General features: G+C 44.6%; 2 protein-coding genes and 1 long non-coding RNA gene across 14 annotated transcripts; 1 reads left to right on the forward strand and 2 right to left on the reverse strand.

Annotated features, from left to right (window-relative positions):
- Positions 1-4,843: 4,843 nt before the first annotated feature.
- On the reverse strand, positions 4,844-42,232 carry LOC115469487 (carbonyl reductase [NADPH] 1-like). Of its 5 annotated transcripts, none has more exons than XM_030202192.1 (4): positions 42,143-42,232; positions 24,974-25,278; positions 16,053-16,160; positions 4,844-5,985 (listed from the first exon to the last, which is right to left on the reverse strand). In XM_030202192.1, exons 2-4 carry the CDS (start codon positions 25,257-25,259, stop codon positions 5,549-5,551), a joined length of 831 nt encoding a protein of 276 aa, XP_030058052.1. In that variant the 5' UTR covers positions 25,260-25,278; positions 42,143-42,232; the 3' UTR covers positions 4,844-5,548. The 5 variants fall into 5 exon arrangements, with proteins under 5 accessions (XP_030058052.1, XP_030058055.1, XP_030058051.1 ...); XM_030202195.1 differs by having other exon boundaries at positions 42,213-42,220; XM_030202191.1 differs by lacking the exon at positions 42,143-42,232 and adding an exon at positions 40,210-40,434.
- An 855-nt stretch (positions 42,233-43,087) lies between these two features.
- Positions 43,088-112,381, forward strand: SETD4 (SET domain containing 4). Of its 8 annotated transcripts, none has more exons than XM_030202199.1 (11): positions 43,088-43,154; positions 48,327-48,430; positions 51,539-51,634; positions 59,212-59,249; positions 88,317-88,405; positions 94,962-95,391; positions 102,748-102,922; positions 106,651-106,732; positions 108,005-108,085; positions 110,513-110,636; positions 112,095-112,381. In XM_030202199.1, exons 2-11 carry the CDS (start codon positions 48,358-48,360, stop codon positions 112,257-112,259), a joined length of 1,353 nt encoding a protein of 450 aa, XP_030058059.1. In that variant the 5' UTR covers positions 43,088-43,154; positions 48,327-48,357; the 3' UTR covers positions 112,260-112,381. The 8 variants fall into 8 exon arrangements, with proteins under 8 accessions (XP_030058059.1, XP_030058063.1, XP_030058056.1 ...); XM_030202203.1 differs by lacking the exon at positions 43,088-43,154 and adding an exon at positions 43,171-43,188; XM_030202196.1 differs by lacking the exon at positions 43,088-43,154 and adding an exon at positions 43,241-43,628.
- On the reverse strand, positions 77,587-86,917 carry LOC115469490. Its single transcript, XR_003942020.1, has 3 exons — positions 86,823-86,917; positions 79,903-79,917; positions 77,587-77,599 (listed from the first exon to the last, which is right to left on the reverse strand). It is a non-coding gene; the product is annotated as an uncharacterized LOC115469490 (long non-coding RNA).
- Positions 112,382-115,231: the final 2,850 nt, after the last annotated feature.

A 115,231-nucleotide genomic window follows, 5' to 3' on the forward strand; every position in this document is an offset into this window, starting at 1 on the left:
CTATTCCACTAGCAACATTCCATGTAGAAGGCTGCGCAGGCTTCTGTTTCTGTGAGTCTGACGTCCTGCACGTACGTGCAGGACGTCAGACTCACAGAAGCAGAAGCCTGCGCGGCCACATTGGTGGAATAGCAACATTCCATGTAGAATCTCAAATAGTAGCAACAGTGGAGGAGTGGCCTAGTGGTTAGGGTGGTGGACTTTGGTCCTGGGGAACTGAGGAACTGAGTTCGATTCCCACTTCAGGCACAGGCAGCTCCTTGTGACTCTGGGCAAGTCACTTAACCCTCCATTGCCCCATGTAAGCTGCATTGAGCCTGCCATGAGTGGGAAAGCGCGGGGTACAAATGTAACAAAAAAAAAATGATGGTATAATGTATGGTTGTTCTTAACATTGCTTGCTAGATATATGTGGGGATTTCATATGTATTGGTCTTTGTGATATGTCTTATCGAAAAGATGGGTCTTCAGCAATTTGCGGAAGTTGGTCAGTTCATAGGTTGCCTTTAGGTTACGTGGCAATGCGTTCCAGAATTGCGTGCTCATATAGGAAAAAGGTTGATGTGTGCATTAGTTTATATTTTAGGCCTTTGCAGTTGGGGAAATGAAGATTAAGGAATGTGTGAGATGATCTTTTGGCATTCCTGGGTGGTAGGTCAATCAGGTCTGACATGTAGGCTGGGGCCTCGCCGTGGATGATCTTATGTACTAGGGTACATGTAAATCGCTTTGAATGTAGTTGCAAAAACCTCAGAAAGGCAGTATATCAAGTCCCATTTCCCTTTCCCATCTATACAGGGGCTGAAGGGTATAACAATCTATTATTTATTACCATCCTGTCTACTGGAGCCAGCTGCCAACATCTGGAGGTTCGGGAAACTGTAAATGAATAACAAGTAAGCACTGATACAGTGGTGTGCTGGTAAATGTTTAACAACTGGCTCTCTTCCCAGTCTACCTCTGTGCCCCCCCCCTGTCCACCTCTGCGCCCCCCCCCAAATTGCAGAGCTAGCTATAGCCAGGGAGAGAGCCTGTGGGGGGGGGGGGCAATGCATTACTCCAGGAAAAAAAAATTAAATGATCCCAGGTTCCTATCTAATTCAAGGTTAATGTGGGATAAAATGCCATAAATAAGTAAATAAATAAATATAAACTTTTAATGTTGAGCACCTGATTCTCAAAGTGGACATATTCCAAACACTATAATGAAAACAAAACTATTTTTTTTCTACCTTTGGTGACTTTGTTTTTCTGATCATACTGGCCCAGTATCTGATTCTGCTGCTATCTGTCCTCTTAACTCCATTTCCAGGGCTTCCTTTCCATTTATTTCTTTACGTTCTGCTTTTCTTCTTCATTTCTTGCACTACATTCGTAAGTAAAAGCTGGGTCCTCTGCAGACTTGACTGTCCAGTGGATCCAGCTTCTTCCTATTTTCTTCATCCATGTTGTTTTTCTCCTCTCTTCCTTTTCCCTCATCTTCCCCCCCCCCCCCTCCATCCATGTCCAGCATTTCTTCTCTCTCCCTTCCCTCTCCTCCATCCATGTCCAGCAACCCTCCTCTCCCCTCCCCTCCATCCACCCATGTCCAGCAACTCTCCTCTCCCCTGCCCTCCCCTTCATACACCCATGTCCAGCAACTCTCCTCTCCTCTCCCTTGCCCTCCCTCCATCCATCCATATCAGCAATTTTCTCCCCTGCCCCCTCTATCATCCATACCCAGCGATTCTCTTCTCTCCCCTGCCCCCCCTCCAGCCACCCATACCCATCGATTCTCTTCCCTCCCCTGCCCCTCTCCATCCACCCATACCCACCGATTCTCCTTGCTCCCCTTACCCCCTCCAGCCACCCATACCCAGCGATTCTCTTCTCTCCCCTGCCCCCCCACCCACCCATACCCAGTGATTCTCCTCGCTCCCCTGATTACCTCCGTCAAAGCGGCTGCGTTAATGAAAGCCCTACCTGTCTCTAGCCTTCCCTTTGAGTTTGTTCCCTCAGAGTCCCGCCCTCGCGGAAAGAGGAAATGATGTCAGAAGGCGGGACTCTGAGGGAACAAACTCACGAAGGGAAGGCTAGAGACGGGCAGGGCTTTCAATGACACGGCTGGATGGAGGTAATAAAAAAAGATTTAAAACCCCCTCGGGGCGGCACAGGCAAATGAGGGCAGTGGTGGGAGGTGAGGTAAACGGGGTAAGCATGTCTTGTGGTGCTCTCCTGCCATGCTTACCTTGTTTACAGGAGCCGGCTCGCCCTGCAGAACAACCGGATTGCACTATCTTAAAAAATTTAACAACCGGCTCTTGCGAGCCGGCTCCAGCACACCACTGCACTGATATCCCTCACCAACCCAGTAAGTAGGTTCAACTATCTAAGTAAGGGAATTAAAGTAACAATTCCACACTTTATCCTATAATTAGAGATAATAGCGTGCTTAAATTTGCATGCTATTATCTCTGATCAAAGGGGTGGTAAAGCCCTGTGCTGTTCCATACAGGGGCGTAGCTGCTATGGGGCCACGGGGGCCTGGGCCCCTGTAAATTTGGCCCTGGACCCCCCTGCTGACGCCCCTCTCAACCCCCCCACCAACCCGCCGTCGCCGTCTGTACCTTTGCTGGCGGGGGACCCCAACCCCCGCCAGCCGAAGTCTTCTTCCTGCGTTTGGTTTCTTCTGACGTCCTGCTGTACGTACAATGTGCAGGACATCAGACTCACAGAAACAGAACGAAGCCCTGCAGATCGCAAGGATTCGTTCTGTTTCTGCAGGGCTTCATTCTGTTTCTGTGAGTCTGACGTCCTGCACGTTGTACATGCAGCAGTTCAGACTCAGAAGAAACCAAATGCAGGAAGAAAACTTCGGCTGGCGGGGGTTGGGTCCCCCGCCAGCAAAGGTACAGATGGCGACGGATAGCGGGCAGGTCCGGGGGGGGGGGGGGGGTCAAACTTGTTGGAGGTGGTGCTGGCGGCGGCAGGAGGTGTCGGCAATGGCGGGGGGAGCTAAAATGTGCCCCCTCACCTCGGCTCTGGCCCCCCCCTACCGCTGAACTCTGGATACGCTCCTGGTTCCAGAGCTATTTTTATAGCGCTGTTTGGAATAGCGCGGGGCTTTCAATCATTTGCCCATGAGGCAGTTGCCTATGCCTAAATCCAGACCAGCAGGAAGAAAATGTGAATAATATTACTACTATTAATCATTTCTAAAACACTACTAGACATATGCAGCGCTGTACACATTATATGCAGGTACTTTCTGTCGCTAGAGGACACACAATCTGTTTTTATACCTGGGGTAATGGAGAGTTAAGTGACTTGCCCAAGGTCACAAGGAGCTGCAGTGGGAACTGAACCCAGGTTGCCAGGATCAAAGGCTGCAGCTCTAACCATTAGGCTATATGAATATGTATCATAGCTCATTGAGACTAGAAAGGATTTTAGCAGATTGAATCCTCTGTACTGAGCAGTGGCGTAGCTACGTGGGGCCTGGGGGGCCTAGGCCCCTTCAGATTTGGCCCTGGCCCCCACCGACCCCTTCAAACCCCCCCCCCGGCATCGCCAACCCTCCCCCATTGCCATCGCCATCGAGTACCTGTGCTGGCGGGGGTCCCCAATCCCCACCAGCCGTAGTTCTGTGTCTTCAGCCCATCTCTGGGCCAGTGCGTTGCTGCAGCAGCTGATCTGATTCTGGAAGCGGGAAGCCGATTCTCTTTGAGTGGTATGACTTGTCCTGAAGTCCTGCACGTAGGAACGCAACCCCCCCTCCCCCCCCGGTGAAAGGACACCCCCCTGCGAAAAAACCCCCTCAGGTGCACGCTGCTGGGGGGGTGCCGCGCGCACCTGTCCTTTGTTCGTTCCATGCTCCCTCTGCCCCAGAACAGGAAGTAACCTGTTCCGGGGCAGAGGGAACATGGAACGAACGAAGGACAGGCGCGCGCGGCACCCCCCCAAGCGGCGTGGACCCGGGGCGGACCGCACCTACTGCCCCCCCCCCCAGGAACGCCACTGGGAGACAGTCCTGGCATTCTGACAAGTCTATCATGATGCATTATGGGACCTGCAGCACAGATTTCAATGAGCAGAATCAAGTATTAGTCAAAATGTTTTCCTTCTGGAACTGGGTAACTTGGCCGTACAGAGGCTCCTTATGAAGTGTTTCCAATGGGTCTTGGCACATCCACAGGAGTTTCCCCCCCCCCCCCCCCCCCCCCCAGAAGACGCCTTCATTTGCCTGTTCCTAAGATGCCTTAATTTGCCTGCTCCTCAGAGGAAAAACCTTGGGTTTTTCTCTATTGGATAAGAACTGCCCTCTTTTCTGCAGTCTTAACTGCCATAAGCCTCAAGATTCCCAAATATGTGAATTTAAGCTGTATTTCAAAGGCACTGGCTTCCAGGACTCCAACTCCTGGTATTCCAGTCCAGGCTACATCTACCTTTGCTTTATTCTTTCCTGTTTGTAAGAAGACTCCAGCTCCTGGTATTTCTGTCCCGAGGTTATAGCTACCTTTGCGCTTCAGTAGAACAAGGCTGAGAACGAATGGAGACCGCTTCTGCCCCAATGCTATACCACCAATACACCAATATATGCCACAGGGGATCAGCTACTGTTTCAGCCAAGAGGAGAAAGGATGTGGAAACAGGTGTAGTTTGGGGTGGGTATGGGGGCAGTGCCCTCCCAAGTGTGTGTTATAGGTGCTAATGCTGAATTTGTACTCTCACCTCACTGCCAATATCTTCCTTATCCTGTGCCCCCTGAAGTAAGCTCACTACATTTATGGTGCATAGTTCCAGGAGTGAAAATTCCTACCACTCAGAGAAGCAGGTTGAGACTGAAGGAGGAAAGCCAAGAGGATTTTTATTCATTTATTTCCTAGTGATTGATTACTCTGGGTAATGTCTCTTCATAGGTAACATTTGCACATCCAAAACAAAATCTACTGCAAAACATGTTTGCTTTTCGCTGTCACTGAAGAAGAGTCTTAATCACAGAACTTCATTGATGACAGGAGGGGAAAAGGACCTCAGAACTTAACTCATAGGGTTAAGCACTTTTTTTTAAACACACTGATCAAGTGAATAGGTTATCTACCTGGGTACCTGGCACTTAAATTTCAACATTCCCCCCCCCCCCCCCACCCTTAGGGGCCAATTCAAGAAAGGTCACCTAAAGTTAGGCACCTAATTTTAAGCACTAATCCCCGCATTCTAAATAAAATTGTGCACGTAAATAATTTGCACACGCAAAACAAGCCAAGCAGTGCCGATAATTGGCCACTAACAATTATCAGCACTAATTAAATTTACACACACAACTTTAAGGCTAACATAGTGTACATAAATTGTAATGTGCAGATTGCAAAAGGGGGCATGGGCATTCCTAAAAATTACATGCAGTGTTATAGAATATGCCCGATCCTTGCTTAACTTAGGTATTTACACCAGATTTTAGCTGGTGTAAATGGTCATGCCTAAATTTTAGTTGCGGCAAAGGGAAGGCTGTCGGTATGGTGCAGTCAGCATTATGTGACTTGCACGAGAGGAAATCACCAAGGCTGGTCTACCATTTGTCAACTTTTTTGTCACTAACAAATTGGCCATGAGGCCCATCGGCATCAGGTGGTAACAGGGCCAAATACACCGGGGTCTCAGCTCCCTCATCTGGAGATTTAGGAGCATGAGGGCCTGTCATGTCTGTCCTCACCCATCCGGGACAGCAGGCGTTGAGGAGAATTCCCTCTCCTTTTCTTTTCTCATTCAACATTCTTGCTTGAATCCTGGACAAGACGGTCACCCCGATTTTGGACACGCCATAAGCAGTGTTGGGCCAGCCCTCTTTGCTGTGCACCCCGTCTTTAGTGTCTTTAATAAACTTCTCCATGAGCGTCACCAGCTCCTCCTCTGTGATGGTGTCGCTGCGGAACTTCTGCTGCAGGTCCTGGCTGCAGCCCGAGAGAGCTCTTACACTATCTATGCTGGAGACATTCACCACTCTCCCTGGAGAATTAGAATAAGAGATGTTAAGACCTCCATCCTATAAATGAATACAACAATATAACAGTAAAACCTATAACTTCCTTTTCTCAGCACTTTGCTTTAACGCCTCTGAAGTTTAATGTCGATGACTGAGAATCTCATAGCTGCAGGTTTACATTAAAGGGGAAATTTAATGTGGGCTACTGTTAAGGCAGCTTATTTTACCCCACGTCATGCGATTTTAGCACAGGGTCTCATTGCATAAAATGGGTCCCTGTGCTAAGGGCTACCATTAAGATAGGGGAGAAGTTATCAATATGTGATAAAACAGCCCAAGTCTTCCATCAGCAATGAAGAGCACGAGATAAGTTTAGGGCAGCAGTTCTCAACACAGTCCTTGCGACACATCCAGACAGCAAGACTTCCAACATATTCACAATTAATATGCAGAACAGAGATTTGCATATAACAAAGGCAATGGATGTAAATCTCTCTCTCATGCATATTCATTATGGATACCCTTAAAACCTGATTGGCTGGGTGTACCCTGATGACTGGGTTGAGAACCCCTGGTCTAGGATGATGAGGGGTATGTTTTGGGGGTGGGGAGGGTGCTTGTGTGCTATTTTCAGTCTAGTCGCACTGACAGAGTTTCTCAGGACCTTACAAAAGCATGCAACCATACAGTAGAAAACGAGAAAAACACATTCGGCAATTCAAGAATTTTCATGTTCTTTAACCTTTTTAATTTTTGTGGCTACAATATTCTTTTCTGGTAAATTTATTTTATCATTCTCTCCCTCCAAAACAGAAAGGAGACAGATACCATTAGGGCAAGTTAAGTCACATGAGTGGTAAGCACAGAATGCAAAGGAAAATTCAAGGAAAAGGATTCCTGGAACAAACTGAGAGGACATGAAATGAAGTTGCAAGGCGGTAAAGATTAAAACCAACATCAGGAGTTACTTTTTCACTGAAAGGGTGGTGGAAGCCCGAATGCCCTCCTGAAGGTGGTTGGCATAAAAGTGAAACAGAATTCAAAAAGGCATGTGATAAACACAGAGGATCCCTATAATAGCAAGTTGAAGGGATCAAATTAAAACAAACGATAGAGAGGGTTAACCTGCATGGAGAAGAAGGTACAACCCTAAACAAAGACACCGAAGAGGTAGGTATGATTCCAACCACCTTGCTGGGCAGACTAGATGAACCATGGAAAAATTATAAAAGGTCCTGTGCATAGCAAACAACTCAGTATTTGATAACAAAGTAGTGAAGAGTGACTTACAGAGAAAAAACACTCCAGCCTCTAGATAGAAAAATAACCATGACATATACAGCAAAACTCGTGCCCTAGAAATAACGGAACCAGAATACAAAACACACAAAATCTCATAGAACACTGAAAAACTGAAACGATCACAGAAAGGCAGGCTCTGGACTGATCCTGTGGGACTAAAGGAAAAAATTTTTTAATCAGGTAATTAACTAATTTTTCCTTCCACTACATCCCAAGGATCAGTCCAGACAAATGGGATGTACGAAAGCAAAATCTTAAGAGAGGAGGGACTGTGATATCCCTGCAGCAAGAATCGTGCCCCTGAAAGAAGCATCTGATTGAGCTGACACATCCAGACGGAAATGCTTAACAAATGAACAAAACGATGACCACATCGCTGACCTATAGACCCCTGGCAAGGAAATTGCCCTGGACTTCGCCAAAGACCTGGAAGAACGTGCCTAAACACGTATAGCAGCAGATTTACCCATCAGAATGTAAGCAGAAGAAATAGCCTCCTTAAGCCATCAGGCCACTGTTGCTTTGGAGGTCAGCAGACCCTTCCAGGGTCCAGCAAAGAGGACAAAAAGATGATCAGAACACCCAAAATTATTGGTAGCAGAAGGATAAGCGCATCCTTATGCACTTAACATCCAATAGCCTCAAGAAAGCATATTAGATCACCCTGGAAAAAGAAGGAAGAAACACAGTCCGGCTGACTTGAAATGGAGATACAATCTTTGGCAAAAAGGATAGAACTGTCCGAACTGAAACCCCGGAGTCGGTAAAACAGAAGGGGATCATGCAAGAAAGAGCTGGCAGCTCTAAAACTCTCCGTGTTGACAACATGGCAACTAAAAAAAAAACCTGCCTTTAAAAGTGAGATGTTTGATAGTTGCTGAACAAAGAGGATCGAAGGGGGCTGACTGAAGAGCCTTAAGAACTACTAAAGACTTCCCCAAGGACAATATTGTGGAGGGGGGGACGCAGGTGTGCGTCTCCTTAAAAGGAACTGCACTATATCAGAGTGAGCAGCCAATGAGACATTCTGTAGCTTGCCTCTATAGCACGCCAACGCTGCCACCTGAACCTTGAGGACATTGAGAGACAAATCTTTTTTGAATCCCTCCAGAAGGAGGGATAAAATTAGAGACAAGAAGCATGAAACGAGGAAACTCCACTCTGTGTAGTCCAGCTCTCAAAAGTGTTCCACACTATAACGTAAGAAGTGGATCGCTTCTGTGCTTGCCTCAACGTAGAACATCATCCGCATAACCCTTCTTCCTCAATTGTGCCCTCTCCATCGCCAGTCCGCAAGACCAAAGCGGGAGGAATCCTCCATTAGTACTGGACCTTGATGCAACAAGCCCGTCTGTGGTGGGAGAGTCAACCGAGGAGCTATTTGAAGATGGATGAGGGCCGCATACTAAGGACATCTGCACCAGTCCAGAACTAAGAGAATGACCTTCCCGGCATGATGAGCAATCCCATGCAATGTCCCTCCCATGAGAGGCCATGGAGGAAACATGTAAAGGAGGCTGTTTGATAGCCAAGTCTCTACCAGGGCACCCATTCCCAGAGAGTCCTTTTCCCTGAAGCAGCTGTAGAAACTGTGGACCTGCACACTGAGTCTGGATGCCATGAGGCCCAGAATCGGAAGGCCCCACTGTATGTAAATGAGGTGAAATGCAGCCTTTGACAGTTGCCATTCTCCTGGGTCCAGAGACACCTTGCTGAGGAAATCCACTTGCGAGTTCAGGGAACCCACAATGCAGGATGCTGAAATTATCGGACTGTTAACTTTTCCCACAGAAAAAGAAGACGAGCCTCTTGTGCTAGAGACAAACTTTTTGTTCCCCCATGTCTGTTTATGTAAGACACCATCGACACATTGTCCGAGAACACTCGCACCTGCCTCCTGCGAAGAGGCGCAAAGGCAAGTAGAGCTTTCTGGACTCGAAGTTCCAATTTGCTGATGGACCAGGAAGCCTTCACTCTCGACCAGCGGCCCTGAGCAGAGGAGTGGAGAAAAAGGGATCCCCATCTGAAGAAGCTGACATCAAGTTTCAAGTTTATTAAATGATTTTCTATCCCACCAATCTACAGTGTGTCTAAGTGGTGTACAGGCTAATAAAAAAAAAGGGGGGGGGGAAGAGAATACATATAGCAAACTAAGACATGACAGTACCGACACAGAAGGGAATGAGGAGAACTACAATTTTAGATAGAAAAGAAGAGAGAAGGTAAACAGAAGAGGAAAGGCTGACAAGTAGCGGTTCCAGGGCAAACCGTTCAGTGGCCAAAGGCTTCTTGAAAACGGTGTGTGTCTTCCAGTCTATTTTAAATTGAGTTAACGTTGGCAGGGTTTTCAAGTGTAGTGGTAACTGGTTCCAAAACTGTGAAGCCTGAAAAGAAAAGATTGAATGATGTACAGTAGCAGCAGAGATACTGGAAAAGGGAGGAACTACCAGAAGTTCCTGATGTGAGGAGCGGAGGGAATGAGGCAGACAATACGGGATAAGATACGTCGAGAGAAAAAGAGGGTTCTTGATATGCTTTGATCTTATAAACGAGTACAAAAATTTGTAAACGTAACCAATGGGCATCTCTCAGCAGAGGAGTGACATGGTTGCAGGGGTGTAGCCAGACTTTGGCGGGGGGGGGGGGGGGGGGGTCCAGAGCCCGAGGTGAGGGGGCACATTTTAGCCCCCCCCACCAACTTTGACAACTCCCCCCTCCTGCTGCCAACCCTCCCCCACTGTCGTTGCCTACCTTTGCTGGCAGGGGACCCCAATCCCCGCCAGCCGAGGTCCTCTTCTTCCTGTGCAAGGCTTCGTTCTGTTTGTGACGTCCTGCACGTTGTGCGTGCAGGACGTCAGACTTGCAGAACAGAACGAAGCCTTGCAGATCAGCTGATCTGCAAGGCTTCACCCTGTTTCTGTGAGTCTGACGGATGTCAAAAACAGAACAAAGCCTTTGCGGGAAGAAGAGGACCTCGGCTGGCGGGGATTGGGGTCCCCCGCCAGCAAAGGTAGCCCATGGCGACGGAGGGTCAAGAGGGTCGTCGGCAGGGGGTCCAGGGCCAAATCCATGGGGGCCCAGGCCCCCCTTTGCTCCACATTGCTACGCCTCTGCATGGTTGTATTTTGTATGCCCTGTAATGAGTTTGATTGCAGTATTTTATATCAGTTGTAGTCGTTTTAGTTTGTGTTGTGTGAGGCCCAAGTAGAGAAAATATTGCAGTGGTCAATATGAGATATTTCGAAAAGAATGAACAAGGGCGTTTAGAACCTAAGGAAGAAGAAATGGTTGGATTGTCCGGATGCACCGGAGTTGAAAAAAAGCAAGCTGCACCACTGTGGAGACTTGACGAATAAAAGTTAAAGGTGTTAAGTCTTACACCTAAGATCTTAACCTTGTCTACAATCTTTAGAGGGATTGTGTTTAACAGAATTGGGGCAGCTGGTGGACAAATAAATTGTGGGTTTTTTTTTTAAATAAAACTGAACGATACACAATTTGTCAGAGTTTGGGAACAAGCGGTTACATTGAAACCAAGCGCAGACCATATCTAATCAGCGATTGAGCGATGTTATCTATGAGGCATCAGAAGGGTCAATGGTGGTTAAGTACTTGTATGTCATCAGCATAAAAAAAAGATGTAAGGTCTAAGGACTGAAGGAGATATAGTAACAGGGCCAAAAATATTCTCATTGGAAGCGAGAACACATCAAGTGGGAGTCTGAAAGGGGAACCCTGCCTGAGTGTGCGCAGGTAGAAGCCATAAGGTCAGACTCAGTCTGGCTTGAGGTGTCCATGGCACCAACTGGTCGTAATCCTCAGAGACCGGAGACCACAGCAACAGGGAAGACTGTAGGGGCCACATATGGAATTTCACTCAAGGCAGAACATCCACAGCCATAGAACAGAGAATGCATAATCCCATGTCCGCGGGCAGGGAAAGGAGAGACACCTCAGAATTTGCTCTATGAGCTTGAGCTGATGATGCTGGGGAGAAAAATCTTCCCCACCGCAGAATCAAAGCATACACCCAGAAATTCTAGGGTCTTGAGTAGGGGCGAGATGGCTTGCTGTAATTTACCACCCAACCCAGTGCAGAAAGAAGAGACAATACTCTCTGTGCACTCTGAAGGCTCTAGCGATAAGAAGGCACTCAAATCAGCCAATCGTCCAGGTAAGGATGGACCTGGATCCCTCGCTTGTGAAGGAAGGCTACTACAACCACCATAACTTTGGAAAAAGCATGAGGTGCAGTGGCAAGGCCAAAAGGCATGGCTGTGAATCAAAAACGGTCTCCCAGGATTGCAAACCGGAGGAAACTGAGATATGAAGAAAAGCCTCCCTGAGGTCCAATGAGGTGAGAAAAACGCCTGGCTGGACCGAGGCTATCACAGGTTAAAGAGTCTCCATGCAAAAGTGTAGCAACCTGAGAAACTTGTTTACCTCTCTCAGATCCAGAACCAGGCAGAGAGAGTCTTCTTTCTCTGGGATGACAAAATGCTAAATAGTAGATGGAATATCGACCTGTGCCCGTCTCTGCTAGAGGAACAGCCCGAATGCCCCCCCCCCCAGGTGTATGAAAAATGCCTAGTAGTTAGCAATGCCCGACTCTTGGCAGAGCTGCCGCAAAAGGGACAGCAAGAAAAGATCTATGAGCTTGGAAAATTCTAGCTTGGAGTCATGTAGAATGAAGTCTAGCACCCATTGGTCTGTAGTGATGATACCTATACCTACGTACAAAGAGTGAACCTGGACCCCATCATTGTAAGAGCTGCAAAGAGGAAGAGGTGCCAGAGGTAGCGGAGAAGGACTTTTGGCCTCCATAAAAGGAAGACTGAGTAAGTTTTTTTTTTTTTTAAAGGAAGCACTAGCCTCCCCCAATCTATAACTCTGCGCTTCTCAAAAGCAAGACCTAGATGCCTGGAGAAGAGGCTTAGGCTTGTCCTCAGGTAACCACTGGACCTTGGAATCTCCCAGGTCCTTAACAAACTCCAAATCCACACCAAACAGCAGTTCCCCCCCCCCCCAAAAGGTAACTTCTCCAGATGAAACTTGGATGTCACATCAGCAGCCCATGTCTCAAACCAGAGCCAGCGCCATGCTGAAACAGCCAAGGCCATGCTCGAAGAACATAAAGGGAGTCTGACAAATAGGACAACCCCGCCTCAAGGAAGAAACTCTGGAGGAGAGAGTCCAATGGGGACAATTGCTGAATCCACAATAAAGATGCCCTGGCCACAAAAGAAGAAGTTGCTGCCTGAGAATCTAAAGCAGCCATTTGAAAGGCAAACCTCAAAGAAGCCTCAAGCTTGCAGTCACGCATATCCAGAAATGAAGTGCTGCCTTCAACAGGGATAGTGGTACATTTAGTAACTGCTCATGCCACCCGGAACTGTGATAAGCTCCTGCATAGCCTCATGAACATGTAAAGACTAGTAAATCAGGCCCGTTTCTGACACAAATGAAACGGGCGCTAGCAAGGTTTTTGTCGGAGTGTGTATGTTTGAGAGAGTGTGTGTGAGAGTGACTATGTGTGAGAGAGAGAGAGAGAATGAATCTGCGAGTGTGTGTGTGTGACAGAGAGAGAGAGTGAGACTGCTGGGTGCGAGTGTGTGTGCTCTGTCCCCTTCCCGCCCCCCCCCCCCCCTGTATCCACCCAGCGATGCTCTTCTCTCCCCTGCCCCCCTCCCGACACACAGCGAGTCTCCTCTGTCCCCTCTCTCCCCTGCCCCCACTCCAGCCACCCAGTGATTGTTCTCTCTCCCCTGCCCCCCCCTCCAGCCACCCAGCGATTCTCCTCTCTGCTCTGCCCCCTCTCTAGCCACCCAGCAATGCTCCTCTCTCCCCTGCCCCCCCTCCAGCCACTCAGCGATTCTCCTTTCTCCCCTGCCCCTAACCATGGCTTGAGACTATGGGTATCACATTATTTTATACCCTACCGAAGGTCCACAAGAGACTGCATGATCCACCTGGGAGGTCCATAGTCTCAAGCCGTGGTTCTTTGTTAGAACCGATTTCAGTGTATGTGGACACTTTTTTATGCCCTTCTGTCCAGAAGACGAGATCGTATATTAAGACACAACAGATTTCCTAAATCGTATGCAGGGGATGGACGACATACAAGAACATTGGAGACTGGTCACTATGGATGTAGTGAGACTCTACACCGTCATCCCACAAGAGGAAGTTATAGATATATTGACCAATGTCTTAGAATCATGAGAAGACAACCGAGTCCCGTCTGGCTTTATTATAGAATTAGCCGGGCTAGCCCTGAGGAACAATTTCTTCCAATTTGAAGGACGTCTGTTTAAACAGAAGACAGGAGTGGCAATGTGGGTCACCATCGCCCCTTCAGTAACCAACCTATTCATGGCCAAATTTGAAGAAACCTTCGTGTACGTTTCTGCATGGTTTACCAAGATGAAAATATGGATCAGATATATAGATGACATATTTTGCATCTGGACAGGTTCAGAAGACGAGTTGAAAGAAGTTTTAAATTATCTAAACAGTTGCCATCCTACGTTACTGTTCATGATGCAACAGGATCTTACCACAATGTTGTTTTTGGATGTACTAGTCATTAAAAGAGGAAGGAGATTAGACACGACAGTATTCCGTAAAGAAACAGACAAGAACACCTTCTTAGAATACAGCAGTTGCCATCCTCAAAGGCTTAAGGATAGCCTACCGTTCTCCCAATTCCTCCGCTACAGGCGTATTTGTTCAGACGAGATAGAATTTAAAGAAAAATCTAAAGAACTAAAGAAAAGACTGATGGACAGGGGTTATCCCAGAAATATAGTACACACAGCGTATAGAAGAGCTAAATTCAATCATCGCAACTACTTATTATCACCCAGACAAAAAGAAAAGGAGGAAGAAGATAACATCTTAACCTGTGTACTGCACCATATGAATGTGGCATCACGGATTTCTAAAATATTGAAACAAAATTGGCATATAATTCAAACTCTACCAATATTTGCAGACACTAATTTAAGAATGGTTTACAGCCGAGGATTGAATCTAAAAGAGATTTTAACCCCAGCAGCATCTAAGAAAACTTCCGAAAACGGATTCCCAGATCTATGGACATAGAAGCTGTGGGGAATGTAGCATGTGCGAGATAATGATTAACACGAAAGAATTCATTGATCCCAGCACGAGCAAACATTATTATCTTCGCCAAAAGACCTCCTGTGTGTCAGACTGGGTGGTATATGGCATAGTTTGCCCATGTAAGAAAATCTATGTAGGTCAAACATCACGGAAATTTACCATTAGACTGACGGAGCACAAGAGCAACATTCACATCAAAAAAACTACTGCTCCTTTAGCAGCACATTGTGTAGAGCTGAACCACACTTTCACCTCTTTGAAATGTGTCATTCTACATCAACTGGAATGGGAAATGCAGGGCGGGGACAGAAAGCATGTTCTCCTACAACAAGAACAGAGATGGATCTACCACCTCAATACATTACAACCAAACGGGTTGAATACAAGAATAGAATGGAACCAGTTCTTCTAAATTCACTATTCTGATATTTCAGGTTTGACAGCACGAACGATTTTTACGTCACGCCCAGCTGAGTATTTGGCATCCGGTAGATAGTGAGGAGCCTACAGCAGCGCATCTGACGTCTTTATAGTATAAATACCATCGCCATTTTGTCTGACAAGTAAGGATAGAGAACAGAACATCCGAAGTAAGAAACGTTTTGACCACGAGGAAGAGGTATCCTAATAAAACGAGTGGTGTCATTCTGATATTTTTTTTACAGACATCACGTCGAGAATCAGTCGAGTAAATCCCACGGACCCTGATGCAGGAGGCGAAACTTGGGCCGAAGTCGGGCCTTGGACGGGGTTAAGAAGACTGAATGACTGTATGACTGCATAAAGTAGAGTAGAGGTCAACTCCAAAGAGGACAGGAGGACACACAGAAGTCACCACACTGCACAAGAGCTGCTATACGTACAGGACCTTATAAGGCACTACTCATTAGTGTTCTCTGTCTCCACCTGCTGGCGAATGATCACAAACCATTTGACTGCACTTAAGAGTTAAACGAGTTCTGTGTGCACCTATATTCTGACTACATAATTTATATTCATACCCACCCATATATTTGTGCAATCATACACCTGCACATACAACCTATATCAGTTAAGCTTACATTTTAGAACAAAGACAACCTTGACAGAGAAAGCACAATGGATCATTTTACTGGGAAGTTGTTTTGGGTTGGGGATTAAACATTTTTTTTAACTTTGGGGTCCTTTTACTAAGGTACGCTGAAAAATGGGTTGAGCTAGTGTAGGCGCGTGTTTTGGGCGCACACAGATCCATTTTTTAGCGCGCCTGTAGAAAAAGGCCTTTTTAAAATTTTTTGCTGAACACGGATGTGTGGCAAAATAAAAATTGGCGCACGTCCATTTCGGGTCCGAGACCTTACCGCCACCCACTGACTTAGCGGTAAGGTCTCACGTGGTAACCATGCAGTAATTGTCTACGCGCGCAGAACGATTCCCGCCTGGTTTCTGCAGCGTGCCAAATAAAAATTAATTTCCGGTGCGTGTAGCAGACACGAGTAAAAAACGAATTACCACCCGAACCATGCGGTAGCTGGGCGGTAACTCAACTGACACACGTTGGGCATGCATAGGCGCCTATGTGGCATAATAAAAGGGTCCCTTTATTTGGGTACTACAATTGTACTTAACTTGTTTTGCATGTTAGTAATTAACACCAGCCCAAGAGCCATTGTAATGAACTTACCTTGTGGTTTCATCAATGGCAGAAGCTCTCTACAAACATCCCTGGTTGCAAAAAAGTTTGTTTTCATGGTCAACTCTGCTTGGACATGGAACGGAGAGGTGTCAGCAACTTTTAGTACAATGGAGGGGAGGGGAAGGAGAAGAGAAAAAAAAAGGAATGAGTCAAAAGCCAGCCGAGTTAACTCGCCCTATTCTCTCTGCTACCATCCTTAGTGTCTCCGATCAGGGAGCAGCAGATCTTGAATCCACCTCTAAGTACATAAGTACATAAGTAATGCCATACTGGGAAAAGACCAAGGGTCCATCGAGCCCAGCATCTTGTCCACGACAGCAGCCAATACCTTCATTCAGGAAATGTTTCTGAAAGCAGTCCCAAGATCCAAAAAGAATCCCCCTTCCCATAAAAATATCAGACTGAGTGGTGAACAAGACTGAAGTACAGCTTCTGACCACAGAACTCTTCTCCCCCGTATCTTGCACCCCTGACATAGACTGCAGAAGTTTACTATCTATATTGCCACAAAGGCTGAACAAAAATGAGTCACCCTGACAACTTTTAGTTGCATCTAGCGAACACGGACTGACTCAGTGGAGAGATCTCCGTGTATGCTGCATCTGTGAACTGAATATTAAAACTATTTCTAAATGGAGGGGCAATAGAACAGAGACGACTCAGATCTACGCAGTATGAAAATACCTTCTTCTCCCAAAAGCACTAATCCCCTAACGTATACAAATGAACTAGTGTCTAAGCTTGACTGTGTCCCACTTTCACTGTCAAAAACAACAGGTACTGAGCTACTCTATACAAAAGGAGTCGTGATCAACGAGGGCTACTGTGAGGACGTGTTATTTCACTGTTAAGCCCAGTTATTAGTAACGAGATCTCATTGCGTAAAATGGGACCTGTACTAAAACAGCACAAGTTAGAGGGAAAACAAACTGTCTTAACGGCAGCCCAAGTTGATAACTGCACCCTCAAAGTTGAAGCTCTCCCTCACTTAGGACCCTGTTCACTAAGGCACGTTAGCATTTTTAACACGCCTACAATGAGCACACACGCTAACCGTGTAGGTGCCTATAGGGATATTGTAGGCGTGTACACTGTTAACCCGCGTTAAAGACGCCAACGTGACTATAACACGGCTTAGTAAACGGGACCCTTATTTTTACAAGGATATATTTGATTAATTTAATACAAATGGATTTATAGCCTGGTATACCCCACATAGTTCAACATGGAAAACAATTCTAGAAATCAGTAAAAAAAAAATGTAATTCAAATGTACAATTTATAATTTTTATGCTTTAAGTTGAAAATAAAAGCTAAGAGTGACATCTGTTTCTATATTAAACACAGAGCAAAACAAGATCAACTTGACACATACATCTAAATATCTATAGCAAGACCATAACAAAAGTTTTTGGAAGAATTACATTTTAATGTTTCACCTAAATGTAAAGGTCTGGCCGGCTTCCTAAAGGAAAAGTCCATAGACCATTATTAAATTGACTTGGGGAAAAAAATCTACTACTTATTTCTGGGATAAGCAGCATAAAATGTATTGAACTTTTTCGGGATCTTGCCAGGTATTTGTGACCTGGATTGGCCACTGTTGGAAACAGGATGGTGGCCTTGATAGACCTTTGGTGTGTCCCAGTGTGGCAATACTTACGTACTTATATGTACATTTTGGGGTTCTTTGGAAAAAAAGCTGGGTGGGTCCATTTTTTTCTGGACACTGTGTAGTTTATGCAGCAACAGAGAAGCTTTTTTATGCTTGAGACCCTTACGCACAAAGTCAGCAGAGGTATTTTGCAATATTGATCTTTAATGACATGCCCAGGCAGACAGCGCGGCAGTAAATACATGCTTGCACAAAAATTATAAAATGCTCCCAGTGGCGTTCCTAGAGGGGCTGACACCCGGGGTGGATCGCCGATGTGCCCCGCCCCCCCGGGTGCAGCGCGATCCCCCCCCCCCCCGGAGAAAGGCCCCCCCACCCCAACGAAAGAACCCGCCCCCCCGGGTGCACACCGCTGGGGGGGGGGGGGGTGCCGCGAGCCGGTCAGCGTCGTTCGTTTCCATACTCCCTCTGCCCCGGAACAGGTTACTTTCTGTTCCGGGGCAGAGGGAGCATGGAAACGAACGACACTGACCGGCGCGTGGTACGCCCCCCAGCAGCGTACACCCGAGGCGGACAGCCCCCCCTTGGTACGCCACTGAATGCTCCTCATCAAAATAAAGACCTAAAAGTTGTCATAGCTTCTAAAAATATTTTTTCTGAACTGAATCGACATGGTTCGGAGCAGAATCCAAATATACACCTAAGATTTTTACAACAAAAGTCAAACAGGATGCAACTAACAGAGGGGTCCTTTTACTAAGGTGAGCTAACAGATTTAGCGCAAGCTAAACGAAAGGACTATAATGGGCGTCTTATTTAGCGCACACGTGACTTAGTAAAAGAACCCCAGAGCTAGTTTTGACAATGGCTTGGAATTGATATTTTGACTTAACCACAGTAGTTTGGTTTTACCCCATGTGCTATTCCAGAAGTGGGAACATAAGTACATAAGTAATGCCACACTGGGAAAAGACCAAGGGTCCATTGAGCCCAGCATCCTGTCCACAACAGCGGCCAATCCAGGCCAAGGGCACCTGGCAAGCTACCCAAACATACAAAACACTCTACACATGTTATTCCTGGAATTGTGGATTTTTCCCAAGTCCATTTAGTAGTGGTTTATGGACTTGTCCTTTAGGAAACCGTGTAACCTCTTTTTAAACTCTGCCAAGCTAACCGCCTTCACCACGTTCTCCGGCAATGAATTCCAGAGTTTAATTATGAGTTGGGTGAAGAAACATTTTCTCCGATTTGTTTTAAATTTACTACACTGTAGTTTCATCACATGCCCCCTAGTCCTAGCATGGGCGTAGACTGGGGGCGGGGGGTGAGGGGGGCATTGCCCCCCCAAATGACGACTGGAATGGTGACTTTTACCCGAAGTCGCAGCAACGAATGGGCGGGCAGCGCTGCAGTAGAAAAAGCAACAAGGAGGCAGGTTCGACTCCGTCCGTCACTTCCCTGCCCTCTCAGCGTCCCGCCCGCCCGAAAGGAAATGACATCAGAGGAAGGCGGGACGCTGAGAGGGCAGGGAAGTGACGGACGGAGTCGAACCTGCCTCATTGTTGCTTTTACTACCGTAGCGCTGCCCACCCGTTCGTCGCTGCGACTTCGGGGGTGGAATGGAAGTGAGCCAGCCTATCTCGTCCACTGTAAGTAAGGAAGACATTTGAAATCAGTTTCCACTCCCCCACGCAGCCATCGCCGTTCACTTATTTTCCTATGCTTGATTTCAGCCCATTTCTTTTTTAGCAGTTGCACATTCTGCATCGCTATATTAGATGTAAACTAAATATTAGCATGCACTTTTGTGACTCAGCCCCTAGGTATTGCTGACAATTTGCAGTACTGTTTGGATCTGAAGCTTTTCAAGGATCATCTTCTTGTCTGGGGGGTCACAAAACCTGCAGAGAGTGTACTTTCTTTGTAAACCCAGCAGGGTAAAGGAAGTGCCAGATTTATACAAGGTGCATTCCAGACTTGAAACTATGACCTTGCAGTTGAGTTCTGAATGTAAGCACATTGTAATGTCTGACTAATAGGATCCGACAACCTCTCAGGCATGCCTAGGGAGTGGGTTGGCTGTGTTGTAACGGGACAGCCTAATCAGAATGAATGGATCCTGATTACATCTCTGGGAGCTTCAGTTACTTGGACCTCTACTGAGTTTCTAATTTTTCTTAGGCATCAGGAACTGCTGAACGTATGGTATGGGAAAGGGGGTGGGGAAATACTACTGGAGAGGAAGAGGGAGTGCTGGGTAAGGCGGAAAGAAGGAAGGGAGAAAGAGCTGGCTTGATATCTCATACATATTCATTATGGCTATTCCCCAAAAAAGCCAGCTCTTTTTCCCTTCCTTCCTTCTTCCATATTAGCGTATTCATTTGAATATATATATATATATATATATATATATATATATATATATATATATATATGCAAATGAATATGCTAATATGCTCCGCCCCATCCTTTGCCCCCCCCCCCAAATGAAACAGTCAAACTACGCCCATGAGCCCTAGTATTTTTGGAAAGCGTGAACAGACGCTTCACATCCACCTGTTCCACTCCACTCAATATTTTACACACTTTTAAGGTAATCTGGGAATGCGTAAAGCAAGAGGCCACGATTGGGCCCAATTCTTTTTAAGAGGGTGAGGCTGGACACGGGAGCGATGCTTTTTACTTATTAACCCAGAAAGGGATGTGAGCCCCTCCAACATAGACTACACAGTCCCTTTAAGGTTAAGCCACCACCATGCAAACACGGGCTCTGGGGACCAGGACAAAAATAACTACACCTCACAGAGGTGCATTTTTTTTCCCAGGTTGTGAAGCCTTTTTGCCTGTTCTGTAAATGTAGGCGGCTGCCAATATGTGCTTTCCTATGCAGCTGCAGAAGAACATTCTGGGTCCCTAATCCAGAAAGGTGCCAATCAGATCTGAGTAGAGGGAGGTCTGTTCTGAGCAAGTGGCCCATTGCACAGTGATTTCCAAACCTGGTCATGAAGGCACCCTAGCTAGTCAGGTTTTCAGGATATCCACAATGAATATTCACGAGAGAGATTTGCATGCACTATCTCTCATGAATATGCACTAAGGATATCCTGAAAACTTGATTGCCTGGGGTGCATCCAGGACCATGCTTGGGAATCACTGCCACAGCATTTCAGCTTAAGCTTTTGGAGGGAAGTATAAAACTCTGAGCTCAAGGAGGACCCTTGTCGTTGTCCCCCCCCCCCCACCCCCACCCCCTAGTAGGTCAGGTAAGGAGGAGATGTAAAGCTGTATTGAGTGGGTACCAGGAGCTACTGAGAAGGAAAAACAACACAGGGATTGCCTGGTGCACACCAAGAAGAGGCTTGTTCCCAAAAAGACTGAACTTATCAAGGATTTACACTCTGATCCACAGCTGTCCCTGAGATAAAAAGAGTGCCCTAAATGAGGACGGATAGGGTAATAAGGGAGACCTGATCCTCTGAAAGAAAGAGTAAGAGTGAAGCTGCTGCTGAGAGACAGCTCTTATCAGGGAAGGGACCTGAAAGCTGGAAGCAGTGAAGCTGGCAAGTACATATACTACTACTACTACTACTTAACATTTCTAGAGCGCTACTAGGGTTACGCAGCGCTGTACAATTTAACAAAGAGAGACAGTCCCTGCTCAAAGAGCTTACAATCTAATAGATAAGAGTGAAACAAATATAGGACAATCAAGCCATTGTGACATCACTGATGAGGTTGGCTCTTAGGCATTGGTGGAATGAGGCATTATGACATCACAATCTCAGCTCTGGTTAAATCACTGCTATATGTAATACTACTACTACTACTTAACATTTCTAGAGCGCTACTAGGGTTACGCAGCGCTGTACAATTTAACAAAGAGAGACAGTCCCTGCTCAAAGAGCTTACAATCTAATAGACAAGTGAACGGTCGGTCCGATAGGGGCAGTCAAATTGGGGCAGTCTGGATTCACCTTAATAAGACAGGAAACAGAATTCCCATGATTAGATTCTATTACAATTAAGTCTCCCAGTAACTTTCTTGCTTTGAAGTTATTGTACCTATCTATTAAAAGCCTGCCATTAGGGGACCCTTATTAATCTGTCTGCATCGAGAGACATTTTGAGAACCCCAGAGTGCATTTTGGCCAGAGACCTTAAATACATTCTTTGTACACTGGCTGCAGAGGTATCCCTGGGCCCCAATATTTGACAGGACTACTATATAATATTAATGAGCTCCTCTGCATGAATTTGCATCACAATAACTCACTATTGTTTGATTTAATGAAACCGTTATGCATAGTTGAAAAATATATATATATTTTTTGTGTGTGACATTTATATCCCAAATGGTCCCAAACAACTTTGAGTTCAATGTGGCTTACAAGAAACAGTACAGGAAACAAAGAATAATGTATAAGAAAGTAATTTGTTGTAAGAATCCAATTTTACAATACAGTATCATAAACATACTGGGATAGCTATGGATTAGAATATCTATTATGAATGAGAAATTGTACATGAAGCAAAGAGAAAGTTAATGGTAAATAGAGTAATAACCAATTCAGGTAATAATTAATTGTTTCAGATATGGTTGTTCTTTGTGAGGGTTTGTTTTGTAGCATGATATAAGTTTAATTGTCAGTTATTAATTGTGCTGAATCAGATAAAAATATATATCAATATAAAAATACAGTTTTTAAAAGACTAATTGAAACTGCAACAGGGAAACTGATCTGAACTTCAAGCCCCTCTTTCCCCTCCCTTTTCCTGGGAACTTCTGATAGCAGGGCTAGTCAATTACAAATACTTAACAGAGACAAAAGGTACTGACTTCACAGAGATAAAACTTCCTTCTCCTCCACCTAACAAGGACTGATAACAAAAGCATGACTAGGTGGATACTTGAAGGCTCATCAAGACTTCTTCAGAACTGCAGACAGAGGGTCTGGAGAAGCCATTGCAGACAAAGGCTTCTGAGGAAATCATAAACAAAACATTTGCCTGTCATCAGATGTATACCTGCCCTCTCCCATCAGCTATCAGACAAGAAGACGCCAGGACATCTGCAGAAAGGAAAGACTTATAATGTGATCATGTGAACAGACTACATTAACCATAATGCCTTGCAAATTACCAGGAAGCAAGTGCTGAGGTTCATGTGGTCATATCCTCCTGCAACTTGCAATGTATAAAAGACAGAAGCTGTTCCAGACACAGAGCTCTTCTTCTTGGGATCTGCTGCTCTGGGGACCTACAGCTCTACCCTTCTCTCCTGTGACCATGTGCTCATCACTCAGCTTTGTAACAAAGACTTTTCTGTAAGTTAATAATTCATATTTAAACCTGCTACCTTACTTTAAGCACAGGTTCTCTGTAAGACTCCTACCTCTCGCTTGCAATATTATTTACATGATTAAACAAACCTTTTCTGAAGCTAAATAGATTGTCTTTTGTGTCCTGGGTACATGCCTTTAAATCTTGCAGCGCAGGATACTGCATTTCAATAGAGACAATATTTAATTCATTGCAATTGTGGATCGTGTTGCCTTAAAGGGCAACTGGTGGAGAATTATTCAATATATATCTCAAAACTTATAAATATTAGCTAGTGCTCAGGGAGCAATTCCCCCAAGATAAATTAATTCTTATTACAGTTTGAATAGGAACGATTTGAGGAAGTTTACTACAATACTGCGCCCCCACCCCCCATGAATTTTTTTGTGTGTGAAAATAAGAGGCTTAGCACTTCAGGCACAGCTCCTTGTGACCCTGGGCAAGACACTTAACCCTCCACTGCCCCAGGTACAAATAAGTACCTGTATATGTAAGCCGCATTGAGCCTGCCATGAGTGGGAAAGCGCAGGGTACAAATGTAACTTAAAAAAAAAAAAAATCAAAACACTAGAAGTTGTGCTGTTTTCACATAGAAAACCTTGTTTGTGAAAAATATTTTGTACTTTAGAACCTTGGACTTACAGTCAGGTTAATCCCAAGAATAGAAATGGGGTGGGGGGGGGCAAGTGAAGAGTTTACACCAGGGGTTCTCAACCCAATCCTCAGGGCACACCCAGCCAGTAAGGTTTTCAGGATATCCACAATGAATTTGCACGAGAGAGATTTGCACACGGAGGAAGTGGTGCATGCTAATATGGGTGGGCAACAACTTTTAATCAAAATTAATTGTGATATTAAAAAATGTTAATCACACGATTAATTGTATCTGTGGGCTAGATAGCCTGGTACTAGTAATTCTCACTGTATGGAAATTTTTTTTTAACCATGCTAAATATAATGAAAACTTGCATACACACTTTTTTCTCACAGAACATTGCTCCCCTCCCCTCCGTACAGGTACCCATCTTTATCCTCTCAAGCTGCATCCTTCCCCTGTATATACACCCAAAAGTGTCTCCCCTTCTGCTGCTAAAGCTGTTACCCCTGACACACAGACACCCATTTCTCTCCTTTCCTCTTGCTGACCAACCCCCCAACATACAGGTGAAGCATCTCTTCTCCTCCCCCCCCCCCCCTTCCCCACCAGATTTATTTTAACATTTATCTGGCTCTTCATAGGGTCTCCTGCAGCAATTCCCACACGCTACTTGCAAATGACGCCGATGCCTTCCCTCTTCTATATTATGCCAAGATGAAATAGGATAGGCAGGGCAGAGAAAGCAATGCTGGACAACGTAGGGGAATTAAAAATTTTGATCAGGATTAAAAAAAAAAAAAAGTAACACTAGTTAAAATTTAGTTGAATTAGTAATGCACTAAGTGCCCCCTTTACTAAGCTGCATAAGCATCTGCACGCGCCCAAATGGACTTACCGCCCGACTACTGCATGGCTCTTGCAGTAAGTTCATTTTTGGCACATGTCCAATACGTACATCTGAAAAAAATATATATATTTTTTTCCGGACACGCGTAGGTCATTACCACCAAACTTCTTTATCGCTAGGTCTATGGCTGGCAGTAGGGTCTCAGACCCAAAATGGATGCGTGGCAATTTTGATTTTGCCACACACCCATTTTCATGGGGGGGGGGGGGGGGGGGAATTTTTTTTTGTAGGTGCGCTGAAAAATAATTCTGTGCGCACCCAAAACCCGCGCCTACACTACTGTGGGCCACTTTTTACCACGGCTTAGTAAAAGGACCCCCAATGCCTATTCATTGCGCACATCCTGAAAACATGACTGGCTAGGTATGCCCCGAGGACTAGCCTAGAACCCCCATCCTTCACTGAATCGCATAGCAAATAATTACAGTGTAACAAGTTTCTGTTACCTTTGAAAGCAATTCCTGCATTGTTGATCAGCACATCGATCCCACCATACTTCTGCTGAAGGAAATCCCGGAGAACCCGGATGCTCTGCAGGTCATCGATATCCAGTTGGTGGAAGAGTGGTTTCAAGCCCTCTCCTTGCAGCTGTTTGACTGCCGCTTCTCCTCGTGCCTGGTCCCGGGCTGTCAGATAGACGTCCCCGGTAAACTGCTTACATAGAGCCCGCACAACTGCAAACCCGATGCCTTTATTAGCCCCCGTTACCACTGCTACTCGGCGGCTGGCCATCTTCAGGCTGAATTGAGAGCTAACAAAGCAAGCAGAGACAAAGAACATAACGGCACATATGGACCAGAAAGTCCATCTCACTGGCCCAATATACATTTCTACAGCAATGCTATAGACCTAGTTATCTATGGCTCTCTTCTCACTTCTCAGAGGATCCCAAATTCTTGAATTCTATTATTATGCACATCTCAACCACCTTATGAGGGAGACCATTCCATGTATTCACCAACCCTACCATGAAGGAATACTTCATCACACTGCTCCTGTGTACACCCTTTATTAGTCTCACAGTATAAACTCTTCAGGGCCAGATTTATTTCCTAAATGCTCACGAGCAATGGGTGGGGGCACTTGGAGAGAGAAGCTCCGTGCTCCTTCCCCTCCTCCCCACCAACACGCTCATTTTTGCTGGGTCCCAGAGCAGAAGCAAATAAATTGTAAAGATCCAGCAGGAGGCTTGCAAGGCAGGGGCGTAGCTATGGGTGGGCCCAGACCCACCCAGGCAGTCGAAAGCTCTCCAATCCTCCTCCTCCAGAGTCCTACCTGACTACTGTATTGTGCACAATTTTTTTTTTTTTTTTTAGTGCGGGCCGGGTCCCCTGATCTGGAAGTTGTTGTAGGCAGGCCATTGTAGCGGTTGCACTGCAGCTGCAAGCAGGCACCGCTACTCGGAGTCCAGTCCATTGTTCAATGTCTTACTCGCTCCCCATCCGGTTCTGTGCTGTTTTGCCTTGCTCTATCTCCCTCACCCCAGTGCGCACCACAGCGCTGCAGTTGAGCAGCATAGGGAAACCTGATGTGCTGGCTGTCGTCAGTATTGCTGTCGGTACTCCCCCCGCGGCCCCACAAACAGCACACACGACATGGAGCGGAGCACACAGCACAATGAGTGCTGAGATCTCTGCACCACTGAAGACCAGCTGCACAGGTTAAAAAATTTTTTTTTTTTAATTTTAACGTGTACAGTGAAGTTAGTGTAATGCTGGCTGGTGGTGCCAGTAGGCTTCTGAGTGGGGGGTGGGCTCATCACTGCCCAGAGCAAAAAAAAAGGTATATTTAATCATTCAATACACTTTTTTTCCCCCCTAGGTAGTGAAGAGCCGACCACCACCCAGAAACCCACCACCAATATTTTATTATACCCAGGTTAAAATTTAAAAGAGGCTGTACTGTATTTTTCATGGTGCCTTGTTGGGTTTCTGGGGGGGAGGTGGGCTCTGCAGTACCCAGAACATTAAAAAGTCTTATATTTAAATGCTGGTGTCCTTCAGGGTGGGGTTAGGACCGGGCTAACACTAGGCTACAAGGAAGGGTGGGGGTAGGGTAGGGCTGATGCCTAGCTATGGGATGGATTGGTGGAAAAGGAAGGGCAAATACCTGGCTATGGGGGTGGATGGGGGGGATAAGGTAGAAAAGGGAAGAGCTGATGCTGGGCTACAGAGATAGATGGGGGTGTAGGGAAGGAAATGAAGGGCTGATGCTGGACTACAGGGATGGATGGCGGGGCGGGTAGGGAAGGGCTGGTGTCAATGTCTCAATTTTTGGTTCTTTATTCTGTAATTCATGAAGGTTGGTCTGTGTTCTGCATGTGACTGAGTATGCTGGTATGTGGTTTGTGTGTGGATCTATGAGTCTGACTTGTCTGACTTTTCCAAAGGGATGTGTACTGCTGTTGTGTATATTCACTGCTGCCTTTGTAAAGGTATTGTTATTGGAACTGGTGTTAACGTTTGCAAACTTTGAAGTATATATGTCATTGTTGTAATTATATTGCAGAATCTTGTCATGTGCGTTGAGATGTTTGCCATTATAGTAGACTTAAGTCCGGTCAAGTTTGATATGGCATAATGTAACTATATTTTAAAATATTATTTTTTTCCCCATTAAGTATGTATGTGGTTTATGTTGATGCAGAAGGTAGACAATGGACACTCCAGCACAGGAACTGGTGCTTAAAAGTTGCTTTATTAAGTGCTAGTACAGCTGGACCCCACACGGTCCGTGTTTTGACACAATGATATTCTAAAACCCTAACATCGATCATTACACATAAAACAACAAATCTTTAATTGTTACATATATCAAATACAAAGCATATTTAAACAAAGTTTTTTTTATATATATGTACTTCACAAAAAGAACCACATGTGAACAAAAATAAAGGTAAAATAAGATATTTATATGGAGAGGACTGTACTATAAAAGGCCCATCATTAAGCATATGTGAATAATCATTGAAGTCCCAGAAAGCCATACCACAAATTTAGACATAAGAAAGACGAATCAGCCACAAATGTAGCCATAGGAAAAAAGTAACGGAGTGGCCTAGTGGTTAGGGTGGTGGACTTTGGTCCTGACGAACTGAGTTCGATTCCTGACACAGGCAGCTCCTTGTGACTCTGGGCAGGTCACTTAACCCTCCATTGCCCCATGTAAGCCGCATTGAGCCTGCCATGAGTGGGAAAGCGCAGGGTACAAATGTAACAAAAATAATATAGATACTATTGGAGATTCTACATGGAATGTTGCTACTGTTGGAGATTCTACATGGAATGTTGCTACTATTGGAGATTCTACATGGAATGTTGCTATTCCACTAGCAACATTCCATGTAGAAGGCTGCGCAGGCTTCAGTTTCTGTGAGTCTGACGTCCTGCACGTATGTGCAGGACGTCAGACTCACAGAAGCAGAAGCCTGCGCGGCCACATTGGTGATCTGCAAGGGCCGACTTCTACATGGAATGTTGTAACATTCCATGTAGAATCTCAAATAGTAGCAACAGTGGAGGAGTGGCCTAGTGGTTAGGGTGGTGGACTTTGGTCCTGACGAACTGAGTTCGATTCCTGACACAGGCAGCTCCTTGTGACTCTGGGCAGGTCACTTAACCCTCCATTGCCCCATGTAAGCCGCATTGAGCCTGCCATGAGTGGGAAAGCGCGGGGGTACAAATGTAATAAAAATAAATAAAATAAATTGTCAGTATGTATACCAATATTGCTAAGTAAACTACTACTACTATTTAACATTTCTAAAGCGCTACCAGGGTTGCGCAGCGCTGAACAATTAACAAAGAAGGACAGTCCCTCCTCAAAGGAGCTTACAATCTAAACGACAAAAAGTGCAGTGAATCAAGATTGAGGCAGTCTAGATTTCCTGAATAGAGGTACAATGATTAGGTGCCGAAAGCGACATTTTAACAAGGTGACTGACCTTTCTATAGTTATTTCTTTATGAATAGTGTTCTATATTTTTAGTATATATTTTTTTTACATTTTATTTTTAGAACGGAGCTTCTTGGACAGTTTTATCTATATCCGTTCAGTAAGGTTTGCTAGTTTGTTTCACTCTCTGCGGTGGAATCCATCTAATTAGTCTTGGAATTTTACATATTGATTCTACCGTTTTATGTATTTCTGATGCCGCTTACCCAGTATGTCAGTTTGCTTCTTCCTATCATCTTCTCTTTTTCGCAACTGATTACTTTTTTCAAGCTTTCATGCATTTTCTTTTATTCAGAACAGATGTATCCTCACATGGTCTTTCCTTATTGGTATACGTACTGACTTAAGACATAAGCATCGCCACACTGGGACGGACCAGAGGTCCATCTAGCCCAGCACCCTGTCTCCGACAGTGGCCAATCCAGGTCACAATCACCTGACAAGATCCACGGAGCAAAGCATTTTGTACTGCTTGTCCCAGGAATAGTGGATTTTTCCCTTCGTCCATTTAATAACATTCTATGGCCTTTTCCTTCAGGAAGCCGTCCAAACCTTTCTTAAACTCTGCTAAGCTAACTGCCTTAACCACATTCTCCGGCCACCGATTCCAGAGTCGAAATACGCACTGAGTAGAGAAAAATTTTCTCTTGTTTGTTTTAAACTTACTGCACTCCAGCTTCATCGCATGCCCCTTTGTCCTAGTATTTTTGGAAAGCGTAAACAGACGCTCCACATCTATCTTTTCCACTCCACTCATTATTAATGTCTGTTACTGTTTCTTTTTTCCTATGGCTAATTCATCTTCTTTCTTATGTCCACATTTGTGATATGACTTCCTTTTACCTTTATTATTATTATTCTATATTTTACATGTGGCTCTTTTTGTGAAGTACATATATATAAAAAAAACTTTTGTTTAAATATGCTTTGTATTTGATATATGTAACAATGAAAGGTTTGTTGTTTTATAAGTAATGATCAATATTGTGTTTTTATATGTTCTTAGAATATCATTGTGACCCCTGAGGCAGACGTTTTATTACGCCGAAACACGGACCATGTCGGGTCCAGCTGTACTATCATTACAGTTCAGTCCCTAGTTATAAGTCGTCTCGATTACTGCAACAGTATCTACGGGGGATGCACATCCATGTTACTAAAAAAAACTGCAAACTGCTCAGAACACGGCAGCTCGACTCATCTTCGGTAAATCGAGATTTGAAAGTTCAAGCCCGCTACGTGAGAGGTTGCACTGGCTTCCTGTGAAGGACCGTATCGCTTTCAAGATCTGCGCATTGGTGCACAAAATCATCTATGGAGATGCTCCTGCCTACATGGACGCTCTCATTAACTTGCCACCCAGGAACTCCTGCAAGTCAGCTCGCTCGTATCTCAATTTCCACTATCCAGTTTTCAGTGGCCTAAAGTATAAGACTGTGTCTGCTTCATCTTTTTCTTATCTTAGCACTCAATTCTGGAATGGGCTGCCCCAAGTGGTCAAATTCACCACTGATCACCCGACCTTTAAGAAGCGGTTCAAGACCTTCCTTTTCGGTAGAGCATATGCCGTGAGCCCTCCTGGTGCCTCATCCTTCTGAACCTCGGCTGCCACAGCGACTTGTCACCTTCCCCTCTCTCCCGCTCCCTCCTGCTGTTCCTCTTTCCCTATTACGCCTCTAATTACTGTTTTTTGTAATATTGTTATTTAATAGTCTATTGTACGCCACATTGAGCCTGCCCGTGGGTGGGAATAATGTGGGATATAAATGCCATAAATAAATTTAATAAAGCAACTTTTGAGCACCAGTTCTCGTGTTGGAGTGTCCATTGTCCACCCTCTACTCTTACTTGATTGGACTCTCTACACGGAGGTTCTTCCTGTTCGTCTGCTGATGCAGGGCAGCCTACTTAGAAAAACATCATAAAGTGCATTGTATTTTGTAGTATCCTAAGTAGAGGAGTGTGGTAGCCGTGTTAGTCCACTCTTAAGGTTATCAATAGAAATCAAACAAAATAAAACATGGAAAAGCAAATAAGATGATACCTTTTTTATTGGACATAACTTAATACATTTCTTGATTAGCTTTCGAAGGTTGCCCTTCTTCGTCAGATCGGAAATAAGCAAATGTGCTAGCTGACAGTGTATATAAGTGAAAACATTCAAGCATTACTATGACAGTAAAATAGATACCATTGGAGATTCTACATGGAATGTTGCTACTATTGGAGATTCTACATGGAATGTTGCTATTCCACTAGCAACATTCCATGTAGAAGGCTGCGCAGGCTTCTGTTTCTGTGAGTCTGACGTCCTGCACGTACGTGCAGGACGTCAGACTCACAGAAGCAGAAGCCTGCGCGGCCACATTGGTGATCCGCAAGGGCCGACTTCTACATGGAATGTTGCTAGTGGAATAGCAACATTCCATGTAGAATCTCCAATAGTAGCAACATTCCATGTAGAATCTCCAATGGTATCTATTTTACTGTCATAGTAATGCTTGAATGTTTTCACTTATATACACTGTCAGCTAGCACATTTGCTTATTTCCGATCTGACGAAGAAGGGCAACCTTCGAAAGCTAATCAAGAAATGTATTAAGTTATGTCCAATAAAAAAAGGTATCATCTTATTTTCTTTTCCATGTAGTATCCTAAGAAACACTACTCATACCTATATACACAGTGCCACCCCAAAATGTCAGGTCTGGCTACGCCACTGTTGCAAGCCCCTGTGCTCTGGACAGGCCCTGCAGTGCGCTTCCCCCCTTCCATAAGAGTAGGGAAATGCAGGGCCCGTCCAGAGAATGAGGGCTTGCAGGCCCCAGTTTGCATCATTATAATGTATTTGCTGCTGCTTTAGGATTGGGCCATTTAAGGAGTCTGCCCAGGAACCCAGGCTTCAAAAACTAGCCCCAAATTTATCACGTTAGGATATTGCTTACAACTTAATCAGAAAATATCCTGACACATTCTACATTTCGGGTTTGAATTCTGAGGCGTTTAACTGTTTCTTTGACAAGATGTTGTGTGGTTTGTAGTTCCCATCCGTCTTATACAATATTAAGATCAGTCGAGCATTAAAAACGCAAATCTTACAGCCTTTAGAGGTGTTGGCATTTTATATTCTTAACGGCAATGTTTAGCCAGCACTGGTCAGCTTTTTTATGTCCACTGCCGGCTGTATTCCCAGATATTCAATGTCGGGCCGTGTCCGGGTACTGGCAGTAAATAACCACATAAGTTTTAGCAACCAACCAACTAGGTAAGTGCAATTTTCATCCCTTAACTACATAAGATGAATCGCGTAAGACAGGACCGCTTTTTATGTCGTTCATTTTATGTGGTTAAGGGCTGAATATCGGCACTTAACTGTATAAGTGCCAACTCTGCCCCTGGAATGCCCACAAGTTAGCCGGTTTAGGCTCGGGTGCTAACTGGTTAACTGCCGCTGAATATTCGTGGTTAGCCAAGGACCAGCGATTTAAACAGCCAGGAGCCTCTCCTGTTCTGGGGGAGGGAGAAAGACAAATGGACAAAGCAGAAATTTGTAGCTTCCACCAGACACATGCTGAAAGGCCTCATTTGCTGCTGCTGCAATATCAGTTATGGTAAATTATCGGGGGTAAACAACAAAGGGGAAATGTCACACACCAGACTATATTACTCCTACAAAGTCTACTAAAATTACTTTCTATATGTAAAAAAATTTTTGTGCTCAAACTTGGAAATGTTTGCACCCCAAGGCGTCTAAAAACAAAACATTGCCAAAAAAATTCACTAATGAGTGGAAATTATCAACGTGGACTACTGTTAAGAACATAAGCATTGTCATACTGGATCTGACCGAAGGTCCATCAAGCCCTGTATCCTGTTCCCCAACAGTGGCCAATCCAGGTCACAAGTACCTGGCAAGATCCCAGAACAGCAAATTTATCCTGCTTATCCTAGAATATGCAGTGGATTTTCCCAAGTCCACCTTAATAATGGACTATGGACTTTTAAAGGAAATTAGCCAAACCTTTTTTAAACCCTGCTAAGCTAACTGCTTTTACCACATTCTCTGGCAAAAAATTCCAGTTTAATTACTCATCGAGTAAAGAAACATTTTCTCCAATTCGTTTTAAATTTACTAAATAGATTCTCTGGGTGTCCCCTAGTTCTAGTGTTTTTGGAAAGCGAAAACAAGCAATTCACATCTACCTGTTCCACAGCATTCAGTATGTTATAAACTTCTATCATATCTCCCCTCAGCCCTCTTCTCCATGCTGAAGAGCCCTAGCTGCTTTAGCCTTTCTTCATAGGGAAGTGATCCCATACTATTTATCATTTTTGTCGCCCTTCTCTGTACCTTTTCTAATTCCACTGTATCGTTTTTGAGATGTGCTGACCATAACTGCACACAGTATTTGAGGTGTGGTCACACCATGGAGCTATACAAAGGCCTTATAATATTCTCAATTTTGTTTTCTATTCTTTTCCTAATAATGCCTAACATTCTATTTGCTTTCTTAGCTGCCGCTGAACACTGAGCAGAGGGGTTTTAAGGTATAATCAATGATGACACCTAAATCCTTTTTCTAGTTGGTGACGCCTAAAGTGGAACCTTGCATCACATAACTATGTTTTGGGTTCTTCTTTCCCACCATGCATCACTTTGCACTTGCTCACATTAAATGTCATCTGCCATATGGATGCCCAGTATTGAAAGGTCCTCTTGAAATTTTTCACAATCCTCTTGCGAGTTAACAACTTTGAATAACTTTGCGTCATCAGTAAATTTAATTAGCTCACTAGTTATTCCCATCCCTAGATCATTTATAAATACATTAAAAAGCAGCGGTCCCTGCACCGATCCCTGGGGAACCCCACTATCTACCCTTCTCCATTAAGAATACTAAAAATTTAACCCTACTCTCTGTTTTCTATCTTTTAACCAGTTTTTAATCGAGAATAGGACATTGCCTTCTATCCCATGACCTTCTAATTTCCTCAGGAGTCTTTCATGAGGTACTTTGTAACTGTGTATTACTGTAATTTTAGCAACATTAGTAGTAAACACAACGTATGTAGCCATCAGTAGTCACTAGTGAACATGTGGTTTAGGAAGGGGGGGGTGTGAGGATTTCATCGATTAGCAGTGGCGTAGCAGGGGGGGGGCTGCCACCCAGGGCGGGGCGGTTCGCCATTGCACCCCCCCCCGGGTGCAGCACAATGACCCCCCCCCGAAGACCAGCTCCCACACCCTACCTTTAAAAAGAATACCGGGAGTTGCGCCTGCCCTGCACGTACAAGAAATGTGGACCGTCGGCTCTTCCCTCACTCTGTCCCTCCCTTGCGGAAATAGGAAGTTGCGTCAGCGGAGGGCGGGACAGAGCGAGGGAAGGGGGGGGGTGTCGATTCGCCGAGAGGGGGGAGCTGGCAGGGAGCACCCCCTCCCGAGCTGACACCCGGAGCGGACCGCCCCTCCCTTGCTACACCACTGTCGATTAGTTAAAATGGTGCAGGAACAAAAAAAAAAAAGGCTTAATAACCCATGATATACGTGAACCATAAAAAGTAGTACTATGCACTGACAAAACAATGTTCTTGGAAAATTTGGCTTTTTTTTCTCTCGAGTTGTGTTAATTGTTTGGTTCATTTCACACATTCATGAAAACAAAAACATGTTTAATCTGCAGAAATGTGTTTAGTGGAATGGGTAAACACAAACTGATAGCTCTTTCAAGAAAGGTAAAAAGTGGAGTCGTGGCCTAGTGGTTAGGGTGGTGAACTCTGGTCCTGGGGAACTGAGGAACTGAGTTCGGTTCCCACTTCAGGCACAGGCAGCTCCTTGTGACTCTGGCCAAGTCACTTAACCCTCCATTGCCCCATGTAAGCCGCATGGAGCCTGCCATGAGTGGGAAAGCGCAGGGTACAAATGTAACAAAAATAAAATAGATACTATTGGAGATTCTACATGGAATGTTGCTATTCCACTAGCAACATTCCATGTAGAAGGCTGCGCAGGCTTCTGTTTCTGTGAGTCTGACGTCCTGCACGTACGTGCAGGACGTCAGACTCACAGAAGCAGAAGCCTGCGCGGCCACATTGGTGATCTGCAAAGGCTGACTTCTACATGGAATGTTGCTAGTGGAATAGCAATGTTCCAGAATCTCCAATAGTAGCAACAGTGGAGGAGTGGCCTAGTGGTTAGGGTGGTGAACTCTGGTCCTGGGGAACTGAGGAACTGAGTTCGGTTCCCACTTCAGGCACAGGCAGCTCCTTGTGACTCTGGCCAAGTCACTTAACCCTCCATTGCCCCATGTAAGCCGCATTGAGCCTGCCATGAGTGGGAAAGCGCGGGGTACAAATGTAACAAAAATAAAAATTAGGGAACATGCTGTGAAGTTATATAGAAATATATTTAAAACAAGTATTTTTTTTTTCCACTCAAGTTCTGCAACTTATTGCTGGAGGATGTGGTAAAAGCAGTTAATTTAGCTGTGTTTAAAAAAAGGTTTGAAGAAATTCCTTTATTAAGGTAGACCTGGAGAGTGTCATTACTTATCCTTGGGGTATGAAGCTTAGGCAGGTTTTGATATCAGGAGAGAAGACCTTTTGTAAAATAAGCACCAGTGAGAAGCTTAAGGGCTGATCTGCCTAGGCGCTATTTTATTCCAAATCCATTTGGGGGAGCAGCCACTCCATTTGCACCCCACCTAGCTACATCTTTGCAGTGGGGAGGGGAGGGGAGTAAGTAGCATGGACTCTTGATGCTTTTTGGGATTCTGTAGGATACTTGTGATCCAGTTTGACCACTGTTAGAGGCAGGATACTGGATTGGACGGATTTTTGGTCTGACTGAGAATAGCAATTCTTACATAACTCAGGGTAAATGCACATAAATCAATTTTATACAGGTTAATGAGTAGAGAGGTGTGGTAGCCATGTTAGTCCACTTTTAAAGGTAATCAATAGAAATAAAACAAAATAAAATAAAGCATGGAAAAGAAAATGATACCTTTTTTATTGGACAATTTTATTTATTTATAAGATTTGTATCCCACATTTTCCCACCTATTTGCAGGCTCAATGTGGCTTACATAATTCCGTAAGTGGTGATTACCAGATCCGGATAGGAGAAATACATAGTTGGGGTAAAGGGCAGATTAGGTTGGGTTACAAGAGGAAAGTTCATCCTATGATAAGAGCTAAAGGTAATAGGTTAAACTTCATTCATGACAAAAAAGTAAAACTTGAACAATTAGGATCATTAAACTGGAAATCAAGATAATTAGCAAGACAGTTGAGATATAGAGCATACATGCTGTGTAGTTGTGCTATGTTAATTTGAATTTATGATGAGTTGTTATTGTATACTTTCTTAAATAAGTTTTCAATAGTTTACGGAAGGTCACTATGTCGTGTGTTATTTTTATGGATTTTGGTAGTTCATTCCAAATTTGCGTGCATATGTAGGAGAAGCTGGATGCATATGTTAATTTATATTTCAGTCCCTTACAGTTTGGGTAGTGGAGGTTCAGGAATGCTCGTGATGAGCTGATAGAATTCCTGGTTGGTAGGTCAATAAGGTCTGACATATACCCTGGAGCCTCACCGTGTATGATCTTATGAACCAGGGTGCAAACCTTAAAAGCAATGCGTTCTTTTAAATGGAGCCAGTGTAGTTTTTCTCATAAGGGACTGGCACTTTCATATTTCATTTTGCCAAATATGAGTCTGGCTGCCGTGTTCTGTGCAGTTTGAAGTTTTTTTTAATAATTTGTTCTTTGCACCCAGCATAGATGGTATTGCAGTAGTCTAGCTGGCCTAACACCAATGATTGCACCAGTCTGCAGAATGCTTCTCTTGGGAAGAAAGGCTTAATTCTTTTAAGTTTCCACATGGAATGGAGCATTTTCTTTGTTGTGATTTTTGCATGGTTATCTAATGTGAGGTTGCGATCAACTGTAACTCCTAAAATTTTTCAAAGTTTCTGAGACGGGGACAGTAAAGCTAGGGATGTTTAATTTGGTGGGTTTGTACTTATTGTGCTGTGATGAAAGAATGAGACATTGTGTTTTCTCAGCATTGAGTTTTAATTTAAAAGCATCCGCCCATGTGTTCATTATATGGAAACTGGCGTTTATTGCTTTAGTAATTTCTGTTAGGTCATATTTAAATGGGATATAAAATCATAACTTCATCTGCATAAATGAAAGGATTAAGGCCTTGGTTAGCTAATGTTTTGGACTAATGGCGTCATCATTAAATTGAAAAGGGACAGTGAAAGTGGAGATCCTTGAGGGACTCCACATTCTGATTTCCACGGTGATGATATTGTCGAATTAGATATCACTTGGTATGTTCTAGTTGTTAAGAAAACTTTGATCCAGTTAAGTACGTTTCCTGTTATTCCAAAGTATTCTAAGATATTTAGCAGAATATCACGACTAACCAAGTCAAAGGCACTGGACACGTCGAATTGCAGGAGAAGTATGCTATCTCCCTTTGCTATTGCTTATTTAAATTTGGTTAGTAAAGTGATTAGAACAGTTTTGTACTGTGGTTGGATTGAAAACCTGACTGTGATTCATGTAAAATCATGAACTTACTTAAATAATCGGTAAGCTGCTTAGTCACCATTCCTTCCATTAGTTTGACTGCTAAAGGAAAGGAGACAGAAATTCCTTTGGCAAGACAGTACAGTACTGGCTGATAGAAAAAGTAATATTCAGAATCAGGAAACAGATATTCCTCTGGTAATATTGCAGGAACCAAAGTACAGGAGAAATAAATACTGGAGCAAAGATTTCTCTGGCAGGACAAATACAGAGCTAGATGTTAGGAGAAGGTAATATTCAGAATCAGGAAATAAAAATTCCTCTAGTAGGTGGTGCAGGACCCAGAGTGCAGGAGAAACAGGTATCAGAACATCCGACGGGGTTCCGTTTCGCCTGGTGGGCTTTCTCAAGGAGGACCAGGCGTATATGCTTTATAACCCTCGAACTCCATCGATCTCTTGCAGCTCAATGGAAAATCAATCAATATCTCACTGTCGTTTAACACCTCTCAGCGTGTTATTCAATTGTCCCTCTTCTCTAAGCTCGGGTGATAGGCTGCTCGGGAATGTTCGCTCCTGTACTTTGTCTGGTTTATTCTGTCTCAGGATGCAGGCAGCTACCAGACAGGAAGCTAATGCAAGAGTTTAAATCCACAACAGGAGCTCCTAGGTGTGAGCTTCTGTTGCTGATCTACCCCGGTCAATCTGATGTTTGTTTTAGGGAGGTCTACGCTGTGGTGTTCCTGCTCCCCTTGCTATACAACCACGATGTTCAAGCGGCATGGAATCGCGTGGATCGGCCACAATTTAAACCAGGTCCCACGTGTTGCTGCTTGATGGCATCGTTAGCGGTTGTTCTAATCACCCTCTCTCTTAACTATGAAGCCGCATGTGAGACGCTCACCACTTGCTTCATCTCCTCTCAACTCCTACTGAGGACTCCACCGGTTGACACCTCGCCCAGTGTGCAGCGAGGCTGGTCCGGTTCTCGGCGGTGATCCGCTCTGTCTGGCAGTGCTGCAGCTCTCCCTCAATGACAGGGGCCTCTTTACAATTCCTTCAATACATACCATCCTACAATCAGATTCAAAAATTGACTACTCCCCAGAAAGTGTCAATTTTTCGGACACCACAGTCTCAATCAGCGATGGATATATACAAACGTCCATATACAAGAAACCCACAGACAAATGCAGCTACCTCCACAACTCCTGCTTCCACCCTTCACATACAAAAAGATCCATTATTTTACAGCCAAGCCACTACCGTATCTGCTCTGACCCAGGGGACAGAGACAGACACCTTGAAATCCTGACTGCATCCTTCGAACAGAAAGGCTACAACCCCAAAATAATCTCCAAGAATATTGCCCCCTCCCTCAAAACACCCAGGGTAAATCTGTTACAGTACAAAGAACAAAAAAAAGCCACAGACAGAATCCCCTTTATAGTGACATACAACAGAGCTGAAAACATTAAGAAAAATCATAAAAGATCTGCAGCCTCTACTCCAGGAGGATGAATTACTGAAAGAGATATTCCCATCCCCACCAGTGCTGGCCTTCCGACAGCCACCCAACTTAAAACACAAGCTAATTAGAAATAAGCTCCCAACACAGACTCAAAAAGAAAAGAATGGCACACATCCTTGCAATATATCCAGCTGCAAACTATGCCAAAACATTTCACAGGACCCCACGGTCATTCACAAAGGAAAAATATTCAACATTAACGAATCTTTCACATGCTCATCTTCCAATGTGGTATATATCATTCAGCGTAAAAAATGCAATGAAGGCTGCTACATTGGAAAAACAAGTCAGATGCTAAAGAAGAGATTTAATTTACATAGACACCATATGAAAAATGCTAGTACCAATAAGATGTCACGCCTGTGGGGCAGCACTTTACAAAACCAGAACACTGTACCAGTGATTTCATGGTAAGAATCCTAAAAGGGAACTTTAAAACAATACAGGAACGTAAGACCTTTGAAGTCAGAATGATTCAATATTTTCACACCCACCAGACAGGACTTAACAAAGATCTGGGTTTTCTAGCCCATTATAAACCATAAAATTGTACTGCTTTATCACCCTCCTGTCTTTCTTCCTGTCTCTCACCTATCCACCCCCATCCTGTTAGACTGTCACTGGAATGCTTTGATGTTTCACTTATATATACTGTCATCTACCAACATTTGCTTATTTCCGATCTGACGAAGAAGGGCAACCTTCGAAAGCTAATCAAGAAATGTATTAAGTTATGTCCAATAAAAAAAGGTATCATCTTTTTTTCTTTTCCATGTTTTATCTTGTTTTATTTCTATTGAATACAGGTTAATGAATGCACATCCCTAATAAAAAGCCTAGTTCTTTTGTAAGCAGTTCTGTTCTCTATAATTCCACTTAGGGGAATATATGGGCTACCTTTAATGTATACTACTATACAACTAACTTGTGCTATTTTAGCACAGGTCCCATCTAGTTGATGGGTCATGGATTTGATATGCCACCTTTCTGTGGTACAACCAAAACAGTTTACATACTATATACACAGTACTTTACTAATAACACAGTAACCCACATTGATAACTCCCCCCCCCCTAATGTTTGTACTTTGTTTTAGCATTTTTGGATATCAGTCTATTATTTCTCATATGTTATTATTTCCCTATTTCACCGAGTATCCCTTAAACAGCTTTATGCATGCTCCTCCTCATTCTTCCCTTCTCTTTCTAGCCTCCACCCCCAGCAGTGTAGCTTCCCTTCCCTCATCCTGAACTTTGCAGCAAGAACGAAGAAGCAAATTTCATTCCAACTGACTGCATGCTCGCCTTTCACCTACACATACTAGCAGCTAGAGCAACAGCGCAGTCACCTGACTTCCCCTCGGACACTGCCTGTGTCCCCATAGAGAAGGTGTGATCTTGTGGAACTGTTTCGTACCCACACCCCTTATCAGCTTGTCTCCCCTGACAGCACCACACGCCACAAACTATAGCATACACAGAAGTGCACAAAGCATGCAATACTTTCTTTGTAAAGAACAGATCTTACACTAGGTTTGATCTTAGAGTAGCAAAGCCCGCCACGCGTCCTTAGGTAGCTCCCCTCCGGAAAAGAAACAGCAACCCCTACCAAGAGACAAAGAGATCAAACTGAACAACAAACAACTCCCCCACCTTGTTTTACTGGAAACAAATGGCAGACTTTTCCCAAAGCTCCTACTAAGGAGGTTATATTGAGAACCCTCCTTGGCTCCTGTTATTAGTGTAGTGGAGAAGGAAAGGAATAGCAAACCAAACCGCCCTCTCTCCTTCCAGGGATTGACAAAGCAGAGCAGCAGCAGCACAGACTAGAGCCAGATAAGTAACGCAACGCACAAAACACCACCCACGCTTCTTCTCCCCGTCTCAGGGATCTCACTTGATTGGCTGCTGCAGGTCCAGGGTAGAGGCGGACTCGTATAGGAACAATTGATTGGCTACAGGCAGTGGGGCGGGAACTCAATTAGGAGCAGACTTGATTCGCTGTGATGATAATCAATCATAAAGCGCCTGACGACACTGGGGCTAAGTTCTTCCACTTTACTATCAAAAATGTATCGATGAGGATAAAAAAAAAAACCCAAAACAAATTGTACAGCTTTTGATATTGAATTGGGGGGGGGGGGGCTGGTTGGGAGGCAGGGATAATGCTGGGCAGACTTATACGGTCTGTGCCAGAGCCAGTGGCGGGAGGTGGGGCTGGTGGTTGGGAGGCGGAGATAGTGCTGGGCAGACTTAACGGTCTGTGCCTTGAAAATGACAGATACAAATCAAGGTAAGGTATACACAAAAAGTAGCACATATGAGTTTATCTTGTTGGGCACACTGGATGGACTGTGCACAGTAGTGTGCTGGTAAATTTTTAACAATGGGCTCTCTCTCCAGCCCTGCAATTTGGGGGTGGCAGCACGTCTCTCCCCCCACCCATGTGGACACATTAGGCATACCTTTGCTGGCAGGAATGCAGAGCCCCACCAGCCAAAATACACTGCCACTGCTCCCCACTGCTTGTTTCTGGCTCTGAAACCGGATATATGCATACACCAGAAGTCCCAGCCTGCTGCTCAGAGCCGGAAGCAGTGGCAGTCTATTTATTTAGCCAGTGGGGCTCAGCGTCCCTGCCAGCAAAGTAAAAGGTAGTTCAGGAGTGGGCTTGAGCCCACATTTTGGGAGCAGGTTGTTAAAGTCTTTCGCAGCCTAGTGCAATCCCTTGTGCTCAGCCATTTGGATTACTGCAACTCACTATACGCAGGTTGCAAAGAACAAATACTGAGGAAACTTCAAACAGCCCAGAATACGGCAGCCAGACTCATCTTTGGAAAGCCAAAATATGAAAGTGCAAAACCATTACGAGAGAAACCGCACTGGCTTCCACTCAAGGAACGCGTCACTTTTAAAATATGCACATTAGTCCACAAAATCATTCATGGCGAAGCCCCAGCCTACATGTATGAGTTGATAGACTTACCACCCAGAAACGCCAAAAGATCATCCCGAACCTTCCTTAATCTCCACTTCCCCAATTGCAAGGGCGTGACATACAAAGCGCTACACGCGTCAACCTTTTCTCACATGAGCACGCAGTTTTGGAATACACTGCCGCGCAACTTAAGAACAATCAACGAGCAAGCCTCCTTCCGCAGATTATTGAAGACCCATCTTTTTGAAAAAATTTACAGCAAGAAACAAAACACATGAAGTCCACACTTAATATTCACTAATGCATCATACATTCACCTCTGAACTCTCATTCCCGTATTATCACATCATTCATACCTTTACTCACAGAAAGATATATACCATATGTCCTCATGCCTTATTATCGCCCTCTAAGCTCCCACTGTTTCCTTCCAAAGTTTCAATGTTTATGTTCCATTGTTACATTCCCTAACGACACCTCAATTGTTTCGCATAACTCTGCATAATGTAATCCATAACCAATCTGTAACAAATTGTATTTCCAACATTTAACTCATATTGTAAGCCACACTGAACCCGCAAAAAGGTGGAAAAATGTGGGATACAAATGCAATAGTGTAGTGGAGAAGAAAAGGAATAGCAAACCAACCCTCTTCCAGGGATTGACAAAGCAGAGCAGCAGCACAGACTACTAGAGCCAGATCAGTAACGCAACGCACAAAACACCACGCACCCCTTCTCAGGGATCTCACTTGATTGGCTGCTGCAGGTCCAGGGTGGAGGCGGACTCGTATAGGAACAATTGATTGGCTACAGACAGCTGGGCGGGAACTCAATTAAGAGCAGTCTTGATTGGCTCTCTCCTCAGGGATCTCACTTAATTGGCTTTTGCAGGTCCAGGATGGAGGCGGACTCGTATAGGAACAATTGATTGGCTACAGGCAGCTGGGCGGGAACGCAATTAAAAGTAGACTTGATTGGCTCTCTCCTTCTCAGGGCTCTCACTTGATTGGCTGCTGGCGGTCCAGGATGGCGGCGGACTCGTATAGGAACAATTGATTGGCTACAGGCAGCTGGGCGGGAACTCAATTAAGAGCAGCCTTGATTGGCTCGCTCCTTCTCAGGGCTCTCACTTGATTGGCTGCTGCAGGTTCAGGGTGGAGGCGGACTCGTATAGGAACAATTGATTGGCTACAGACAGCTGGGCGGGAACTCAATTAAGAGCAGTCTTGATTGGCTCTCTCCTCAGGGATCTCACTTAATTGGCTTTTGCAGGTCCAGGATGGAGGCGGACTCGTATAGGAACAATTGATTGGCTACAGGCAGCTGGGCGGGAACGCAATTAAAAGTAGACTTGATTGGCTCTCTCCTTCTCAGGGCTCTCACTTGATTGGCTGCTGGCGGTCCAGGATGGCGGCGGACTCGTATAGGAACAATTGATTGGCTACAGGCAGCTAGGCGGGAACTCAATTAAGAGCAGCCTTGATTGGCTCGCTCCTTCTCAGGGCTCTCACTTGATTGGCTTCAGCAAGTCCAGGATGGGAGGCGGACTCGTATAGGAACAATTGATTGGCTACAGGCAGCGGGGCGGGAACTCAATTAGGAGCAGACTTGATTGGCTGTGATAATAACCAATCGTAAAGCGCCTGACGACACTGGGGGTAAGTTCTTCCGCTTTACTATCAAAATTTATCGGTGAGGATAAAAAAAACCCCCAAACAAATTGTACAGCTTTTTATTTGAATTTGTTGATCCATAGTGCGAGTGTTTCAGTAGTCGTTTAGCAGTTACAGCATTTGTGTGTTCCAGTAATTCACCGTAGGACCTACGTAAAAGCTGGATCCAGTCTATATCTTGTTTCCTAAAACTTGGCATCTAAATGTCCCCAAGCAGTTTGGTTCTTAGTAAAGAACGACACCGGGACAACACTTGTCCCCAACAACCCTGCGAACGCTGTCTGAACCTATCTGCACAAGCCTCGAACAGTTGGGATTTTATATTTCAATCATTTTATTAAAGTATGTAAAGAAACTGTACTTTTATAAATCACAGACAAATGGTGACGGAACACACGAGGGAAGGGGTCGATGCTGGATCTAGTGCTCACGAATGGAGGAAGTGTTTTCAATAACCGGGTGAGTGCCCACCTATGTAATAGTGATCATCACACCATATGGTTGGAGGAGTGGCCTAGTGCTTAGGGTTGTGGACTCTGGTCCTGGGGACCTGAGGAATTGAGTTTGATTCCCACTTCAGGCAGCTCCTTGTGACTCTGGGCAAGTCACTTAACCCTCCATTGCCCCAGTTACAAATAAGTACCTAAGCAGCATTGAGCCTGCCATGAGTGGGAAAGCACGGGGTACAAATAAAAAAAAAAATAAGGGCAAAAGCGGAGTTAGGACGCAGAAAACTTGGACTGTATTTCAGACATACTGATTTTGATGAAATGGGGGAATACCTGAAGAAGGAGCTGTTGGTGTAGGAGATGTGGAAAAACAGTGGTCCAAGCTAAAGGTGGCTATAAATATGGCAACTGATCTTTATGCATGGAATGTAAACCAAAACAAGAGAAGCAGGAAGCCTAATTGGTTCTCTAAACAAGTAGCTGAAAAAATAAGAGCAAAAGAGGCTTTGTTCAACAAATACAAAAGAACACAATGAGAGGATCATGGAAAAAAGATTGTCAGATTAAACTCAAAGAAGTGAAGAGGGAAATACAGCTAGCGGAAGAAAAAATGGCTAAAGATGTAAAGAGAGGTGATAAGACCTTTTTCAGATATATCGGAGAAAGGAGAAAAGATAGGAATGGAATTGCGAGACTGAAAGATAATGAGAATGGCTACGTGGAGAGTGATGAAGATAAAGCGAACGTGCTAAACAATTATTTCTCTTTGGTGTTTAGGGAAGAAAATCCTGGAGAAGGACTGTGGTCGGCTGCCGAGGTAACATCTGGGAATGGAGTGGATACTGTGCTGTTTATGGAAGAAAGAGTTTATAAACAGCTTGAGAATCTGAAGGTGGACAGAACTATGGGACTGGACGGGATACATCCCAGGATACTGAAGGAGCTCAGAGAGGTCCTGGTGGGACCTCTTAAAGATTTATTTAATAGATCTTTAGAGACAGGAGAGGTTCCGTGGGATTAGAGACAAGCAGATGTGGCCCCTCTTCACAAAAGTGGAGATAGGGAAGAAGTGGGAAGCTACAGACTGGTAAGTCTCACGTTGGTGGTAGGAAAAATAATGGAGTCACTGCTGAAAGAATGGATAGTTAACTTTCTAGAAGCCAACAGGTTACAGGACCCGAGGCAACTTGGCTTTACCAAAGGAAAATCCTGCCAAACAAATCTTATTGACTTCTTTGGCTGAGTAAGCAAAGAGCTAGATGAAGGATGTGTGCTAGATGTAATTTACTTGAATTTCAGCAAAGCCTTTGATATGGTCCCCCACAGAAGACTCATGAATAAGCTGAAAGGGTTGAACTTAGGACCTTGGAAGGGGCAACAGGCCCTGCCTGAAGGCAAATCTTGCCCATGTACCAGGGGCACCAAGGCCAGTCTGGAGCCACCAGAAGTACCAGAATAAGATGTTTCACCATCTTCCGGGAGGACATGGCCATTCAGAGGCTAGAGAGAAAACACAGAGGCTTCTGGTTCAGTCAGGGCTTCAAGAATGCCTCTATCCCTGCTGACCCAAGCTCCTTCCCAGGAACACTTCATATTACTCTGGGCCCCCAATGCTCTACTTGGAGATGGAAGGCCAAAAGGCTCAGCTCTCACTCTTCGAGACCCAGAAAATACAGTCTGAGAAGTCTGTCTGGACATTTTTCACACCTGTGATGTGATCCGCCAAGAGCAGTACAAGGTGGCATTCTGCCCAACATCAGATCCAGTTGACCTGTGCCACTGCAGCACTCCTGGTCACGCCCAGATTTTTGAGAAAGGCCCAAACTGCCTGCCTTTCCTTCCAACAACAGGAGGAACTACTGCAGAGCAAGGTGAATGGCTCTCCCTTCAAGTAGTTGATTACCCATGATGCCTCCTGCTCTGATCATCGCCCCTGCATTAACCACCTATAACAATGGAATCTGTGGTGACCACCTCCCAGTCTGGAGGAGGGAGGAGATTGCGAGAGATACTCTTGAGAAGATGATCCTAGCTGTCCCACAAGAAAGGTGCCTCCATAGGGACCGTTGAGATTGGAAGTCAGACTTTGTTTCATTGGTCTTCTCGGTCACAGGATTATAATGCCTACTGGAATGGCTTCATACCTCCAGAGTTGCTGCCATCTATCTGAGAAGCTGAAGGTATTCCCAATCCTCTGGAGCTTTTTACACACAAATGTCCCTCTTCTTCTGGGTCTGGAGCTTACAAAGTCTGTCTGCAGTAAGATAAACGGTCCCCCTCCAGGTGTCAAAAGCAGACTCCAAGGTAGTTCACCACCCATCTGAGAATTGCCTCTTTTTCCCCTGAGGTGATTTATTTAGTGTCCTGTATTTCTCCCTTCCCCCTTCCTTTCTCTATTGCAAGCCAGCCTGGACTGTCTGATCCACATCTCACTGTTTTATCTATTCAATAGGTACGGTAGAAACCATTCTTCATGGCATCTAAGCACAGCAGAGATATCTAGAAATACTGCAAAAAAATTTTCATTCAATTACTCTGTGTAGTAGTTTGCTTGAAATCTACACCAGTATTTATTTACTACCTGTGGCTCCCTCAGTTCCTACAGACAAAAAAGCAACACTGGGCCTTCAAGACTGGGACAACTCTTTATTTAGCAACAGACCCGACACAGGCCGTGTTTCGGCGTAAGGCAATGCCTGCCTCAGGGGTCAAAATATAGTACTGTAATGTATAGATTGTATAGGTGACTTTGCCTAAATGATGAAATGGAGATACAGTCTAGAAATGGAGATTCATTCCAATTGTAATACTGCTGCAGTGCTAACGAGAAGGCTCTACATAGAGCTAAATCTTTGAAAGCGCTTTGATTTATTACCTTCATTATACATTTTGGGGCACTGAACCTACACAATTTGCATATTGCAGTATTACAATTGGAATGAATCTCCATTTACTCCGTGTCGGGTCTGTTGCCCAGTGTTGCTTTTTTGTCTGTATGCTCTCTATGTATGCTGTAGCTCCCTCAGTTCCTCCACAGAGTGCTTGATACGTACCCTTCGTGTGCAGCATTTTTGCCCTCTCCCACTTCCCCCTCCCCCAGCCGCCAGTGAATATCACTTCCCTCCCTCTCCTCCTTCCATGTCCCCCTCAAGACTAACATTTCTCTCTTGCTTCCCCCTCCTTAGAGATGATCGGCATTTCCTACCGCTCCCTCTCCGCTGCTGATACAAAATGAAAGCAAGCTGGGTCGGTGTGGGGCCTTGAGCATCTGCGCATGCTCCATACCTCCCGGTTCCTGCCCTCTCAGAGAGCGGGAGCCAGGAGGCCTTGAGCATATGGAGATGCTCAAGGTCCTACACCGACCCAGCTTGCTTTCTCTTTCTTGTCAACGGCTGCAGCAGCATCCAGGAGGGAACAGTAAAAAATGCCAGTCAGCGAGGGGGGGGGGGGGGAGGGGAGGAAGCTTTTGAGAAGTGCCAGTCACTAGAGGGGAAGGGGGGAAGCCCAGAAATTTCTTCTGACTCAAGTATAAGCCAAGACCTCAATTTCTGGGATTTTTATTTTGGGTCCCAAAATCTCTGCTTATAGTCAAATATATACGGTACACCTCTGTGTTACTTCCATGTGTAGATGCTTTTATAATGAGTTCCTATATGTGGCTGTGTGATTCTTGTATGAGATTTTGATAGGGAAAAACTCTAAAAATAAAAAAGCCACCCAGCAACCCAAAGTACTTATGAGAAATGGAATCAGAAGAGGGAAAGCAAAATGGCCTTTTTTGTGTGTTTATCTGCCAGTACTGCTGCTTTAATTTTTGTGAAGTAGAGGGGAAAAGGTGGCTGTTGACAGTAGGCAAGGATAGTAAATGAATTGGCCTTAGGAGGAGGCTCTGTTGAAGCTTCAGCCAGCGAGAGCACCTCACCTGAAGTAAATGGTGAGAGAGCGGAAAGTGTGAAGGTAACATAGTAGATGACGGCAGAAAAAGACCTGCACGGTCCATCCAGTCTGCCCAACAAGACAAACTCATATGTGCTAGTTTTTGTGTATATCTTACCTTGATTTGTAACTGTATAAGTCTGCCCAGCACTATCCCCGCCTCCCACCACCGGCTCTGGCACAGACCGTATAAGTCTGCCCAGCACTATCCCCGCCTTCCAACCACCAGCCCCGCCTCTCACCACCAGCTCTGCCACCCAATCTCGGCTAAGCTCCTGAGGATCCATTTCTTCTGAACAGGATTCCTTTATGTTTATCCCACGCATGTTTGAATTCCGTTACCGTTTTCCTCTCCACCACCTCCCGCGGGAGGGCATTCCAAGCGTCCACCACTCTCTTGGTGAAAAAATACTTCCTGACATTTTTTTTGAATCTGCCCCCCTTCAATCTCATTTCATGCCCTCTAGTTCTGCTGCCTTCCCATCTCCGGAAAAGGTTCGTTTGCAGATTAATACCTTTCAAATATTTGAAAGTCTGTATCATATCACTCCTGTTTCTCCTTTCCTCCAGGGTATACATGTTCAGGTCAGCAAGTCTCTCCTCATACGTCTTGTAACGCAAATCCCATACCATCCTCATAGCTTTTCTTTGCACCTCTTCAATTCTTTTTACATCCTTAGCAAGGTAAAAGAAAAAGTGATTTGTGTGATTAAATCGCATAAGATCAAGATGCTTAAAAGGAACAGTAAAACAATATTTTCTACACCTTCAGATGCCACGTTTCCACTGGAGGCATTTTGAAAATGAAAAAACAAAGAGGCCGGACAGGTCGGCACAGGAGGAGGAAGCTTGGAAGAAGATCTGCTCTTGGTGCAGGTGTGTATATTTCCTGGTTTCTTTTTATTCTTTTTTTTTTTTTTAATTTGAGACAAGTGCCAATAGCAGTATAGAGAAGCATCACCATAACTCATAACAGCCATCTCTGTTGATCTTTTTATCAACTACTAGTAAAAAAGCCCCGTTTCTGATGCAAATGAAATGGGGGCTAGCAAGGTTTTCTTCTGTGTGCATGTGGGAGTGTGTGTGTCCCTGCCCTCTGCCCTCTCTCCCTTCCCCTGTGCTCTCTGTCCCCTCCCCCCTCGGAGTCGAGTCCTTCAGTGTTAAGTTTCCTGCTGTGCTGTGCTTGTGTTACAGAGATAGTGAGGGCTTCTGCCCTCTCTCCCCTCCCCCCTCTGAGTCCTTCACTGTTACAGAGAGAGCGATTTGATTTCCTGCTTTGCTGTGTTTTCCTTCACTGTTTGTGTTACAGAGAGAGCGAGGGCGGGGCAGACACTCGTGGGGAAACCGGATATCTCTCCCTCTTCACACTTCTGGCTGGAGGCTTCATTTAGAACGTTGGTGGTGCCTTTTATATATAGAGATTAAGACAAAGTTTTCTAATGGAGAATGATTTCCTCTGTGAATGAATGACTTGGTTTCTCTCAGCAGGTTTACTGACCCACCCTTAGACCAGATCACACTGGACTTAATTTTCTCCTTAAGTCTCCGAGGGATCCTTTAACCAAACCGAGCTAAAATGTGGACAGTGCTGATGTCGGCACGTGGGTTTTCCTTGCGCTGCAGCCACTTTTAGTCTGGCGATAAAATGGCCGCCTTGCCGTATTTTTTTTGTAATGGCCACATGCTAATTTCCCCATTAGCGCAAGGCCATTACCACAGCAGCCCTTTCCACCACCTATTTAGGAGGTGGTAAGGGACCCCGCGCTAATCGGGTGGTGCATGGTAATGTGCCCACACTACCAGATTAGCACAAGCATGCCTACTCTCTGCCCACTGTGGGATTAGCACACTTAGAGCGGGAAACTACAGCAGGATACCTCAGCTCATCCTGCGGTACGCTCGCCTACCGCACCTTAGTTAAAGAGTCATAGGAGCCAACTTTTCAAAATGTTTGAGGGTGCTATACATAACGCAAATGAATACTCCCTTATCGGAGTAGTGGGGTTTGCTCAACATTGAAGGTGCTTGTTAGCACCCACAGAGCTGGCACCCATGGCGCCAGTGCTACATACAACAGAATCCACATTATTCTCTTGGAATGATTGATAGTCCTCCTACTTATTGCTGCCAAAGCCCCCTGTCTGACAAGATAAGACTTCCAGATTTTCTAGGCCCCCTCACGGGGTAGAGCCTCTATATTTGGTTTACTGATCCATCTTGCCCTTTAGGACTTTGCCTGCCTGAACAAACTTCTCACTGGGACACTGTCGTAGGATCAGCTTTGGACAAAAGTTGCTCCTGTTTGGATAAATCCAGAGTACCTGAATGTAACTCACTTTGAGCTACTATTGAAAAAGGTGTGAGTAAATCTAAATAAAATAAATAAATAAATAGCTCCCATTGGGATTCGTCCTGGTTTCAACAAGGCCTTCATGTTCTCAGGCTTCGCTCAAAAGCACAGCGAAGATGACAATGATACAGGCAGCGATGTAAAATGGTGCCTGATCCATTACTTTAATGTAAACGAGGCACAACTTGACACGGGCCATGTTTCGGCCAACAGACCTGCATCAGGAGTCTAAAAACAGAAATGTAAAACATATACGTATAATCATTTCTATCAAAAAGTACAGAAATTAGAAACACCTAAAAGAATGCATATATGTCAATTCAATCAAATAAATACAACTACAACATTAAAAATGCAATACAATTAATCATTATTTAAAAACAAACAAACAAAGTTCTTGTACAAAACGGAGACTTACCAAGAGAAATCACTCAACCATAATCTGAGGGATTATAAATAAGAGGAATAAGAAATTATCTGCTCTGATTTACATGATTGGGGTGATTCCACAGGATACATAATCATCAGTAAAATTCTCAGAAAAAGAGGGCTCTGAGCCCGGTCCTTCCTAAAGTGTAACGAACCCTCCTCAGTAACATTGCCAGGGGCGTATCTGAAGTTCAGTGGTAGGGGGGGCCAGAGCCAGAGTGAGGGGGCACATAGCCCCTCCCCCCACTGCCAAACTTCAGATACTGGTTCGGAGCCTACCTTTTCTTTTTGTAGCTTGGCTTTTCACAGAAGTAGTCTAAACTTTGTGCAATGCGAAAGCAAAAAAAAAAAAAAATTTCAGCTTTCTTTCTTTCTCCGATCCACCCCCTCCCGTCCTTCTGCGTTGAAATGCAAACGTTGCAGTCGGATTTCCTAGTTCTTCTTCGTCCTCCGTGACCGACCATGCTGTTCAAAGGAGCTGCTGAATCCAGTTCGGAGTCTGACGTCGCTGCATGTTGTACGTGCAGGACGTCCTGCATGTACAACGTGCAGCGACGTCAGACTCTGAAACCGGATTCAGCAGCTCCTTTGAACAGCCCGGACACGGAGGGCGAAGAAGAACTCAAAAGACCTCGGCTCAGCTGGCGGGGGTTGGGTCCCCCGCCAGCTGAATGAATATTTTTAAAAGCAGCAGCAGGAGGAGGAAGCGGACCTCGGCTGGCGGGGGTTGGGGTCCCCCACCAGCAAAGGTAGCCCAGGCGATGGCGGGGGAGGGTTGTTGGCGGTAGGGGGATCCAGGGCTAAATCTGCGGGGGCCCAGGCCCCCATGGCCCCACGCAGATACGCCCCTGTTGTAGGCACAGTCTTGAGATCAGATCTGTTTATTTAAGCAAATGAGGCTGCAGTGTGTGTATGTGTGTAAAATCACAGCTTGGTAATTAGTTTGTATCCTAGCTTGTCTGCAGTGCATCAGTCTGCTGCAGAACATGATTTCTTTGAAGGTTTACTTTCCTGCTTGTCTGGGGAAAGTCTCAAGGCACACATAAAATAGGGTTGCATTTTGGAGAATTATGCTTTGCACTGCTGCATGTCCTTGCAAAAGTGATTGCATGTGAGGGTTGTGGGTACCCTTACATGTTAATGGCACTAGAGTAATGCAAATTGTTAGTATAAAAAAATGACATAATATATATTTTTTTATTTAGTAAACTACAGCCATGAACCAGAATATATTCAGATCAAGAAATGGCTTAAAGAAAGAGGCTTTGACGATAGTAATTTGAAGATTACACACTTTACAGGTAAAATACCTTTCCATTAATTTCAGATAAAAATAACTGGGCTTTTGTGGTCCTTTTGGCTCAAGCTCCCCAGTTCTGTCCCCGTGCTGTGCCTTTCTCTTTCTAGGCCACGTAGGATTGAGGATGCTGTGAAGGCAGTGTTCAGCCCTTATGGGGGAGGGAGTTATAGTGCTTAAAGGTGTCGCCTAGTGGGTGACTTAAAGGTCCTTGTTTGCAGAGCTCCAGAAACAGACAAAATGATGGCAGATAAAGACCACACAAACTACTAAGCACTATAATCCCTTACTCTCCCTCAGAGATCCTCTGCTTGTCTCATGCTATTTGTTTATTGCCTACTCCTCAGGAAGTGTAGGCTGATGTACAGATCACCAAATGATCACAACACAAACTGGTTAATACACAGAGAAGCACATCTTCAAAACACACACACCAACCAATAAAGTAAATTATTATATCAAACACAAAAATTATTTATTTTATTTATTTATTGCATTTGTACCCCACATTTTCCCACCTTTTTGCAGGCTCAATGTGGCTTACAATATATCATGAATAATGGAGATATGTAAGAAATAAACATTTAGTATTATAGAAGGATCTTGGGTAACATGATAATGTTAAAGCATGATATTACTATAACAAGCAGATAGTAAAGACAATTCTGAGTGTGCGTGAAGGAGTTCATATTTGTTGGTCTTTGTGGTACATTAATTGATTTGATTTGCTTACTTTATTTATTTTTTGTCTATTAGATTGTAAGCTCTTTGAGCAGGGACTGTCTTTCTTCTATGTTTGTGCAGCGCTGCGTATGCCTTGTAGCGCTATAGAAATGCTAAATAGTAGTAGTAGTAGTAGTAGTGGTATGTCTTGTTAAAGAGATGGGTCTTCAATAGTTTGCGGAAGTTGGTTAGTTCATGGATCGATTTTAAGTTTTAAGATTGTAATTGGCTATGCAGGTTTAGCTTGTATTTTATTAATATTTAGCAGTGGCTAGCCTTCGTATTCTTTTTTTCTTTTTACCTTTTTATTGTTGGTGCACTTGCACCCCCCCCCCTCAAAAAAAAAATGCCTCTTCCATTGAAAGGTAAAGCAAAGCAGTGACTCAAGCCAGAGCCTTCTAAATAGCTTGTAATGCTGCTTGAGAGTTTTTTTTTGAGAGATCTTGGGGTATTGACTAGTGAAACAAGCCGACCATTTTTCGTAATAGTAACTACGGGCATTTTATTGATTTTTAAGGCAGCGTTTTTCAACCAGTGTGCCACGGTTGAGAGCTGTACGGGAATTCCGCAGAGTCTGCGGGGATCCTACTGGAATCCCCTCCGGGTCTGCAGGGATTCCGTGTGCATGGAAATAGCTCCTGCGGGGTTCGTGTGGTAGTATACGAGCCTCTCAGTGACCACCTACCTACCCAGGGCCTCCAAGACTTCCAAGTACCTCCTCCTCCTCCCTTCAATAATCCAGCGCAGCTGCACTTGCTCTCTTTCCAGTCTGATGGAGCAAGGCTCACATTGACACACGCACAAGCCAACTGCACATGGAGTTCACAGCACACATGCATCAATAGATCAGGTGACTTCTAACGCTGCTGTCCCATGCATGTGTCAGTGTGAGCCTTGCTGCATCAGACTGGAAAGAGAGCAAGTGCGGCTGCCTTGAATTATTGAAGGGAGGACTCGGTGGACCTGCTGCACAGTGCCAGTTAACCACGGTTTCCCAGAAAGTGAGGATTTTGTGTGCAAACGTACTCTTGATTTATATAGCATGGGGAGGAGGGTGGGGTGCTGGAGAGCATCAGCCCAGTGAAAGAACGGCAGGAGAGGGCATCCGGGGGAGGGGAGGAGGGCTAGAGAGCATTGTGCTGGTGAAGAAAGACAGGAGAAAGTATGGGAGAGGAAGGGGGGGTGGAGAACATTGGGAGGGGGTTGTGCAGCATCGGCAGGTGAAGAAAGGAAGGAGAGAGCATGGGTGGGGCAGCTGGAGAGCATCAGACCATTAAGGAAGGCAGGAGAGAACATTGGGAGGGGGGCTGGAGAATATGGGGTCAGTGGATGAAAGAAAGGGAGAGTATTGGCGGGGGGGGGAGGGCAGGAGAGCATCGTACCCTTGAAGGAAGTCTGGAGAGAGCAGGAGAGAACATCAGGGGAGATGGAGGGAGGGTTAGAGAACATGAGGCTGGTGACAGAGGGGCAGGAAATAGCATTGGAGGAGGGAAAGTGATGGCTGGAGAGCATTGGATTAGTGAAAGAAGAGCAGGAGAGTGCATGGGGGAAGGGTACCATTTTTGAACTCCCTCTGCCTACTCTTTGTGCAGTATTTCTATGAGTTTTAAGCGAACATATTTACTGGGGCATATTGAGTAATGGAAATGATAGTTTACTTGATAAAATCAAAAATTAGAAATTTTTAGGTAATTTGCATTGTTCTTATTTGACCACTGACTATTTTAGTAGCTGTCCTCTGGACTTGTTTATATCTTTTTGAAGATACGGTACTCAAAATTGTATACAGAACTATAAATGAAGTTTTGTGGAGGTAGGATGCATTAAGTATAGTGTTGATGGGGCTCAACTGGAGCCATCATGTGGTGCAATATTCTGTCAGTTTGGTCACATCCTCAGTCAGGATGTGATCCAGAGAGTGAAATGATGACACTTGATTAGCATCGCAAATATCAGTATAAATGAGTGGTGGGTGAGGGGATTCGCTTTAAAATTGTTGTTTTCGAATGCATGTTATTTGTGGCTATAAAGATAACAACAATGTTTAAAATTCTAATTATTGAACTTTTAAACATAATCTTAATACTAGTTTGTTAAATGATAAAATACATATATATTTTTAACAAACTGATGGTGTGCCTTGACCATTTTTGTGCCTTGTAAGTGTGCTTCGAGTTGAAAGGTTGAAAATTGATTTAAAGGTCCAGAACTAAAGCGACCCTGCCCAGTTTGACTCTTGGGGCCCTGTTTACTAAGCTGCGCTAAATGCTAAAGATACCCATAGGAACATATGGGTGTCTCTAGCGTTTAGCGTGCACTAGAAACACTAGTGCTCCTTGGTAAACAGGGCCCTTGGTTTGGTGATTATGCCAGAATTATGTACAAAGGTCATCGGATATCAGCAGTGGCACGTTCTGGGCCCTGTGTGTACATAAAAGCAGACTCTACAAAAGCTTTCTGCACTATGGACAGGCTTGTACAATCTGTGGTTTCTGGAGAACTTTGTAATTCTGGCATGCACCATATGAGAGAGGGCAATGGAGAAGATCTGAAGTTTTCCCGACTATGCATGTCCAACTCCTGACAGGGCACATTAATTTAGGTAAGGGCAGATAGGTGATCTCACCAGCCAGTAGGCTTTTGTTGCTCACTTGGACGTGACTGGAAAAGGGTTGACATGGCTGCTTAGTTATACTAACTTTTGTTTGATGTATAGGTACAAGTGGTTAGGGTGGTGGACTTTGGTCCTGGGGAACTGAGGAACTGAGTTTGATTCCCACTTCAGGCACAGGCAGCTCCTTGTGACTCTGGGCAAGTCACTTAACCCTCCATTGCCCCATGTAAGCTGCATTGAGCCTGCTATGAGTGGGAAAGCGCGGGGTACAAATGTAACAAAAAAATAAAAAAGAGGATGTATTCTAGAAGGACAAGTGCATTTTGTTTCAGTACCTAAAAAAAAATAGTGTGCACAAATCAACTTTACACACATATACCTACGAATTACTAAGTGCACAATATCTTTGGATATGTAGGGCCCAATATTCAGCCTCCGGGATGTAGCTCGCATAAGTGCTGCGATTGACGCTGACCCCAGTTATTCAGTGTTGGGCCATTTCTGGTGACTGGCATTGAATATGTTTTTTTTCTTTTCTTTTTTTTTTTTTTTTTGACTGGCTCAAATTTTACTGGCTAAGTGAATATTCAGCACTGGCCAGTTAAGTTTATAGTAGCCAAATATAGGACTGTTATTTAGGCGGTCCGACTTGGCCGCTAAACTTAGCCAGTCAGCGCAGTATATTGCCAGTTATCACGTGATATAGCCAGTTAACTTTTCAGTGCTGACGGCGAATATTCAACAGTGATATTCAGCACTGAGTATTAGCAGTTAGCCACTGAAATGCTATTTAAGAGCGTAAGTGTTGCCACACTGGATCAGACTGAAGGTCCATCAAGCCCAGTATCCTGTTTCCAACAGTGGCCAATCCACTGTGGTTACAAGTACCTGGCAAGATGCCAGAACAGCAAAACAGATTCTATGTTGCTTATCCTAGAAGTAAGCAGTGAATTTTCCCAAATCCAACTTATTAATGGCTAATGGACTTTTCTTTTACGAAGTTAGCTAAACCTTTTTTAAACCCTGCTAAGCTAACTGCTTTTACTACATTCTCTGGCAACGAATTCCAGAGTTTAATTACACATTGAGTGAATAAATATTTTCTCTGATTTTGTTTTAAATTTACTACTTAATAGATTGTGTGCCCCCTAGTCTTAGTATTTTTGGAAAGAGTAAACAAGCGATTCATGTACACCCATTCCATTCCACTCATTATTTTATAGATCTCTATCATATCTTCCCTCAGCCATCTCTTCAACCAAGCTGAAGAGCCCTAGTCGCTTTAGCCTTTCCTCGTAGGGAAGTCATCCCATTCCTTTTATCATTTTCGTCACCCTTCTGTGTACCTTTGCTAATTCCACTATATCTTTTTTTGAGATGTGGTGACCAGAATTGTACACAGTATTGGAGGTGTGGTCGCACCATGGAGCGATACAAAGGCATTATAACATTCTCCTTTTTGCTTTCCATTCCTTTCTAATAATACCTAACATTCTATTTGTTTTCTTAGCCGCCACTGCACACTAAGCAGAGGGTTTCAAAGTAACTAACTTGTTAGTCTCACTCACACACACAAGGAGTGACTCGGGCTGTATATACTGCAGCAGGACATGTTTATCCACTCCTAACCTAGCTGAGATAATATTTAACCATCTCTCTGACCTCATATGCAATTTTCTTAAAATCAAGCACCTTACTTTCTAACTCTTCCTACTTTCTTACCTATCTATATTTTACATCTTTTGCTTTATCCTTCACTATCAGTTATAATGTTCTATTATGTGTTGACATTGTAAGTAGTAAACTATGCCATATTTTGTATTGTTTTTGAATATTATTATTATTGCTGTAATTGCCTATTGCTCATGTTTGATCTATTCTTACTGTACACCGCCTTGAGTTAATTCCTTCAAAAAGGCGGTAAATCCAATTAAATAAATGAAAGTATCATCAACAATGACACTTAGATCTTTTTCCTGGTCGGTGATTCCTAATGTAGAATCTTGCATCACGTACCTATAGTTTGGGATCCTCTTTCCCACATGCATCACTTTGCACTTGCTCACATTAAATGTCATCTGCCATTTGGATGCCCAGTCTTCTAGTCTGGTAAGGTCCTCTTTCAATTTTTCACAATCCTCTTGCGATTTAGCAACTTTGATTAACTGTGTCAATAGCAAATTTAATCGCCTCACTAGTTATTCACATAAGCACCGACACGCTGGAAAAAGACCAAAGGTTCATCAAGCCCAGCACTCTGTCTCCGACAGCGGCCAATCCAGGCCCCCAAGAACCTGGCAAAAAACCCAGAATTTAATAACGATCAATGGACTTTTCCTTCAGAAATCTGTCCTGTCCCCCTTTAAACTCAGCAAGGCCAGCTGCCGTCACTACCTTCTCCGGCAATGAGTTCCAGAGTCTAACTACGCGCTGAGTAAAGAAAAACTTTCTCCAATTTGTTTTAAACCTACCACATTCTAATTTCATCTTGTGTCCCCTGGTTCTATTATTGTTAGAAAGTGTAAACAAACGCTTCACATCAGTGCGTGCTACCCCACTCATTATTTTGTAGACCTTTATCATATCACCCCTCAGCCGCCTTCTCTCCAGGCTAAAGAGTCCTAGCCGTCTTAACCTCTCCTCATAGGATAGTCATCCCATCCCTTTTATCATTTTTGTCGCCCTTCTCTGCGCCTTCTCCAATTCCTTTATATCTTTTTTGAGATGAGGCGACCAGAACTGAACACAATACTCCAGGTGCAGTTGCACCATGGAGCAATATAACGGCATTATAACATCCTCATGCTTGTTTTCCATCCCTTTTCTAATAATACGCAACATTCTGTTCGCCTTCTTAGCCGCCGCAGCACATTGAGCTGAAGATTTCAACGTCCTATCCACGATGACTCCCAGATCCCTTTCTTGGTCCGTAACTCCTAACGCGGAATCTTGCATAACATAGCTGTAATTCGGGTTCCTCCTTCCCACATGCATCACTTTGCACTTGTCAACGTTGAACTTCATCTGCCATTTGGACGCCCAATTCCCCAGTCTCACGAGGTCTTCTTGTAATTTTTCACACTCCTCCCGCGACGAGACAACCCTGGATAACTTTGTGTCATCTGCGAATTTAATTACCTCACTAGTTACTCCCATCTCGAGGTCATTTATAAATATGTTAAAAAGCAGCGGTCCCAGCACAGACCCCTGAGGGACCCCACTAACTACCCTTCTCCATCGAGAATAATGGCCATTCAACCCTACTCTCTGCTTCCTATCCTTTAACCATCTCTTAATCCATAATAATAATATCATCTCTATATAATAATTGATCAATCTGCCTCCTTGGATGGCTGCTGGCTGGCGGGGTTCGTAACCGTATGCAAATGAGCTGACGTCAGCTCGCCTCCAGCGTTCCCTTCCCTCTCAGCGTCCTGCCCTCGCAGAAAGACGAAATGACGTCAGAGGAGGGCGGGACACTGAGAGGGCAGGAAAGGGAAGACTGGAGGTGACGCGAGCCGAGCTGACCCTGCCGCTTTCACTGCCGTGGGAGGGGAATCGCTGGACATGGATGGGATGGGATGGAAGGGGAGAATCGCTCGACATGGAGAGGAGGGCAGGGGGGATAGGAGAAATCGCTTTGATGAGAGTCACTGGCCATGGATGGGAGGGGAGGAGAGGGCAGAGGAGAATCGCTGGACGTAAATGGGAGGGGAGAGGAGAATCGTTGGACATGGATGGGGTGGGAGGGGAGAATCGCTGGACATGGAGGGGAGGGCAGGGGAGAAAGGAGAAATCACTTAGACGATAGCCTTCCTAGGGCCCATTTCATTTTTCGTGAAACAGGCTTTTTTGCTTGTTTATAAATAAGTTAAAAAGCAGTGGCCCAAGCACAGACCCCTGGGGAACCCCAGTACCTACCCTTCTCCATTGAGAATATTGACCTTTTAACCCTACTCCCTGTTTTTTTTATTTTTAACCAGTTTTTAATCCACAATAGGACATTACCTCCTATCCCATGAAATTTAACTGGTCAGCAGCCATTTCTAGCTGTTTAAATAGCGCTGAATATCAGCCAGGTGAAGTTAAATGTACACAATTCATGCATTCAAAGGGAATAAATGAAACAGACTGAAAAAACACCTGAAAATCGGGGGGAAATGTAGGAAAATAAAAAACGAACCAAATTATTTTTTGGCCGTGCACATCCCTACAGTCTAGTTATCCTATGCTTCTATTTTCAGATACGGGAAGAGGACTAGTGACCACAAAATCCATTCAGGTTTGTGCATTTACTGTATTTGTTTGACCTATAAGTGCTGTGATTGGCACATTGGACTGTGGATACCTAGATCTGTATGGCCTAGTACTGAGCACAGCCTGTTCGGATAACTTTGGCACATCCCATATATTCTTCTGGTAGAAGGGCTTTGATTCAGTCTATTGTATTGTATTTGATGCCCAAAGAGTTTCTGCTCAGTGTGCCACGTGTCTTTTTACCATAACTAGATTTTTCTCCTTTTATTTGAATAACCTGAGAATTCCAAACTATCATGCCACTGTTTTTTGAGGTACTGTTTTGGTAGAGAAACAGTGGCCTAGTGGTGAGAACTAGGGAAGCCAGGGTTCAAAACCTGTTTCTATCACTGAAACTCCTCATGACCTTGGGCAGGCCACTTTCAGGCTTATTTTCGAAAGAAAAGGGCGCCCATCTTTCGACACAAATCGGGAGATGGGTGTCCTTCTCCCAGGGTCGCCCAAATAGGCATAATCGAAAGCCGATTTTGGGCATCCTCAACTGCTTTCTGTTGCGGGGATGACCAAAGTTCATGGGGGTGTGTCGGAAGCATAGCAAAGGCGAGACTGGGGCGTGCCTAACACATGGGCGTCCTCGACCCATAATGGAAAAAAGAAGGGCATCCCTGACGAGCACTTGGGCGACTTTACTTGGTCCGTTTTTTTTTTTACGACCAAGCCTCAAAAAGGTGCCCGAACTAACCAGATGACCACCAGAGGGAATCGGGGATGACTTCCTCTTATTCCCCCAGTGGTCACCAACCCCCTCCCACCCTAAAAAAAAAAAAAAACTTTTAAAATATTTTTTGCCAGCCTCAAATGTCATACCCAGCTCCATGACAGCAGTATGCAGGTCCCTGGAGCAGTTTTAGTGCACGGCAGGCAGACCCAGGCCCATCCCCCCCCCCCCCCCCCCCCCCCCACCTGTTACACTTGTGGTGGTAAATGTGAGCCCTTCAAAACCCACCAGAAACCCACTGTACCCACATCTAGGTGCCCCCCTTCACCCTTTAGGGCTATGTTACTGGTGTACAGTTGTGGGGAGTGGGTTTTGGGTGTTGGGGGGCTCACCACACAAGGTAAGGGAGCTATGCACCTGGGAGCAATTTCTGAAGTCCACTGCAGTGCCCCCTAGGGTGCCTGGTTGGTGTCCTGGCATGTGAGGGGGACCAGTGCACTACGAATGCTGGCTCCTCCCACGAACAAATGGCTTGCATTTGGTCGTTTCTGAGATGGGCGTCCTCGGTTTCCATTATGGCCGACAATCAGGGACGACCAACTCTAAGGACGACCATCTCTAAGGTCGACCTAAATTTCACGATTTGGGCGTCCCCGACCATATTATCGAAACGAAAGATGGACACCCATCTTGTTTCGATAATATGGGTTTCCCCGCCCCTTCGCAGGGATGTCCTGCGAGGACGTCCTCAGGAAAACTTGGGCGCCCGTTTTGATTATGCCCCTCCACATCTCCTATTACTTCAGGTACCTATTCAAATTGTAAACTCTTTTGAGAAGTGGCACACTACACCCGAACATTTATTACCAATGTACAGTTCTGTATAAGTCCAGCACTGCTATAAAAATAAGTAGTATTGTTTGTTTTTTTAATTGAGTATTTTAGGGTATAGACAATTTCATTACTGTGATGGAGCGTATGTTCCATCACCAAGATATTGGCAGTGAGCTCCAGAAAAGACGAGAACTAGAAACATAAAATCAGCTCCTGAACAGGAAAGCAAAGAGCAAGTAGTCTAAAGAAGACAGTGTGGTGAAACGTGGTTGGGTTGGTTTGTGCTGCTTCAGTAAAATTTTGCCATACTAATGTCTTATTGTCATCACTTATCCACTGCCTTGTTGATCACTGAAGCAACAGAATAGGGCAAGGAAGAAACCCTATCCATAAAATCAATTCCTGGAGAGAAAGGCAGGGAACTGGAAAGAACTGAGCACACACGCAGCCAATTAGGATCACCAGTCAGGGCCCTGAGTAGGACCTAGAGAAGGAGTTTCAAACCCAGCCAGTCACTTTAGGGCCCATACTTAGTTTATTTTTAAGTCATCTTCAAAGGCTTTTCTAAAATCTAAGTATGCTACATCTAGCGCTCTCACCCAATCCAACTTTGGTGACACAAATTAATACCTCTTCACAGAAGTGGAAGTAAGGAGGAGGCTGGGAACTATAGGCCAGTTAGTCTAACCTCTTTGGTAAATAAATAAATGGAAACTCTTCTAAAACAAAGAATAGTGAAGTTTCTGTAATCCATTGGATTGCAAAACCTGAGGCACGATGGTTTTACTACATAAGTACATAAGTAATGCCACACTGGGAAAAGACCAAGGGTCCATCGAGCCCAGCATCCTGTCCACGACAGCGGCCAATCCAGGCCAAGGGCACCTGGCAAGCTTCCCAAATGTACAAACATTCTATACATGTTATTCCTGGAATTGTGGATTTTTCCCTAGTCCATTTTGTAGCGGTTTATGGACTTGTCCTTTAGGAAACCGTCTAACCCCTTTTTAAACTCTGCCAAGCTAACTGCCTTCACCACGTTCTCCGGCAACGAATTCCAGAGTTTAATTATGCGTTGGGTGAAGAAACCTTTTCTCTGATTTGTTTTAAATTTACTACATTGTAGCTTCATCACATGCCCCCTAGTCCTAGTATTTTTGGAAAGCATTAACAGACGCTTCACATCGACCTGTTCCACTCCACTCATTATTTTATATACCTCTATCATGTCTCCCCTAGATGCAGATCTGGTTGTGTTTTTGTTTTCTGCAGTCTTACTCCTAGCCCTTCATTAGTGAGCACAAGGCAGAAATATTTGTTAAGCAGTTCTGCCTTAATTTATTAGCATATTCCTCTCCTTTACCCTTGAGTCTCATAATGCCGCTTTTGAACTACCTCCTGTTACTAACATATCTTTAAAAAAAAATGTCTTGTCTTCCCAATTTTACCGAATTTGGAAAAGACAAATCTCAAAGCCATGGGATATCCGGATAGCCGGTTATGAGGCATTTAACCGGCCAGGTGCCAATGCTGACCGGTAAAATGCTTTTGAATATCGGGGGGGGGGGGGGGGTAGGGGTAGGGATAGGGGCGGGTGTGATTGGAGAATTCCTAAACATGGCAGTGCTCGCTACATACTGGGATATTAGTGTGATGAGTGAAGGTAAGACAAGATTAGTTCAGTGTGGATCCTGAAATTTAAGTTTTAATGGCTACATGAAGTGTGTACTGGAGTTTTGAACTGGCTGCTGCTGGAGTTTTTACTGTTCTGTAAGAACCTGAATCCTGTTTCCATGACACAATCCTATAAAAATGTTTTTGTCAATATGTGTATAGTATTTGTTGTACTTTATTCTTTAAATCTTGGTGTTACTGTTTGACGTGCCAACTTTGGGAAGTACAGTTATGTATAGAAAAATCTAGTCACCCCTAGTCAAATTGTATGTTTCAGTGAATTTCTAAACATGGTGCAAAGTTAAACAGGACATCTTTCTGTAAATATTAATGCATAATTTATTATTCATTTGCTGATTTTAACAGATTGAAAATAATAATGAAGTGAATAGAGCAGGTGCAGAAGTTTGAACACCATTCCAGTTAATGAATTATTCCTTTTTAAAAAGTTATTAATAAGGCACAAGATGTTTAAGGACTCAGTAAGCCTTCAGTTAGGTGATGATGATTCCGTGACCGAACAATACTCTGACCTTTCTAATCCGAGTCCCAGCTTGTGGTTGTTCAGTCTACTTTCAACAACTATGGGCTCCTCTAAGAAACTGTCTAAGCATTTGGAAATAAAAATAATTCACTCTTACAAAGCAAGGGACGGCTATAAAGAATTTCTAAATGCTTCTAGGTAGCAATTTCAACTATCGGAAGCATTGTCAAGGCAAGATCTGGAAGAAAAAGTGATAGAACTGGCCCAAAACTGGTCAGATCTTCAAAACAGAACCCACAGATCACTGCTGATGTCTTGCTGAAAGTTTACAGCTAACACTGGAATAGTTGTCCCCACGTGTAGCATTGTCAGAAGGATACCTTTTCCTAGTCCTCATCACAAAAGTCTTCTAAAATGTGGAATAGAAAATCTTGATAAAACCTGAAGCTTTTAGGAACAAAGTACTTTGGACCACAACCTCACAAGATACATTTTTTAGAAAAAAAGATAAAGCATTTGAAGAAAAGAATGCCTTGACAGGAGGAGTGGAGGTGTAGCCTAGTGGTTAGTGCAGTAGACTTTGATCCTGGGGAACTGAGTTCAATTCCCACTGCAGCTCCCTGTGACTCTGGGCAAGTCACTTAACCCTCCATTGCCCCTGGTACAAAATAAGTACCTGAATATATGTAAACTGCTTTGAATGTAGTTGCCAGCACCTCAGAAAGGCGGTTTATCAAGTCCCATTTCCCTTTCCCTGTTTGAGATTCTACATGAAATGTTGCTACTATTGGAGATTCTGGAAAGTTACTGCTAGTTGAGATTCTACATGGAATGAATGTTGCTATTCCACTAGCAACATTCCATGTAGAAGCCTGCCCTTGCAGATCACCAATTCGGCCGCGCAGGCTTCTGTTTCTGTGAGTCTGACGTCCTGCACAAGTAGCCTAGTGGTTAGTGCAGTGGACTTTGATCCTGGAGAACTGAGTTCCATTCCCACTGCAGCTCCTTGTGACTCTGGGCAAGTCATTTAACCCTCCATTGCCCCTGGTACAAAATAAGTACCTGAATATATGTAAACCGCTTTGAATAGAGTTGCAAAACCCTCGGAAAGGTGGTATATCAAGTCCCATTTCCCTTTCCCCCTTTCCCTTATGACATCACAATATCAGAAGTGAGCCAAGTATTGGGCAATCCAGCCATTGTGACATCACTGATGAGGTTGGCTCTTATTGGTGGAATGAGTGGAGGAGTAGCCTAGTGGTTAGTGCAGTGGACTTTGATCCTGGGGAACTGAGCTCCATTCCCACTGCAGCTCCCTGTGACTCTGGGCAAATCACGTAACCCTCCATTGCCCCTGGTACAAAATAAGTACCTGAATATATGTAAACTGCTTTGAATGTAGTTGCCAGCACCTCAGAAAGGCGGTTTATCAAGTCCCATTTCCCTTTCCCTGTTTGAGATTCTACATGGAATGTTGCTACTATTGGAGATTCTGGAAAGTTACTGCTAGTTGAGATTCTACATGGAATGAATGTTGCTATTCCACTAGCAACATTCCATGTAGAAGCCTGCCCTTGCAGATCACCAATTCGGCCGCGCAGGCTTCTGTTTCTGTGAGTCTGACGTCCTGCACAAGTAGCCTAGTGGTTAGTGCAGTGGACTTTGATCCTGGAGAACTGAGTTCCATTCCCACTGCAGCTCCTTGTGACTCTGGGCAAGTCATTTAACCCTCCATTGCCCCTGGTACAAAATAAGTACCTGAATATATGTAAACCGCTTTGAATAGAGTTGCAAAACCCTCGGAAAGGTGGTATATCAAGTCCCATTTCCCTTTCCCCCTTTCCCTTATGACATCACAATATCAGAAGTGAGCCAAGTATTGGGCAATCAAGCCATTGTGACATCACTGATGAGGTTGGCTCTTATTGGTGGAATGAGTGGAGGAGTAGCCTAGTGGTTAGTGCAGTGGACTTTGATCCTGGGGAACTGAGCTCCATTCCCACTGCAGCTCCCTGTGACTCTGGGCAAATCACGTAACCCTCCATTGCCCCTGGTACAAAATAAGTACCTGAATATATGTAAACTGCTTTGAATGTAGTTGCCAGCACCTCAGAAAGGCGGTTTATCAAGTCCCATTTCCCTTTCCCTGTTTGAGATTCTACATGGAATGTTGCTACTATTGGAGATTCTGGAAAGTTACTGCTAGTTGAGATTCTACATGGAATGAATGTTGCTATTCCACTAGCAACATTCCATGTAGAAGCCTGCCCTTGCAGATCACCAATTCGGCCGCGCAGGCTTCTGTTTCTGTGAGTCTGACGTCCTGCACAAGTAGCCTAGTGGTTAGTGCAGTGGACTTTGATCCTGGAGAACTGAGTTCCATTCCCACTGCAGCTCCTTGTGACTCTGGGCAAGTCATTTAACCCTCCATTGCCCCTGGTACAAAATAAGTACCTGAATATATGTAAACCGCTTTGAATAGAGTTGCAAAACCCTCGGAAAGGTGGTATATCAAGTCCCATTTCCCTTTCCCCCTTTCCCTTATGACATCACAATATCAGAAGTGAGCCAAGTATTGGGCAATCAAGCCATTGTGACATCACTGATGAGGTTGGCTCTTATTGGTGGAATGAGTGGAGGAGTAGCCTAGTGGTTAGTGCAGTGGACTTTGATCCTGGGGAACTGAGTTTGATTCCCACTGCAGCTCCTTGTGACTCTGGGCAAGTCACTTAACCCTCCATTGCCCCTGGTACAAAATAAGTACCTGAATATATGTAAACCGCTTTGAATGTAGTTGCAAACACCTCAGAAAGGCGGTATTTCATGTCCCATTTCCCTTTCCCTTTTATGCTGTGGGGATGTATAGCAGCCGGTGGCACAATAAGTTATTGTATGGGTGAAAAGAAGAATGGATTCAACTATTTACTAAGGTGCGCTAGCACTTTTAGCATGCACTAAATGCTAGAGACACTCAAATATTCCTATGGGTGTCTCTAGCGTTAGCGCGTGTTAATTTTTAGCGCATGCTAAAAACGTTAGCTCGCCGATAGCGCAGTTTAGTAAACAGGGCCCTGAATACTGACATATCTTAGTTAATATCTTATTCCCATGTTTACTAAGCCACTCACTAATGCCGACACTGCCCGTTCACTGTGAATGGGCTGTGTCGGCATTACTGCGAGGGAGCTGCCAGCACGGCTTGGTAAACAGGAAAGTTAGTCAATAAGAGGTCCTTCTACTAAGCTGCATTAGGTGCTAATACATGCCTAACACAGCTTAAAATGGCGTACCACAGGATGTGCTTAATCGTCCTGTGGTTACTCCCAAATTAGTGCGTGCTAACAGAAGCGCTAAATATTTTTTTGTGGAGGGGGCATGTCAGGAGGTAGAGAGTGGTCATTCTTGCACTAATCAGCTGTCCATATTACTGCATGATAACTGGTTAGTGCAGGATTACTGAATGAGCTCTTAATGCCTCCAAAATGGGTGGTGTTAATTTTTTTTTTAAAGGCCACGCACTAATGACAACAATAATGCATGGACATTAATACAAAAAAAAAAAAGGAAAGTCAGCCATTTTACTGCTGTGATACAAATGGCCTTAGTGTGTGGGGAAAAACCCGTGCAAGGGTGCACTAAGGCCAGTTTCCATATCATCATGCTGATCAATCCATAGACTGGTGGGTTGTGTCCATCTACCAGCAGGTGGAGATAGAGATCAAACTTTTGCCTCCCTATATGTGGTCATGTGCTGCCGGAAACTCCTCAGTATGTTCTCTATCTCAGCAGGTGGTGGTCACACACAGCAGCAGCTCTGGCTAGGCCTCCAAGCCTAATTTTTAGGTTTTGTTGAGTGCCTGGGGTTGAGGGCTCTTCTTGAGCAAGTGCAAACCTGGTGGCGCCAGGTCCCTCCTTTTCTCCCCCCTCCCGCTGGCTCCGTTTAAAAAAAAAAAAAAATTTTGAACGTCCTTAAAGGCGTTTATTTCGACGTTTATTTAAACGTTTATTGCAGCTACTCACTGGGTCACCAGGTCGTTACAGCTCGGAGCGGAAAGCAGGTAATTTTTACCTTTTTATAGCGGGCAGGGGGTTCCCCGATTGATCTCCACGTGGCCTATGGCGTCGGAGGGCGAGGGCGCAAAGAGTCGCTCCCCGGATCGCTTGGGCGCTTCTAGAGGGGATGCGGGGGTTTTAAAGTCTGATTCGCCCTTGTTGGGTGACAGTTTCGTGACCGATGAGTGTCCCGGTCCTTCCTCCGGCGTGGCGGTTTTTCCCGCCATAAACGCCCATCCCCCGCTGCTCGCCTCCGCCATCTTGGCCGGCCACGCGGCTCGGACGGCTTCTTCTTGGGCCGCCCTTGAGGCAGGAGACATTAATGCCATGAACGCCCTTAATTTGGGCGACGGCACAAAAGCGGCTAAAGTTAAGCGCCGTTCTTCCCGCGCGGCTCCTTCGCGGAGTGTCGCGCCGGACGCCATCTTGGATGCGCAGCATGTCTCTCCCCCGCTCTTGCGAGCGCCGGTTGAGGGTGCGTCTAGGGCTGTAGCCCAGGCTGCGGAAGTGCACAGTCTGGGGGGTTTCTCCCCCGAGTTTGTTTTGCTGCTGCATCAGGCCTTCCTTATGCAAAACGCTGCCCCTGCTCCCTCGTCTGGTAAAGAGGTTGAGGTCCCCGGAGGTAAAAGCCCTCGGGTTGATTCCCAGGCCTTGGAGGACTTTGTCTCCTCCGATGTAGATGAGGGCAGCGTATCTGAGTTCTCCCAACGGTCCTTTGCGGATTCCTTGGAGGAGACGGATCCCCGCTCGGTTGGAGCGGATGACCCCCTCTGCAGCGCGGCTTTTTAGCTCAGAGGATTTGCCCAACCTGTTAGTGCAGGCCATGGGCATTTTGAAGATTTCCTCTCCGGAGGACGTCTCTCCCTCAGCCCCTATTGGCTCTGCCATTATGCTGGGGACGAAGCTCCCGCCTAGAACCTTCCACGTGCATGATGCCATGCACACCTTAATTTCGGCTCAATGGGATGTCCCGGAAGCGAGCCTTAAAGTGGCTAGGGCTATGTCCCGCCTCTATCCTTTGCCTGAAAGTGAACGTGAGGCCTATCTGTGGCCTACCGTGGATTCTTTAATCACTGCGGTGACTAAGAAAACGGCGTTGCCGGTGGAAGGTGGCACGGCCCTAAAGGACGCCCAAGACAGAAGATTGGAGGCGGCCTTAAGGTCGTCCTTTGAGGCGGCTGCTTTAAGTTTGCAGGCCTCAGTTTGCGGCTCCTATGTGGCCAGGGCGTGCCTGACTATGGTGCAGCGGGCTTCCCCCTCGGATCATTCCTTGAGGGCTGATTGGCCGGCCCTGGAATCGGGCTTAGCCTATTTGGCAGACTTGCTGTATGATGTCTTGAGGGCCTCAGCTAAAGGCATGGCTCAGACAATCTCTGCGCGGCGGTGGCTTTGGCTGAAGCATTGGTCTGCTGACCACGCCTCTAAATCCCGCCTGGCTAGATTGCCTTTTAAAGGAGAAGCTGCTCTTTGGGGTAGAGCTGGACAAAATCGTGACCGATCTCGGCACGTCTAAGGGCAAGAAGTTACCAGAGGTCAGGGCTCGGGCTAGTACTCGCCCCGGTACCTCCAGAGGACGGTTTCAGGAAGCCCGTCGGTACCGCCCGGGCAGGTCGGGCTCCTCTGCCCCCTCTTCCTTCAAGAGGAATTTCTCCCCCAAGCAGCATTCCTTTCGCAGAGACCGCCGTCCCGGAGGTGCTCCCTCCGGTCCTCCCCCAGGGTCTCGTACCCAATGACGGGGCCTTGGTCCACGCCCCAGTGCAGATTGGAGGACGGCTGTCCTCGTTTCTGGGCGAGTGGACCACAATAACTTCAGACGCTTGGGTGCTGGAAGTCATCAGAGACGGCTACAAGCTAGAGTTCTGCCGACCCTTAAGAGACGGGTTTGTACTCTCTCCCTGCAAGTCTCCGGTCAAAGCTGTGGCAGTGCAGCAGACCTTGGACAACCTGATCCGCCTGGGTGCGGTCGTTCCGGTGCCAGAAAATCAGATTGGCAAGGGACGTTACTCCATTTACTTTGTGGTACCAAAGAAAGGAGGTTCTGTCCGGCCTATCCTCGACCTCAAAGGGGTCAATCGGGCCTTGAAAGTGCGGCACTTTCGCATGGAGACTCTCCGCTCTGTTATAGCGGCAGTGAAGGCAGGAGAGTTCTTGGCTTCCTTGGACATCAAGGAAGCGTACCTGCATATTCCCATCTGGCCTCCTCATCAACGCTTTCTGCGTTTTGCAGTCCTGGGACGACACTTCCAGTTCAGAGCCCTCCCTTTCGGGTTGGCTACTGCTTCCGCGGACCTTTTCCAAAGTAATGGTGGTCATAGCGGCCTTCCTGCGAAAGGAAGGAGTACAAGTCCATCCTTATCTGGACGACTGGTTGATCCGAGCCCCCTCTTATGCAGAGTGCGGCAAAGCTGTGGACCGGGTAGTTGCTCTTTTGAGCTCCCTGGGATGGATCATCAACTGGGAGAAGAGCCAGCTGCGCCCGACTCAGTCCCTGGAGTACCTGGGATTTCGATTCGACACCCAAGTGGGCAGAGTGTTCCTGCCAGACAATCGGATTGTCAAACTTCAGGCTCAGGTGGACCAGTTCCTAGTAGCCTCTCCTCTTCGGGCTTGGGACTATGTGCAGCTGTTGGGCTCTATGACGGCCACGATGGAAGTAGTGCCCTGGGCCAGGGCTCATATGAGACCACTACAACACTCTCTGCTGCAGCGCTGGACTCCGATGTCGGAGGATTATGCTGTGCGCCTTCCCTTGGACCCAGCAGTGCGCAAGGCGCTGAGCTGGTGGATGCAGACAGACAAGTTGTCTGCGGGAATGCCTCTGGTGACCCCGGAGTGGATTGTCGTCACGACGGACGCCTCTTTGTCGGGCTGGGGAGCCCACTGCTTGGGAAGGACAGCGCAGGGGCTCTGGTCTCCTGCAGAGGCAAAGTGGTCTATCAACCTCCTGGAACTCAGAGCCATTCGGTTGGCGCTTTTGGAGTTCATCCCGGTACTGGCGTTGAAGCCAGTACGGGTCCTGTCGGACAATGCCACGGCTGTGGCCTATGTCAACCGCCAGGGAGGTACCAAGAGCGCCCCTCTAGCCAAGGAGGCCATGAATCTATGCCAGTGGGCGGAAGCGAACCTGGAACAGCTGTCAGCGGCCCACATTGCCGGAGTCATGAATGTCAAGGCGGACTTTCTCAGTCGCCATACCTTGGAGCCCGGAGAGTGGCAGCTATCTGCTCAGGCGTTCTTGGACATTACGAAGCGCTGGGGCCAGCTGAGCCTAGATCTGATGGCGTCATCGGCCAATTGCCAAGTGCCGCGCTTTTTCAGCAGAGGACGGGACCCTCGATCCCTGGGAGTAGATGCTCTTCTCCAACAGTGGCCAACACAAGAGCTTCTCTATTTGTTCCCGCCCTGGCCCATGTTGGGCAGGGTGTTAGACCGGGTGGCAAAGCATCCGGGCCGGATAATCCTGGTGGGTCCAGATTGGCCCAGACGTCCCTGGTATGCGGACTTGATCAGGCTCTCAGTGGACGATCCTCTGCGGCTGCCAGTGGAGCAGGGCCTGTTGCATCAGGGTCCCGTGGTGATGGAGGATCCCTCCCCCTTTGGTCTTACGGCCTGGCTATTGAGCGGCAGCATCTGAGAAAGAAGGGCTTCTCAGACAAGGTCATCGCCACTATGCTGAGAGCGAGGAAGCGCTCTACTTCTACTGCTTACGCCAGGGTTTGGCGTATCTTTGCAGCGTGGTGTGAAGCAGGCTCACTTTCTCCCTTCACTGCTCCAATTTCTTCAGTGTTGGCGTTCCTGCAAGAAGGTCTGGAGAAAGGCCTGTCGCTCAGTTCCCTTAAAGTCCAGGTAGCGGCTCTGACTTGCTTCAGGGGCCGCCTGAAGGGTGCTTCCCTGGCTTTGCAGCCAGATGTGGTGCGTTTCCTAAAGGGAGTTAATCACCTGCGCCCTCCTCTGCACTCAGTGGTGCCTGCGTGGAATCTCAACCTGGTGCTAAGAGCCTTACAAAACCGCCTTTTGAACCCTTGTCGAGGGCATCTCTGAAAGACCTGACGTTGAAAGCAGTCTTTTTGGTGGCTATCACTTCAGCCAGAAGAGTTTCCGAGCTCCAGGCACTCTCATGTCGAGAGCCTTTTCTGCAGTTCACTGAGGCAGGAGTGACTATTCGCACAGTGCCTTCCTTCCTGCCCAAGATTGTTTCTTGCTTCCATGTGAATCAGCAGCTCTGTCTCCCTTCCTTTCATAGGGAGGACTACCCAGAGGAATACTCTGCTCTTAAATATCTGGCTGTGAGACGTGTCATCATCAGATACTTGGAAGTGACCAATGATTTCCGGAAATCGGATCATCTGTTTGTCCTGTTTGCAGGTCCTCGTAAGGGTCTGCAGGCTGCTAAGCCTACAGTGGCAAGATGGGTCAAGGAAGCCATTGCAGCGGCTTATGTGGCCGCGGGGAAGGTGCCGCCTATCCAGCTGAAGGCTCACTCCACAAGAGCTCAGGCGGCCTCGATGGCAGAGGCCGGGTCCGTCTCCTTGGAAGAGATATGCAAGGCGGCAACTTGGGCATCGGCCCATACATTCTCCAAGCATTACCGCTTGACTGTGGCTGCTCGGGCGGAGGCCCGGTTTGGAGCCTCAGTGTTGAGGTCAGGGATTTCAATGTCCCGCCCTGGGTGAGTACTGCTTCGGTACATCCCACCAGTCTATGGATTGATCAGCATGATGATATGGAAGGTAAAATTATGTATCATACCTGATAATTTTCTTTCCATTAATCATAGCTGATCAATCCATAGCCCCTCCCAGATATCTGTACTGTTTATATTCTGGTTGAATTTTAGGTTCAAGTTTAGTCTTCAGTTACTTCAGGAGGACTTCGTGTTCAAGTTTTTTCACTTGGATCCTTCAAGAGTTGAGACGAGTTTGTGTTACAGTGAGCTGCTGCATTCCTCTCCCCTCCGTTTTACGGGGCTGGATTGAGACTTAAATTCTGCCGGCACTCCCTCCCGCTTCGTGCGGCTGTAGGGCAGCTTTGTACCCCTCCCGCTTCGGCGGTGTTAGGGTCAGTCATCTCCTCCCGCGGTTGCGGTTGCAGGATAAGCCAGATCCCCCCGCATCGGCGGGGTGGTGTCCCTCCCCCGCTCCGCGGGGATGAGCTGGACGGATTCCCCTCCCCCACTTGTGTGGGGATGAGCTGGGTTAATTCCCCTTCCCCGTTTCGGCGGTGGTGAGCTGGGCAGAGTGTCCCTTTGTGGGTGTAATTCTCTAAGTGCTGAGTCCTGCGGATGGAGCTTTGATATCGACATACTGAGGAGTTTCCGGCAGCACATGACCACATATAGGGAGGCAAAAGTTTGCTCTCTATCTCCACCTGCTGGTAGATGGACACAACCCACCAGTCTATGGATTGATCAGCTATGATTAATGGAAAGAAAATTATCAGGTATGATACATAATTTTACCTTTGGTTGCACCTTAGTAAAAGGACTTCTAAAGAAATTGCAGCTGAGAAGAAGCTAGTTATTTCAGCAAGACAATGATCTGAAACATATTTCAAAGCCATAAAGAGGTGATTTCTATATATGGCGGTGAAGAAACCCCACTATTCTGTAAACCACGCTTACAGTTAGTTGTGGTTTATAGAATAGCACTTGCACCCAGAAATCGCGCCTAACTTTAGGCATGGCCATTTGCACCAGCTGAAATGTAGTGCGAATGTACGTGCCTCCCCTCTCGTTTTTTAACAACGTGAGTAAAAGTAAGAAATGCCCCTGTTCCACCCAATTTCACTTACATTTCCCCGTCCCCCTTTTTCAACTTGTGCATAAAATTTAGGCGTGAATCCTCTGTCTAAATTTACACTCGTATACGTGGAGCATAATTACATGGAACACTACAGAAACATTGTTGCATACTATGTTGGATGATATTCGTTTGGGCTTTGATCGAGGTGATTGATTTTTTTTATTGATCTCCTTGGATGTAGCCGCTGCATTTGATACTGTGAATCATGAGCTATTGTTACATCAGTTGCACAGTCTTTTGGGATTTTCAGTAAAGTACTGGCTTGGTTTAATTCTTTTTTTTTGTCTGCCCGTACTTTTCAGGTTGGCCAATGTTCTTCTTCATCTAGTTGGATGACAGTGATTACGGGTGTGCCGCAGGGCTCATGTTTATCCTCATTGTTTAATTTGTTTATGCTTCATCTTTGTAGAGTGTTGGCGGATTTGGGAGTTGGTTATCATTTGTATGTGGATGACATACAGTTTTATTTTCGTGTTTCAGATGTACCTGAGGATATTCTTTTGGTAGAATCTTACTTTTGAACTGTTCAAGGTTGGTTACGGGTGAATGGCTTGACCTTGAATGTTGCTAAAACCCAGATTTTCCTTATTCTGGTTTCAGGCTGGATTCTGTTTTTGTTCCTGTATCAAAAAAAGAAGTAGGGGGTAGACCAGATGTATATCTAAACAGCAGATTTATTCAAATACTAGGAAAAAAGGCCTGTTTCTGAAACCAATGAAACGGGCGCGAGCAAGGTTTTTCCTGAGAGTGTGTATGTCTGAGAGAGTGTGTGTGAGAGTGACTGTATGAGAGAGAGTGTGCGAGTGTGGTGGGCTTGAAGGGGGTGAGCGTTGGTGGGGGGTGGGCGATACAGAGATAGACAGTGAGTGTCCATCTATCCATGTCCTGCATCAGTGTGTGTGTGTGTGAGATTGACAGAGGGGGAAGGGGCGGGTGTCTGAGAGAGTGTGTTGCGAAGTCGGAGGGTAGGGGCGAGTATCTGTGTGTGTGACTCCATCCTCCCAATTAATTCCTGCTGTCCCCCCAATCTGGTTTTGCATTCCTTACTTCCTCTCTCTGCACTCCAGCGTCCAGAGAGAGTGTTTGTGAAAGTTAGTTCACTGTGTGTGTGTGTTGTGTGTCTTTTTTTTTTTGGTTTACCTGTTCTTTAGCATCTGCTGTCGTTTTGTCTTAAAATACATTTAAGAGGCATGTCAGTGCTGATGGGAGGTTGTTAACAAAGGGCAGCAAAGCCCCAGCTGTGACGTTTCCGTTTCCTCCTCCAGCACAATGGCCTTTCTTGCCGTCTCTGTCACAGCTGCACTGTAGTGCTACTGTGTGTCCTGGAACATCATCCAGAGACGGGTCCAGTTCGCCGTAGCGTCGGTCCAAGGCTGCTGCAGGCAGGCGGTTTGCGAGATGGCAGCTGTCGTGGCCATGGGGATAGACAGTCGCCGCAGCCGGTCGCTCAGGGACCCAGCGCCCTCCCTCTCCGACCCCGGAGAGGAGAGGGAGGGCAGCGGGACAGCGAGCCTGCAGCTGCGGTGAGTGTCCATCGGGGAGGAGGGTGGGTGAGGAACAGGGTGCAGCGGCCACTCGGGAGAGGGGAGTAAGAGAGCACGATTGGTGAGGGAGAGGGTAGAGGGTGGTGTCCAGGTTCAGCGGCGCCTGAGTCGGTACGGGAGGGGGAGGGTTCATTGGTGACTCGGGAGGGGCTGGGTGTTGGAGGTGTGCGGGGGACGGGTTCAGACTGTAGGCAGCAGCGACTGTGTTCGGGATGGTGTGCCTTGTCCGTTTCGCCAGTCGAGTGTCAGTGCTCCGCCCTCGACGTCATAACGTTGTGACGCGAGGGCGGGGCAGACACTCATGGGCAAAAATTCCGATCTACACCACCTCGGAAGTTGGCCGGAACTTGCAGCTTCAATTAGAATGTTGGGGTTGCGAATTATGTGCGGAAGGGGCGTGGCTAAGGGCGGGCCTATGAGTGACAGTGAGTGGTGCATGAGTGACAGTGGGTGGTCCTGACAGCCTAGCCTACCAACAGTGCAGGGCTTCAGTGTTTCCCTGCCACAGACTGAGCTTCAGAATGTTGGAGGTGAGAATTATTTATATAGATAAAATCCAAAGACTTGACCCAGTCCTGCGTTTCAGCGCTAACTGCTTCTGCCTCAGGAGTCAAACAAGGTATCTCTTTTTTTTTTTTTTTTTTTTTTTTTTTTTTGAAAGATAATTTTTATTGAACACACCATCGCTGATATCATACATACATTCAGCTAACCGCTGCGCAGTGTATACAATCAGAGTGAACTGCAATACAACCAGTTTTAAAACATAAATGATTTTCTCCCCTACCTCCCCCCCCCCATCCCTAACTCCCTCCCCCCTTCTCTTTTATGGCTGAATACTCTAAGCATTAGTAGCAGTGGTCCATAAACGTTCTAAGTGTGTCCACTCCGTCGCAACAGGGTCATATCTGCCCCTCCTTCTGTCGGTCAGTTGCTCTAGTCCCACTATATTCCGGAGTCTTGTTTTCCACTCCGAGATTGTAGGGCCCACTCGCTGCTTCCAGTGGGCAGCTATCTCCAGCTTTGCAGCTGACAAACATAGTCTTTTTAGCCGCTTCTGCCATTTCTTGCCCCTTTTATTTCCCCACCCCAACAAACACCACTTCGGTTCTGCAGGGTCCAAGATAGAGGTCAAGCACATAGCTATTTCTTCCCAGAAAGAGCGTACAGGAGTACATGACCACCACACATGTAAAAAAACTACCTAGATCTTCTTCACACCGCCAACACCGGTCTGAAGCAGTGGTGTACATTCGTTTTAACCTATCCGGTGTGTAATACCATCTGCTTAGAACTTTGTAGGCGTTTTCCTTAATTAGTACACATACAGATGCCTTTTTCACCTCCAGGCAAACCCGCTCCCATTCCTTCACACTCAATTCACTATTCAAATCACGCTCCCATGCTTTGATATAGGGTAATTTAGTCAAAGTGCTTCCCCTAATATATTTATGTAGTCTGGAAATGCCTCTCCTCCCCACCTCCAACGTGACCCAGATGTTTTCTAAGGGCTCCTGTTCCCTCGGGTCAGCTTGTAGCCACCCCTGTCTGCTCATATAGTGCTTGACCTGCAGGTATGCATAATAATCAGACTCCCGCAGGGCAAACTTCCTCCGTAGTGCCCCAAATGTTCTTAGTGTACCATCTGACAATAAATCACAGAATCTCCGCAGGCCCTTCCTATACCATTCATGAAATGTACCCCCCGCTTCTCCAGCTGGGAACTCAGCCTCATGAATGATATGAGCCAATGTTGAGGTTTTAACTCCCTTCTTAAATGTACTTTTCAGCACATCCCATGTACGCAGCAAATGCACTATGAAAGGATTTTCAGTTCCCCTGTGGGAGGCGCACATCTTCCCAGATCCCCACAATCCCCTTTCAAGGTTACACCTAGGCTCCAAATGTTGTTCTAAAATAGCCATTGGTGCCCTTTCTCCCTTACTCCATTCCGCCACCTGCTTTAATTGTGCTGCTTGGTAATACCATGTAATGTTGGGCATCCCCTTCCCCCCTTCCTCCACTCTACCCCACATAATTCGCTTGGATAACCTCGCCCGTCTCTCCCCCCATGCAAAATGTGAAATATCAGACTGTAGTTTGTTCAATGCCGCTGGTGGAACTTCCATTAGCAACGTGTGGAAGAGGAACAACAACCGAGGGAGCAAATTCATCTTAATCACCGCTATTCTGCCCCACCAAGAGAGCAGCCCATTTTTCCATCTGCTTAAATCTGCTCAAAGTTCTCTAAATAAGGGAGCATAATTAAGCCCAAACAAAGATGCGAGCTCTCGAGGAAGCCTTACACCTAAGTATCTAAAGATTTCTCTGGCGTGCTTAAAAGAAAAGCTGGACAACAGATTTTCCAAGTCTGAAGTGGGTCCAGTAATGCCAAACACCTCTGACTTGTCATAATTAACTTTAAAGCCAGATATAGCTCCGAACGCCCGAAGTTCCAGACAACTAGAGTTTAGGGTTTCGTCAGGGTGGCGCACATAAAAAAGAATATCATCCACAAATAATGCTACCTTATGCTCTCTATCGCCCACCGAGAGCCCCTTAATGCTTACTGTCTCCCTAATCCTCTGTGCCAGCGGTTCAATCGCCAGAGCAAAGAGCAAGGGTGATAGGGGGCAGCCCTGACGCGTACCACGCTGTATCTGAAACTGTTCAGAGTACCCCCCATTAACTTTTATCCAAGCACCGGTGTCACATATAGCCCCTTAAGCCAGGTCAAAACCCCTGAGCCAAACCCCATAATCTCCAAAACCTCCCACAGGTAATGCCACTCCACCCGGTCAAAGGCTTTTTCTGCGTCGGTTGTTAAAAGTGCAAAGTTTCCACCTCGATGTTGAGCCTCCCATATTATATTTAGAGTTCTCCTAATATTGTCAGCTGCTTGCCTTTGGGGCACAAAGCCTGATTGATCCTCATGGATTAATTGGGGAAGAAATTTATTAATCCGCTCTGCCATGACCTTGGCCAATATCTTAATATCCATATTTATAAGAGGCCTATAGGAGCCACATAGTGTGGGATCTGTCCCTGGTTTGGGAATCACCGAGATTCCCGCTTCATACATACTCCTCGGCAGAGTCCCTGATGTGAAACACTCATTCCCTACCCTCGCTAAAAGCGGCCCTACCTCCTTGCTCATTAACTTATAAAATTTAGCGGTATACCCATCAAGTCCAGGAGCTTTTCCTCCCTTTAATCCTCTAATAACTCTTTCTATCTCATCTAATAATATGGGCTTATCCAGGGTTTCTCTTTGCATCTCTGTTAGTTTCCGCAGACCCAGCCCTCTCAGGTAATCTTTAATCACTCCCCCGGATGCCCCATTTTCCTTAGTATACAAGGCCACATAGAATTGGGCAAAACGATCCCTAAGCTCCTTGTCTTGATATATCAGTGTATCACCCTCCCCCTTAAGTTTTATTATAGTATTGCCAACCTGTTGCCGGCGCAGGCAACGCGCCAGCATCCTGCCCGACTTGTTACTATACTCAAAAAACTTTTGCTGAACTAACTTCCTTTGAAATTCCATCTGTTTTATTTGAATTTGGTGCAACACTGCCCTGCTCTTCCTCAATTCTGTAAGTACTTCAAGGCACTGCCCTCCCTGATGTTGGGCCTCTAGAGTCGCTAATCTTTGTCTTACCTCTAATTCACACATTTGACCCTCCCGCTTCCTTTGGCTGCCTTTCTTAATCAAATGGCCTCTCACCACTGCTTTAAGAGCATCCCAAAGCGTCCCCTCCGACACTTCACCTGTATCATTGTAGGATAGATATTCATGCACCACCCTTCGAACTCTCCCACATGCCTCCACTGAGTCAAGTAAAGATTCATTCAATCTCCAAAAAGTGCGGCCCCGTTCTCTCCCCAGACCCTTCCACGAAGTCCAGATGGGGGTATGATCTGATACATGAATACTCCCTATATTAGAGTCCCGAACCTCCCCCCATATATTGCGGGAGCCCCAGATTACATCAATCCTTGTATGTGTTTGTTGGGCATGTGAATAGAAGGTGTACGTCTTCTGCCCGGGATGTTGCAACCTCCAGACGTCTACCAAATCCAAGTCCCTAACCAGACCCAGTAATTTAGTCATGTTTGCCGAAACTCCTCTCTTCTTGCCTTTAGAGTGATCTAAGTCTGTCAGTGCCCAATTGAAATCCCCCCCAAGTACAACCTCCCCTCTCACAAATTGTGTCAACTCTAATCGTAATTTTTCAAAGAATGCTCCCTGTTCCTCATTGGGTGCATAGATATTAACTAATGTGATTTGTTGGTCATTGATCTTGCCCGTGACCGCAATACATCTTCCTTGGCTCTCTAAAAAGATTTGCTCGTGAACAAAAGGTACCTTGTCTTTGATATAAATTGCCAAACCCCCCTTTTTCCCCCCTCTAGGGTCTGCCAATATGTAGTTCTGGCCCAGGTTTTTATATTGTATGAGCCATTCATCTTTCTTTTGAATATGTGTTTCCTGAAGCATAATAATGTCCCACCGCATTTTGTGAATCTCCCTGCATATAATACTTCTTTTCTCGGGGGTATTCAAGCCATTCACATTCCATGATCCCCTGTAATCCCGCCTCCCTCCCTCCCCCCAGCCCTTCCCCTCGACTGGCCTCTATTACAAACTGCCAGATTTTCCCTAAGAAAGTGTCGTCCCGATGGGGTCAATGCCCTATATATATCCCCCATACATTCAAACCTTCAACCACATTCATTTCAGATGTATTCTATCCTAATCACACACTTGTAATCAGTTAAACATTACTAACATGGTATCACTTACTACAGATGATCAAATGACCAAACTTTTCCTCCGGGCAATAGCCCTTCTACAATTGTCCATTCAGGTGTCCCCTTGCTGCTCCAGGCCACTTTCCTCCCTCACTCTACTCGTGCTGTTGCCCCTTTTCCTCTGCTGAAGCCATCTGCCCGAACTGGGGGTAATCTCTCCGTTACCAGCGTTAGGGGGAGCTCGTATCTCCTCAGGTAGATCCATGCGCCCCATAGCCTCCAGGATTTTCCTTGCTGCATCTGGCTGCTGAATTTTCCTTGTCTGATTCACCACCGTGACCATCAATCCGCTGGGGAAAGTCCATCTGTAACGCAGACCTGCCTTTTGTAGATATCTTGTCACTTCATGGAATTCCCGCCTCTTTTGTAATGTAGATTTCACCAGATCTTGGAAAATCTGTATCTTGATACTCCGCCATTGTATTTCTCCCAAAGCACGGGCTTTCCTCCATACCGACTCCTTCACCTGAAAGTCATGGAAGCAGGTAATGATATCCCTGGGGTTTTCCCCCCCGCTGTGGTCCTAAACTCCGGTGTGCTCGGTCAATTTTTATTTCAGTCCTATCCGGACTCTCCTGAGTATCCCTCCCTTGACTCAGAATAAAGACGCAGATCTCCTGCACAATTTTCACAGCATCTTTATATTGGGCATCCTCAGGCAGTCCTTTAAAGCGCAAGTTACACCGCCGAGAGCGGTTCTCAAGGTCCTCCAGCCTGTACTCCATATCAATGCGCTGCTGTTGCTCAACTTTGACTCTTTTAGTCAGGCCCTGCACCTCCACCTCCATCTCCTCCATGCGTTCCTCAGTCTCACCCATGCGGTTACCCATGTCTTTTACTTCTTCGCGGAGTTCTTTTACTGCAGCATGAATACTGTTCCTGGTGTTGATCATCTCCGTTTTCAGCTCCTGGAACCATTTTATAATTTCGCTTCTCTCTAGTTCCACTTCTCCGCCGCTCCGCTCCTCAGGTTCATTATCGGACTCAAGGTCCTCCGGCGCCATTTTGTTTTCGCGTGAGGGCAGCGCCACAGACACCCTGCTCCCCGCTCGCGCCGATTCAGCCGCAAACTTGAATTTTGCAAGCTTCTTTCTGGCTGCCATGTGGTCTGGTAAGTTTAGTCACTCATCCGCCGAAATGAATTTCACTCTAATTCGGGGATTTAACAACTTATATCCTCGCGTCCCTGTGGAGCTCCGAAGATGGGCTACCGATCACATCGGTGACGTCACTTCCTCCCACAAGGTATCTCTTTATGAATAACATAAATATACATATTATATTATCAAAACATAAAACAGATAATATTTATACAGTAATACTGTAACATACAATATATCAAAAATTTAATGGAAAAATTGTTTAAAAATGTAAAAAATAAAAAAAATCCAAAAGTTGCACATACATACAATTAAAACATGCACACAATATATTCAATATTAAAATATAAAGCATATGAAAGAGATAAAGACAAAACAATACATAATTATATCATAAAAAATCCAAAAATCCAACAAATACAAATATAATAAATAATAATTAAAATAAATAATACTTATAAAGTGTATAATACAATATTTCTAAAAAAATAAAACTTTTTGATGAATAATAAACAATAATAAGCAAAATATCGAGGGGGAAGTGACGTCACCGATGTAGTCGGTAGCCAGAGTGTAAAGCTCCGCGGGTTATAGCAATAAAAGAGTGTCTACCCTAGGATAAAAGCTAGATAATTAATCCCGAGACCGCTGGAAACGGATTATAATAGCGTATGGCGGCTAGAAAAAAGTTGGCGAAATACAAGTATTCGGCGGATTCGCCGCGGGCTGTTAAAAAAGTGAGCGTGGCCCTACTTCAGAGCGGAGCTAAAATGGCGCCGACCGAGGAAGAAGATCCCGATAACGATATGGAGGAACAAAGTGCGGGAGATACCGAGGTGGAAAGGAGCGAAATCATCCGATGGTTTCAAGAGCTTAAATCTGAGATGATCAATACCAGGAAAAGTATACAGTCGGCGGTTGCAGAGCTTCGAGAAGAGGTAAAAGAGATGGGTCAGCGCGTAGTTGAGACTGAGGAGCGAACAGAGGCAATGGCGGGAGAATTAAAAACGCTAAAAAAGAAAGTAAATATGGAACAACAAGTGAGATTGAACATAGAGCAGCAAATAGAGGACTTAGAAAACCGCTCCAGACGGAGTAATTTACGTTTTAAAGGCTTGCCGGAAGAATCTCAATACAAGGATGTAGAGAAGACTGTAAAAGAGATCTGTGCCTATATTTTGAATCAGGGAAAAGATCCCCAGGAAATGCTGGAAGGGCCCACAATAAAAATTGATAGAGCCCACAGAAGTTTGGGGCCGCAGAGGAGTGAACTTCCCAGAGACATAATTGTGTGCTTCCATGACTTTCAAGTTAAGGAGGCAATATGGCGGAAAGCACGCGCTATGGGGGAAGTGGAATGGAATAATGTAAAGGTACAGATTTTTCAAGATCTGGCGAAAGCAACTCTACAAAAAAGGCGGGACTTTAAAGATATAACTAAATATCTGCAAAAGGCTGGCCTGCGATATAGATGGCTGTATCCCAGCGGCATATTGGTATCAGTGGGAGGTCAAACAAAGAGAATAATGCAAACAGAGGAAGCATGGAGAATATTGACAACACTAGGGTGTAAGGACTTGCCAGAAGTAACAGCGACACCTCAAAGCGCCCAAAAAGGCAAATCTGCCAAGGGAGCGGGGGGATGGAACCAGCAAAGCAGAGGCAACACTAGAAGGAGCCCAACATATGAGGATCAAGGGCATGAGAGAGACGCAGAGACTTGAAAGAGCTACTGGTTCCAGGGCAATAGCCCGGATCTAAATCTGGTATTATGTACACTGTATTATATGAGAAGTTATGTTAAGAAACATTGAATGTTTTTCTATATCTGTTGGCTATGATTAAAAAGGGGATTAGACGAGATGGATGAGGGTGGGTAAGGGGGGACATGAAAGATAAACTGAGGATGGAAAACCCATCGGAACGACACTTCCTTAGGGAACTAACTGGCATCTAAGCTTGGAGGCCAGTTGAGGGGACTTAATGGGGGAGGGGAGGGGCAGGGGGGGTAGGGAGGGGGGTGGGATAACAGTGGGATCATGGAATGTGAATGGCTTGAATACCCCTGAGAAAAGAAGCATTATATATAGGGAAATTTATAAAATGCATTGGGACATTGTAATGTTGCAAGAAACTCATATTCAAAAGAAAGATGAAAGACTACTACAATATAAAAATATGGGCACTGGATTTTTCCAGGCTGATCCCAGAGGGGGGAAAAAAGGAGGGCTGGCAATTTATATAAAAGATACAGTCGCCTTTGTTCATGAACAAACATATGTGGAAAGCCAGGGTAGATGTATAGCGATTAAAGGTAAAGTAAATAACCAACCAATTACATTAATTAATGTTTATGCTCCTAATGAGGGGCAAGGTGCATTTTTTGAGGCTTTAAGGCAGGAACTGCTCCAATTTGTATCAGGGGATATAATACTAGGGGGTGATTTCAACTGGGCCTTGTCAGACTTGGACCGCTCTAAAGGTGCGAGGGGGAGGGGTCAGGCAAATACGACCAAGCTTCTGAGAATGGTCAAGGATCTGGACCTGATTGATGTTTGGAGGATGCAACATCCGGGGCAACGGACTTATTCGTTCTATTCCCATGCACAGCGTACTTATAATAGATTAGATACCCTTTGGAGTTCACGTAATTTATGGGGTAAGGTGAGGGATTCGGGTATAGGAACCATCCATGCATCAGACCATGCACCTATTTGGATCTCTTGGAAGGGATTAGGGAGAGAACGGGGTCATACTTTTTGGAGATTAAATGAATCCTTGCTAGACACTGTAGATGCTTGTGAAGAAATTGGAATAGTGATACAAGAATATTTGAAACATAATGATAATGGGGAAATCTCTGATGGGATCCTTTGGGATGCTCTAAAGGTGGTAGTAAGAGGGCATTTGATTAGGAAAGGGAGTCAGCGTAAGAGAGAGAGACAGCAACAAGAGTTGAGGGTGCGACAAAGGCTAGTTACTCTAGAAGCTCAGCATCAAGGGGGACGAAATCAGGGAATTTGGGGGGAACTGCATGAATGCAGGGCAGAGTTACAACGGATTCAATTACGCCAAATGGAATATCATCGCAAACTTACAAAACAGAAGTATTTTGAGTATAGCAATAAGGCGGGTAAAATGCTGGCACGAAGTTTAAGACAACAGCAGATATATCACACAATCACCAAGATAAATGGGGTAGGAGACCAGTTAGCTCACCAGGATAAGGAGATTCGGGAAAGATTTGCTCAGTATTATTCAGCCCTGTATGCCAAAGAAACGAGAGCCAGCACGGTAGAAATTCAACAATATCTGGAGGGGTTAGGTCTACAAAGGTTAACGGAAAATCAGAGAGAATATTTAGATAAACCTATTACGGTGGAGGAGATAGAAGGAGTAATTAAGGGCTTGAAGGGAGGGAAAGCACCGGGTTTAGATGGATACACGGCCAAATTTTATAAATTGTTGGGTAAGGAAATAGGTCCATTGTTAGTGAGGGTGGGAAATGCATGTTTCAAAACAGGGAAGTTACCGAAAAGTATGTATGAAGCGGGGATTACGGTCCTCCCTAAGCCAGGTCGAGATCCAACACAATGTGGCTCGTATAGACCGATTTCTTTAATAAATATTGATATCAAGATATTGGCTAAGGTAATGGCCGAAAGAATTAATACATTTCTGCCTCAGTTAATTCATCCGGATCAATCTGGCTTTATCCCCAAAAGGCAAGTAGCTGACAATATCCGGAGAACATTAAATATAATATGGGAGGCACAACAAAGGGAGGATGATATGGTGTTGCTAACAACTGATGCAGAAAAGGCCTTTGACCGTGTAGAGTGGAACTATCTTTGGGAGGTATTAAAGGTCATGGGATTTGGTAAGGGGATTGTAACTTGGCTCCAGGGATTATATGCAGCACCAATGGCAAGGATAAAAGTCAATGGGGGATATTCAGATCCGGTACAGATACAGAGAGGAACTAGACAAGGGTGCCCACTTTCACCTTTGCTTTTTGCTATAGCAATTGAGCCGTTTGCACAGAAGATTAGGGAGACAACACAGATACGAGGATTTCAAGCGGGAGCAGGGGAACATAAGATAGCTTTGTTTGCTGATGATATTCTCTTTTATGTAAGTCATCCGGAAGAGTCTTTAACTCGCATTTGTAATGAGATTCGAAATTTCGGAGAGTTGTCTGGATTTAAAGTAAACTATGATAAATCGGAAATTTTGAGTATCAATACATCCCAAATTGTGTTGGAAGCTCTGTTGCAAAAACTTCCCTTCAGGCATGCACGAGATAATTTTAAATATTTAGGAATTTGGATATCAAGGGATATCACAAAGCTATATGGATTGAATTACGCTCCGTTATTCCGGGAACTGCGTACAGATATGAGCAGGTGGAAAAATGGACTGTTATCATGGTGGGGCAGGATAGCGGTGATAAAGATGAACTTGGTTCCCCGGATGCTGTTTCTATTCCAAACATTGCCGCTGGAGGTTCCCACAGCAGCTCTAAATAAATTACAAGCCGATTTGTCTCGGTTTGCGTGGGGGGGCAAGCGGGCTAGAATATCCAAAAGAATTATGTGGGGGAAGGTGGAGGAGGGAGGACGGGGGCTACCCAATGTTTTGTGGTACTATCAAGCAGCGCAGTTGAAACAGGTGGCGGAATGGAGCAAAGGGCATAGATCACCTGTGGCGACTCTGGAACAAGATTTAATACCTGGGAGTAATCTGGAAAGAGGAGTGTGGGGATCTGTAAAGATGTCTAACTATCGCCAGGGAAATCATAATCCATTTATATCTCACTTGCAACATATCTGGGATGTACTAAAGTACAAATTTAAGAAGGGGGTAAAAACCTCTACCTTAGCATATATTAGGCAAGAAGCTGAGTTTCCCGCAGGGCGAGAGGGAGGGGTATTTCGGGAGTGGAATCGAAAGGGACTGAAAAGATTTAGGGACCTTATGTCTGAAGGGGTGTTAAGAGAGTTTGTAACCCTTCAAAGGAAATTCGTACTGCCGGATTCCGATCATTATGCTTATTTACAAGTTAGGCATTTTATGAAGGGACAAGGGTGGTTGCAGTCTGATCCACGTGAACGAGAGATATTGGAAAACATATGGGAAACCTTGGAGGGAGGAAAGAAGGGTATATCCAGATTATATAGATATATAAGGGGAGACAAAATGAAGAAATTACCCTATATGACAGTGTGGGAGCGAGATCTAAATATTGAAATGAGTGTGAAGGAATGGGAAAGGGTGTGTATGGAGGTGAAAAAAGCATCTATCTGTGTATTAATAAAAGAAAATGCGTACAAAGTTCTAAGTAGATGGTACTACACGCCGGACAGGTTAAAACGAATATATCCCAATGTATCTGATCAATGTTGGCGATGTAAGGACGGGGTAGGTAGCTTTATACATGTATGGTGGGAATGTCTGTATATACAATCATTTTGGGTGGATGTTACCACACATTTGACACACATTCTGGACACACAATTTCCAACAGAGCCAAAATGGTGTTTACTAGGGTGGGGAAATAAAAGGGGTCAGAAATGGCAAAGGAGGCTTAAAAGATTAGGGTTGGCAGCCGCAAAATTGGAAGTTGCGGCCCACTGGAAACAGAGACTTGGCCCCACTATTGCATCATGGAAGATGAGAGTCAAGAATATTGTAGGCTTGGAACAGTTGACTGATAAGAGAATGGGTAAATACAAACCTGATGCTAAAGAGTGGATTCATTTGGAGAAATTATGGACTAATACATTGTAAAAAAAACAGGGGATACAACCAAGAAGTGGACAGTAATGAATAGGGGAGGGTGGGAGAGGGAGGGGGGAGGGGGGTGGGGGAAAAATATTAAAACTGATGATATACCGAGATGTAACTCAATTGTTTGATGTATTTCAGAATTTTGAAGGCAGTATAGCCTTACATTGTGTTCCTTAAGTTGTGTCTAATAAAAATTTTCAAATTTAAAAAAAAAAATAAGCAAAATATCATAGACTTAATGCCATAGAATAAAACCACAAAGATCAAAGTCCAGCATCACAGAACGGTATGAACACTTGATATATTTAAAACTACAAGCCTCGTCTAATGAAAGCTCCATATGGAGCAGTCTCAAAGAGTGCCGTTAGAGACTCAAAAAATACTACTAATTACCACAGCAGCAAAATGTCATATCTAAATACATCAAGGGCCCTCTTTACTAAGCCGCGCTGTAGGTGCACTATCGTTTTTAGCTCGCGCTCTAATGCCAGAGACACCCATTGGAATCTATAGGTGTCTGTAGCTTTAGTGCGCACTAAAACCACTAACACGCCTTAGTAAACAGGGCCCTAAGTATGGAAAAATCACACATTACTGCCTGGAATAACACAAATGTTAATTCGAAACTCAAAATGTTCACTTATTGATATAACAAAAAAATATATGAAAATGAGTATAACGCAAAAATGAGCACGCTCTGTTATGTTTGAAGCAATCTCAAAAAAAGATATAAAGAAGAAAGGAATAGTTGCGCTGTGTAGAAAACCAAAAATACTGAAGAAAACTGCGCTACCGATTCCCATTACGGCAAATGAGAGGAAGCCCATTCAATTCCTATGGGCTTCCTCTCATTTGCCGTGCAGGAGTTGGTAGTGCAGCTGTGTAAAAGAAGCCCCTAAAGCAAAATCTGTTACTGCGTAGAAAAAAAATGGGGGGAAAAAAGAAAAGAGTACTGAAACCAGAATGGCCAAAAGATCTATATTAGCAATGCAAGTCAAAAGCAAAAGTATCCAAACAAATACTACTGGAATGGCGCAACAAAAATTGTACAAAGGAGTGGGCTTTAAATCGGACAGTCAAAGCAATACAGTGAAACCTCGGTTTTCGTGGACTTCGGATTTGGTCGGTTTCGTTTATCGTCGATTTGTTTTGCGAAATTTTTGTCTCAGTTTTTGTCGATCACCTCGGATTTCGTCGGCGTGCCCATGCAGCTAATCTTGCGTTCTCACATGTCGTTCTTCAGGGGTGTTGTTTCCGGTTGTGGGATCACACTGCTGCTGTTTTATGACCCAAATTTTGTCGTTTTGCCACACTACTACTGCTGCTGGTTGAGTGCCTGTATAAAAGTCCCTGCTGTATGCTGATCTCATTAAGAAAATGCCCGGGACGAGTGCTACTTCACTAAGTGATTTTAAGGCCAGCAGAGGTTGGTTCGAAAAATTCAAGAGGCGCACTGGCATGGGTCCACAGACTCTGAAGCTGGTCCTAGTGGCAAAAGAACAAGAGGGGAAGTGACCCCCCCCCCCCCAGAAGCTGGTCCTAGTGCCAAAAGAACAAGAAGGGAAGTGACCCCCCCCCCCCCCCCAGATAGTGTCCTTATGGAGGGGGATCCCCCTTCCAAACAATAATCTCTGCTCCTCTCTCTCCATCTTCCATACACCAAGAAGAGTCTTCAGAAAAATGCCATGTTAAATGTTCATTTATTCTATACATTAGTCTTTTTTATTCATTTAAAAGAAAAATTGCTTGTTGCCTCGGTTTTCGTCGATAGTTTTCGGACGAATTATCGACGAAAACCGAGGTTTCACTGTATATGTATCAAAAGGTACCTAAGTGACACTTGTCCAGAGCCGCTATTGTTAATATTACGGCTCTAACGCAATGGCAGACTTTCGGAAGCAAGAACAGAAGGACTCCTAGTTGTCTACAGGAAATGTTTGGAGGCTGTTATTTTAGCGAAAGGAGTTGTTACAACATAGTCACTGAAAGTGTGCCTAATTTTCTACCCACTATACTGGTTATTTTCTTGTTTTGAATCTGTGAAAATTGCAATTGTAATTATTCATTAAAATTTACAGAAAGATGTGTTTAACTTTGTATCATGTAGAGTGTATCAGCGTCTGTTACTTAAGAATTCACTGAAGCATACAGTTTGCGCCAGAGAGCCTACATTTTGGTATACTACTGTAGATCTTATGTAAATTCATACTGAAAGAAGTTGTAGAGTGAAACCAAGGTTGAATTGGATGTTTCTGCTAAATCATTGTGTTCTCTAACAGGCAGGGGATATCATTATTTCATTGCCTGAAAAATGCCTCCTCACCACTAGCACTGTGCTTGGAAGCTATCTTGGTAAATATATTACAGAGTAAGTAGAAGCTTTTCATTTATGTCTCGACTATCACTATGCTCCTAAACTGGGTTACATTATGGTTTGTTATCTCATGGTTCTTAGAAATAAGTATGTTCTCCCATCTAATCTCCATAGTTTGTTTATTTTTAATGCAATGTTTAGTCAGTAAGAAGGCACCTACTTAGGCGCTATTTTTCACATCATCAAATTAACTCTGAACTTATCAGGAGCTCTATATTCAGCATCGCTGGGCTGGCGTTCTGGAACACTCTCTCCCTGTACCTATTCAACTTGAATTGAATTTGCAGAAATTCAAAGTCAGTCTAAAGACCTACTGTGATGAAATGCCTAACTACCCGCCTGGGGCTAACCCTGCGGCCACCTGGAAGATCTTTCCACAGCACAGCTCAGGTCCGCCTGCACTTGCCGCTTGCACTCTACACTAGTACCCTCCACCCCACTGACTGGGTCTCACTTGCCTCTGGGCGAGTCTCCCACTTTCCGGTTATTCCCTGGTGATTTCTAGGTTACTGGGGCCACACTCTCAGGGGTCCCACAGTTCCCAGAAAGCACCCACAGACCAAAAACACAAACCACCAGGATTCTTAGTCCAGGACATCAAAGTCAATAAACTAATCGGGTTTATTGTCGTTGTAGAACTGTGCAAATTATTCCTACCTAAAGAGATGTTGGACTTTTTACCTTAACCAGTCACTCATCCTACCAATATTTTTATATTTCAACGATTTTATTGATGACAAAGCAATACAGTAACATTATACAACCATCTGGCAGTATCAAAAATACATCCACAAAATACATCTGGAGTGCTCCTGTAGTTACGTGATGCCATCAAATTATAATTTCCAACACTTTTATGAAGGAAGTAACAAAATATCACCAATTACCAACGATACCAGAATGGAAAATAAAATTTCCAGTTGTTACAAAAATGAACCTTCCCTTAACAATGAACCCTTCCTCCCTTCTAGAACCCCCCTACCTACCAATATTTTTATTTTATATATTTTATTGCATTTGATATAAATACACTAAGATAATTGGTCATTCGCTCATAATGTGTGAATGGAAAGCCAAAGAGGACTTACTGAAAATTAAAAAACAAAAGCCTCAACCACCCCGAGGAGAGTCCTAGACTTTTTAACAAACTTCTATGGGGTTTCTATCATTGGCTTAAGCCCAGCTGAAAAAAACAACGGTGGAAAGCAACTCTACAACAGAAAGGGATTCCTGAAGAGACAGTAGGTTTGGTCAATCTGGCCTGTGGAATATTCTTGAGATTTAGAATCCAATTCTATCCTCCCTTGAGTCAACGTTTCTGATTTTCAGGATGTATTTGTTTAAAAAAGTAAAATGGAAGGATGGCAACAAACTGCAAAAGGCCTGTTGCCAACAAAAACATGGCCTTTGTCTACCTGTTGGCAACCCTGTCTGCTTTTTGGTTTTCCCCATTTTATGTTAACAGCAACCTGTAACTAGGTAGTCTAATTTGAGAGAACGTTCTATCCTGTTTATCCATGGAGGAAACCAAGTTTCTTACCTAGAGCAGGTGTTCTTAGCAGACAGTAGGATAGATGTCCTCATGTAGTCTTCCCACCTCCCCAAGGAGTTGTATTCCGTATTAAGCTACATAAAGAACTGATGGCCCCCTGTGACTGAGAACTACAAGACCTGCACAATCCCATGGAGCTCTTTACAGTTGAAAAGTTAGGGGAAAGCTTTCCTGTACGAGCTGTAACTTGATGTTGCCCAGATTTGTGAGGAAATCTGTCTTGCTTTACATGGAAAACACCTGCTCACATAAGCAACTTGGTTTAGTGAGCCATACCCATCATTTTTTATTGATATGTAAACAAAAGTATCCACCATAAAAAAAACCAAATCTATAGTAATAAGAATTTGTGAACCCCTAGGACAGTGATGGCGAACCTATGGCACGCGTGCCAGAGAGGGCACACGCACCATCGCCTCAGCCAATTCCAGCCCCCCTCCCCCCGCTCCGCCCTCCGAGCACCAGGACCCACCTCCGAAATTTAAAAGTCATACCTGGTCGGGGTTAAGGCGGCAGCAGCAGCAGTAGTGAAAAGCGTGCTGACTCTGCACGCCTTCAGCCTTCCCTTCTGTCTCTCAAGCTCTGGTCCCGCCCTCATTTTCTGTTTCCGCAAGGGTGGGACCACAGAGCTTGAGAGACAGAAGGGAAGGCTGAAGGTGCGCCGAGTCAGCACACTTTTCACTGCTGCTGCCGTCGACGCCGTCTTAACCCCGACCAAGTATGACTTTTAAATTTCGGAGGGGGGCCCTGGTACTCGGACGGAGGGAGGGCAGGCTGCTCAGGAAAAGCTTTTGTCTTTGACGCCATTGGTTTTCCTTGTCAGACCAGCCTCCGTGTAGGGTTGCTGCTGTGTTTTCACTATGACAGCACTGCTGGATTAAATAAAACACCGTTCCGTTTGTGGGGCACAAAGATTGGCTACCACAGTAGTAGGAAAATGCTGATAGGAGAGAGTCATTGAATGAGCAGCATTCTGGTTCCTCCCTCGACAATCCTGGAACTGGGTGGGAGGGAGGGAGAGGGGAGGGGGGACCCTGGAACAGGGAGGGAGGGGGGATCCTGGAACTGGAAGGGAGAGGGGACCCTGTGGAACTCAGAGGGAGGGGGGATCCTGTTGAACTGGGAGGGAGGGGGACGAGGACAAGAGGGAGGGGGAATGGCACTTTGCGATAAATAATTAGATTTTGGGTTGCTGTTTGGGCACTCGGTCTCTGAAAGGTTCGCCATCACTGCCCTAGGATGTTCTGTATTTTAGCGCAACTGTAACATAACATGATTGGATCTTAATTTAAACCCTGTTTAAAGAAGGAGATTATTTTTTGTCTGAGTTATTAAATGGTATTTTGATTATTTCTTTAATGAAAAGATTCATCATACATATCTTTGTGTGATACAGTATATGAACTTGTCATTCAGTAACTGGTTGTGCCTCCTTGAGTAGCAATAACTTCAGTTAAATATTTGTGTAACTATTAATCGCTCTCTCATGTCGCACTTGAGGAATTTTAGCTCATTCTTTCACACAGAACTGTTTTAACTGTTTGACATTTGAGGGCTTCCTTTCGTGAGCAGCTAGTCTTGCCACAACATTTCAATAGGGTTTAGTTTGGGAATTTGACTTGACCAATCCAAAACACAAAATCTTGAATGTTTAGGGTCATTGTCTTCCTACATGGCCCACTTTCAGCTCAGCCTCAGCTCATGGATTGATAACCATCCAGGTCCTTAGCTGAGATTGGGAGGCGGGGCTGGTGTTTGGGTGGGTGGGGCTAGTTCTGGGCAAGACTTCTACGGTCTGTGTCCTGAAAATGGCAGACACAAATCAAGGTAAGGTATACACAAGAAGTAGCACATATGAGTTTATCTTGTTGGGCAGACTAGATGGACCGTGCAGGTCTTTTTCTGCCGTCATATACTATGTTACTATGTCCTGATGTAGCAAAGCAGCCGTGTGCCATGATGTCTTTACCACCATGCTGGACAGGATGAAGTTCTTACTTTGGAAGGCAGTGTTTGTTTTTTGCAGGACCCAAGAAGCAGGCAGAGCTCTGTGAGACAGATGCTGCAGCGGTGAGATTTAGATTTGATAGGAATTTGGCAACGTTCGTGGGAGTCTATTCCAAAATGAGAGGCTCCACCTTAACAAGGAATGGAACCAGTCTGCTGGTGCTAACATTTAAAAAGGAGATAGAACAGCTTTTAAACAAGACCCTGGGGAAAGCCGACACTCAGGAGCACATGGTTCAAAGGGGTATTTTTGAAGGATATTTTCAAAACAGGCAAGTTTAAGGCATCCAAATAGAGAGGTTGCAATAAAGGCAAAAAAATAATTTGTGTGCCTTTATGTGATGAGCAGTCAAGAGATTGAAGATTTTAAATTATACCTGTCAATTGCTAAACACATGTTTAAAGTGTCTGTATACAAATGCTGGAAGCCTAAAAAATAAGATAGAAAAGTTAGAATATTCAGCAGTAAATGAAAAGATAGATATAATTGACATCTCAGAGACCTGATGGAAGGAGGATAACCAATGGGACAGTGATAGGGTGGGTCAAATTGGAGGAGGGGTAGCACTATGGGGACAATTCTATATTTGGGTGCCTTCCATTTAGATAACCCAAGGGATGTGCGTTAGGAACTTTTTCTGTAATGGAACTTGGATGCCCATGTTCCATTTTCGAATACTAGTGTAACGCACTATTGGCACACCTAACATTTTATGCACTCCCAGTTACCTATAGATCTGGCCTAAGTGTGCACGCCTAGATGCTGCAAGACTGTACTTAACTTATAGAATTGCCCTCCAGGGGTTAAATACTCAAAAGGTCACCAAAATATAGGTGCCGGGATGATGCATGCTAAGTGCAAATTCCATAATGACAGTTGTGCCTAACTGTAGGCATGAGCATTTACGCCAACTCAGGGGCTAGCATACATGCTCACAGCTAATGGTGGTCAGTTGGGCACGTAAATGCTAGTATTCTGCAACCTGCGAGCCTAACTACCTGAGACGCCTCAACCTGCCCGTGCCCCCTCTGGAATTTCAGTGTGCAACTTATAGAAAAGCGACTAAGGGCAGCTTGGAGATGGCCGAGGGGGGATACGATAGATTTCTGCAGAATCCTGAGTAGAGTGGAACGGGTGAATCTGAATCAATTGTTTTACTTTTTCAAGAAGTAGAAACACTAGGAAACGCACCATGGAGTTACACTAGGAAACAACTAAATAGCATATTTAAAACAAACTGGAGAAAATATTTTTTTCCCTTTTTCTTCAATGCATAATTAAGCTCTGGAAGTTGTTGCTGGAGGACGTGGTAAAAGCAGTTAATGTAGGTAGGTTTAAAAATGGTTTGGAGAAATTCCAGGAAGAAAAATCCATAAACTATTAAGATAGACCTGGGGAAAGCCACTGCTTTTCTCTGGGGATAGGTAGCATGGAGTCTTGCTACTTTTTGGGATCCTACCAGGTACTTGATTGGGCACTGTTGAAAACAGGATACTGTGCTAAATAGCTGATGGTCAGTCCCAATATAGCAATTCTTATGTTCTCATGTTGTTGTGACTAAAAATGTCAATGTTTGTCTCTGGCTCTGATGTCTAAAGCACTGGTTCTCAACTCAGTCCTTGGGGCACACCCAGCCGGTCAGGTTTTCAGGATATCCACAGTGAATAATCATGAGAGAGATCCGAATGCACTGCCTCCTTGGTATGCAAAAAGATTTCGTTGTGGATATCCTAAAAACCTGATTGGCTGCTGGTGCCCCGAGGACTGGTCTAAAAAAAATATTATTCCAGAAGCCTTCCAGGTTTCTTCCTATCTATCCTTCCATGAACGCCATGCCCATGAGATCACATGGCGGGGGGGGGGGGGGGGGGGGGCAATCCTATAACAGGGCACCCCAGTGTAGCACTTGGAGTACATACAGTATCTTGGTACCCAGATTCCATTATAGAATGGTAGTGCAGGTATTGATGTGCCTAAATTAAGCCATGACCATTTACGCTTTGTCAGCCTTGGGTAGTATTGGATGCACCCAAGAGCGCCATGCATCGTGCATAACATGTAGGATTTTTTAAGTTGTGCATGTAAGTCAGATACACTCCTGTGTCCTCCGATGCGCTGCCCATTTTATAAAACTCAATCTATTCTGAAGGGGTTGTGGAATTACATTTGGTATGGGCAACATGGTCCTTTTTCCACGAGCTGGCCTCGAGACTGTTACGCCACTTGCTTTTGTATTGGATTTAATATATAGCATGGGTAGGGCAGAATGGGGGGGAGGGGGGGATGATTGGAGTATAAGCAACGACCAACTGTTGAATTTTAGTACGCCCATTCAGTTTACTAAATAGAGGTAACCTATACACGTATCAGAGGTGATATCAATAGGTGGAGGGCTATAAGAGTCAAGGCCCTCCACAATATTTTAGTTTGAATGGGAACCCGCCTCAATCAGTAGGTGGATACGTGTACTATTGACAACACCTTGATGGGCACTTTGCAAGCTGACATCTTATCATACCTCCAAAATAGCAGCTTTTTGCATGTAAGGTTGAAGTAGTATAGGATGGAAGCACAGAATTATGAATGTGGTTCTAGGGAAGGGGTTGGTAGATGGGTGAAAATGTAAAATTGTATTGTGACATCAGCTAATATGAAGACATTTTGTGATCGTTGTTTTGCCTTTGGCACTTTGTACCAGTTATGTTATTGCCAATAAAAATGATTTAAACATAAAACTCAATCTAAGCATTTAAAGCAGGTTCCCCCTTTTGACTAAGCTCACATCCTGCAACTCACACCCTCATTACCAACAGGAAAAATGTCCCCGCCCCCTTCCCCCCCCCCCCCCCCCCCCCCCCCAAAAAAAAAAAAAAAAACTGAATGGAGAGAAATAGAAATTTAATGAGAGAGAAAATGATGACACTGGTACATTCTTACTCGCATGTCCTTGACCGAGTGTAATGAATGGATGTGAATTCTATGCTTGACAGGTGGAAACCTCCAGTATCTCCTCTGTTGGCAATATGCACCTTTTTGATTGTGGAAAAGTATGCTGGAGACCTCTCAATATGGAAACCGTACCTGGATGTTCTGCCACAATCCTATACTTGCCCAGTGTATTGGGAACCAGAAGTAGAGACTCTTCTTCCTGAACCTCTAAGAAGAAAAGCACAGGAACAAAGAACTGTGGCCCAGGAGTTGTATCAGTCTTCCAAGCTTTTTTTCACTTCTCTGCAGTCTTTGTTTTCACAGTCTGTAGACAGTGTTTTCACCTTTGAGGCCCTGCGATGGGCCTGGTGCACTGTGAATACCAGGACAGTATATATGAAAAATTCTCAGTCGCCATGTTTCTCCAACAAACCAGATGTGTATGTACTGGCTCCATATTTAGATTTGTTAAACCACAGTCCTGTGGTTCAGGTAAGAAGTGGTGTATATAATGGACTTTTCAGACAAGGACTGGGAGGGTGGGCATCAGGGGCGTAGCCAGACCTCGCCGGGAGGGGGGACCAGAGCCCGAGGTGGGGGGGGGGGCACTTTAGCCGCCCCCCCTGAGCCTCTGCCGACGACCCCCTTGAACCCCCCCTCCCGCCACCAACCCTCCCCCACCGTCGCCGCCCGTCCCGCCGCCGCATCAGATACCTTGTTTGCTGGCGGGGGTCCCCGAACCCCGCCAGCCGAAGAGAGTGTTCTTCAAATCTTCAGCGCCGGAGTAGCGCCTTCGTTCAACCAAGTTCCTGGTGTGATCAGCTGTTTCTGACGCCTTACGTCCTGCATGGGGCTACATGCACAGTGCAGGACGTAAGGCGTCAGAAACAGCTGATCACACCAGGAACTTGGTTGAACGAAGGCGCTACTCCGGCGCTGAAGATTTGAAGAACACTACGGCTGGCGGGGTTCGGGGACCCCCGCCAGCAAACAAGGTATCTGCGGGGGAGGGTTGGTGGCGGGAGGGGGGTTCAAGGGGATCGTCGGCAAGGGGGCCAGGGCCAAATCTACGGGAGCCCAGGTCCCCTCAGGCCCCACGTAGCTACGCCACTGGTGGGCATATCCAGAATTCCCTATGACGTACAGTAGAAGACCTAAACAGATTACTACAGTTTTAGAGCCAGTCTCTTCTCCCTTTTAATGTAACAAGCCTTGTCTACTCATTTTATTTTGGGGAGGGGCTATAGGACCGTTTCCTCTTCTCCTTTGGGCTTCGGCTCAGTTGGAACCAGCTTATGCTATGATGTCTTGAGCCTTTATTAGTTTCTACTACTAATAATCATTTCTATAGTGCTACTAGACGTACACAGCGCTGTACAAATTATATTCAGGTACTTTCTTTGTTCCTAGAGGGCTCACCCAGGCTATCCCCAGTTTTTGTAACTGGGGCAATGGAGGGTTAAGTGACTTGCCCAAGGTCACAAGGAGCTGCAGTGGGAATCGAACCCAGGTTGCCAGAATCAATATTCAGGTACTTTCTTTGTTCCTAGAGGGCTCACCCAGGCTATCCCTAGTTTTTGTAACTGGGGCAATGGAGGGTTAAGTGACTTGCCCAAGGTCACAAGGAGCTGCAGTGGGAATCGAACCCAGGTTGCCAGGATCAATATTCAGGTACTTTCTTTGTTCCTAGAGGGCTCACCCAGGCTATCCCCAGTTTTTGTAACTGGGGCAATGGAGGGTTAAGTGACTTGCCCAAGGTCACAAGGAGCTGCAGTGGGAATCGAACCCAGGTTGCCAGAATCAATATTCAGGTACTTTCTTTGTTCCTAGAGGGCTCACCCAGGCTATCCCCAGTTTTTGTACCTGGGGCCATGGAGGATTAATTAACTTGCCCAAGGTCACAAGGAGCTGCAGTGGGAATCGAATCCAGGTTGCCAGGATCAAAGCCTGCGGCACTAACCATTAGGCCACGCCTCACAAGTTGCTCCAGCCATTAGGGCAGTAATTTCTATAACTGTGCACCTCTTCTATAAAGACACACAGGTACCTACTTTCCTTTATAGAACACTAGCTTATTAAGGTGATTACATGTGTACGTGCTTAGGCATGAGCACTTGTTCCAGCCATAGGGCTGGCATAAGTGTGTGCGCCTAAGAGTTAGAACACACATGTGATCCGGTCCATGCTGCACTGAGGCTCTGCCTATGTGTACAGCCGACTGTAAAATATTTGCTATGTAAGATATGGAAATATTTGCAGAATAGCATTCAGGCAGGTTTTTGGCATACACACAGTTTACAAGTAAACATTGGCACTTACTTTATAGAATTACTCCCTAAAGCAGTGTTCTTCAATGCAAGGCCTGGGGGCCATTGGCACCCCCCCCCCCCCTCCCCCGTTTTCTTTCTGTTTTGTTTTTTTATTCCTGCTACTCTGCCTCTCTACACTGGCTCAAGTCAGAAAGGGGAAAGTGGATTGGGGGTAGAGCCATATGTTTAAAGGACAAGGCATTTCTCAGTAGACAATAGAGAATGCATTTGGAAATGTTCACAACCTAGAGGATACTCTTCAATGAAGTTTGAAGTTGGGCAGGTGGGGATGGATGTCATTGACACACACTGGTCTTGGCCCTGCATGGGAAGATATTTGGCAGCTCGTCTTCAGCTCATTAGAATCCAAAGTGACCCCAGTTTTAAAAATTAATGAAGACCACTGCCTGAAAGCTACAGTTTTAAGCCGGGGCCACAAATCACAGCTTCCTGTGGAATTTGGCTAACTTGAGCATTATATTGTTGCTGTTGCATAATGATTGGGACTTCCTTAGGTGTTTGTAAACACTGCCTCCACAGCATCCCTAGACTCAGCTGGCCTGGGGAGCAGATATTTGGCCTGAAAATCAATCCAGGACCTGTTCATGGCAGTGCACAGCACTTACCACTGAGGCATTGGGCCAGTCTATATGGACACCAAGTTAAACATGTCCACCACATACTTGGACTTGGATGGATATTCCATTTAGATGCTCCATATAGTGTCTGTCTTGCACCCATGAAGTCCAGTTTTTGCTTAAGTTATCTAGGTGGAAAGTGAATATCCAAGTTGGGACATTGAAACTTTTGTGTATTTTACAAAAGGCTCTGCTGAAATGGAACATTTTGTAAAATACGTACAAGAACACGCAGAACTACACATGCAAATGCTGGCATATCTAGTGGGAGCAGCAATTTTAGTAAGGCATTCAAGAAAAGAGCAGCATCGGTCACAGTTTTGCCTATGTAAGTGCTGATTTTGTAATTTTAGTTTTTTAAAAATTTATGTAGTCCGGGCCTCATCCCCAGGTTAGTTCTGACCCAGGCTCACAGGGACAATTTCACAATCACTTACACTCAGTCACTCCATTCTTTCCTTAGATCTGGCCCACTCTCGTGACAAGCTGGAAGTGGGTTAAAGTTCTGGAATTCCAATCCGGGGGTTTGGGAGACACTCACTTTCTCGGGAAGCAGTTCACTCTCGACCCTCTGTCTCCAAAAAGCACACTGTATTTGACAATTTATACAAGAACTCAAACCTTTATTCTCCAACTGTTCGATGGCAGCAACATCAAAACAGTTTCAGCACTCCATCTCCAGATCAACTCAAATTTGGGTTTCAGTTCTGCTGTTCCTCAAGGGGGACTCCTGTACCACTTCTCCCAGGTTCATTTACAAGGGCAGGTTTCAATCATGAAATAAATACATATATAAAGTCCTCCCAATCATTCCTATCCTGTGGGCAGTGTTATTTCCACTAGCTGTTTTTCTCCTCCCAGTTTAAGCTCAATTTCCTGTGGGTTCAGACCCTTCTTTGGTCTAACCCTCTTCCAGTGGTGACCCCACTCTGGATCCACCTAGGTCTTAGAACCAAGCTATCCCTGGCTCCAATCTCCTGCTCCCGGGCTGGTCTGTTCTCCACCCACCCGCAGCTGACGCAGTTTATCAGTTGTTGCTTCAGGAGCCACAAACCCCCCCCCCCCCCCCCCCCATTTGCAATCATAGGTCACACTCCTCACTTAGGATTCTACTTCCCTCCTCCTGGTCTCTTGGCAGAGGATTGTCGGGCAACCAAAGACCCCCTTCATGGGCATAATTTTAACCTCTTATCCCCTTGGTAACTCCTCCCTCTTTGTCACTCACTTCCAGGGAACCTGTATCTCCCTGCAACTTGTATCAACCACTCTCTATGGGCTGGGCCTACTCCCACCTGGGGACAATTCAGTCACCCCCCCCCCCCCCCCCCCCGTGTGACTCTCTAGGGAAACTTCCCTTCCAGTAATCCCCATCTAACAGGGGATTACACTTATATACCACTTGCAAGGTTGAAAGCTGTTGAATTAGTGTACATTCAGGTACAATAGCTATTTTCTTGTCCCTGGAGGACTCGCAATCTGTGTTTGTACCTGAAGCAATGGAGGATTTATGACTTGCCCACGATCACAGGGAGCTGCAGTCAGATTTGAACCAGGCTCCTTTGGCTCTCAGTCCATTGCTGTAACCATTGGGCTAGCCCTCCACCAGTGGCATACCTATTTTGTTCGCTACCCGGGGTGGGTCACCGCTGCACTCCCCCAAATTGACGTTCGTTGGGCGCGCGTAGGCACCTATGCAGCTTAGTAAAAGGGCCCCTAAATTCTTGTTGCTGTCCAATAACCCCGATCCTTCATGGGATTAGGTATACATGGATAGCACATCAATGCCCTAGTTAAAAATTCATTTTTTCCATTAAGAAAGTTGAGACATGTGAGATGTTTTGAGATTGAGAAATTCAGACTGCTGGTTCAATCATTGATATTATCGAAGTTATGTTACTGTAACTTGATTTTTCTAGGAATTCCTAAGAATAAGCTACGAAAGCTCCAGACACTACAGAATACAGCAGTGTGATTAATTTTCTCCCTGAAAAAATCTGATAGGATCTCGGGGTATTTTATCAAATTATATTGGTTATCAGTAGAGGCTAGTGTTCTGTTTTAAGCTTGCTTTTTATTTATTTAAAGATTTAGATGGTGCAGTCCCGGATTGTATGTTAGATAATGTACTGTTTTCATCTTCATCCAGGTCTCAGCAAATCACTAATAACACTCCTTTTAGTTTTCCTTCTGTTAAGGGTTGTAAAAAGACTGAAAATTCAAGAATTATTGCTGGCATATCAGGCTCCCAAATTATGGCAAGAATTGTCTTCTTGTTTTTCTCAACTGGATTCTTATGCTGTATTTAGGAGGAACCTTTCAGAAATTTGTTTTGTATAAATAATTTTAGTGCTTTTGTCTGACATTTTAATTTGCTGTAATTCCTGTGAGTTTGTCCTGGTTTTCTTTTCGATTGTTGTGAACTGCTTAGAGCTTGTGGTTACAGCAGTATACAGACATCACTGTTATGTTATGAACATCAACTGGACATACTTTTCTGGACAGCCTAAAATTCAATTACAAGATCTCTCCCCTTCCCTCCCCCAACCCCCAAAAACTGTACATGCTTGAGATCTACACATATAAATGATGGCTTTCAAAAAGGCCATGCATGTATTTAGGGTATTAACACATTTAAAAGCCACATAAACCTTCTAAATTGACCTCCATAGTTTTTCTGAGAGTCCTGCATCCTTTTCAGGTCTCACTGGTGTATATACTGGAACTTTCTAAGATCATTGTGAACCTTAAGTCGCTCCCCAACCTATCACTACAGTGTGCAAATTGGACTTATACAGTGATATTTATCTCTTCTTTAGTCGCAAGAAATTCCTCTAATTGCTTAGGATCAAAAAATTGAAACTGTTTACCTTGAAATAATACAAAACATAAACATGGAAACTTAAGTACAAAATTGGCGTCCAAGACCAAAATCCTTGGTCGGAAGGCCAAAAAGGCCTTTTGCCTTTTCCGTGTTTCCTTAGAAAGATCAGGAAATATTCTAACTTTAGATCCCAGGAACTGTGTGTCCAAATGTCTAAATGAAAGTCTGAGTACAGCATTGCGATCCATCTCCAAAGCAAAAGATACCACCATAGTAGTTCTCTGCGTAATCGCTTCTAGTGAAGACTCTAAGAAGGATGTAAGGTTCATACCATCTCCAACTTGGTTTTGAGAATTTTAGTGACTGTGTTCCAACTGAAGCAGGATCGTGTCTCAAATTCTTTTTCTCTGACAAAAAGAAGCTAATATATAAAAATACAGCTCTGCCAGTCTGAGCCTTAGCCAAAGCAACACAAACATCCTGTGCCTGGCTGTATTGCATTATGTCATTTATTAAGTAGAGGAGTGTGGTAGCCGTGTTAGTCCACTCTTAAGGTTATCAATAGAAATCAAACAAAATAAAACATGGAAAAGAAAATAAGATGATACCTTTTTTATTGAACATAACTTAATACATTTCTTGATTAGCTTTCGAAGGTTGCCCTTCTTCGTCAGATCAGAAATAAGCAAATGTGCTAGCTGACAGTGTATATAAGTGAAAACATTCAAGCATTACTATGACAGTAAAATAGATACCATTGGAGATTCTACATGGAATGTTGCTACTATTGGAGATTCTACATGGAATGTTGCTATTCCACTAGCAACATTCCATGTAGAAGGCTGCGCAGGCTTCTGTTTCTGTGAGTCTGACGTCCTGCACGTACGTGCAGGACGTCAGACTCACAGAAGCAGAAGCCTGCGCGGCCACATTGGTGATCTGCAAGGGCCAACATCTACATGGAATGTTGCTAGTGGAATAGCAATATTCCATGTAGAATCTATAGAAATCAAACAAAATAAAACATGGAAAAGAAAATAATATGATACCTTTTTTATTGGACATAACTTAATACATTTCTTGATTAGCTTTCGAAGGTTGCCCTTCTTCCTCAGATCGGAAATAAGCAAATGTGCTAGCTGACAGTGTATATAAGTGAAAACATTCAAGCATTACTATGACAGTCTGACAGGGTGGGAGGATGGGGGTGGGTAGGAGGTATGCATGGGGACATCAAAGCATATCATTGATATTCTAACAGGGTGGGTGTGGATAGGTGAGGGGAGGGTGATCAACAGAGACATACAGCTTTATGGTTTATAATGGGCTAGGAACCCCAGATCCTTGTTAAGTCCTTTCTGTTGGGTGTTAAAATATTCAATCATTCTGACTTCAAAGGTCTTACGTTCTTGTATGGTTTTAAAGTTACCTTTGAGGATTCTCACTGTGAAGTCACTGGTACAGTGTCCTGGTCCTGTAAAATGTTGACCAACAGGCGTGGGAACCCTGCTGGCACCAGTATTGTTCATATGATGTCTATGTAAATTGAATCTTGTCTTAAGCATCTGGCCTGTTTCTCCAATATAGCATTCCTAGCCCATTATAAACCATAAAGCTGTATGTCTCTGTTGATCACCCTCCCCTCACCTATCCACACCCACCCTGTTAGAATATCAATGATATGCTTTGATGTCCCCATGCATACTTCCTACCCACCCCCTCCTCCCACCCTGTCAGACTGTCATAGTAATGCTTGAATGTTTTCACTTATATACACTGTCAGCTAGCACATTTGCTTATTTCCGATCTGAGGAAGAAGGGCAACCTTCGAAAGCTAATCAAGAAATATATTAAGTTATGTCCAATAAAAAAGGTATCATCTTATTTTCTTTTCCATGTTTTATTTTGTTTGATGTCATTTATTATAAATTCCTGTTTTATGGTTGAACCACAGAAAAGAGTTTGGACCAAAACCATTTTAACATCTGCCTCAAATGTGACTTTTGCAAAACTTGTACTTCCCATTTCAGAGTTTACACTGGCCCTTTTCTGATTCTCGCTATGTTATTTCTCTTTCAAGGTAAAGGCTGCATTCAATGAGAAGAACCGGTGTTATGAAATTATAGCAGGTTCAAATTGCAGAAAGCACGAGCAAGTATTCATCTGCTATGGACCCCACGATAACCAGCGGTTGCTTTTAGAATATGGGTTTGTTGCTAGCAGAAATCCGCACAGTAGTGTTTTTGTTTCAACAGGTTGGTTACTACTACTACTACTACTACTACTTAAATTTCTAAAGCGCTACTAGGGTTACGCAGCGCTGTACAGTTTAACAGAGAAGGACAGTCCCAGGTCAAGGAGCTTAAAATCTAAAGGACAAATGTACAGTCAGTCAAATAGGGCAGTCAAAATGGGATAGTCTAGATTTCCTGAATAGAAGCATAAAGGTTAGGTGCCGAATGCGACGTTGAAGAGGTGGGCTTTGAGCAAAGATTTGAAGATGGGCAGGGAGGGGGCTTGGCGAATGGGCTCAGGAAGTTTATTCCAAGCATAGGGTGATAGCATGCCTTCTACTGTACTTTATCTGTTGTTCACAGATTGTGGCAGGGGCAGCGGGACATCCTTTATGGTTGGAGGGGCCAAACAAACCTATCTCTAACCCTACCCCCAAGCTACTACTACTACTTAACATTTCTAAAGCGCTACTAGGGTTACGCAGCGCTGTACAGTTTCACAAAGAAGGACAGTCCCTGCTCAAAGGAGCTTACAATCTAAAGGACAAAATGTCAAGTTGGGGCAGTCTAGATTTCCAGAATAGAGGTAAAGTGGTTAGGTGCCGAAGGCGACATTGAGCTTTGAGCAAGGATTTGAAGATGGGCAGGGAGGGGGCTTGGCTTATGGGCTCAGGAAGTTTATTCCAAGCATAGGGAGAGGCAAGGCAGAAAGGGCGGAGCCTGGAATTGGCGGTGGTGGAGAAGGGTGCAGAGAGGAGGGCTTTGTCCTGTGAGCAGAGGTTTTGGGTAGGAGCGTAAGGGGAGATAAGGGTAAGCTCTCTAGTTGCTAGTGCTGTGTGGGTAAATACTGGTGGGCCCATGACCCCATTGCTCTTCCTATTTATTGTGGCAATCCTGGCTCACCACATGACCTGTGATTTCCTAGGAGTGGTGTTCATTGAAAAGCCCAGCTCTGGATGGAATTTACTGAAAATTATTTGTATTCTGCAAATCTAAAAGAACATTGACATTTTTCAAAAACAAACACACATACAAATACATGCCTAGGCTATCCCAAGTTAAAATCGATAATCAAATCCAGTCAGCAGACCACATTCATATCCTCTAAATATCAAATCTTACTTTTAGCTTTTTGGAAAAATATATTTTTACAAATCTTTTTAACTGTAGCAAGTCTTTTTCAGATCTTACATTCTGCAGAAGTGCATTCCACAGTCTAGATCCCGCCACTGAACATGCTGGATCACGAGCTTAACCGCTTCCCAAACCCTTAACCCCTCCCTGAACCCTTAATGGTATCGATAAAGGCAAAGGAACCGAGAGCCTCAGTGCCTTAAGCAAAAGCACCAACCCCCCCCCCCCCCCCCCCCACACACACACTATTCAAAGTTATTTAACTGGCCAGACTGACCGATTAAATAGCCTAACCACTAATATTCAACAGGAGATTACCTGTTATCTCCACTGAATATTGCTGGTTAGCACATAACCGGCTATATCGTGCAAGTGATCCAGTTAGGCGATGATATTCAGCGATCAAATAGGTCATAAATATTTGTCCTGTCTTTAAAAAGTTAATCATTTAGTGCTATCGAGATAATCAGTTAAAATTTTTAGCAGTTCAAAAACCCCCGATATTCAATGCTTGTCACTGAAAATGGCCGGGCATTGAATATTCAGGTTTAAAGCCAGTGGCGGACAACAAAAGCACTGCCCACCGCTGGCTGAATATCGGGCCTCTTAATCTTAGCCCTCCAGATATTAGTCAACTAGTGCAACTGCCTCAATATGGGGAAAGTTTTACCCCTGTTAACAAAGGGGCTGCAGCATTCTGGATATCTTGGAGTGCTCTCATAGTTAGTACAGCCAAACTCGCTAAAAAGGTGTTGAAGTAATCTACTGGTGTTGAAACCAGTTGCTGTAAAACCTGCCAGTGCATCAGAAAAATGTCTGCAATCAATGCAACGTAAACAAGTGGGGAAAGAATGCACTGCACAGCTTATGGAATTCTTTCCATCCCTTCTTCATATAAATGCTTGTGTGTGGGTCAGTCGGGGGGTTGGTATAGATATTTAGTGTTTTTGTGTCTCTCTGCATGCTTGTATATATGCTTCCTTGTGCGAGATGAGTGGGAAGGCAGTGGGAGAGGTGCAATCGTATCAGGTTGTTTTTTTTAGTTGAGAGGATTCAATTTTTTTTCCATCTCCACCCCATTGCATGCAGAAACTTTTTCTATAGCACAGAAACTTCCTCCAGATCCCCTTCTCCCTTCACGTGACTAAAGCTACTTTCCAGGCCTTTTCCCTCACTGCTTTCCTATTGGCTAGATCTTACCTACAATCTCTGCTGTTACAAAAGAAGCAGACTGGACAGGTTCACTCACATGCTGGGAGCTAGAGAACTGCAGATAGAGGTTTTAAACTCAGAAATATGTCCAGGCATATTACCCATCCTTCTACCTTCTGGATTTTAATGTAAAATTCTGCTGATTTCTGAAAAAAGCTAGACAGTCCTGAGTGTGTCCTACACCCCCTTCCCTTAATATGTAGAAACAAAAGTATGTGCGAAGTTTGTCAATGGCTTAAATCTGGCCCTGCCCATGGCAAAAAGATGTTATGTACTTGGATATATGCCATATATTACTCAACACTAAAAACTCAATTATCACAATACCATACCATAGAACAGTTTTCTGGACCTCAGTGACAACTTTTTTCACACGGGTCACTCAATTTGCAGTTTGCCTGCTTTCTGATCGGTGACTTTTGATTACCACGTATAACTCCTTCAATTGTAAAATCAAACTCATTAAAAAAAATTTTCTTTCTCTTAAATTTTATATATAAGCTCAACACCACTTACCTTAATTTTCTGATGGACCCGCTGGGCCATGTTTTGCCTTTGCTGCGTCAAGGTACAGGCCTCAACTTCTAGTTTGGGCTGCTCTGCACCAGTTTTGAATTCAATGTATTTTATTGTTTTTTTTTTCCCCACATACCAAGTTTCATCCCGTTCTGTTTTTCCTATGCTACAGAAGCTGAAACTTCTACTCCCATAGAAATAGATTGGGACATTTTTTTCAGGCGGTGTATTTCTCTTGAACCCTCAGCCTGACTGGCCCATTTACAAACTTGTCATTTACCAATTTTTCCATCTTGGCAAGTTTCATCCATTCTTCTATTAAATTGTTTGAGTTATTTTGCCCCAGACAGACATTCTCGACCTCTTTTGTATAATTCTTTCCAACTTCCATTGTGTTGGAAAGAATAAAAAGTAAGTTTTACTATAAGCCTATATAATGTTTCGCAGAACTATATAGATGTTAAGTAGTTATGAGAACACAAAACATACACTGAATTAATGATCTAGCTGGTTTACATATTCTGTATACTCCAGAGAAGCTTTTTATCGTATTTTTTAAAAAGAAAACTGAACATTAGTGCTGTCCTGTGGAAGATTTAACAGCACTGTCAGGTTTCACACAACTCTAACATTTCTTCTCAGTTTTTATTTACTTTACCAGACACTTCAGCCTGCTGGTTTTAAAATAAAGGAAAATCCAAGTTTTTTTTTTTTGTTTTTTTTTAAGGGAGAAAGCTGGGATTTGTGTTTAAATGGAATATGAAGAAGATGTGTGGAGACACAAGTTTGGGAGTCAGCTTTGTTGTGCTTTCAAAGAGATTTGGTGTTCAGTTGGCTTTTTTTTTTTTTTTTTTTACTAACACATCCTGTTTAAATTTATTTAACAGATGTCCTCCTTCATCATGTATCTCCCACGGACAAGCAAATACCGAAGAAACTTTCTCTTTTAAAGGAGCATAACTTTTTAGAGTAGGTATATATTCCTTTTCTGTATTACAGATATACATTATTTTATGTTTCAACGTTTTTTATTGAAGTTAACAGTGCAAACCACAAAATACATATAACATGTATTAAGTACAAGCATGACCAAAAGACTGGTTTACACCACACAACTGCCTTTTAACAAAAGGCGTAAGTTTTTTATATGGTTTTTCCCCCCCTCCCCCCTCCCCACCCTCCTCCCACTACCCAGCCCCCCCTTTTGTTGTGGCTTACATGATAAGTATTCCCGTGCCCTCCCCTCAGACCTTCCCCCTATCCTTTGCTAATATCAATGTTCATAAGTGACTATACCAAGAAATGACATCAATAGCTCACTTACATATACATACCAAGATAAGCGAGTGCTCCTTGAGTCATTTATAGCCCTCTAGTCTCGACCTTTCGTAAGTTCCTTCCAAGCTCCCCCTCTTTGTACTCTTTCATTGTTTAATGAACAGGATAGCACAGGCTAACATTGTATATTGTGCCTATAGAAGAGGTAGGAGCAAGCACGAGGTCAGTACACCTTTACTAAGTACCTACCATCAACTCGATAATTGGAACTTGTGTGTTGTTCCCACTCTCCGACTCCAGATATACATTATTTTAAAAAATCTATGACAGGTAAGCTTCTTATGCCACAGTGTTAAATATTACAGAATGATTATGACTAGATCATTCATGGTTGGGATGAGTGTAGCATATGTGCATGTACGTATGGTGAAAGAAGAGGTTAAACATTCCTGGGGCCGAATATATCAAAAGCCTTTTCTGATTTTGTGCCTTGGAAATCCCTAGAGACATTGGGTTAAGTAGCAAATGTCACCTTGCAGTGCGTATAGCAGGCATGAACCCAAGTTTCTGTGTAGAGGTGGCCAATTCTTTGCATAAGTTTTGCTTTGCATGAAATTCAAGACACACATTACTGTGATTCTTATTTCAAATAATGTGATTGCTTGCAAACCTGTAATAAGTTAAACTGCATATACCTTAAAAAAAAACAGCTTTTGGCCGGCAAGTTCTGTTATGCCTTTAAGGATCTGTGATTCTGTATTTTCTTGTGATTTCATAAATGTGGGATTGGCACACACAGTTTTTGGATTTACAGACACTTGGAAAGAGTTACACATGAATGGCTAGTACTTACTTTTGAATTGGATTTGGATCTGGATTATGGTCTTGTTCCAGTTTTTGGTGTCAATGTAGTGTTTTGCATCAGCTGTTCCCACCTTAGCTGCTGTGATCTCTGTTTTTCAGAAACTTGACATTTGGACGGGATGGGCCATCTTGGAAATTGCTAACAGCTGTTAAACTGCTGTGCCTTGGAAGCGGAGAGTTGTATGTTGTTTTTTTTTCTTATGTCATTTATAGAATATGCAGAAAAAAAATTATCATCTAATTGTTTTTTATGAATCAATATTCTCCCATCTTGTACAATATATGAATGAGCAGAGGATCCCTGATTAGAGCAAGATAAATATCCCTACTGAATTTCATTTTCTGCTTGGATGATTCCATATACAGTCTGCTTTTGATTTGGATGTTGCTGGGGGGTTTTTTGCTTTTTTGTTTTGGGGTTTTTTTAATCGGTTTCTTCCTGCTCCTTTGAGCTTCAGCTTAATTGGTGTCAGGGCTGACTCTGGCCCATGAAGAAATCATTTATAAATATCTTGGAATTTTTCCCCCTAACTTTATATCCCCTCCCAAATCACTTACTGCTGTTATCTCAATGATGGCCCTTGGCTGGGAGACCTTGCATCAGGCTGCCTTATAAAACTGCAACAGTGGACCCTAAATCTGGCCAGTGGGGGGCGGATTTCATAAGGCAGATGCCAACATTTAGACACAAAAAATACACGTAAATGACCTGAATACCAGCATGAATATGTATACAACATAAAAAGTTACAAATTCAAGAATCTGTGGAGTGGAGTGGAGGAGTGGCCTAGTGGTTAGGGTGGTGGACTTTGGTCCTGGGGAACTGAGGAACTGAGTTCGATTCCCACTTCAGGCACAGGCAGCTCCTTGTGACTCTGGGCAAGTCACTTAACCCTCCATTGCCCCATGTAAGCCGCATTGAGCCTGCCATGAGTGGGAAAGCGCAGGGTACAAATGTAACAAAAATAAAATAGATACTACTGGAGATTCTACATGGAATGTTGCTACTATTGGAGATTCTACATGGAATGTTGCTATTGCACTAGCAACATTCCATGTAGAAGGCTGCGCAGGCTTCTGTTTCTGTGAGTCTGACATCCTGCACGTACATGCAGGACGTCAGACTCACAGAAGCAGAAGCCTGCGCGGCCACATTGGTGATCTGCAAGGGTTCGAGTTCTACATGGAATGTTGCTAGTGGAATAGCAACATTCCATGTAGAATCTCCAATAGTAGCAACAGTGGAGGAGTGGCCTAGTGGTTAGGGTGGTGGACTTTGGTCCTGAGGAACTGAGTTTGATTCCCGGCACAGGCAGCTCCTTGTGACTCTGGGCAAGTCACTTAACCCTCCATTGCCCCATGTAAGCCGCACTGAGCCTGCCATGAGTGGGAAAGCGCGGGGTACAAATGTAACAAAAAAAAATTAAGCAATACTTCCTCAAAATTTCAAATCAAATATAAAGAAAGTTTCTACAATGCACTTACAATGTCATTACAAATTTAGTACAAATTTGTTTCAACAAATCATCTCAATATTAGTAAAGCACAACAATCATTTCCCCCACATATATAACAATGTTTGTCCATGGTGAGAATACTTTGTGACCTGAACCATTCAGCACACGATAAATATCCAAATCAGTCTTTCAGTCCGTTGAAAAGAACAATCTTCACACATGGAGTTTCTTCAAAAGCTCATCAGTCCATTAGTTTTCCATAATAATATAGACAGTTTGTGACCTATTCTTGCTACTCCACTCTTACAATGATCCTCCAGCCCGACACAAAATTTGTGTTTCACCCCCTGGGCGTCATCAGGAGCTGTCAGCCAAATGTCGAACAATTCACATTTTTAGCGAAACATAGCTGAGAATCCCAATCAGTCTATTGTTCCATTGCTTCAAAGAGCATACTTACGCATATGTAGTTGGGTGACATGATCCGGTGGAGCTCGATGCGGACACTGACTAGCGAGAAGATTGTAGAAGATTCTAGCAGCGTCACACAAAACTATTCATTGTAAACAATACGCTGAAATCTTGCGTGCAGTTTGTGGCGGCAGCCAAAAAAGCAAATAGGATGCTAGGAATTATTAGGAAAGGGATGCAAAATAAGACCAAGAATATTATAATGCCTCTGTATTGCTCCATGGTGCAACCTCACCTTGAGGATTGCATTCAGTTCTGGTTGCCGTATCTCATAAAAGATATAGTGGAATTAGAAAAGGTTCAAAGAAGAGCAACCAAAATGATAAAAGGGATGGAACTCTTCCCATATGTGGAAAGGCTAAAGAGGATAGGGTTCTTTAGCTTGGAAAAGAGACGGCTAAGGGGGGATATTGCTTTGTGTTTTGGGACTTTACGTAGAGGTTTCGACCTGTTTGTGTTTTAGGCTATACCACTTAGCAGCATTAGGTGCCCTTCCAGCATTTTCACAGATACGTGTACACTTTCACACTTAGTGCTAGTCGTAGGTGCCACCAATATTGACCCCTTTGCTTTTATCGCCTTTTGTATTTTTATATAGGTTTTTTTTACAGATAATTTTAATTTAACTGAATTATCATTCAGCTGCCAACTGTAAAGAAGTATGTATTTTCAATTTTAGCATGTGCTGGAAAAAGGTGCTGCTTGGTGAGACAGTGTCAGACATAAATGAGCAGAACAGTCTGGCCCTGGTGAGAAATCTCTGCTACCATTTAATAGAGGAGACACACGATGCCTTAAGGAAGGTGAGATGCTGAAATATCTTATGGCAGGAACCAAGGTGGTCTGCTTAATGTGCAAAGCTTTGTTCATATCATTTCATTTCGTCCCCATCTCTGGGTTACCTTGTCAGTTATTCTCAGGTTCCTATATACTGAGTGATTGGATCGTAAAAAAAAGCCATGCTGAATACAGACCATTGAGCTGAGCCAGGTCCAATGCAAAGGTTTTAGCCACCCAAGGCAAACCAACAGCCTTACATCCCACCCGCCCACCCCCACTCACTCTATTAATTTTCAGGCCTCCACTCTGTCTCCTCCAGTACATCATGCTTTAAATAATAAACTTTGTGTGTGTATGGGTGGTGCAGGTTCCCCAAAAAATAAGGGCAATTTAAAAAAGGCATTTACCCAGGTAAATGGGCTACTTGAAAATTGCCCACCCTTCCTACAGGTAAAAGTATGTATTGATTGTTCTTTGAAATAGTCTGGCCGTCGGGAAGTATTGTATTGCTTTGACTAGAGCTGCTCTTTACTGCCCTAGATGACCACCTAGTCTTGCCAGTGGTTGGGCCAGACCTGAGCTCCAGTATCCTGTCTCACAGTGGCTAGTCTGCATTGCAAATACCCAGCAGATCCCCCAAAAAGTAGATCTATTTAGTGTTTCCCATAGTTCAATTTCCAGGGAGGAGCAGTGGCTCGCCCAAGTCTACCTGGCTAATAATTGATGGCTTTTCCTCCTGATGGAGCTGTTTCACTTTCCCTCTCGTATAACCTTTTACTCCTGCCATTCTGCGCGACTGCGGAGTGCAGAATTTGCTCAGAATTCAACATTTCTGTGCAGAATCTGCACTCTCCCCCCACCTGCTGCCACCCAGCCTACCTGAGCACAGCACGCCCTGGTGGTCTAGTGACCTCTTCGGGGGCAGAAAAGAACACCACTTTTTAAGTAAAGGACCTTATATTTTGCACCACCCAGTTTCGCCTGTTTGGTCATTCCAATTGTGGGTTTTTTTTTCTGTCTTTGGGTTCTGTGGGATTGGATTTGGTTTTGTCCTTTCTTGTTTTGGTCATTAGTGCATGGCCATTAATACAAAAAATGGAAAATTGGCCATTTTACTGTTGCAGGAAAAATTACCTTAATGTGCAGGAAAAGCTTGTATAAGGGTGCGCTAAGGCCACTTTGTACCGCAGCTTTCTAAAAGGACCTTTTAATTTGCCTGCTGTCTGTTCTTGGAACCCTCTTTGTTGTGGTCTAAGATCTCCTTATTGTCTTAGAATTGGTATTTTGTTACTTGTCATTGCTTTATGTTTGGAAAATTTCTATCTGAAAAATTTGTCTTGGTTGATTATTGTAAAGTTGCATAAAGATATAATACTCTGCAAAGTTAAAAAAAAAAAACCCAAGTAATTCACTTCAGTTGCACAAGTCTATGTTCCCAGTCTCTTTCAGTGAGTCTTACTGTCCTGTTCTCTGATTTTTAGCTTTCCCTTCTTAAAAGTGAGAGGATGGATCTAGAGCAGCATCTGGCTTTGGTAGAGACCCTACGAAGAGAAGAATTACAGATCCTTCAGGCGTCAACAGAGATAATAATGCAGAATTTGCACAGTGAAGCCATTTCAGTAGCCCATATTGCACTGCACAGCTGATATTGGGCTGCTGTGTAGTCATTTTTAAGTATTTAAAGCAGTTTTGTCATTCCTGCTTATGATGTATAAGATTTTTCTGTAATGCATTTAAAATTTTGGTAATAAAATATTTGGAAAAACAATATGGTCGTGTTATTTTCTATGAGCTTCCCTTCCCTGACTGTGCCACTCCACCATGCACTGCAGAGGCCTGGATTCAGAAATGTATATTTCAGAAAAATAAGATCCTTTCCAACATTAACATGCCTGTTTTTGCAGTTCTAGGAGGAATTTTCTTGACATATTTAAAGAGCAAGAGGGTAGATTTTGTGAAATGTTGGAAGAGCACTCTCTATCAGAAAAGATCTATAGACTATCATGCTTATTTTCAAAAGAGAAGGACGTCCCATCTTTTGACACAAATCGGGAGATGGGCGTCCTTCTCGCAAGGTTGTCCAAATCGGCATAATCGAAAGCCGATTTTTGGACACCCTCAACTGCTTTCCGTTATGGGGGCGACCAAAGTTCACGGGGGCGTGTTGGCAGGGTAGCGAAGGCGGGACTGGGGCGTGATTAGGAGATGGTCATCCTCGGCCGATAATAGAAAAAAGAAGGGTGTCCCTGACGAGCACTTGGCCGACTTGGTCCATTTTATTTTCACAACCAAGCCTCAAAAAGGTGCCCGAACTGACCAGATGACCACCGGAGGGAATTGGGGATGACCTCCCCTTACTCCCCCATTGGTCACTAACCTCCTCCCACCATAAAAAAAAAGTTTAAAAATACTTCTTTGCCAGTCTCAAATGCCATACTCAGGTCCATCGCAGCAGTATACAGGTACCTGGAGCAGTTGTAGTGGGTGCAGTTACTTCAGGCAGGCGGACCTGGGGGGGGGGGATTTGGGGAGTCAGCACCTGGGAGCAATTTGTGAAGTCCACTGTAGTGCCCCCTAGGGCGCCCAGTTGGTGTCCTAGCATGTGAGGGGGAGCAGTGCATTACAAATGCTGGCTCCTCCCACATCCAAAGGGCTTGGATTTGGACATTTTTTGATATAGACGTCTTTGGTTTCCATTATCGCCGAAAACCGAGGATGACCACCTCAAAAACGACCTAAGGACGACCATCTCTAAGGTCGACCTAAATGTCAAGATTTGGGCGTCCCCGACCGTATTATCGAAACGAAAGATGGATGTCCATCTCGTTTCGATAATACGGGTTGCCCCACCCCTTTGCAGGGACGTCCTCAGAGATGGGTGTCCCCGTTCGAAAATGCCCCTCCACATAATATACACTATGTAATGGAAAAACATCATAGCTTTACAGGGCAATTGCCTGTAATCTTAACTTCATACTCAGGGCAAAAAAATTGTGAAATATTGTGCTTATGGTGATGTACGTTGTTGCAGCACTAAATAGCTTCAACGGAAATGTGCACAGGCCTTTGAAGAGAACATAGAGAGCTGGATATGGTGATGTGTAATTAATGCAAAAACAAACAGTGGATATACTTAACTCTTCCAACTTAAAAATAAAGGTGGAGGAAGAGACTTCAGAAGTCTCTGGCAAAGCAACTCGCTGTCCAAACATTGAAAAGGACTAAAAGGTTGCAGCCAAAATAGACCAGCGTCAATCACTGGCTGAAAACCTCTACCACATTATAAAGTACAAACTTAGTACAAACAGTGAAAAAAATAACATATTGTAAGCACGGGGGAAAAAAATCCAGAAATCTTCACAATCGATTCTAACGGGGACCCGTTTCACGAACGGCTTCATCATGAGAATCAGTTACTGCCTGCGCTATGTCTGTATGCTGTCTTTAAAATCCTGTGCCGAAGGAATGGATCCTCAGGAGCTTAGTCAAGATCGGGAGGCGGGGCTGGTGGTTGGGAGGCGGGGATAGGGCTAGGCAGACTTATACGGTCTGTACCAGAGCCGGTGGTGGGAAGCGGGACTGGTGGTTGGGAGGCGGGGATAGTGCTGGACAGACTTGTACGGTCTGTGCCAGAGCCGGTGGTTGGGAGGCAGGGCTGGTGGTGGGGAGGTGAAGATAGTGCTGGGCAGACTTATACGGTCTGTGCCTGTGCCAGAGCCGGTGATTGGGAGGTGGGGGCTGGTGGTTGGGAGGCGGGGATAGTGCGGGGCAGACTTATACGGTCTGTGCCTGTGCCAGAGCCGGTGATTGGGAGGTGGGGGCTGGTGGTTGGGAGGCGGGGATAGTGCGGGGCAGACTTATACGGTCTGTGCCCTGAAGAGCATAGGTACAAATCAAAGTAGGGTATACACAAAAAGCAGCAAATATGAGTTATCTTGTTGGGCAGACTGGATGGACCGTGCAGGTCTTTTTCTGCCGTCATCTACTATGTTACTATGTTCAGCACTGTATGTTAGTGGATTTATTTTTCTCCTTGTTTTGGTGATTATTGATGGTATAGTTAGACCATAAGGAATGACACTTATCCAGGAGCTTGTGACGGTCTCCATGCTTGGTGTTAAGTTGGCATCTAAAGTTTATTGAAGGACCCGACAAGGGCCAGGTTTCAGAAATGCCTATGTCAGGGGTCTGCAAATTAGTTACATTCACAACACTTGATAAAAATGTATGAACATATCTTATAAAAATGATTAACAGACTGAAAATTATTTTTTAAAACGCATTTAACTACAGATAATGTTACAATAATATTCTGAATACACCTTGTCAAAAACAGACACGAGGGGCCATTTTCGAAAATTTGTCTATGTTCGAATTGGGATGTTTTGCTGATACCTTCCCAAAAAATCCATCCATCTGACAGTCATTTTCAAAGAGGAAAAATGTCCAGTTTTCCTGTTTGAAAATGGGCTGAGAGATACATCTTAGCCAGAAAACGTCTAAAGGAACAGCCATTTTTGAAAGTGAAACGTCCAACTTTTGGACACCATGAAATCGGGCACAAAAATGTCTGACATCATTTTGAGAGAAATGGCCATACACACATCCCTACAGAGCA

Source organism: Microcaecilia unicolor, chromosome 4 (genome assembly GCF_901765095.1).
Source record: "Microcaecilia unicolor chromosome 4, aMicUni1.1, whole genome shotgun sequence".
Classification (NCBI taxonomy): domain Eukaryota; kingdom Metazoa; phylum Chordata; class Amphibia; order Gymnophiona; family Siphonopidae; genus Microcaecilia; species Microcaecilia unicolor.

What these genes read in the sequence shown, in the direction of transcription:
- LOC115469487 (XM_030202192.1), bottom strand. Translation starts at nt 25,259, where the DNA reads ATGGCCAGCCGCCGAGTAGCAGTGGTAACGGGGGCTAATAAAGGCATC. An exon ending in TGCAGGAATTGCTTTCAAAG is followed by an intron (nt 16,161 to 24,973) that starts GTAACAGAAACT and finishes TTGTACTAAAAG; the next exon opens with TTGCTGACACCTCTCCGTTC. An exon ending in GCCATTGATGAAACCACAAG is followed by an intron (nt 5,986 to 16,052) that starts GTAAGTTCATTA and finishes CTAATTCTCCAG; the next exon opens with GGAGAGTGGTGAATGTCTCC.
- SETD4 (XM_030202196.1), top strand. Translation starts at nt 43,603, where the DNA reads ATGGAGGAAGTGTTTTCAATAACCGG. An exon ending in TGACCACAAAATCCATTCAG is followed by an intron (nt 59,250 to 88,316) that starts GTTTGTGCATTT and finishes GTTCTCTAACAG; the next exon opens with GCAGGGGATATCATTATTTC. An exon ending in CACACGATGCCTTAAGGAAG is followed by an intron (nt 110,637 to 112,094) that starts GTGAGATGCTGA and finishes TCTGATTTTTAG; the next exon opens with CTTTCCCTTCTTAAAAGTGA.